Source organism: Pelophylax lessonae (assembly GCF_965119305.1).
Source record: "Pelophylax lessonae genome assembly, chromosome: 7".
NCBI classification, from domain to species: domain Eukaryota; kingdom Metazoa; phylum Chordata; class Amphibia; order Anura; family Ranidae; genus Pelophylax; species Pelophylax lessonae.
In genome coordinates this window covers 53,728,172-53,856,898 of record NC_138774.1, presented here as the reverse complement: position 1 = coordinate 53,856,898, position 128,727 = coordinate 53,728,172, and the positions used below count along the sequence as shown (strand labels likewise).

Below are 128,727 nucleotides of genomic sequence, written 5' to 3'. Positions count from 1 at the left end.
GGCCGAAAATGTTAAAAAATTTTGATTTTTACATTTTTTTTTTTGGGGAATTTCATATAAAAAAATGTGAAAAATATTGTTATTTTTGCAAAATGTATGCTCTTTTTTTGTTTATAGCGCAAAAAGTAAAAAGCGCACAGGTGATCAAATACCACCAAAAGAAAGCTCTGTTTGTGGGAAAAAAAGGATGTCAAATTCGTTTAGGTACAGCGTCGCACGACCGCGCAATTGTCCGTTAAAGTCACGCAGTGCCGAATCGCAAAATACCCCCTGGTCGTTTAGCAGGAAAATCCTCCGGGGCTTAAGTGGTTAAAGTGACACTAAATGATATCCTTTTTCTCAATAAATAATCTGTACACATCCACTACCTAATGGCCCTGTAATCTATTTTTCATTAAATTGTTTCTTGTGTTTTTGCTTACTTGCAATATCCTCCGTGAGCTCCCAAACCTCCCATTGTCCATCCTCATTTCCCATTTGGAATGAGCAGCAGGGCCAGTATAAGGGGGGGGGGCGGAAGGGACGGATGCCCTGGGCGGCACAATTTACTGGAGGAAGGGGGGCGCAGCGCAGGTGAAGTGCTTATAAAATCTGTGTGTGACTAACACACTGGGCGGCCAGCTGCTAATAGCTGTAATGATGTGCGCTCCTGCACAACATAGTATAGCCCAGCCCTTCACTTCCCTGTCAGTAGAGATACCCGCCTGACAGGGGCTTTGTAGCCATGGCCTGGCGTGATGTCACTGAAAGGCCGGCCACCAGCCGGAGGCAGGATTGGAGAGGAGCATAGAGTTCTCCTGCCAGAGCTGTGACCTAGAGGAGCCGCCATGCCGAGGAAGAGCCAAGCACTGGTAATCCCACAAGTAAGCAGATTGCCATCTGCAAATGAAATTAACTCTTTGGATTGGGGGGAGGCTGACGGGGGGGGGGGGTTAATTACCAATGGTATTTGTATTATGCAGCATGAGGGGGTTTATGTGTTGCCACTGGTCACTGATGCATTAGTGACCAACCAGTGGCAGTTAATTAACCCCTTTTTGCTGCATTAGTGCAACCAGTGTCAGTGATCATTGGCAATACATTAACCCCTTCATGCTGCATAATACAAATACAATTGGTGATTAACCACTTGCTGACCCGTCACAGTACATATACTGCGACCTGGTGGCAGCTACAGGTGTATGTCGCTGCCTGTTTCAGGGTTTCTGGCGTATGCCCCCGTTCTATCAGAATACCGCTACCTATCAGATTCTGGAAGTGATGTTCAGACGAGAATAACTTACTGCGCATGCGCAATGCTTTCCAACATGGCCACTATGCGTTCCAATAGGTTTCCTATTGTGACAGAACATGAAGCAGCGGCGGATATCTTCTTACACCCACGCAAGTCTTGAATTTTATTTTGGCAGTACACTCACCTTATATACTGAATCACAGTATTACATTTCTATTATTATTGTATTATAGTAAGTATAGCGAGAAACCTGCAGGTAGAAGGTGGCGACGGCCATCTTGGTACACCCCGCACTGCTCAGCGACAAACTGATTATATAGTGAAATAGACTATTTCACTCGGTCACGGTGAAATAGTCTTTTTCAGTATATAAGATGAGTTTACTACTAAAATAAGTGTGAAATTCACGACTTTCTTGGGTGTAAGAAGATGTCCGCTGGTGCTTCATGGTCTGTCACATTAGGAAACCTATTGGAATGCATAGCGGCCACATTGGAACACATGGAGCATGCGCAATAAGTTGTTCTCATCCGTGCGTCACTTCTGGTTGCATAATCTGATAGGTAGCGGTATCCTGATAGAACATCGGCATTAGTACTTGGTGGAAAAACTCTTGTTGGCAATCATAGAGGTCATTATGCTCTATATCTATTGAAGGCACCAACCCAGTACAGTATAAGTGAAAAAGCCTACAAAATAACTGCCACCCCTTTAAAAGTGAACCACACTTAAAACAATAAATTATCTCATAAAGTAAGGCATTCTTATGACAAAACTTGTGTACTCAGAGTACATAAAATATCTAAAACAGGTGAATGAAAATCAACCCCTTATAGATTACATAAAGTGCAAGTGAAAAAAATAAATATGTTATATGAACAGTAGATAAAATTATAATATTTGGCAAAAACATCCTTTTTTAATGATAATAATAGTGACAGTCCACTAAAATATAGTGCCAATAATCTGTGATGCTCTCCAATCACTGTGATCACAACCAACCAATGTGCTCTTCTGCCTTAAAACAAGTGCTCCACCTTGTGAAAGACAAAAATACTGCGCTCACCAGAGTCCCCAGGTCCCAGGGACCACTAGGCTTTGTATGGATAAGAACGCCAGACCATCCAGAGATCCTTCTACAGCGAACGCTATTCGCCTTAATGCATAAACTCCCCTCAGCAGATTGTATACAAGAAACCAGGTGATTATGCAACAATATTTATAAAAATCTTCCCTATAAAACATCTTTAGGTATTCAGCTTACATAGAAAATGCCAGGACCGGCACCAACTCGAATCACCTCTAAAACACCCCTCAATCCTTGACACCGGTAAGATCTCACCCCTCACTCAGATCCCTTGGCTTGCATGCATTCCACGGAGGCACCGGATATGACGTCAATGGTTTGACATGTAATTCAAACAGCAACCAGATCTCTAAGCATTTCGCCTGTCATAGGCATCAACATCAGAAGTCAAACTTTTCTTGTAGTTGGCCACCAGGTTTGCACACATCTCAGGAGGGATTTTGTCCCACTCCTCTTTGCAGATCCTCTCCAAGTCATTAAGGTTTTGAGGCTGATGTTTGGTAACTCAACCCTACAGCTCCCTCCACATATTTTCTATGGGATTAAAGTCTGGAGACTGGCTAGGCCACTCCATGACCTTAATGTGCTTCTATTTGAGCCACTTCTTTGTTGCCTTGGCTGTGTGTTTTGGGTCATTGTCATGCTGGAATACCCATCCACAACCCATTTTCAAGGGAGGGAAAGGGTCTCACCCAAGATTTGATGGTACATGGCCCCGTTCATCATCCTTTTGATGTAGTGAAATTGTCCTGTCCCCTTAGCAGAAAAAAACACCAAAGCATAATGTTTCCACCTCCATGTTTGTTGGTGTGGATGGTGTCCTAGGGTCATAGGCAGCATTCTTCCTTCTCCAAACACAGCAAGTTGAGTTGATGACAAAGAGCTCGATTTGTGTCTCATCTGACCACAACACTTTCACCCAGTTCTCCTCTGAATAATTCAGATGTTCATGAGCAAACTTTAGATGGGCCGGTACATGTGATTTCTTGAGCAGGGGGACCTTGTGGGCGCTGCAGGCTTTCATTCCTTCACGGCGTGGTGTGTTACCAATTGTTTTCTTTGTGACTATGGTCCCAGCTGCCTTGAGATCATTGACAAGATTCAATTTATAACTTTTTTGAAATGGGTTTTGCTGGATTTTTAAAGTCTCACTTTAAGCCTGATTAAAATCAGTAAATCAGTGCTCTTTTTGTGATCAATTTTAAAAACTTTTTTTTCATTGCTACATGTTCCCCAGGTCAGTACCCGGACCCCCCCCCCCAATACACTTTTTGGGGCAATAACTTACATTTAAGCCTTCAAAATGAGGCAGTTTGATTTTCGAGGTTCGAGTCCCATAGACTTCAATGGTGGTTAATTTGTTCGAACAAACTTTTCCTCTGTTCAGTGTTCTGGTGCGAACCGAACCAGGGGGTGTTCGGCTCATCACTAGTTGGTAGTGACCTAAACTAAAAACATTGTTGGAAGCTAGCAGAATCAAGGTAGAGGAATAGGATAGGCAGCATATGCAGTCTTCAAGTCTTCAAGACCCCAGCAAATTCAATCAGTTACATCAGCATCAGGGGCTTGATAGCTCTTGTTGATCCAGGACTGGTTCATAAAAAGTCAGCTGGTCAACAGAGTCTGTGGACAGATGCACTCTTTTGTCTGTCACAAAACCTCCAGCAGCACAGAACGTCCGTTCAGAAAGCACGCTGGAAGCAGGACAGGCCAATAGCTCCATTGCATATTGAGCAAGTTCTGGCCAGTGGTCCATCCTCAAGACCCAGTAACCCAGTGGATGCTCAGCTGGAAAGGTCTCCAAGTCTGCTCTTGCGCCTAGATAATCATGCACCATATGATGGAGATGCTGCCGATGGCTGCTTAAACCTAACAGCCCTGGGTGCTGCTGAGGACTAAAGAATTGTTTAAAGACATCGGTCAGCCGGCCGCCTTCTCCACCGCTCCTCCTTTGGCTGAACGATGCCTCAGAAACACGTCCAGAGAATGTTGACCTCCCAGTGTCTGGAAAGGTGGTACACAAATTTTTTTTCAAGGCCTCCTCAAGATGTTTCATCCTATGCTCCCTCTGCAAATGCAGAATGAGCTCTGCAACTTTACCCTTGTAACGTGGATCAAGAAGGGTTGCCAACTAGTAATTATTCCTCTCCTTGATAGCATGAATCCTCGGGTCCTTTTGCAGGCTTTGCAGAATCATGGAGCCCATGCAACGTAAGTTGGAGGAGGCATGAGTCCTCTGGGTCACTAAGGATGACATTGTCATTGACATTGAGGAGAAACCTCTCCCCAACCATGTACAACTTCTGGGGAATCAAAACCATCCCTTGAAGACTGCTGTATGCTATCCTCTACATCCATGCTGCCGAAATTCTCCTCCTCCTCTTCCTCCTGTGTGTTTTGTGGCTCTGCAGGAATGATATCTGCATAAAGGGGGCCTTGTGAGGAAAGGAAGTCCTCCTCTTCCTCCCGCTTTTCTGCCTCAAGTGCCCTGTCCATTATTCCACGCAGCGTGTGCTCCAGCAGGTAGACTAGAGGGATGCATCGTCCTGGCTCACCATCCTTGTGGCCTCCTCAAATGGTGACAGGATGGTGCATGCATCCTTTATCAAAAGCCAATGGCGTGGCGAAAACAGGTACTCATTGAGGGCCCTCTGCTGTGTGTGTAGCCGCTGCAGCATTGTCAACGTTGGGTTCCACCTGGTGGGCATGTCACAAATGCGGCAGTTGGTGGGCAGGTTGAATTCCCCTTGAATGTCAGATAAGCGAGCACTGGCATAGTACGAATGGAGGAAATGGCCACAGACTTTTCTGCCCTGCCTCAGGAGGTCTTGGAAGCCCAGGTATCTGCTCAAGAAACGCTGCACTACCAGATTCAGAACATGTGCCAAGCATGGAACATGTGTCAAATCTCCCTGTCAGAGGGCGGAGAGAAGGTTGGTGCCATTGTCGCCTACAACCATTCCTGGCTCAAGCTGTCATGGCGTCAACCATCTCTGAGCCTGCCCCTGCAGAGCTGACAGAATCTCTGCACCGGTGTGACTCCTATCCCCTAGACAGACCAACTGAAGCACAGGATGGCATCTTTTAGCCTGACTGCTTGTGTAGCCCCTTGAACGCTTAGGGAGCAATGCTGCTTCAGAGAACAATTGAGCAGAAGAGGTCATGGAGGAGGAGGAGGAGGTGGTGGAGTAGGCAGATGTGGCAGAACCAACACCAGCTTTTTGGAGGCGTGGTGGCAAAACAAGCTGCAACACCGAACCCTGTCCTGCATCCTTCCCAGGTGCCAGCAGAGTTACCCAGTGTGCCGTGAAGGAAATGTAACGTCCCTGTCTATGCCTGCTGGACCAAGAGTCAGTAGTAATGCACTTTCCTGCTGACCGCTCTGTCCAACGAGGCCAAAACACTACCTTCTACATGACGGAAGAGAGCCGGAATGGCCTTAACGCGAAAAGAAATGCCTTTTTTGGGACCTGCCACTGCGGTGCAGCACATTCCACAAATTTGCGAAAGGGAGCAGATTCTACCAGATGAAAAGGCAGCAATTGTAATGCTAGCAATCTGGCCAAGCTAGCATTAAGACGCTGAGCATGTGGATGGCTGGGAGAGTATTTCTTTCTACGGTTCAGCAACTGGGGTGGAGAAATTTGCCTGCTGCTCAAATCAAGCGGTGGTGTACTGCTAGCAGGTTGGGTGCAAGTCCCTGTGGCACTCATTGCTATATCATCATCCCTCTCAATGCTGGTATTTGAGAAGGCATGAGGTATAGTAGGGTTAAAGATCACAAATGAGGAACAAGGTGATGTATGCTTGTTTTGATCTGGTGGCTCTTTCAGGTGCTGTTGCCAACGGACTGCATGGCAGGTCGTCATATGCCTTGTCAAGCATGTGGTGCCCAAGCGGCTGGTGTTCTGGCCATGCTTGATCCGCTTCAGACAGATGTTGCAAACAGCAACGCTGTGGTCTACTGCCCATGTGCTGAAAAAAGCCCACACTAATGAACTTTTGGAAGTCCGCGGGGAGTTTGCAGGACCCTGCACCTGTGGAGCTCTGTGCTGTGACGCAATAGGTTGGCTACTGCTATGGCGGCTCCTGGAGTACATCCTGCCTTGTTGGAGTTGTGCCTCCTTCTCCCCCTCCTCCTCTATCCTGTCAGGCACCCAAGTGCAGTCAGTGACCTCATCATCCCCTCCCTCCTCATCACGGGAGCAAACTTGGCAGTATGCTTTAGCTGTGGCAACATGACTGCTGGTTTCTTGTCTGTCATTGTCACCCCCTCTCTCTAGACTCACATTATTCCCTTCATCAACCTTCAAACCAACATCACAGCTTTCAAATTGCTGTGCATCCTCCAGCAGCATGTCACTGACACTATGATCAAATAGTTCAGGTGACTCCTCCGTGCATGATGGTTTGGCAACAGAAGGAGTAGCTGTTGAGAAGGAGCCTGTGGAATTGGCCGCTTTGGCAGCTGCGGTGGAAGGCAAACTACTGTGAGCATGGGTGTCAGAGGACGAGGAGGATGAGGACAGCTTATTTATCCACTCCACCAACTCTTCCACATGTTGTGGCTGAATGACACGGGCAGCACTGGAAATAAAGGACAGGTGTGCCCCGCCCTGCAGAGGATGCACTATGTCGACTGTGACCACCACTTTTCACAATGGACACAGAGGCCGATTGCCCTCTTTTCGTAGCCTGTGAGCGTCTGCCTCTCCTTGTCAGCTTTTCGGACATGATGTTGATAGAGATCAATATAGGGTATACGCAACTGACCGATAGATACTCAATGAACTGATATGATGTATTTGATAGCCCTATATATAGATAGAGATGTGATGGGAATAGGGTATACGCAAGTGACCAATTAAAATACTCTATCACCTGATATAATGTAATCAATAGCATAATATATAGATAGTGATGTGATGGGTATAGGGTATACGCAAATGACTGATTAAAATACTCTATCACCTGATATGATGTAATCAATAGCCCTATATATAGATAAAGATGTGATGGGTATAGGGTATACGCAAGTGACCGATTAAAATACTCTATCATCTGATATTATGTAATCGATAGCCCTATATATAGATAGGGATGTGATGGGTATACAATATACGCAATGACCTGATGTGATGTAATTGATAGCCCTATATATAGATAGAGATCTATGTATGGTATACGGTGTATGGTATGCACCAGTGGCGTAGCGTGGGGGGTGCAGGGGGGGCGGGCCGCACCGGGCGCAACATCTGGGGGGGGCGCATCCGCAGTGTCACTCTTGTCTGTCTGACTCTGACATACACAGTTCACACACTGTCTGCGGCTGCCTCCATCTTTAGGCTGGGAGATGTCCAGCGCAGCCGCCCTATGGCTGAAAATTGCGGGTCGGGGCGGGGCTGGACTGTGCCTCACCTGTCCATTGGTGTAGGGTGGGGTGGCGTTGCAAGCCAAGCCCCGCCTATACCGCCTCTCTTCACTGCTCAGTCATTTTAGCAGCGAGTGAGTCAGCAGCCTGGCGCTGTCACAGAGTGTTTTTTTTTTTCTAATCACCTGATTAGAGCCAGAGGCTCTAATAGGCTTCAAAAAAGGGTGGACCCGGGGCGCAGAGCAATGCGCCCCGAGCCCACCCATTGTGTGACAATAGCGAATGAAAATTCGCTATTGTCACACGGATCCTCCTCCTGGCCAATCAGGAAGCGGGTCCGAGACCTGCTTCCTGATTGGCCGAAAGGCGATCGCATGCCATTGGCCGAGGAGTAGGAGGACTCGGAGACGCGGGGAACTGAGGAAAAGCCGCCGCTGCAGGTAAGTCTCTCTGCATTGAAGGGGGGCACGCTGGTTTTTCTGCATTGAAAGGGGGCACGCTGGTCTCTCTGCATTGAAAGGGGGCATGCTGATCATTCTGCATTGAAAGGGGGCACGCTGGTCATTCTGCATTGAAAGGGGGCACACTGGTCTCTCTGCATTGAAAGGGGGCATGCTGGTCCTTCTGCATTGAAAGGGGGCATGCTGGTCCTTCTGCATTGAAAGGGGGCACGCTGGTCATTCAAACTTGTATTTAGATGCATTTTACTTTAATTACATCAGTAATTTCATAACAAATCATACATTTGCTTAGGGGGTAAGGGTTTATTTACCTAATCTAGTGGAAGAGACTTGAGTGCTAAAATCCTGCGGGTTAGGGGGCGCAAATTACTTGCCTTGCCCCGGGTGCTGACAACCCACGCTACGCCACTGGTATGCACTACTGAATATACCTCTCACTATCTGATCTCTGAACTTGTAAAAAGCACAAATCTCTCTCCCTCCCTACACTGCTAGGAATGTCTCACTGCACTGTCTGACAAACTACAAAGAAACTATTCTCTCCCTGCCTCAAACACGTTCCTCTCCCTACACTGCTAGGAATGTCCCACTGCACTGTCTGACAAACTGCAAAGAAACGATTCTCTCCCTGCCTCAAACACGTTCCTTTCCCTCCCTGCTAGGAATGTCTCACTGCACTGTCTGACAAACTGCAAAAAAGCTATTCTCACCCTGCCTCAAACGCGTTCCTCTCCCTGTCTCCTAGCCCGCACAATTACACTACAAGCTGCGGCTGTGCAAGCAGCCTTTATTTAGTGTGGGGCGTGTACTTTTGTCCAATCATGGCAGAGATCATTTGATTGGCCAAAGCATGAGGTCAGGGTGCATGCTTTGGCCAATCACATAACGTGTTACACGCGCCACGCGCGCGCAGTGCATTATGGGATCTCGAATTTCCCGCGAAGAAGCACATTTGTTCGTCATTCGACGAACGATCGAACAAACGATGTTCGAGTCGAACTTAGCTTCGGCTCGAACTCTAAGCTCATCCCTAATCATGAGCCTTATATTTAAAGTACTTTTCTCAAAAAATTTGAATTACATATATCTAACTAATTGTTATATACAAAACTAATGGGAACGTTCTCATTTTGTAGATACAGCTCTATAATGTGTTCATAGGCCAAAGATGAAGAAATAGACCTTGTATTTTGAAACACATTGGATCTATGCTGTCCTTTTGTGAACAGTCTTTTATAAATGCTGATTATTCAGACTGATTGAACCGCGTATACTTTTATTCATGTATTATGTCTCTTTTTGTATTTTATTTATTGTTGTTATAAACCAATTTTGATAATTTATATGTACTATTTTCCTGACACCATACTTCAGTTACCTTTGCCTCTTAAAATCCCAATCAGAGGGTATTTCTGGTGCATTGTGCCTAAAATCAAAGCCACTAGAGGATAATCAGCTGACAGCTTTAAGATTTACTGTTGCTGAAGGGGGGGGGAGGGGGAGAAAGCAACAGGAATGACACAGACTGTGTGGAAAGAACACAGATTAGAGAAGAAGAAAAAAGCAGATGAGGTGACCGTACAAACTCTGCTACCAAGGAGATACAAAAAAGTTAAACCTACCAAGACAGTATCTTATCTTATTTCCCTGAAATTCTCTCCTTTCTCCCTCGTGCAGCCTGTGAACTTCAGCACTGTAAAGCTTCTGTCAGCCTTCCTCTCTGTCTGAGCCAAGACATACCTTCAAGGCTGGAAATGCACACATTTTAATTGAAGAAAGTGATGTAAATTTTTCGAGAGGGGGAAAGTTTCTAATAAGTAAGTGACTGCTCTGGGCTTCAATAAAATGGCAGCCTCCAGCAAGTAGAAACATAAACTATGCTGGAGGCAATTTACAACACACACTAATTTTGATAGCATAATTATAAATGTGGAATATATGCTCTTTTGTTTAGGAACAATAATTGTTATCAAACTCTTATGGGTAAAGTTCCACTTTAAAAGGCCTGGGGCCCATAGGCTGTTGTCTACTCTGCCTATTTTGTAATCCAGCACTACATGAAAGAAGAACTGTATGTATGTACAATGCAATTCATAACAGTTCCATTTTTTATGAATTAGAAACCTGAGGGGAGAATCCAATGCCTTGCTACATGAATCAGTTCTACTTTACAAGGATGTCCCTTTTCAACTAACAATATAAAGTATACAAGAGTTACGTACAATTATAAAAGGTACTTCCTTATACAAGGTGTGTTGTTCCAGAGAATTAATAGATTGCCATTAGGGCTGTTATTGTAAAGCAATTTGAACCACACTTTGTGCATTCTTTTGGATTAGCTTTAGATTTTGAGGATGCTGTACAGGACAGGTCCAGGAATGAGACAAACTTTACAGGGGTAAAAACTTGTTTAGACCAGGGTGCAGGAATAAGGTGCAGTACTTCCTTTATCCCCCAGGCTCCAGCACTGTTCTCAAGCTCCGGACTGTGGGTGGTCCCTTATCACGTGCAGTGTAGGGCTATTAACCCTGCATTGTAACGAAGGAGGCAAACATGCAACCACGGTCTGACGCTGCTTAGAGTGGATGCTGCTGGAACCCAGTCACTTAGATTGCTTGCAGAACAAGCAGCTGTGACATTCACCATTTACGACATGCCATGAATGTAACTGTCTTGTATTTTCCAATGTCTGCTAAAACTGTTATTTTCAGCCAAGTCAAATAAAATTTGAAAATTGCTGTCACATGACTATAATAGAGATCCTTATCCATGTCTGTAAAGCTCAACTAACAAAGCCAAAGTTTTTTTTAAAAGAACGGGTAAGAGATATTTTCCTTGTGTAAAGCATTGCTAATTCAGCCTCTTTTCCTATCCCACTATGAAATAAAAAGCCTTGCGTTATTCTTCTTTTCCAGAGAGCTTGCCTTAATCTGTTCTGTCATGCTATAAACACCTGTAGCACTGCCCCTGTAGGAGTCGCTGAGTATAACTTTCCCTGGGCCTCCCTCTGAGGCTCCCTCTGCAGCCAGTTGCTTGGGTATTTTCACACGACCAGGTGCACACTCATCCGCTCATTATCAAATGACCAGTTTAGGGTATTTATTTTCTGTATTTATTGGTAGAACTTGTATAGGAGAAGGGATTAGCGGGATACTCCAACTTTAACTATGCACAGATGAGGACAACTCTCACTTGGTTGAACTGAATAGCAGACCCTCTGCTGAACCATACAGCATTTGTATGGAAGAATAAGTCCTTTGCTTGCTCGGGCAGCAGACTCAATGAACACTGATTCTTCAGGAAACTAACCAGTATCTTCTTCATCTGACACCTGTCCACTGACTTTACTAGCTTGAAGGGATGGCCCTCATCGAACAGGACCCTAGATGTAGGTCTGTACTGCCAGTAGCTAGGAACAGATCCTTCTAGGTATATTCCCGTCTCAGTCAGCTCTGCAGGACATCTTGGTTGCAGCTTCTGCGACTCTGGCCCTCAGGTCGACTACCTAAGGTCGCATGGCAGCCTGTACAGAGTAGGGGGCGCAGCAACCCCCCTCTCTCTGGGACCCCGCTCTTCAGCTGAAGACCACGTGCACACGTGCTCTCTTGGTATAAATACAGTCACCCAGCATGCCTTCAGACACCTTCCTCTGCCAATGGCCAGGGCTGTATCTACACCCATGCTCCCATTTGTCAGGTTCCCTTCCCCTGTCCAATATGCCTCTTCCTTTTGGAGCAGTGTGAAACAGGCAGACAACATGAGCAGCATCTGATAACACTGAGCAGACCCTATCAATGGATCACTGCTCCCTGTTAGGCAGAGATTACTTAAATTTGCCTGACAGCTCCCCTGTTAAGCAGAAAACCCCCAAAACTATGCACTCTCTAGCACCTACCTAGGAGGGTGCTACACACCTTTTCTTGCTCCTCCAAAGCAGAAAAGTGTCTTTTCATCAGAAGATCTTGTTCTGGTCCCTCATATCAGATTTCTCTGTTTAAAGGCAGCCATTAACATTACAGGATGGTCAATTATACAGACATGATCGGATTGCCCTCAGGCATTTATATTCCTAAACACAGATGATTGAGTAGTTAAGCCATTTGTGCTCATCCTACGGGCAGGTGCATAGGAGGCAGCCTCCGGCATGTGTTATTAGGGAAAAGACAGGAGTGATTAGATAAAGCTTTTCATTTCCTCTCTCACAAACCTTGGTAAGTGATGTCTGTTGGTGTCCATAGACTGTTTCCAGGGCCATCTTTATTGCGGGGGAAAAGGGGCAGCTTCCCCGGGCCCAGCCATTGTTGTGGGGTCCAAAGCAGCTAAACTGCACCTTGAGTCCAAAGGTGATAAAGACTGCGCTCAAAACCAATAAATCGAATAGGACAAAAATTGTGAATAATAAAGTAAATATTGTGTCCACAAATATTAGTGCCAGACAACTCCTAGAAGTGAGTATGGTGGGTCCCATTAACTCAAGGCCACTACTTCAATCGTGGGTTTGTGCACTCCTCCACCGACACCACATCCCATAGCCCACTTACCAGATGCCTCTGGGATGATTGCAATAGATGTTAATCAATCACCAAAGCGATCCCCTCAGTACCAGATAATGGAGGCCCCTTGTAAATGTCCAGTATAGCGGGTCACAGCAGTCCACCTAATACCATCCCCTTGAGCCCATGCTGCCTGCAAATATTGGATAAGGGGATTTGGCTATCACTCAAGTAATGAGGGTGGAATTGAATGTTGGGTCGATGGTAATTAGTTGGGTGTTTGCAACCTGTTGGGTTCGTGATTGATGATTGGCTGGTGATTGTATGGGTGTTGCAGTCTGCAGCCTGTGCACTGATTGGCAAGCTCAGTAAGGTAAACCCTGTCCGGGGAAAGCGCCTGTCTGTCCCAGGCACAGTCACATCGACCCCTCTCCCTCACCTTGTCGGACAAGTCGCAGATCATCGGCCCGCTGAAGAACTTCTTAGAGCAAAGGGTTTGGCAGGGTGGGCCTGGTGTTCACCGGGCATCCTCTGGAGACTATCAAGGTGCATCTCTATTACAGAGTAACCACCTCACCCCCGAAGATTTGTAGAAGTAGAATGTGTTTGGACTCATATGGACAACTGTGTCAAAATGTAATTACTGTATCAGCTATGTAAAATTATCCACTTGACCTCCAAAAGATTTACCCCTCCCCCCTTCATGATCAGGTCTTTTTTTTTGCTATACAGCACTTCATTTCTGTAAAACATATCCAATAAAAAATTTAAAAAAATCTAATTTCTTCATAAATTTAGGCCAATATGTATTCTGCTACATGTTTTTGGTAAACTAAATCCCAATAAGTGTATATTGATTGGTTTGTGCAAAAATTATAGTGTGTGCAAACTATGGTTTATACTGTATACTGTAATTTTTTTTTATACTCGTAATTGTAACGATCAACAACTTATAGCAGGGCTGCCATATAGCGGCGGAAAATCTGACACTTTTGACACTTTGCAGGAACCAGTCACACTAATACAGTGATAAAAATATATACTGTCACTGTACTAATGACACTGGCTGGGGAGGGGTTAAACATCCCGGGCAATCAAATGGTTAAATGTGTGCCCAACCAGTGTTTATGTGTGTACTGTGAGCTGCTTTCACTAAGGCTACATTCACATCTTGGCGTTGCTATTACAGGCGTTTTTATGGGCGTTTTTACAGGCATTTTTTGTGCAGGTGTTTTTAGATTGAATAGAGACCAATGGAAAACGCCTGTAATCTGCCCAAAAAGAAGCTCATGTACTTTTTCGAGCGTTGGGCGTTTTGCTCACAGCGTCAAAACGCTCAGATGTGAACAGGGGCCATTGAAATGAATAGGATTTGTCTTGTTGGGCGTTTTGAGAGCTGATACTAGAGCAGAAAAACGCCCCCAAAACGCCCCAAAACGCCTACATGTGAACGGAGCCTAAGGCTAAGTTCACATGTAGGCGTTTTGGGGAGTTTTTCTGCTCTAGGATCAGCTCAAAAAACGTCCAACAAGACAAATTATATTCATTTCAATGGCCCCTGTTCACATCTGAGCGTTTTGACGTTTTAAGCAAAACGCCCAACGCTCAAAAAAGTACACGAGATTCTTTTTGGGCAGATTACAGGCGTTTTTATTTTTTCCATTGGTTACTAGTCAACCTAAAAATGCCTGCACAAAAACGCCTGTAAAAACACCTGTAAAACGCCTGAAAAAACGCCCATAAAAATGCCTGAAAAAACGCCTAAAAAACACCTGTAAATAGCAACGCCAAGATGTGAACGTAGCCTAAGGGATGTGCTGTTTTTTTTCCCTGATTTGCAGGGAAACAAAAATCAACACATCCCTGCTGACAGCACAGAGCTCTGTCCTGTCTTCCTTCTAGCCGATCAGCAGGTGCCGATCCATTGGCCGGCACCCGCTGATTGGCTTCTGTACATACTTATAAGGGATTCTGCGCAGCTGGCCCACACTGGAGTAGTAAAGCTACAGTGTGCATTCAGCAAGTGGATAAGCATGGTGGTGGTGAATGTGATACGTATATACGTATATACATATATAGTATTACCAGTTATGGTTACACTGCTTTATCGGCCTTAATGGTTTTATGGGCAAAGTTTTAATCATATTTCAGTAAAATAGGTAATATTAAGTCTTTAATAACTGCGTGACTTTGGTGCTTAAAAAAATCACAATCCACTTTGTAATTTTTGATCATAATTAGAGATGTGGAACCTTGACATCCATTGGACTTTACTTATACTATCTTGTCTACAGCTCTTTGACTACTCTCCACATCATGGCCTTTCAATCCCATTGGTAGGACATATTGATGGCCGCAACCTGGTGTCAGTTTGCAGCAATGAAAACTGGGGCCTCCAGGGTTCCAAGCCCCTCGTCAACATCTGAAGCTCTGATGAAGCCAAATTGTCACTCCACACCTTGGGTGCATCCACATCAGCTGCCAGAGTGCACCATAACAGAGATATTAGATCGTCTTCTCACCCTGGTTGATTTAGTTACAGTCATCCTATGTCTTTGGGTACCATAACTTGTTACATCTATAGCAACTGATCAGTGTGTATCTCTTTTTCGTATAAAAAGAAAAAAGTTTTGGTTGATCATGGGTGATATGGACTACCTAACACAGTTATTTCTTTAGATACAATTACATATGACAATGGCGAAATGTTTACTTACCATGGTACCTTCATACCAAGCACTGGTGTGACATGTTTTTTCACCATATATCAGAAAAACTATCACTCATTCAATCACTAGCATTTATTGTAGAAAATATACTTTTCTGTGACATAAAAATCCTTGACATGGCCACCCAATATTACCAAATTGAAAGTCCAAGGGATCATTACACCAGGAGGCTGCGGTTAAAGTCATAGGCTACTTTCAGCCTTGTTTTCCCGCTGGGTTGGGACCAATGCTGGAACAGGGACTGGAGATGGTGGGAAGGGCTAAATCCGGTAACATGGACAGATACAGAGGCCACCTAGAGAGAAAGAAGCAGTCATGTAAGTAATATGCGGCTGCTTCTAAACCTGATCAATAAAACAAAATGGCAGTTCTATCCTTTTAAAACATTAGAAAACACTGCTAAAATGATTTACCTATTGACACACTAACTAAAGACTAATAGGGATGAGGTTCAAGTTCACCGCCACCATGGATTTGAGGTAAACCATGAGTGTTGATTTGTTTGGTTAAGTGTTTTTACTTTTTTTCATCCGAAAGGAGAAGTAGGACCACAGCTTTTTTGGTCCTACTTCTCCTATGGATCACAGGAGTGCACTTAGTTTTGCACTCCTGTGACCAGTATTCAGGTGACAGAGGCTAAAACCACTGTTGGCTGACATCACTCAACCTGTCCACGCTCTGGATCAGTCTCAACCTTAATGTCGGGATCTACGCCGATGCCTGGACTGGCAACTGGTTTAGCCTCTCAGCAATGCATGACACTGCTCCCACCCCCTCTGCAGGCCAGCGCAATTTTTCACAAATATCAGGTCTACAGCTATTCGTGTTTCAATTGCCATGCTCCATAGGTCACATCGGGTGGAGGAAGTCTTTAGATTTCTTCTCCCTATGTGGGTATTATACACTATCCGCAGCAGTACTGACATCTGAGGTTGCTGCAGCGCTGCCATCCGGGTCCGGTCCATCTCCTCATTTCCGTGGCCAAGGCTGGGTATTTCCTTCCTCTGGTTGATGTTTTCCTGGTACTTATCACATACATGCCACCCCGCCTATCAACTTTTGTGAGTGTATTTTTATTCATTTAATACATTTACATGGTTTTCAATATTACACTATGGAGTGTCTACGCCAGTGTTTCTAAACTTTTTTCAGTCAAGGCCCCCTTTAAAAATTATGGACAGTCTTGAGGCACCCCAATCTAAAATGTAAAAACTGTTCTAATTGTTTTATATAATGCAGCAACATCCACACAAGTAGGACACCCAATGTTAGAGGTGATTTATTCTTCCAAAGCAAATACACTTTTGAAACTGGTACTGACTAGTATTCCAATGTTTGTCTTCTCCCTCAGTTTTTCTCCATTACTCAGCTAATGTGACTCCCAGTACTGATGGAGAGGGGCAGGGGAGGGGCAAACAAGGATGATATGCAGGCAACTGACATCCTCCATATCAACTGATGACTCCATTGGTCCTTAGGATTCTGGCAGCTAGAAGGTTGTAATGTTGCATAATGAAAACTCGTGGCTTTGTGTTAGTGATCAACCGATAACGGTTTTTCGTTGTCGATACCGATACCGATATTTTGATACACTTAAAAAAAATGTTTTTTTTTTTATTTTTATCACTTGACAGGTACTCTTGTGTAGGGATCTGGGGGTCTAAAAGACCTCAAATCCCTCCTCTGCACCTAAAAGCATTCAAAACGCCAAGTTTGGCTGTTTTGAATGCTGTCATGTTTTTTAATCTGGCGCCAGTACCCGGAAGTGATGTCATGACATCACTTCCGGGTTTTTACATGGAGACCCGATCAGAGCCAAATGGAGCTTTGATCGGATCTTCGGCGGCCGCGCAGGCTGGTTGTCTGGGTCTCCCGGTGTGACGGGAGACCCGGGTGAGCCGCGGAAGGTGGCGGGAGGGGGGCGTCCCCTACCGCTCCTTGTAATGACAGCCCAGTGGATTCTTAGCCGCATCGGTTGTCATTACAAGATAGCCGACCGTCAGCTATGGACGCCGGTACCGGGAAGATGCCTCTAGCTGCAGGCATCACTCCAGTACAAGCACTTTCCCGAAATATCAGCAATATCGGTCACCTTGGTGGCCGATTCCGCTATATCGGAGAAAGTACATATCGGCCCTCAATATATCGGCTTTGCCGATAATCGGTCGATCACTACTTTGTATAACTAAAAGGCAGGCTTCATCCACACGCCAGCTTGTATATAATTTTTGGGCAATTTTTAGGCATTTTGCTAAGTCACCCCTGTAGAAACCCCAAGGCTGGTCTACGCCATGTCTTTCCTTTTCTAGTTTTTTTCTGAATGGAATGCCCCCTCCTGCTGGGTTGGGAGCAACATCCTTATAGTTAAATCAGTCCATTTGTAATAAGAACCCGGGCTACCCACGTTCATTTAGTGAATATTTCTCATTTACTTAATGTTTATCTATGGTTGTTTTCTTCACTATTGTTTTTGGTCACGAATTGGTGACAGATACCATACATTTACAATTTCCTGGACTGGTTGCACAGACGTTCTTGGTTGTAGAGCACTGTGGTTTCTGTGATACACACACGGAACCTATTTGCCCCAGGCAGATTTGCAACCCAACAACTATTTATCCAGCACATTTCATAAACAGCATTGGGTCAATAAAGGGCTGCCTACTCACCGTTAAAAACATACACTGGTAGAAAAGTGGTTGAAAAATAAAGAAATACATTTCGAATCCAGAATAGAAGTATCAGGTAGCACTTACCTTCATTAGTTTGAGGTCTCGCCCCAGTCCTGTGCTCATTTTGTGTGGCTGGATTCTCTGTTTAGGAGCTGGAGAGGACCGGGTTCTGTTTGGCGGGATCTGCACAAAATAAAACCTGACAAAGGTTAAACTCTGAAGAAGTCAAGCTAAAGAATATATCACATACTGCACCTAAGAAAAAAAATGGTATGTTCATGAACAAGAATGCAAAATACAGCGCTTCACTTTTTTTCATATTTTGTTATGTTACAGCTTTATTCCAAAATGGATTAAATTCATTATTTTCCTCAAAATTCTACAAACAGTACCCCATAATGACAAGGTGAAAGCAGTTTGTTTGAAATCTTTGCAAGTTTCTTAAAAATAAAAAAACGAAGCAAATCACATGTACATAAGTATTCACAATCTTTGCCGTGACACTCATAATTGAGCTCAGCTGCATCCTGTTTCCACTGATCATCCTTGAGCTGTTTCTATACCTTGATTGGAGTCCACTTGTGGTAAATTTATTGATTGGACAGGATTTGGAAAGACACACACCTGTCTATATAAGATCCCACAGTTAATAATGCATGTCAGAGCACAAACCAAGCCAAGAAGTCCAAGCAATTGTCTGTAGACCTCCGAGACAGAATTGTATGGAGGCACAGATCTGGGGAAGGGTACAGAAAAATGTCTGCGGCATTGAAGGTCTCAATGAGCACAGTGACCTCCATCATCCGTAAATGGAAGAAGTTTGGAACCACCAGGACTCTTTCTATAGTGTGCCGCCTGGCCAAACTGAATGATTAGTGAAAAGGGCCTTAGTCAAGCATGTGACCAAGATCCCCAATGGTCATTCTGACAGAGCTCCAGCATTTCTCTGTGGAGAGAGGAGAACCTCCTAGAAGAACAACCATCTCTGCAGCACTCCACCAATCAGGCCTGTTTGGTAGAATGGCCAAAAGGAAGCCACTCCTCAGTAAAGGGCACATGACAGCCCATCTGAAGTTTGCCAAAAGACACCTGAAGGACTCTCAGACCATGAGAAACAAAATTCTCTGATTTGATGAAACAAAGATGGAACTCTTTGGCCTGAATGGCAAGCGTCAAGTCTGGAGGAAACCAGGCATCGCTCATCACCTGGCCAATACTATCCCTACAGTGAAGCATGGTGGTGGCAGCATCATGCTGGGAGGATGTTTTTCAGCAGCAGGAACTGGGAGACTAATCAGGAATGAGGGAAAGATGAATGCAGCAATGTACAGAGACATCCGTGACGAAAACAGGACAACAACCCTAAGCACACAGCCAAGATAACAAAGGAGTGGCTACAGGACAACTCTGTGAATGTCCTTGAGTGGCCTAGCCAAGGCCTAGACTTGAACCCGATTGAAGATCTCTGGAGAGTTCTGAAAATGGCTGTGCACTGACGCTCCCCACCCACCCTGATGAAGCTTGAGAAGTCCTGCAAAGAAGAATGGGAGAAAATGCTCAAACATAGGTGTGCCAAGCTTGTAGCATCATACTCAAAAAGACTTGAGGCTGTAACTGGTGCCAAAGGTGCTTCAACAAAGTATTGAGCAAATATTGTGAATTAATATGTTATTCAGGTAGGCAGATGGGGGAAAAAATTCTGTCCAAATATGACCCTAGTGCTCCCCAGGCCTCACCACGACCAAAGAACTCATTGCCCCAACCACTCCGTTTTACCACACAATTCCATACCAAACACAAACAAATGGAAAAGATCTTACGAAAACACTGGTCCATCCTATCAGAGGACCCCCATCTAAAATCCTCCATCCCACCTGTACCCAAAGTCTCCTACAGAAAATCCTCAAATATCAAAAATCTCATTGCCCCGAGTAAACTCAAACCCAACACTCCCCACCCCACCACCACCATCTGCCTCATCCCCCTCATAGGGATGTACCAGTGCCGGAAACCTCTGTGCCTCACTTGCGCCCATGTCCAACACGGCCAGACTGAGTTCACCGTGAAAGGCAAAACATATCCCATCAAACAATTTTACAACTGCTCCACAGAATATGTAATCTACTGCCTAACCTGCCCATGTGGACTATTCTATGTAGGCCGCACCATCAGGCCCCTCAGAAAACGTTTCGGCGAGCATCGCAGGCTGGTCGAAAAAGGGAAGGACAAACACAGTGTCCCCAGACACTTTGCAGAGTCCCACAACAAATCTCCCTCTGGACTCAAGGTGTGGGTAATCGAATCAATTCCGAACACCTTGCCCAGGACAGAGCGTTTCAAGCGGTTGTGCCAGAGGGAAACCTTCTGGATCTACTCCCTTGAAACGCTCTCGCCTGGAGGCCTGAACGAAGAAATTGAAATCAATGTGCTGCTGTAGCCCATCTCCCCAAGCATTAACCCTTCTACTAACATGACCATTTTTTGCCCAGGTTCTTCCCTCCGCCTTCCAGAGATCTTTGTGAACCCTCCTACATATGCTTCCCTACACCAAGCCTACTCCAAAGTAAGTATCGTATATAGGTTAACCCCTTCATACAGTTTCTTTACCAACATCCCAGTTCCAGCACGACTCCCTTTTGACATGCCCCGCTCGATAACCGCCCGCGCACTGGCACAACGATTCCCATGTATGTGCTTGTGCGTGTGTGGTTGGACCTTCAATTCGGTATCTGTATGCACAATGCGCCACGTACATGTTTGTGAGTGTGCGTTTCTATATACACATACATGCAAGCCTGTGGGCTGACATCCGTAACTTCCGACCATGAACTAGAACCTGTCAACATGCGTGCACAGTTATGCATGCTAGCACGCACACACATTTTCCATCCTTCCCCCTCTCCCCCCCCCCCCCCCCCCCCGTGTATGCCTCCAAGCGTAGGTCCATATACCTCACTAACATCACTTGGATTCCATCTATCTTATCATGTTAAAAACTCCCAACATTCCCTGACACCCTATACATACTCATTCACATCATAACAACATCCTTATTCACAGACACCTAGATAAGTGCGCTCCCATCCCTCGGGTCGCTCTATACACGCACCCGAGTGCACCCAAAAGAAAATTTGGCCCCTTCATGTACATCATTCTCCTCTCCATACAGCTTCATTCTGTATGGCCACACCTACATTGCCTTTATTGCCTCTAATTCAATAACATCCATTTCCCTGTTCCCCCCCCCCCTCCCCCTTTCCCACACATTCACACCTCCCCTCCTCCGCCCCCTAGCCTCCTCCCCCCTTCGTTCAACATATTATCCCATTGCTGGTTTGCTTTTTCCCCATTTTTGTCCCTCCCGAGCCACCATACTATCTACCCCGGACTACTGGCATAAATACCACAACCAACATGGCCCCCGCACGGCCTGAAGAAGGAGCTGAGCTCCGCAACGCGTCGCCGTTTGATCCCCTGGTGTCTCCTGAGTGACGTCGCACCCATCCGACCGGCGGTCCCACGCTGCATCAACATCAAAGAGGATCGGCACGTCCCCCGCCTCCCACATGAGGACATCGGCTGCCCTCCCTCATCACAGCGCTCCCGCCTGACCGGACCTTCCACCGTGGATGTGACTACAGAGACTTCCCCCCATTGATTTTAGATGCCTGCTTTTATCTACCTCTTGTGAGTAGCATTGTAATTTGTGTGTCATTAAAGTACTGCTGTGCTACACTCAGATCGGCGCTGGGCTCTCTCTCTCTCTCTGTGAATTAATATGTGCATGTGATTTTTTTCATTTTTTATTTTTAATAAATTTTCACAGATTTCAAAAAAACTTCTTTCACCTTGTAATGGGGTATTGTTTGTAGAATTTTGAAGAAAATAATGAATTTAATCTATTTTGGAAAAAGGCTGTAACATAACAAAATGTGCAAAAAGTGAAGCGCTGTGAATACTTTCCGGATGCACTGTAGTGTAGATATTTTTAAGCAAAACCGAAAGATCACTTTAAATAGGAATATCACGCAAAAAGCTCCAACCACTTACCTATAGATGGAGTGCAGATCTTTAAAAATGAACTATAGGAATTATCTATGTTGCATCTTGGTCAATGTAAGAATGCATTACCGCTGATGGAAATCACTGTAGTAGTCAGTGCTATAGTAATAGCTGTGCCCTTCCAGGGCACCGCTCAGTTTCTGTCCAAGCGGCTTCCCCTCTGCACACAAACCGTAGGAGGTCTTTTGACACTCACTCGGCACTTTTGCCTTTCAAAAAATGCCTTGTATATTTTTCAACAAAATACAAGGTGTTCTCGGGTTGAAAGAGGTGGAGATCACGGCATCACTGCCCCTCCTCTCCACCTCCTGCATACAATCAGGGAATGCCATGTATTCGTTGAAAAAAATTCAAGACATTTCATAACTGGCGGAAGTGCCAACTGAGCAACCCCTGTGTTCGGTGTACAGTAGTCAGCCGATCGAATAGATCCTAAGCAGGACCCAGAAGACTGCAGTGCTCACTGTAGTAGTGCTGACTTCTACAGTGTTTTTCTGCTTCTCTAGTGGCCCATCAAGTATGAGATACATATATATGCATACATATACACTGTGCCGATTTGGACCACTGCAATAAAAAAATAATTCCTTCTTTAATGGCACAGTTGTAGGGATCTACATATAAAAGTCTGGGTGGATCAAGGAAAATGTGCCTTTCCAGATTCACCCAGAACTAGCCACTCGCCAAAAAAATTCCTCTAATTTTTAAACTAGCAAATGTGAAGGTTATAATAGTTAAACATGGTAAATATCTTCAAAAGTTAGGCAATAGAATGCAACAGATATGTGGCAAATGTGCAACGTTTTCTGTGATCTAGGAGTGTAGGCAGTTGCAGTCTACTTTCTCCACTGAAGGTGGTGCTCTTCCACAGCGGCACTGCAGTTGGAGAAGTCAAGAAGAACATGGTTTCTCTATGGTTTCCTGGTTTACTGGGGAAGCAATCCAGTTGGATGCTGCTGCCCCATGTGACTCTAGAAGCCATCTTGGGTTTAGGAAGTGCAATTAAAGGCCCTTGTTCTAAAATGTAGTCGGACCTATGAAAATTCCGGACCTTCGTCACTTCCGGTGACGCTACGTCATAACCCAGCTGATGCAAGCCCCGGTGCGCATGCGCACAAGGCATTTTCAAGGTCCGATTAAATTCTAAGACTTACGAACAGCTGGGAGGAGGAGGAGGGGCTGAGGTGGGACGCACACATCGCTGCTGGATAATGTTACAACACCGCCACGCAGAGCTGAATTAGAGGAGGCGGGAAGGAAGTGAATACTCATACTAAATAGTAATGATAAAAAATGTTTAGTATTTCTTATTATTTTTTTATCATTACTATTTAGTATGAGTATTCACTTCCTTCCCGCCTCCTCTAAGTCAGCTCTGCGTGGCGGTGTTGTAACATTATCCAGCAGCGATGTATGCGTCCCACCTCAGCCCCTCCTCCTCTCAGCTGTTCGTAAGTCTTAGAATTTAATCATACCTTGAAAATGCCTTGTGCGCATGCGCACCGGGGCTCGCATCAGCTGGTGGTGACAGAGCGTCCCCCGGAAGTGACGAGGGTCCGGAATTTTCACGGGTCCGACTAAATTTTAGAACACCCTAGCTCCAAGGCTTTGCATGCATTTTGCGAGGAGATAGAGTAGGGACAGGTACCCCACCTGACAGAGATAGAACTAGCATCAGGAAAAGGTTCCTGACAAGGAGGGAAAGCATAGGGCTTGCAACTTCTCTGGATATCTTCTGGATCTCTTCCTGTTTGGTATGCCTTGATCACAAGCACACAATATAACTTAAAATATTACTGCTTGTGGTAGATTCTTCACAAATGAACAATCCTCTAGGACAGCATTCTCAACAGTTTTACCCCAGCGGAACCCTTGAAATAATTTTTAGGTCTGGGGAACCCTTGCTAAAACCTATTAATTTGGGGTCTGCTGGAAAACATTCCCCTTACGTTGGTGGTCAGTATGAAGAACGCCCCTCTTACATTAATGGTCAGAATGACACCTTTACAGACAGCTTAAAAGGTCCTTGTGACATACCAAGTGACCTTGACCTCAGAACTATGCCGGTACCATCAAGAGGGAGGTCAATTAGCCACAGTTCAAGGAAACCCAAGGAACCTCTGTAGAAACCCTTTGGGTTCCACAGAAACCTGGTTGAGAATGGCTGCTCTAGAAGGCGAGTGAAGGAGCAATGCTGTGGGTATATATGGGGAATCCGGAGGCTGCAAATTTAGATAAAAAGCAGCCCACCATAGCAGTACCAGCAGTGATGTATTTAGGTTTTGTGCTGCCCTAGGCCTGACTAAACTTGTACACCCCCTAATTTAAATATGAGCACCGCTTCCTGTAAAGGCCACACCTCTTCCTGTTTATGACCCATCTTTAAACCACAGACCACAGCCACAGTCTATCAGTGCCCATCAGTGTAGCCTCTTCGGTTCCCATAAGTTCAGCCTCAGCAGTGCCCATCATCATACCATCATATCATACCAGGAGGTAGAAGTGTGACCGCTTTATGGGGGTTCCAGACTGATTTGCCTCCTGGACCTTGCCCTCCAGCCCAATTCGCCCTATAAGACTGGCACTATACTAAAAGTGTGTATCGCAAGCCGCCAGGAACTCTTTTTAGTGGGGGAGGCGGGAGGAGGCTGTTTTTTACTCGTATGTGGTGCAGCTTTTTTGCTGCCCCCCTGCAAAGTACTGCCCTAGGCCTGGGCCTTGTTGGCCTAGGCCAAGATACAGCACTGAGGGTTGGTGGGGGTTCAGTGCACACATCACAGGTTAAGTATATTAGGAATAGGAAGGGTAGGTGGGGGTTCAGTGCACACATCACAGGTAAAGTATAAAAGAAATAGAAAGGGTAGGTGGGGGGTTTAATGCACATATCACAATTGGAGTATAAAAGGAATAAGAAGGGTTGATGGGGGTTCAATGCATATGTCACCGGTAAATAAATATAGGAGGAAGAGGAAGGGGTGGGGGCTCCATGCACCTAGCACAGGTAGGCATATAGGTGGAAAAGGAGGAATGGGTGGGGGCTTAGTGTACATATTGCAGGAGGACATATAGGAAGAAGAGGGGAATAGATGAGGCTCAGTGTACATAACACAGGTAGACATATTGGAAGAGGAGGCTGAATTGGGGGCTCAGTGGACATATTACAGGTAGACTTATAGGAGGAAGAGGGGGAGTAGATGGGAGTTAAGTGGACATATCACAAGTAGACCTATAAAATGAAGAGGAAGATGGATGGGGGCTCAATGCAAATATCACAGGTAGATATATAGGAGGAAAGGGGGGGATTGATGGGGGTTAGGTGTACATATCACAGGTAGACCTATAAAAGGAAGAGAAGGATGGATTGGGGCTCAGTGCGCATATCACAGGTAGACATATAAATGGAAGATGAGGAGTGAGGGGGGGCTAAGTGCACATTTAACAGTTAGACATATAAGAGGAAGAGGAGGGGTGTATGCTAGCTAAGTGCACATATCACAGGTAAACATATAGAAGGAAGAGGAGGGGTGGATGGGGGCTCAGTGCACATGTCACAGGTAGATATATAAGAGGAAGAGGAGGGTTGGATGGGGGCTCAGTGCACATGTCACAGGTAGATATATAAGAGGAAGAGGAGGGTTGGATGGGGGCTCAGTGAACATGTCACAGGTAAACATTTAGAAGGAAGAGGAGGGTTGGATGGGGGCTCAGTGAACATGTCACAGGTAGATATATAAGAGGAAGAGGAGGGTAGATGGGGGCTCAGTGCACATGTCACAGGTAAACATATAGAAGGAAGAGGGGAATGGATGTGCACAGCTGCAGCACAGTTACATTTAAGTTAATTTTACAGTACCTGCTCGCTGCTCCTGCTGTCCTGCCCTGGGGGTTCCTGGGTTCTCCTCTGCTCCGTGCTCTGAGACTGCTCTCAGACTCTATGACTCTATCCCCTGCATTGCTGTCTCTCTCTCTCCTCGTCCTCTCGTGATGTGCAGGGATGGCGGCCGTGCGGAGGGTGGGCGGAGAATTAGGCTCCGCCCACCACCTAAATTAGGAGAAGCATCTATGGGCACCGTGACACTGTCCCTCTCCTCCCTCCCCCCTGGAAAAGTACGACGCCGCCCCTTCAGCAGCTGCAGTGAAACAAGCCGCAAGTCTGTTTACTTCTTCAAGCCGCCGGCCGCCTGGGACTGCTTGTGTGCGGTGGGCGGCAGAGGGCGGCCGCGGAAGGATACAGAACGGTACCCGGGTCCCGGGAGGACGGGTTGGGGTTGGGTTTCGTGCAGGGGAGGGGGCGGCTTTTTTGCCGCCCCCCCACAAAGTGCCGCCCTAGGCCTGGGCCTAGTCGGCCTAGGCCTAGATACAGCGCTGAGTACCAGGGAAACATGGAAACCCTACAAATCTTAAATGGGCCAGTAGAGAACCATGCCCACCCCACCCAAAGAAGAAAAGTAGCTTGTTTCTGAATGTGCTCAATCAAGTTTAGGTTAGGTCAAGATTATAGACCTTACATACAGAAGAGGGAAAGATAACCTTGTCATTGGGTTTGATGTTTAGGGATGAGAGGTAGGCGCTTCTTAGTTGGGATCCTTCCCATTTATACAGCATATCAGGATCTTGCGTGTGGTCAGATGTAGCCCCCCATAGACAGTCTGCCGATCTGTGATCACATGTGTCTCTGAAAGATAAAACAAAATATTAATTTCAACACACACAGGAACAAAGATCATGTCCAGGTAAGTTCAATTATACTCTTCTAAAATCTTGTTCCTTCTTATTTTTTTTTTCTGACCAAAGAGGAGCTGAAACACCGACTCCAGTGCAAAGTTCTTGGATAAAACGGTGTCTTTACAGTTAAGATCACTAGTATTATCGTCCAGACTCAATAGAGCAGGACTTTGTGGAGTAGTTTAGGAACTCTATAACAGAGCAATAAAATCTTAAAACCCATTTCTTGGACCTTTCTGGAAATAGAGGCACTGTGTGTGATCTGTTGTATTTGTTGTTCCAAAAGGTGACCCCCAGGTCTCTCTCCCATTTGTGGATATATGGGGGCCATAATGGCCTGGTGGGTTCGACAGCATAGAGCAGCCTTTCTCAACCTTTTCAACATAGAGGAACCCTTGAAACAATTTCCCCCCTTACAGACAGCTAAAAAGATCAAAATGGTGGGAACTTATCTGAGAGGCAGAATTTGCTCATTGCTCAAGGACCCCCTAGCAACCCCTGGAGGAACCCTAGGATTCCATGGAACCCTGGTTTAGAAACTCCGGCATAGTGTGAGATGGATAGGCTGTGTCAGATAGGGGAGCGTACTTCATGTAAGGTTTCAAACTCAGTCAGAGGGAATCATTTCTGATGTTTGTCCAACATCTGGGTAAGTAAATGCTAAACTTGTATATCAATCCAAAAGGGCAGTGGTCCATGGAGGGTCAGGCCTGAATTTCTGGAAGCCACTTATAGCTATGAGATGAGGAGAAGTGTTTCAGGCAATCAGTTAGCATCTAAAAAGTAAAGTCACTAAATTCCCTATCATCAATAGGGGCGGAGATTGGACACTTTGAATGTGTCCTCTATTAGAACAGAACCATTTATGGGTTATACCAATCAGTGGGTGGCATAAAAAGAGTGGGGCATCTGCTCCCCGAGCAAAAAATAAAATATGGGTCCATGATTGTAATAGGTGAAGCCACTGCTTCTGTGGAATCTGTGGAATTCTTGTACCCATAAAAAAAAGCCAAATTCACTGTGAACCTGCCCGAGAATCATCACAGGAAAGGTTTGGAAAAGATAAAGCGGTCGCGGCAGAATATTCATTTTGAGGATATTGCTCTTACCAAACCATGAAAGGGAAATTGAAGTCCATCCCCTGAAATCTTGTCTAATTTTGGTCAGAAATGGGGGTATTGACAATAGATAGAGTACATCCCTGAGTGATAGATGCCCAGATATTTGATGTGGTGTTGGGCCCATTTGAAAGGAAACTCAAGTTGCCAAGGGCATACTGTAAAGTGAGTAAACATCTGGAAAGTGGGAGGGGGACTGGGTTAGCACAGTTGATGCGGGGGCAAAAGGGATAAATGTACTTTATCTGTAGAGATTTGTAGCCTAACCACAGGAGGCAAAGTAGAATAGGTACTGCAATGAGAGTGTAGTCACACCTGGGCATTTGGATTCCTGGCCAGAATTGAAGCCTGCAATTTTAAAACTCTCTGCATTCGCACAATTTGAATTTCAGATGCCATTCATTTTAAGGTTGCATTTACCCCTGGACATTTGGAATCTCTTTGATTCTGCCTGTGATTGCAAAACACTTAAATGACAAACCACGCAATGCGAATTTAGGTGCTATTCGTTTTAATAGCGCCTAAAAACACATAGCGGTTTGGCCACGATTGTCCCATAATAAATTGTGCTGCAATGGTGGCAAACCGCATCTCATAAAGCTTGTAGCCCAAAAAAGGTTTAGGAGTGTCTTTCAAGGCAACATGTTTCCTGTGATGCGGTTTGCCGCGATTGTAGCACAATTTATCACGTGAAAATCGCGGCAGTACCCCACTGCATTTTTAGGTGCCATTAAACTCTGTCTCAACTGTGCAGCAACTGTTACTATATCACCTACCCAGAGATGAGTTGCCTGCCTCATAGATTTACATTGTGAGAAGGAGCCATCACACACAACCACCATGCAGCACTGCAAGAAGCAGGAAGCAGAACATGCAAATGTAAGGGTAAGGCTCCATTCACACTTGTATGACTCCAAAGTCGCATGACTTTAGAGTGCAACATCGATGCAAATTTAGATGAGTGTGACTTGGAAGGGACTTTGGCTTCGACCAATGATAATGGACAACTGTTGCACAACTGTCACATTTAAAACATTCAGGTGCAACTTTTGTGCGACTTTTGAGGGTTAACATTGAAGTCTATGGCCCTCAAGGTACATTAAAGCCGGACCAAAGTAGTGTGTGAAATAATTTGAAGTCGCTTCAACTTTAAGTTGTATAGATATAAAAGGTACTCATTGGATAACATGGGGTGCAACTTATCATGTGACTTTAATGTCCAAAGTCGCATAACAAGTAGCACGAGTGTGAATGGAACCTAAATATATTACTGCCAAACATACCAAATATTAATGCCTCCATATAAAATGATCTCTTATATTATATCTTATGAAAATATTAGCATTGATTGAATTATTTATTTAACCGGTTGCCGACCGCCGCAAGTACATATACTGCGGTGGTCAGCCCCGGCCAGGCAAAGTGACGCATGGGTACGTCACTTGCCTGTCACTTCCTTGTGAGCCAATAGAGGGCGGGCGCGCGCCCACCCCGGCTCGTTCCCTAGGAAGTCCGTGCGTGTGACCGGCGGACCCGATGTCCGCCGGTCACTCGGCGATCGTCGGTGCAGAGGGAGAAAGGCAGGCGGCTAGTGTAAACAAGCCGCCTGTCATTCTCCCCTGTGTAGGAATAGTGATCATACGGTTCTACTATGTAGGACCGTTGATCATTGTTCCTACACCAGTAGCCATGTCCAATCACAGTTAGAAGCACGCCCCTAGGGACACACTTAACCCCTCCTTCCCCAATAAAGTTAACCCCTTCCCTGCCAGTGTCATTTTGCAGTAACAGTGCATATATATAGCACTGATTATTGCAGTAATGTCACTGGTAACCCCAAAAGTGTCAAAAATGTCAGTCAAGGGTCCGATCTGTCGCAGTACCGCAAAAAAAAATCGCAGATCGCCACCATTACGCGTTAAAAAAAAAAACACCAAAAATGACAAAAATCTTTCCCTTAGTTAGTAAACGCAATAACTTTTGCGCAAACCAATCAAAATACGATTTTTTTTTTACCAAACATATGTAGCATAAAACAAATTGGCCTAAAATGTTAAAAAATTTTGATATTTACATTTTTTTTTGGGGGGGAATTTCATATAAAAAAATGTGAAAAATATTGTTATTTTTGCAAAATTGACGCTCTTTTTTTGTTTATAGCGCAAAAAGTAAAAATCGCACAGGTGATCAAATACCACCAAAAGAAAGCTCTGTTTCTGGGAAAAAAAAGGACGTCAAATTTGTTTAGGTACAGCATTCCACGACCGCGCAATTGTCCGTTAAAGTCACGCAGTGCCGAATCGCAAAAACCCCCTGGTCGGAATGGGGGTAAAATCTTCCGGGGCTCAAGTGGTTATTAAAGCTGATCTCTTTTGCATATATATAAGGAAAATTACTAACAAGGTTATACGTCCCCTTTACGTGGTTACTGGTAAATCTTCTATTGCTATTGATAAGCGGGCTTCCAACTCCATGTAATTATTAATATATATTATTTTATCTGCCCCATCATATTCCCCTTTAAAACAGGCGTTACCATGCATGCTTGGGTGTTCTGAGCGTGCCTTGCTTGTGTACGTCAGGTGCATTGTCATGCATTTTCCTGCATCATGTAGTACAGGTAAGATTCATGGACGTGAGAAGTGCATTGCTTACAAAAGAGCCTGTTCATACCAACATGCTGCATTAGAAAATAAAAGAGGTTTAGCAGGCTGGCGTTTGGTTGGATTGACCTGCATCGTGTCCCAAGTCAAATTAATTAAAAAACACGCTGTGTCAACACAGCTAACAATGTCAGCAAGTGCGAAAAGTATGTTTAAAGTACGTGTTCACTTTAGGAACAAAATTTCCCAAGCCCCTCCCTAGCCCCTTGAATACACAGAGCTTACGCGCCCTGCCCCCCGTGTGTCCATATTTACCTCCACTGAGGGCTGTGTCCTCCACCAGTGCTCCATACACTGTACTTGAATAGATCTTTGCTCCTCCTTAATGGAACTGTTTTATTTTTTTGGGCGTCCAGTCCTGAGAATTACACAGCTCTGCAATGCAGCACAGCTCTACTTCAAGGCAGAAGACCTGTTTGGTAAAAGGAGAAGCAGCAGACTGATGGGTTTATGCCTCTGTCAGTCTTACTATCTCCTCCTATCAGCGTGTTCTCTGTTAGTACATGAGCACTGCATAATAAAGCTGACAGGTTCCTTGTGCGTTTCTCCCCCTCCAAGCCTGAGCTCTGTTGTACAGACACTGCACCAAGCTGATATCAAGCTACATATTCAGTAACTTACACAAGTTACACTGCTTGCACTTGCACAGATACATTTATGATGTATTAAGGAATAAAGAGCTATATTAAAGGCCACCTCTCTGACAATGTCTATATTACATACCTCACAACCTTTTGAGATAGGAATGAGGGATACCTATTAACCTCCCTGCGGTATGATTATGTCAGGAATTACATACCAAAAGCGGTACAATTCTTTTCATGGAAATTTGGCGTTATGTATTATCGGCCTACAGTTCTTAGTAATTACTGACTTAAACCTGACCAAAACAAGACTCTAGTAGACATCCCAGATGTGATAAATTTGAAACACAAACACGTGAATTATAATCGAATCAATAATATTATTTTATTATTTAATATATAATATATATAATAAAATTATATTATTGATTAGATTATAATTCATGCATTATATATTATATATAGATATATGTGTGTGTGCATATATATATACATATATATATGCATACACCGGTGTATATATATATATATATATATATATATATATATATATATATATATGCGCATATATATATATACATATATATATATATATATATATATATCAAAGAGTAGGGAACAAGGAGATGGAATTACCATGCAATCACCGGGTTGTGGGATAGAGGCCCAGGTGATACTCCCAGTAGGAGGGGGATATGGACTTTGAAGGGCTGGTATAGTAGTGAACAACAAAGGGATTAAAAATATAATATTTTATTCAAAAAGACAATACATCATTAAAAACATACACAAAAATACATGGACATATTTGGCATATGTATCACAAACTTGACTTATCCATGTAGTAACATTGAGATGTGGCTATGGTTGGTTCGACGCGTTTCGCCTGATTGAAACAATTAGCTTCTTCAGGAACCAAAAAAGGGTTCTGCTGATGTCGGGTTGTCCCAATGTGAGCCCGGTCGTTTATGAGCTTTCCCCACATTGGGTGGATTCGGGCGCAAAGCAGAGGAGATACGCCCCCCCACGGGCGTTTGCTCCTCTCCCAATAATGGGATTAGTGCGCACCGCCTCCCTGGCTGCAGTACCATCTTTTGCCACTCCGGTAGTGACGCAGATGCATTGCGCCCGCACCGGAAGTGACGTTATGACGCTGCTAGCGTCGCATTTCCGGTGGGATCTCTTCCTATTTAATAGCCCACGAGGCGAGCACGCCGATAGCAGCGGCAAACTGTGCCGCAGGCATCGGCACTCGGACCTCCATGCGGTATCTACCTCTAATATAGGTGAGCAACAACAACAAAGGAACTTTGATTTGCTACATAGTAATCCCCTTTTTTTGGCTGTTTAGCCACAATATTTTCCTAATATTGTTCTCTCTTTTTTTATATTTTGTTCCTATACCAGCTTTGCAGAGCTATCTGGGCTGATACATTTTACCCTTTACTACCGTGCCAATTTTTGTCAGCACCTCCATATTAATATATGGGGGGCATCCATCTGCACTGAATAATGAGATAAATAATCATTGGGGTATACTTGGAAGAGGTCCGATCCACCCTATATCATCAGAGGGACCCTGATCCCTCTGTAGGATTTGTTGGAGGAAGGCTCTGTTTGTCCCGGCTCGCATTGGACGATTTGGGCATCTTGAACCCCCTTTCCCAGCTAACCTACAATATGACCTAGGTGAGCAAGTTAACATATTAATATATCCTTGTATACCTGCCTTGATACTAACTGTCAAAGGCATAGTTTGTTGACTATATGTACACATGATGTGTTCCTTTATAATTTTTGTTTTTTCTTCTTTTCTGTTAATATCTACATCAGAGGCCATTGTTGCCTAGAACTTTTTTGGTTCCTGAAGAAGCTAATTGTTTCAATCAGGCGAAACGCGTCGAACCAACCATAGCCACATCTCAATGTTACTACATGGATAAGTCAAGTTTGTGATACATATGCCAAATATGTCCATGTATTTTTGTGTATGTTTTTAATGATGTATTGTCTTTTTGAATAAAATATTATATTTTTAATCCCTTTGTTGTTCACTACTATACCAGCCCTTCAAAGTCCATATCCCCCTCCTACTGGGAGTATCACCTGGGCCTCTATCCCACAACCCGGTGATTGCATGGTAATTCCATCTCCTTGTTCCCTACTCTTTGATATATCTTACAATTAGGATGCGGGCTCGGTAGTAAGGTCTATGATCAACTGTATTTCTCTATTTTCCCAAAAATATATATATATATATATATATATATATATATATGCATGCATATATATATATATACACATATATATATATATATATATATATATATATATATATACACACACATATATATATATATATATATATATATATATATATATATATATATATATATATGCATATATATATATATATATATATATATATATATATATATATATATATATATATATATATATATAATATAAAATGTGTTTTGTGCAACGTTTTTTTTTTTTTTTTTTGAATTTCCCTCCCTAGTTCCGCTCCCATGCAGCATTGCTGCTGCAGGGAACGGAACTAGGAAGTGATCAGAGCGACGGAGACCGACGGAGGAGCGGCGGGACTCTCGGCTGGCGGTCACAGCAATGAGAGATCATCGCTGGATCGCCAGGATAAGGTAAGAGAACACCGCTGCGCTCTCTGCAATCCACCCCGAGCGTGACTCGGGGTTACCGCTCCTGATATGAAAAACCAACCCCGAGTCACGCTCGGGATTACCGCTAAGGAGGTTAGGCATAGAAGTATGTAGGCATAGGACACACCCCCTTTAAGGAGAAATATATAAAATAAATTATTACCTAAACCGACAAGTGCTTTTTTTTTAACCACTACTATTCCTTTATATTGGCTTTTGAAATTTACAAATGCAGCAATTTTGAAATTGGATGAGAGGTTTAGCACTGGGAAATACTTTTTGAAAGATAAATAGTGCATTTTATATACAACTATATAGATCAGACCAAAATGAGGGATAAATTAGGAGGAAAGAGGGACAGAGGGACTTTGTTCCAAATCAGGGACAGTCCCTCCGAAGAAAAGAAAGGACTCTCTGGAGCCGAACATCCGTGCTGTACCTAAACTAGATGTATGAATGGAAGCCTCAGCCTGGACTCTGACCAGGCACGGTCCCAGCGCGTTTCATTCCTCCCCTCTGAGCTTAGCCCCCATGACTAAGCTCGGAGGGGCAGAGTGAAACCCATTGGGAGTGTGGCCAGGTCAGAGTCTAGGCTGAGGTCGCCATTCATCTGATTTAAGGACAGCACGGATGTTTGGCTCCAGGGAGTCCTTTCTTTACTGCTTGTAGGAGCTGGGACGCGCTCCCTCACCTGTCGGCACTCCCAGCGGCGGTTGCTTGGGATTAAGTGCCGGTTCACATATGTGCGGCTGCGGCGATCGCATGTAGTATCGGAGCGCACTGCTCCTTCATTACATGCGATCGGATGTGCGGTGCAAATTCAGCCATACACTTTGTATGGCTAAATTCGCACTGCACCCGCAGTAAAGTCGCACATGACCCTTTTTTTTAGCCACATCAGGATCGGATCGCACAGTGGTTCACACTTGTGCGATCCGATCCTGTGCGAACTGTAAGATCACACTGCGATATGCGATCAAACTGGGGGTGCCGTTAACATTACATTGACACCCCCAACGTATCGCATATGGCAGTGTGAACTGCCAAGGGTGCGTTTGCGATGCGGGAACAGGCTGCGAATTTGCGCATCGCATAAGTGTGAACCGAGCCTCACACCCCATTCCAAGAGCTTGAGCGGCACACAAAGCAGTACAGGGTCACAGACAGTCCCTCGAAATCCGGTATAGTTGGGAGCTATGATATTACACCCACATCTAGGAAGTATCATAGTAACATGGTCATAGTCTTCAATGTCTGCAGAATACTTACTTTTAAATATAAATTTTTTTTTTTTAGACTAGAGTTTAGTGTCAGTTTAATTTTTAGCCTTTGATGTGTGTTTTTTTAAATCAGCTTGAAATGCATTGATATGAGGAAATCCAGTAGGATTTCAATAAGCCCTGGTCACACCAATGGGCTGTATTAAGGTTTGTTGGGAAAGGTTCTACATAGTGCATTTTTAAGCATTGGATAATATTTCCCTACTAAAGCTAACTGAATAGCTAACTTCAAAACACATATGAGACATGTCTGCATGACCACACACAAACACAAAAAAACAGGGGCTATATTTACCCTACATCCCAATACAGATGTGCCTTACCTGGGATTAGTCTGTCTGTGCCCTTGCAATCCAATGTCATGTAATAATGACTCCAGTGGTTTTATGTCTTCTTCTGTATGTGGATGGGATATTGGAGGAAAACAGTGTTCAAATATGTGTCCGACACTGCCCTACAACATGAACAGAAGAGGACAGCATACCATTACATTGTAAACAATAGTACATGTGTATATCAGATGGTGGTATATACAGAGGTTCTTCTGTGTAGCTGAAATGTTTTTTCTATAGACCAGTGATCTCCAAACCGCTGCCCTTGGGCCACTATTCCTCCTACTGACCCCAACAGTGGGGAACCATTCCTCAAACTGATACCAACAATGGGGCAATTTTTCATCCAATTTCACCAATGATGGGGCACTATTCTTCCCATTAAAACCAATGATTTTGCACTATTCCTCCCATTAAAAACAATGATGGGGCAGCAGTGGCGTAGCGTGGGGGTGCAGGGGGGGCCGGCCGCACCGGGCGCAACATTTGGGGGGGGGGGGCGCATCCCACGCCAGTGTCACTCTAGCAATCTTTAAAAATTCTTCCTAGCGTGTCACTTCAGCCGCCGCCATCTTCAGGCTAAACGATGGCCGGTCGGCGCCCTGTGATTGGGCCAACATTGACATGTGCGGCAGTGGGGCTGGCCAGTGGCAGAGCCCCGCCTCGCTTCTGGAGCCTGCCTCGCCGTCTTCTAAGTCAGCCCTGCATGTGCCTCCGTTCCGCCACCTCTAAGCTCTCACAATCCTCCCCGACCTGCCCCCTGTAAGGGCTCGATGACGCGGTGGTGTCCTCTGTGTAGTGGGCAGTGTGGTGGGCAGTGTAGTGTAGTGTAGTGGGCAGTGTAGTGGTCAGGTAGGAATCAGGTAGGTCATTGTAAGGGTCAGTGTCGTTGACAGGTAGGTCAGTGTAGTGGCCAGTACAGGAATCAGGTATGTTAGCGTAGTGGACTGGTAGGTCAGTATAGGAATCAGGCTGGTCAGTACTATTGTAGGAAGGGACTCAGGGAGTACTAAAAGTCTGCTGTTTAGGGGGCGCAAATTACTTGCCTTGCCCCAGGCGCTGACAACCCACGCTACGCCACTGTGGGGCACTATTCCTCCCATTAAAACCAATGATGGGGCACATTCCTCCCATTAATACCAATGATGGGGCACTATTCCTTCCATTAAAACTAACGATGGAGCACTATTCCTCCCATTAATACCAACGATGAGGCAATATTTCTCCCATTAAAACAGAAGATGAAGCACTATTCCTCCAATTGATACCAATATTGGGGCACTATTCCTCCCAATAATACCAAAGATGGGGTACTATTCCTACTATTAAAACCAATGACAGGGCACTATTCCTCCCATTAATACTAATAATGGGGCACTATTCCTCCCATTAAAACCAATGATAGGGCACTATTCCTCCCATTAATACTAATAATGGGGCACTATTCCTCCCATTAATACCAAAATGGGGCACTATTCCTCCTTCTACTGACTATACGCTCTATGTAATTTTTCTTCCTCCCACTGACGCTGGGGCATTTTCTACTCCCACTGGTTGCTCCGGCCCCCCTATAGTCTGAAGAACAGTAAACTGGCCCTTTGTTTAGGAAGTTTGGAGACCCCTGCTATAGGCTGAAAGCGCAATAAAGACAGCCATTATCAATAAATTAAAAGCAATTTTATGTCATCAAACAAAGCCAAAAAGTAATTTTCTGGCACTCTTTTCTTCTGATTTAATGCTTCATTTTCCGATATGGCTATTTTTGGAAGCTGGAAATCACTGTAGTAGGCACTGCTACTACAGTCATGACCACACAGGAGGTCACTCGATTGGCACGGGTGCCATTCACAGAACACTTTGCATTTTCTCAATGAATGCAAACAGCATTCTTATTGCATAATGTAAAGCTCATGATATCACCACCATGCCTCTAAACTTCCTCCAATTAGAGAACACGTTTGTTGAGAAAATGCAAAGTGTTCTATGAATGCCACCTGTGCCAAATGAGTGACCTCCTGTGTTCACAATACAGAAAGGCAGCCACACAACACTGTACCCAGAAGCCAGTGGTGGTCACTGTAAATGTGGTGCCTACTACTTTGATTTCCAGCCTCCATGGGGATCAGCTAGACATGACACATACATAATTTCATTGGTCCAAGGTGTACTAATGTAACTATGCAAAAATAGCCAGACCTGGAATTCAGCCTGTGCTGAGTGAACAAACTCCTGTGTTCACAGTGGAGCAGGGCAGCTCCTCAACATGGGACCCAGAAGTCAGCAGCAATCACTGTATTAGTGGTGTCTACTACCGATTATCGCCTTCTGTGGGGATCATCCAGGTATGACACATACATGATTACATTGATCCAAGCTGGACCAATGCAACTATGCGAAAACAGCCAGACCTGTATATGGGTACTGTGTGCAAGAAGTAGGAAACTGACACTGCAGGTAATGTGGAATTCCAGCTTACACCTAACTAGTCTTAAAACAGAACTCCACCCAAAAGGGGAAGCTCCACTTGTTTGCCTCCTTCCTCCTCTGCTGCCACATTTGGCACCTTTTTTTTTGGGGGTGGGGGGGGGGCTTCTGGGGGGCAGCGGGGAGTGGGTATCTGATTTTGACACAAATTTAGCCCCTTCTCATTCCCCCCCCCCACCGGGCCATTCAAAAAGCTCAGCACAGTAGGCTTCGCTGACAGTTTCCCTTAGCCGAGATGGTGGCAGCAGCACCGAGAGCCGAACCTTTAATACCACTTTAGAACTGTCTCTCCCCCTCCTAACACCCATGCTGACTAACCTGTGTAAGAAAGATGTATATACTATATACTTACCTATTTTCATCCCACTCCAGTCCTGTCATGTGATCCCCTGTGTCAGCCAGTGGTGGCTACAGGGAAGAGGAGAGGGCGCTGAAAATGATGGGCCTTTGAAACCTAAAGGTGAGGTCACTGCTTAGGCATTCCAGCCGTTGTCAGAGCGTATTCTCCAGCTGGCTGGCTGCAGACAACCCAAGAGATTAACATTCCCCCTCCTAATTCATGGGACAAGAACTTGTGAGAGGAGTGACGTTTGATGGCACTGGCACAGGGAAAGGTAAGCCTTTATAGTCTTCTTTAATACTTTATTAGGTAATCATTTTTTTTATATTTTACTTTTTATTAAAGTGAAACTCCAGCCTTGTTCTATAAAACAACAGTATATGCTCACTATACTGTAAAATGCAAAGGCTTCTTCTCTGCAAGCTAGGCCTTCTTGTCCACATCAGTGCCTGACCTCACAAATGTGCTTCTGGAAGAATGGTCAAACATTCCCATAGACACACTCCTAAACCTTTGTGAACAACCAGAAGAGTTGAAGCTGTTATAGCTGCAAAGGGTGGCCCAACTTAATATTAAGCCCTACAGACTAAAGCCCCGTACACACGATCAGATTATCGAACGATCTGTCGTCTGTTTTTTGTGGCATGCTAGTCTGATGTGGAAAGTGAAGAGGTTATTTTCATACGAATTTTCCCGTATGACAGAATTCTACTTCAGAAGTGATGTCATGTGTTGGATTGCTTTGTATGTGTTCTTTCATCTCTGAGCATGCCTAGTCTTGCTCTCAGGTTTTTTTTCCGTCGAAAACTGTACTAATGAGACGAAAATCGGACGTTGTGTTGAGGGACGATAAAAATTTTATAGCCTGCACATCAGGATTTCTTCGGCCGAAAAGTCGGAGTCGGCTGTCTAAAGCACCATCGGCACCAATCGGAGGAAATTTCCCTTCACATTTTCTTTTCGTGTGTATGGGCCCTCAGACTGGGCTGCCATTAAAGTTCATGTGCGTGTAAAGGCAGACGTCCCAATACTTTTGGTAACATAGTGTATGTGTTCCAGCCTTGTATTTACTATTTGGCTGGAGTTCCTCTTTAAATAAAATGACATACACAACAAGCATGATGCGTGTGTACACCCTTATGTAGCTATGCGTCAGGTGCCCACCCATTACTTTCTCATATTAATTGTCCCCATGGTTCAAGAAACTGATGGAATAAAATGGCCAATTACAAACATATCAATTCAGGCTTACTTTGCTTGGAGAATGTTCTCTTGTACAGAGCATTGTGCTACTTTCACACCACCATCGCCCACCGCATTGTGTTAAGAGTCCCTCCTGATTATCGCTATGCGGTTCCTCGCTGTCTCTGAAAGCCACCCAGCTGCCTGTGAACAGAGGAAAGAGAAGATTCTTGATGAGCATTCACATCTTTTAACATAAATTTGTGTCTGGTCAAGTACTTTCTTATTTTATCATTTTTGCTAATGATGGACATTTTTGGCTCATTACTTGATGGTTACTCTTCGATGCAGCTGGTCACAGCTTATTTAGAACAGACCTTCTCAACCTTCTTACCACAAAGAAACCCTTGAAATTCTTTTAAGTTTTAACCACTTAAGCCCCGGAAGATTTTACCCCCATTCCGACCAGGGGGTATTTTGCGATTCGGCACTGCGTGACTTTAACGGACAATTGCGCGGTCGTGCGACGCTGTACCTAAACGAATTTGGCGTCCTTTTTTTCCCACAAACAGAGCTTTCTTTTGGTGGTATTTGATCACCTGTGCGATTTTTTGATCACGAGCTATAAACAAAAAAAGAGCGTCAATTTTGCAAAAATAGCAATATTTTTCACATTTTTTTATATGAAATTCCCCAAAAAAAAAATTAAAAAATCAAAATTTTTTTACTTTTTCGGCCAATTTGTTTTATGCTACCTATGTTTGGTAAAAAAAAATCGCAAAAAGCGTATTTTGATTGGTTTGCGCAAAAGTTATCGCGTTTACTAACAAAGGGAAAGATTTCTGTCATTTTTGTTGGTTTTTTTTTTAACGTGTAATGGCGGTGATCTGCGATTTTTTTTGCGGTACTGCAACATTGGGGCGGACAGATCGGACCCTTGACTGACATTTTTGACACTTTTGGGGTTACCAGTGACATTTCTACAGTAATCAGTGCTATATATATGCACTGTTACTGTAAAAATACACTGGTAGTGAAGGGGTTAACTTTATTTGGGAGGGAGGGGCTGTGTGTATCCCTAGGGGCGTGCTTTCTACTGTGATTGGCTGGGGCTTGAGCTGTATGGACACTGATCAACGGATCTACATACTAGATCCGAGTGATCAGTATCCTAACAGCAAGGAGAATGACAGGTGGCTTGTTTACACAAGCTGCCTGACATTCTCCCTCTCCCCCGCCGATCGCCGAGTGACCGGCGGACATCGGGTCCGCCGGTCACACGCGCGGGGGGGTCTGTGACCACGCGGGAGCGCGCCTCCGGGGGCGCGCGCTCGCTCCCTAGACCCTCACAAGCTAGTGACGTAGCCCTACGTCACTTTGCCTGTGAGGGGCTGACTGCCGACGTAGATCGGCGTTAGGCAGTCGGCAAGTGGTTAAAGAATCCCCCTGCTAAAAGAAAGTTAATTAAGGGTCAGTGGGAAGAAAACCCATTGGTAGTAAATAAGAAGAATGCCCCCTTTATATTAGTGGTCAGAATGTTACCCATAGGCTCCATGTACATGGGACGCTGGAAATGGCCGTTTAGGAGCAGTTGGGCGTTTTTCTCAGAAGCCCCTGAACCCATCTACATTTTATCTTATCTGTCCATGTACACCAGGTCATTTACAGTCATTTGCAGGCAGTTGCGTTCAGGGACTTTTTTTAGAACGCAATTATTTGCGTTCGAACGTGTGTTTCCCGGCGTTTCAAACGCAAAAACGCGACCGTTCACGTTTTTCCATTTTAAAGGGGAATAATTTTTTTGACCTCTAGGAACGGTTCTAAACGCAAACGCCCGTAAACGCCCGCTAAACGCGGGTACAAACGCGACCGAACGGACGTTTCAAACGTCCTAAAAATTCCAGCATTCAAAGGGACTTTTAACAATGTCCCGTGTACATGGACCCTTACAGGCAGCTAAAAAAGATCTCTGATGTCATGCAGGTATCATCAAATGGGAGGTCAATTAGCCACAGCTAAAGGAACCCCTGGAAAGCTCTGGAGGAACCCTAGGGTTTCATGGAACCCTGTTTGAGAATAATTGTTCTACACCATGTAATGAATAGTGTACTTACATGTAGGTGAAGCAAATGATTGTACCAGTGTGTCATCATTCCCAACTGAGCAGTCACAGTTACACAACTGGAACTTATAGTGAACACGCCCTACCTCTCACTGGTGTATTTAGGTTTTGTGCTGCCCTAGGCCTGACTAAACTTGTGCACCCCCTAATTTAAATATAACCCACCCCTTCCTGTAAAGGCCACACACCCTTCCTGTTTATGACCCGCCCTGTCATCTGTAGACCACAGCCACAGTCTATCAGTGCCCATCAGTGCAGCCTCATTAGTTCCCATAAGTTCAGCCTCATCAGTGCTCATCAGTGCAGCCTCATCAGTGCCCATCAGTGCAGCATATCAGTGCTGCTTTATTAGTGATTTGCCTCCTGGACCCTGCCCTCCAGCTCAATTCGCCCCATAAGACTGGCACTATACTAAAAGTGTAGCACAAGTCGGCAGGGACCTCTTTTGTGCGGGAGCTGGGAGTAGGCTGTTTTTTTTTTCGTGTGGGGTGCAGCTTTTTTGCTGCCCCCCTGCAAAGTGCCGCCCTAGGCCTGGGCCAAGATACAGCACTGCTACCTCACATCAACTACTATAGGTTGTCACTGGTTTGTAGACTGCATACTTACCAGCTGCACTGGAGACCAAATCCAACACCTGTCAACACCATTTTTTTTGCGGTCATTACAAAGCCATATGATGTTTTCTTGTGTTCTATATAAATTCTCCATTGTATAGCCTATACAAATAATTGGGTGACTTGCTATAACAGTGATATTAATTGTGGTGAAGCACAAACTATTGTAGGAAAAATTCACCGGAAGATATAAAAAATAAACGGGGAATTAGACACATAGGTCTCTTTTCAAAATATTTTGTTTAGTCTGCATTCACACTGGTACGACTTGTCAGGCTCGCACCATCGCGTCCCATAGTGTGGTACAGGACCGGTTCTAATAGGAGCGATACAAGTCGCTCCGACTTAGAAAAAGGGTCCTGTACTACTTCGGGGCGACCTCGGAGCGACTTGCATAGACATTCATTTTATGAAGTCCGTGCAAGTCGTGCCGAAGTTGCGGTGCACGGGACTTCACAGGTCGCCCCCTAAGTCGGATCGCCGTAGTGTGAACCGACGCTTAGAGCAAAGTTAGCCAAAGCAGTTCCCTGGAAATGCTCCCTTTTTATCCTGAATTTCTCCTGAAAAATTGCCTAGGCACCTCTGTTCTGCAGTCGTATAGCTGTAGAGGAGCAACGTGAGATCATCTAAGGAAGCCTTTTTCAACCAGGGTGCCCAGGCACCATGGGGTGCCTTGAGGTTTCTTCAGGGGTGCCTTGGCAAAATCCCTAAAAATTTACCAAAAATTGTATACAAGCTGGAGGGTAGATGAAACCTACCTTGTAGTTACACAAAACCACAGGTTTTCATTGTACACCATTACAACCTTCTAGCTGCCAACCTCCTAACGACCAATGACATAATCAGCTGATAAGGAGGATGTCAGTTGCCTGCATATCATCCTTGTTTGACCCTCCCTTGCCTCTCTCCATCAGCTTTGGGGTCTCATTAGCTAAGAGATGGAGAAAAATTGAGGGAGCAAAGAAACATTGGAATACTAGTAGTACCAGTTTCCAAAAGTGTTTTTGCTTTGGAAGAATAAATCACCTTTAACGTTGGGTGTGTGGATGTTGCTGCATTACGTAAAACTATTAGAATAGTTTTTACATTTTAGAATAAGGTGCCTCAAGACTGTCCATAATTTTGGAGAGTGCCTCAAGATTGCCCATAATTTAAAGGGGTGCCTTAACTGAAAAAAGGTTGAGAAACACTGATCTAAGGCACTGTGCCTCTGGACTAGCGTCTCATGAGATTTAGAGTAAGATCTGGTGATGTCGTTACTGTTCTGCTCACTGTTCGTGGTGAGAAAGCCGTACCTGAGGACCTGCAACAAACACCGTCCTGCTTCATTCATTCTGTGGATCTGTGCTAAATTCACCTTTCCTGCTGCTTCTTCATCATTATCCCACCAGTCATCAAACTACCAGTCATTAGGGAGACAGCCTTGACAGGAAGAAGCAAAGTCCTTCCTGTACCAAGATGGTTGCCTCCATACAGAGACACAGTGCAGAACAAGGCATAGTAAGTAAGTGAATGGGAAAAGATCAACTGCAGGAAAATACCGGTGGTTAGTCCTTTGCCCACTGCCTGCCTTTTTTTTTTTTTTAGCTCAAATTGCACAAAATAGGTCCTTGTTAACCACTTGCTGATGCCCCATAGCAGTTTTACTGCTACAGGGCGGCAGCTGTATGCCGGATCATGTATATATACACTCCCCCCCCCCCACGCGTGGCTCACTCCCACTGTGATCATACACAGCAGAAGCCCAGTAGTGGGTACTGCGAACACGATGGCTGCCGACACCAGCCAATCATCCAGCACAGAGGCAGAATTGGCTATCAGGCGACCTGACCATCGACCACACCCGCACCGCACACTATACCCCCCTGGTGGCCGGCTCACTCACCCTGTGCTGCCCCTGGACTGACATGTCTCCTCCATGTCCCCCTTCGTTGGTCGGGCTTCCTCTGCCTCTCCTCCCTCCTCCTCCTTCGCCAATAGGATGGCTTCTTTCGGCCAATCGGGAAACGGGTCTCAGGGCCCACTTCCTGATTGGCCAGGAGGAGAATCAGTGTAACAATAGCAAATAGTCATTCGGTATTGTCACACAACTGGGTGGGCTCACGGCCGGTCTTTACAAATTGTTCAGAGCAGCTTGCAGCCTGTCCAAAGGCCTGCTTTAACCGCTTGTGGACCGTATACTAGGGCTGTCACGACTCGTCGACTACAAAAATTCGTCGACGTGCGTAAAAGGCGTCGACGCGTCACCGTGTGACGTCACACGCCCCCTGCTCGCATTGCCGGCCGGCCGCTGCATTGATTGGGGCCGCTGCACTGCCCCGCCCCCGGCCCCCGCTGTGCTCCAGCCGCTGTGAGCGGCATGACATCCAGTAGGCGAGCGGCATGACATCCCAGAGGCGAGCGGCATGACATCCCGGAGGCGAGCGGCATGACATCCCGGAGGCGAGCGGCATGACATCCCGGAGGCGAGCGACGCTCTGCACACTGAGGCAGTGATGTGGTGCAATGCTCTGCTGGTGCAAAAGTTAGTAAAATGCCCTTATGCCCTTTTTTTTTTTTTTTTTACTTACTGAAATAAAACATTGTCATAACTTGTGACATAATTAAAGCTTAGCCATATTTTTACAAAATGCTGAATTGCCACAAAACCTAAAAATGTCTTCAGTATGAACTGTCATAACTACAGCATCCCTGTGTTGAAGACATTTGAGGTGCTCAACAGTGCCTCTCCACTTCATCTACAGCAACCCTGTGCAGTAAAAATCTGGGTCAGGAAGATCCAGTAATTTGTTCTATTACAGACAGCCTTGGTTAGCCAGCAGGTTCCATTTAAGGGCTTACTGAGGGGTCTGTACTGGGAGGGGGGGGGGGGGCTTAATGAGGGGTCTGTACTGGGAGGGGGGGGATTACTGAGGGGTCTGTACTGGGAGGGGGGGATTACTGAGGGGTCTTTACTGGGAGGGGGGGCTTACTAAGTGGTCTGTACTGGGAAGGGACTTACTGAGGGGTCTGTACTGGGAGGGGGGGGGGCTTACTAAGTGGTCTGTACTGGGAAGGGACTTACTGAGGGGTCTGTACTGGGAAGGGACTTACTGATGGGTCTGTACTGGGAGGGGGGCTTACTGAGGGGTCTGTACTGGGAGGGGGGCTTACTGAGGGGTCTGTACTGGGAGGGGGGCTTACTGAGGGGTCTGTACTGGGAGGGGGGCTTACTGAGGGGTCTGTACTGGGAGGGGGGCTTACTGAGGGGTCTGTACTGGGAAGGGACTTACTGAGGGGTCTGTACTGGGAGGGGGGCTTACTGAGGGGTCTGTATTAATTACAGGATTAATTAGCTAATCAAAAAAACACTCAATTAAGCAAAAAAATAAAATAAAAATAATCGTTAGATTAGTCGACTAATCGTAAAAATAATCGATAGATTGGTCGACAGACAAATTAATCGTTAGTTGCAGCCCTACCGTATACTGTATAAATACACCGGCAAGGTGGTTCTCCTGCGCAGAAACACGTACCTGTGCGTGATTCTGCACTTCCAGGTCTGGGGCACGCACGCGCGCCACCGGCGAGCCAGTCAGCAGGACCCACTGATCGTTCCCGAGAGAAGCAGAATAGCGATCTGCCCATGTAAACAAGGCAGATCGCCATTCCGTGAGAAGGGAATGTAGTGATCCTGGGTTTCTGCAAAGCAGGTACACAGGTCTCTGCCTTCCCACAGTACAAGCCCCTCCCACACAGTTAGTTAGCACTCCCAGGGAACACATTTAACCCTTTGCTCTCCCTTGATGTTAACCCCCTCCCTGCCAGTGTCATTAGTACAAAAGTTTAGCACTGATCATAGTATTGTTGTCACTGGTTCCCCAAAAAAGTGTCACTTAGTGCTATAAGTACTAGTAAATATATAAATAAAAATTCCATAAAAATATCCCATAGTTTGTAGACACTATAACTTTTGCGTAAACCAATCATTATATACGCTTATTGTTTTGTTTTTGGACCAAAAACATGTAGCAGAATACATATTGGCCTAAACAAAGAAATTCGATTTTTTATTGAATATGTTTTATAGCAGAAAGTAAAAAATATTGTTTTTACAATTTATATATTTAATATTGTCAGTCTTTTTTTACTTATAGCACAAAAAAAAAAATAGAAGAGGTGATAAAATACCACCAAAAGAAAGCTCTATTTGTGGGGAAAAAAGAACATACATTTTATTTGGGTACAGCGTCGCATGACAGCGCAATTGTCAGTGAAACTAACGCAATGATGTTCCGGAGCTGAAGTGTGCCATGTGAATAGGAACATATAACACATAGGGGTTGATTTACTAAAGGAAAATAGACTTTGCACTTGGCAAGTGCTGTTGCATTTATGTTACCTAGTAAATGTAACACGTTGAAGCTTTACTTTGTAAAAAAATACCCAATCAGGTGCAAGGAAAAAAAAAAGCATTCTTTCTTGAACATGATTGGATGATGGAAATCAGCAGAACTTTACCATATTTACTAAAGCTCTGGGAATAAATGAGTGCAACTGCCCTTGTAAATTGAACAGTCTATTTGCCTTTAGTAAATCATCCCCTGGGTGAGGGGTTCTTAACCACTTCCAGACTGCCCACCGCAGTTTTTCGTCACTATTTTGAAGTTAAATACCAGGCTTATGGCAGCAGATAGCTGCCATAACCCCGGTATTTTTTTTATGGGTTGCGGGAGAGGTGCCCCCTCTCCCGCCTCTTCCCGGTCATTTTCCCTGCTTACCAGACCATTCGGTAGTGGGGAACACAATGCTGTCCTTTCTCCTGCTAGGCAGAAGTTGAGTGAGGGCAAGCTGGTTCCTACTCCACTCTATGGCCTTGAAACGACGCCATACAGCCTTAACCTTCCTAGCGGTATTCCCGAGTGTGACTCGGGGTAAGATTTTAGTGCCAAAAGCGGTAACCCCGAGTCACACTCGGGGTAGCGCTAAGAAGATCGCTGGATGCTGGAGGAGGTTTTACTTACCTTTTCTCCGGGATCCAGCGAAGACTGCGAGCGGTGTGCGGCGGCGGAGCTTCCTCCCGATCGTCTGCGAGCCCCGGCTTCCGTCTCCGGCGACGTGACGTCCGCCGGGGGGTGGAACCGGCGGCAAATTCAAATGTAAAATGCACCAAACACACTGATACCGTTCAAAATAAAATAAAATCACATTACATTGCCCCCCAGTGCCCTTTCCTGCAGTTTTACTGTACTTTTTATGTAAATATATGTATATATATATATATATATATATATATATATATATATATATATACACACATATACATATATATATACACACATATATATATATATATATATACACACACACATATATATATATATATATATATATATATATATATATATATATACACACACACACACATACATATATATATATATATATATATATATATATATATATACATATATACACGTAATTCTTGTGAATGAGCAGCCCAAACCAACTGTATACATATATATATATATATATATATATATATATATATATATATATATATATATATATATATATATATATATATATAATATATGTATACATAATATATGTATACATAATATATGTATACATACATATATATATATATATATAATATATATAATAAATGTATACAGTTGGTTTGGGCTGCTCATTCACAAGAATTACATGCAAAATAATGGTACCGCTTTCAGCACCTAAAATCCAAAAGAATCATACCGCCAGGGAGGTTAAAGGACTTTTTTGTTTTGCTTTTTAGTGTAGAAATGAGATCTGAGGTCTTTTTGACCCCAGATCTCACATTAAAGAGGGGACCTGTCCTGCTTGTTTCTATCACAAGGGATGTTTACATTCCTTGTAATAGGAATAAAAGTGATCAAACAAATTTTTTTAAAGGCTGCATTCACACTTGAGCGTAGCGTTTTCACGTGTTTTTACCGCGATTTTTACCGCGATTTTCAGGCATTTTTTTCAGGCGTTTTTGGAGGCAGGCATTGAGATCTATCAAAAACGCTGGTAATCAGCCCAAAAAGAAGCTCATGTACTTTTTTTCAGCTACAGGCATTTTGCTTCAGGCGTTAAAACGCTCAGATGTGAACAGGGGCCATTTAAATGAATGGCGTTTTGGAATGTTTTTTTTGAGCGTTTTTGGAGCTGAAAAACGCTCAAAAAACGCCCAGGTGTGAATGGAGCCTTAAGGGACAGTGTAAAAATAAAAAATAAAAAGGTAAAATAAATAAATAAATAATAATTGAAAGCACCCCCCGTCCCTCCGAGCTCACACGCAGAAGCGAACGCATACGAAAGTCTTGCCCACATATGTAAACAGTGTTTAAACCACACATGTGAGGTATCACCTCGATCGTTAGCATGAGCAATAATTTTAGTCCTAGAACCCCCTCTGTAACTCCAAACTGCTAACCGGTAGAAATTTTTAAATTGTCACCTATGGAGAATTTTAAGTACCAATGTTTGTCACCATTCCACGAGCGTGCACAATTTTAAAGTATGACATGTTGGGGATCTCTTTACTTGTGACATTATCTTTCACATTATAGAAAAAAATTGGGCTAACTTTACTGTTTTTAATTTTTTTATTCAAAAAAGTGTATTTTTTTAAAAAAAAATTGCGTTTGTAAAACCGCTGTGCAAATACAGTGTGACATAAAGTATTGCAACGATCTCCATTTTATTTTCTAGGGTCTCTGATAAAAAAATATATACAGTATAATGTTTGAGGGTTCTAAGTAATTTTTTTTAGAAATAAAATACTGATTTTAACTTGTAAACAACAAGTGGCAGAAATAGGCCTTAAATCTTAAATCTGACTGCAAAAGTGGAACTGCACTTTAACCACTTTACCACCGGAGGATTTTGCTGTCTTACGTCTGGGCCACTTTTTGCGATTCGGCACTGTGCGACTTTAACTAACAATTGCGCGGTCGTGCGACGCCGTACCCAAACGAAATTTACATCATTTTTTTCCCACAAACAGAGCTTTCTTTTGGTGGTATTTGATCACCTGTGTGATTTTTACTTTTTGCGCTATAAACAAAAAAATAGCGTTTATTTTGAAAAAATAACAATATTTTTAACATTTTTTTATATAAAATTCCCCCAAAAAGAAATGTAAAAATAAAATTTAACATTTTCGGCCAATTTGTTTTCTGCTACCTATGTTTGGTAAAAAAAATCCCAATAAGCGTATTTTGATTGGTTTGCGCAAAAGTTATTGCGTTTACTAACTAAGGGAAAGATTTCTGTCATTTTTGGTGTTTTTTTTTTTAACGAGTAATGGCGGCGATCTGCGATTTTTTTTGCTGGACTGCGACGGACAGATCGGACCCTTGACTGACATTTTTGACACTTTTGGGGTTACCAGTGACATTACTACAGTAATCAGTGCTATAAATATGCACTGTTACTGTAAAAATGACACTGGCAGGGAACGGGTTAATTTTATTGGAGAGGGAGGGGTTAATGTATGCCTGGTGCTTACTAACGTGTGTGGGGGGAGGTGACTGAGTGACACAGGGACAGATCGCATGTTCAGCTATGCTGAACCCTGCAATCTGACCAGTGCCGTACCTAGAGCATTTGGCATCCGGGGCGGATCCTATATCTGGCACCCCCCCCCCCCCCACTTTAAAATGTAAAAACACCCGCAAAAATTTGTAATGTCTCCAAGAATATTTATTGCACAAATTTCCCAGCCCCCCTATCACAGTGCCCTTTGCAGTCTGCCCCCCCCCTGTCTCTCTAATCACAGTTCCCCCTTTTGCACTCTCTGCCTCCCCTGCACAGTCCTACCTTTGGCATAGACAGATAGCTAATACTATTATCAATGTGTTTAAGTTTGAGTAGGAGATTGGAGACATGCTAAAGGAGATATTCAGAGACTGAGGACATGATGCAAGAGATGGTAAGAGACTACGGACCTAAAACAAAAGAAATCAGATACCGAGGACATGATACAAGAGATGGTCAGAGACTGAGGACATGATACAAGAGATGGTCAGAGACTGAGGACATGATACAAGAGATGGTCAGAGACTACGGACCTAATACAAGAGAAATCCGAGACTGAGGATATGATACAAGAGATGGTCAGAGACTACGGACGGGATACTAGAGATGGTCAGAGACTGCAGACAACACACAGGAGATGGTCAGAGACTGAGGACATGATACAGGAGATGGTCAGAGACTGAGGACAGGATACAGGAGATGGTCAGAGACTGTGGACATGATTCAAGAGATGGTTGGTCAGAGACTGAGGACATGATCCAAGAGATGGTCAGAGACTGAGGACATGAGCCAAGAGATAGTCAGAGACTGAGGACATGATACAAGAGATGGTCAGAGACTGAGGACATGATACAAGAGATGGTCAGAGACTGAGGATATGATACAAGAGATGGTCAGAGACTGCAGACATGATACAAAAGAAGGTCAGAGACTGCAGACATGATAGAAGATAGAAGAGCATTAGGGGGGCCGGAGAGCACAGGGCAAGCAGAGAGTACTGGAGGAGCTGAAGGGCGCGGGGGGGGGGGGGGGCTGGAGAGAATTAAGAGGGGTTTGAAAAGCATTGTAGGGGGGTTGGAAGGCGCAGGGGTGGAGAGCACTGGGGGGGACAGGGAAAACCAGGGGGATAGAGAGCATGGGGGGAATTGGAACTCACTGAGGGGGGAGGCAGGGAGCACAGGGGGGTGGAGAGCACTGGGGGAGCCAGAGAGCATAGGGGGAGATCAAAAGCACTGCGGGGAGCTGAAGAGCACTGGGGGGCTAAGGAGCGCTGGGGGGCAAGAGCACTGAGGGGTTAAGAGCAGGGGGGGGTGTTAAGAGCAGGGGGGGTGTTAAGAGCAGGGGGGGTGTTAAGAGCAGGGGGGGGTGTTAAGAGCAGGGGGGGGGTGTTAAGAGCAGGGGGGGGGTGTTAAGAGCAGGGGGGGTATTAAGAGCAAGGGGGGGGTGTTAAGAGCAAGGGGGGGGTGTTAAGAGCAAGGGGGGGTGTTAAGAGCAAGGGGGGGTGTTAAGAGCAAGGGGGTGTTTAGAGCAGGGGGGGGTGTTAAGAGAAGGGGGGTGCTAAGAGCAGGGGGAGGGGGGGGGGGGCTGGAGAGCACTAGGGGGCCAGCAAGTTGTATAGGAGAGAGGATGGGACAGCTGCATATAGATGATTTGATCTTTACATATTCCTCCTGCTGCCGCTAACTGACTGCAAGAGGGAGAGGAGAATCGGCCATTCAACGGCAGCAGGAGAAATACGGAAAGATGAATCCTATATCCAGCTGTCCCATCTCCTCTCCAGTCCAGACAGTCACACAGACACACAGGAGGAGGCTGCTCAGTGCTCACCTTCTTCCCGCCGGCCGCCGCCCCCGCGAGCAGCGCGGACTTTAGAAACTGCAGCTCCTTCACACTGACTGATATTCCGAGCAGCCTGACACCCCCCCAGTGCGTGGCACCCGGGGCGGGCCGCCCCCCCGCCCCCCCCCCGTTAGTACGCCACTGAATCTGACCCTGTCTGTCACTTAGGAGATCCGCCCGCTTGTGTTTACACAAGCGGGCGGATCTCCAGACTCGATTCCTCGACGATCGGGGAAGTGCGGCGGTGATTACCGCCGCTCCTCCCCTGGCCCGACTCCCGCTGTGACTGAATACAGCGGGAGCGAGTCTTCGGCGGCACGCGCGCCGCCCACAAGGAGAGGAGTCCAGCGACATAGATCTACGTCGCTGGACGGGAACGAGCCACTTTGCCGCAGTACAGTCAATGTGACTGGTCGGCAAGTGGTTAAATACAATTAGTACTATAAAGTTCCAAAAATACTATAATTCCCTTCCTGCACCTAGCGAATACAAATGTTTTTTCCAAGATAAAACCTGAATATGATTGGAGTAGCAGCATCAGACTGGAGAACAGAAATCTTTCAGAGGTTTTTTTTTTCCTGATGAATTGAAAACTTCACCTGTTTCTTTTGGACAGGATCTCTATGTGCCGTATAGCGGTACAGCATGTCACTGTATGTAAACATTAACAGGCCATAGCGCAACCACCAGCTCAGGAATTTATATCCAGATTATAGGGAATTAAGAGGGCAAACCACAGGATTTGTATATTCAGTAGATCTGAGGAAGTGTGTTTAATGCTGCTGCCTGAAATTATTATTATTATTATTCAGGATTTCTATAGCGCCAGCAGTTTACGCAGCGCTTTACAATGTTAGAGGGAGACAATACAGTTACAATACAATAAAATACAAGAGGATTAAGAGGGCCCTGCTCTGAAGAGCTTACAATCTAATGAAATGACAATAAACTGTTATCATTACATTTTTAGCGCGAAAATGTTTGGGTGTTTAATGTGTCTATGAACCTTTTACCTTAGACCAGTGCATACCTCCCAACTGTCCCTGATTTTGAGGGACTGTCCCTGATTTGGAACAAAGTCCCTCTGTCCCTCCTTCCTTCTCATTTGTCCCTCATTTTGGTCTGATCTGTATAGTTCTATATAAAACACACTTTTTATCTTTCAAAAAGTGTTTCCCAGTGCTAAACTTTTCATACAATTTCTAAATTGTTGCATTTGTAAATTTCAAAAGCCAATAAAGGATTAGTAGTAATAGTGGCAAAAAAGCACTTGTGGGTTTAACTAATACTTCATTGTATAATTCATCTTTAAAGGAGGGGGGTGTCCTATGCCTACATACTTTTGCTAATGGGTGTCCCTCGTTCCTATCTCAAAAAGTTGGGAGGTATGCTAGTGGTCTCCAAACTGTGGCCTTGGGGCCAGATGTGGCCTTTACTTGGCCCTTGGGGCACTATTCCTCCCACTCATACAATACACTATTCTGCCAACTGACATCAACAATGGGGCAATATTTCTCCCCTGGCACCAACAATGGGGCACTATTCCTCCCACTCATACAAGAAACTATTCTGCCAACAGACATCAACAATGGGGCAATATTTCTCCCCCTGGCACCAACAATGGGATACTATTACTCCCAATGATACCAATGATGGGGCACAGTTCCTCCCCCTAATACCAAATGTGGAAATGTTTACTTCCACTGATACCAGGAAAATTTCCACTCCTGCTGGCCACAATATGGCCCCTCTAAGGTTTGAAGGACAATAAAATGGCCCTTTGTTTAGAAAGTTTAGAGACCCCTGCCTTAGACCAAGGTAACCCAAGGGCTTTTTTTTCAGCTGGAACTTGGTGGAACTCAGTTCCACCACCTTTGGCTCAGACCCCCTGCTCCTTGCTCACCACTATCACTTGTAAATACAGGGGCCTGGCTTCTGTATTTACAAGTGACAGCTTGTCTCACAATGGCTTCCACAGATCTAATCTCTTGAGTGGCTCCCACTGAGTGTAGGATGAAGACAAGGGAGATGCAGTTGCCGGGGGTGCAGTGGGAATGCAGACTCTCCTACTGGATGATCTCCCTGCAAGTGAGAGAGGCAGAGCCACCCACAGTGTGCGGAGAGGTACTAGAGAAGAAGAGGGGTGAAAGTGAGATGTGGATGGGGGATGCAGAGGTAAGCAGCTGTGGAAGAAGGCTAAACTCTGCACTCTGTGTATAACCCCACTAAGCTCTGCACTCTGTGTATAACCCCACTAAGCTCTGCACTCTGTGTATAACCCCACTAAGCTCTGCACTCTGTGTATAACCCCACTAAGCTCTGCACTCTGTGTATAACCCCACTAAGCTCTGCACTCTGTGTATAACCCCACTAAGCTCTGCACTCTGTGTATAACCCCACTAAACTCTGCACTCTGTGTATGACCCCACTAAGCTCTGCACTCTGTGTATAACATCACTAAGCTCTGCACTCTGTGTATAACCCCACTAAACACTGCACTCTGTGTATAACCCCACTAAACTCTGCACTCTGTGTATAACCCCACTAAACTCTGCACTCTGTGTATAACCCCACTAAACTCTGCACTCTGTGTATAACCCCACTAAACTCTGCACTCTGTGTATAACCCCACTAAGCTCTGCACTCTGTGTATAACCCCACTAAGCTCTGCACTCTGTGTATAACCCCACTAAGCTCTGCACTCTGTGTATAACACCACTAAGCTCTGCACTCTGTGTATAACCCCACTAAACTCTGCACTCTGTGTATAACCCCACTAAACTCTGCACTCTGTGTATAACCCCACTAAACTCTGCACTCTGTGTATGACCCCACTAAGCTCTGCACTCTGTGTATAACATCACTAAGCTCTGCACTCTGTGTATAACCCCACTAAACACTGCACTCTGTGTATAACCCCACTAAACTCTGCACTCTGTGTATAACCCCACTAAACTCTGCACTCTGTGTATAACCCCACTAAACTCTGCACTCTGTGTATAACCCCACTAAACTCTGCACTCTGTGTATAACCCCACTAAGCTCTGCACTCTGTGTATAACCCCACTAAGCTCTGCACTCTGTGTATAACCCCACTAAGCTCTGCACTCTGTGTATAACACCACTAAGCTCTGCACTCTGTGTATAACCCCACTAAACTCTGCACTCTGTGTATAACCCCACTAAACTCTGCACTCTGTGTATAACCCCACTAAACTCTGCACTCTGTGTATAACCCCACTAAGCTCTGCACTCTGTGTATAACCCCACTAAGCTCTGCACTCTGTGTATAACCCCACTAAACTCTGCACTCTGTGTATAACCCCACTAAGCTCTGCACTCTGTGTATAACACCACTAAACTCTGCACTCTGTGTATAACCCCACTAAACTCTGCACTCTGTGTATAACCCCACTAAGCTCTGCACTCTGTGTATAACACCACTAAGCTCTGCACTCTGTGTATAACCCCACTAAACTCTGCACTCTGTGTATAACCCCACTAAACTCTGCACTCTGTGTATAACCCCACTAAACTCTGCACTCTGTGTATAACCCCACTAAGCTCTGCACTCTGTGTATAACCCCACTAAGCTCTGCACTCTGTGTATAACCCCACTAAGCTCTGCACTCTGTGTATAACCCCACTAAACACTGCACTCTGTGTATAACCCCACTAAACTCTGCACTCTGTGTATAACCCCACTAAACTCTGCACTCTGTTTATAACCCCACTAAACTCTGCACTCTACTCTGTGTATAACCCCACTAAACTCTGCACTCTGTGTATAACCCCACTAAACACTGCACTCTGTGTATAACCCCACTAAACACTGCACTCTGTGTATAACCCCACTAAACTCTGCACTCTGTGTATAACCCCACTAAACTCTGCACTCTGTTTATAACCCCACTAAACTCTGCACTCTACTCTGTGTATAACCCCACTAAGCTCTGCACTCTGTGTATAACCCCACTAAACTCTGCACTCTGTGTATAACCCCACTAAACACTGCACTCTGTGTATAACCCCACTAAACTCTGCACTCTGTGTATAACCCCACTAAACTCTGCACTCTGTGTATAACCCCACTAAGCTCTGCACTCTGTACATAATGTACTCCTGGTATTTAATGCCACTTTAAGACCCTCCCACTGTTATTGAAATTTGACCATACCCACTATTTGATGCAGTTTGGAAGGTGTATGTGTCGGGGGGAGGGGGTTTTGAGGGGGTCGTGGTTGAGTTCCTGCACCTATATTCTGAGAAAAAAAGCCCTGGGTAACCCTACCAGGGTCAAGACTATTACTGCTGCTAGAATTATGATCCCAAAAATTAATAATTTGAGCAGAACTATCTTACCACCTCTGTATTACCAGAAGCCACAATTATGTCACTATGGTACAACCCTAAAACTAAAGCTACAATGCTGTTACCATAGGCTAGAAACTTTTACAGGATGAGAACTGATTCCCTAGATCAAATAGGATGTTATTAAGGGCTGGAACTGTAGGGGCAAATTACCAGAACTGAGGTCCATCACCACAAGGGAACCCTGCCAATGGATGTCAGAGCTTTTTTTTGTAGAGATAATACAGTAATCCCCCGCTCCATCGCGGTTCAGTTTTTGCGGTCCCGGAAATTCGCGTTTTTTTTTTGTAATGTTATTTTACTATATAAATCATTAAAAATGAAAGATTTTTGTGTTTTTCATAGCTCTTGCTCTGTCTCTAAGTATCTTTTATGTGTTTAAATGAGTTTCTATTGTTTTAAATGTGTGAACCACCTCCCACCCGGGCCATAGTACATATACGGCCGGGCGGGAGTCTCGTCCTTCTGAATGGACGTTCCGGAACGTCCTTCAGAAGGAGAGAGATCGCGCCGCCGCGGGCACGCGCAGCGGCGCGATCTCGATGTGCCTGTGTCCCTCGGACACACGGCAACAACATTCGGCAGGAGGGCCCTGTGATTGGCCCTCCTGATCACATGACGGCTGTGTCCAATCACAGCCGTCATGTAATGTAAATAGAGCCGTTGTAACGGCTTCGATCTCTTCTCCTCCTGACAGATCCTGTCAGTGAGGAGAAGATCAGAGGATCGGTGCTGCTGCGGGGGTGATCAGTGAGTATTTCTAATTACTCACTGATCACAGGGGGGGTCTGTGCTGGTAATCAGAACATTGATTACCAGTGCAGCCCTGGGGGGGGGGGGGGGAGGGGTGCCACTAAGCCACCAGGGATGCCCACCCATGACCACCAGGGATGCCCACTATGGCCACCAGGGATGGCAAGCAGGGCTCAGAGAGCCCCCCAGTGCCCTCCCTATCAGTGTTGCCCATCAATGGCATCTATCAGTGCTGCCCACCAGTGCCATTATTGCCATCTATCAGTGCCGCCCACCAGTGCCCATTATTGCCCACCAGTGCTGCCTATCAGTGCCCATCAGTGCCCCCCATCAGTGCCGATCAGTGCCACCCATCAGTGCCGATCATTGGCGCCCAACAGTGCCACTATCAGTGCCCATCAGTGCCCATCAGTGCCGCCAATCAGTGCCCATCAGTGCTGCCTATCAGTGCCCATCAGCGCTGCCTATCAGTGCCCACCAATGCTGCATATCAGTGCTATCTATCAGTGCCACATATCAGTGCCCATCAGTGCTGCATATCAGTGCTACCTATCAGTGCCCATCAGTGCTGCATATCAGTGCCACCCCATCAGTGCCACCCCATCAGTGTCTCCTCATCAGTGTCTCCTCATCAGTGCCTGTCAGTGTGGCATCATCAGTGCTCATCAGTGCAGGAAAAAACATATCTATTTACAAAATTTTATAACCTAAACAAGAAACTTTTTTTTTTTTTTCAAATTTTTCAGTCTTTTTTAATTTGTGCACCAAAAAAGAAAAAACCTGACGGTGATCAAATACCACCAAAAGAAAGCTCTATTTGTGGGGAAAAAATGACACAAATTTGGTTTAGGTATAGTGTTGCATGACCGCGCAATTGTCATTCAAATTACAACAGCGCTAAAAGCTGAAAATTGGTCTGGGAAGGAAGGGGGTATAAGTGCCCGGTATTGAGGTGGTTAAAGACCTTAAAATGCTTCTACACGTACAGTGACAGTAAAATAATCATGCCTGCAATGCATTTTAATAGGGTTTTTCTATTTCGCGGAATTTCACTTTTCGCGGCTGGGTCCGGAATGTAACCCCCGCAATGGAGGGGGGTTTACTGTAATGTGGTTTCAGTCCTTGAACTCTGTGGGTTAAACGTATTTTAATAGAGCCAAAACAATTCTAACAGAACGTAAGTCATATAACAAGAGCCAGAACCCAGTTACCAAAAGCCAGAACCACATAACCAGAACCAAAGTCATGCTATGAAAGCTTGCACCTTGTAACCAGAGGACAGAACCATATCAACAAAGTGAATTTGAAAAGGCTACAACATTGTTACCAAAGATTAGAATGACATCAGAAAACCTAATGCATATCATGCAATCTAGGTCTATGTTACCAAGGACTAGAATAACATCACAGAACCCAAAGCCATACCATGCAATCTAGGAGCGTGTTACCAAAAACACAAAGATGTATTATGCAAACTAAGAAGACTTTGTTATCCAAGACTAGAAAGACATCACAAAACCCAAAGCCATATTATGCAATCTTCATATTAACAAAGATCAGAATGACATTACATAGCTCAAAGCCAAATTATACAATCTAGAACCATGCTGCTAAAGACCACAATGACATCACAAAACTCAAAGCCATATCATGTAATCTAGAACCTTGTTACCAAAGAGTACATTGACATCACAAATCCAAAAACATATTATGCAATCTAGAACCTTTTTACCAAAGACCAGAATAACATCGAAAGGCCAAAGTCATATCATGCAATGTAGAACCATGTTACCAAATACCAGAATGACATCACAAAACCCAAAGCCATATTATGCAATCTAGAACCACGTTAACAAAGATTACATCGACATCACAAAAACATATCATGAAATCTAGAACCTTGTTACCAAAGATCAGAATACCACAAAACCAAAATGATATCATGCAATCTAGAACCTTGTTACCAAAGACTAGAATAACATTGCAAAGCCAAAATCATATCATGCAATCTAGAACCTTGTTACCAAAGACCAGAACGTCATCAGAAAAACCCAAAGCTATAAAAAGCAATCTAGAACCATGTTACTAAATAAAAGAATGCCATCACAGAACCCAAGGCCTTATTATGCAATCTAGAATCATGTTACCAAAGAGCAGAATTACATCATGTAACCCAAAGTCATAGCATGCAATCTAGAACCTTGTCGTCAAAGACCACATTGACATCATAAAACCCCAAACTATATAATGCGAGATATCAGAGACCACATTGACCTCACAAAACCCAAAGCCATATTATGCAATTTGGAGCCTCGTTACCAAAGACCTCATTGATATAAACAGATCCAAAGCCATAGAATGCAGTCTAGAACCACGTCAACAAAGGCCAGTGCCACATTATCAGGAGCAGAATTTAATTCTAGTGCTAAAATCATATCAAAAAGCTCCAAACCATTGGACGATAAAACCGTGCTATCAGAACCACATCACCATATTTATAAAAAGCAAATGTTTGTTTTATTCAAGACCAAAATCATATCACCAGAGCCATACCATACTAGAACCTTGTTACCAAAGATCAGAACATCAAAAAACCAAAATATCATGCAATCTAGAACCTTGTTACCAAAGACTAGAATAACATTGCAAAGCCAAAGTCATATCATGCAATCTAGAACCTTGTTACCAAAGACCAGAATAACATTGCAAAGCCAAAGTCATATCATGCAATCTAGAACCTTGTTACCAAAGACCAGAATGACTTTAGAAAAACCCAAAGCCAAGAAACCCAAACATGTTACTAAGGATCAGAATGACATCAGAGAACACAAAGCTATATTATGCAATCTAGAATCACGTTACTGAAGAGCAGAATGGCATCACATAAACCAAAGTCATATCATGCAATCTGGAACCTTGTAATTTATGCAATATAGGAGCATGTTATCAGAGACCACATTGACCTCACAAAACCCAAAGCCATATTATGCAATCTAGAACCACGTTACCAAAGACCAGAATGACATCACAAAACCCCAAAACATATAATGAAATCTAGAACCGTGTTACCAAAGACCAGAATAACATCACATAACCAAAGTCATATCATGCAATCTAGGAACCTTGTAACCAAAGACCAGAACGTCATCAGAAAAACCCAAAGCCATGAAATGCAATCTAGAACCATGTTACTAAATAAAGGAATGCCATCACAGAACCCAAAGCCTTATTATGCAATCTAGAATCATATTACCAAAGAGCAAAATGACATCATGTAACCCAAAGTCATATCATGCAATCTAGAACCTTGTCGTCAAAGACCACATTGACATCATAAAACCCCGAACTATATAATGTGAGATATCAGAGACCACATTGACCTCACAAAACCCAAAGCCATATTATGCAATTTGGAACCTCATTACCAAAGACCTCATTGATATAAACAGATCCAAAGCCATAGAATGCAGTCTAGAACCACGTCACCAAATGCCAGTGCCACATTATCAGGAGCAGAATTTAATTCTAGTGCTAAAATCATATCAAAAAGCTCCAAACCATAGGACAATAAAACCGTGCTATCAGAACCACATCACCATATTTATAAAAAGCAAATGCCAGAGCCATACCATACTAGAACCTTGTTACCAAAGGCCAGAAGCACGCTTCCAGAAGCTATGGTACTAGGCCATAATCACATCATCAAAGGCCAGAGTCATGCAGCCACAAATGGAGCCATATTTCTTGAGGCACAATTGTGTAAACAGAAGTCTGTTACCAGCATTCGGACCTTGTTACAAGAAGCCAAAACCACATTATCCGGACCAGCAGTATATTTTTAAATCTAGAACTATGTTACCTATAGCCATAACAATATTATCCTTACCAGTATTCTGGTAATGGAGCTAAAATTGTATTACCTAAGGCCTGAGCCATTTTTTTGCTAGCTAATTGAACAAGCTTGGAGTTGTGGTTCCTCCATGGATGGAGGACCGAAGCTTATTTCTTAGTATGTGTCTGTTATATACCTATAGATATGCATATAGAAGAGACATTTTATTAGAGGTTCTTACCATCAGGCTGGCATGCATGCAGACCCCTTGTGAACCAGTCACCCTCTTCCTCTCCATCGTTCTGCTTTGTGCCTTGAAATTCACCCCAAAGCACCGAGGACCCTTCCGTCCTTGTCATCTCTTCCTCTGTCTCCAGCTGCCCATCTCCAGCTACATCTCCGATTCCCAGCGGAGAGTGGTCTGCGGCAGCCGATACCTCGACTGGGTCTTCGGCATCTGATGCCATTGCGTGTCCAACAATCGTCTTTTGTTTTTTTTTTTTGTTGTTGTTTTTTTTTTTTTTTTTACATGGGGTCTTTTGTGACCCCCAACAACATCCTCATTCGCTCCGGCTCAGCTGATATTCCTCAAAGCGAGCAGCTGAGCTTACGCCGCATTCAGCTTTCTCCCCCCTCCTTCCATTTTTTTTCTGCGCTCCCCCTGCCGCTCTTTGCCTCTCCGAGGAGAAAAGCTGTTTTCTCACATTCTCACAAAAGCAGCACTGCCACCTAGCAACTCGGCCAATTAAATTCATTATCCGTGAGCAGGAGTGGCGTGCACAGCTACACGCTGCCTGTCTCTACACACTCACACACAAGAGCTGTCATTAAACATTAATACATAGATATTTTACGCTGCAACTTTATTACCAATCATCCCTTTCACAATTAAATCATTCTCCCGCAAAGGGGGTTTAGATTACCGCTGTACCGTGTTCAGATCCTTCAACAAAAACGCATAAAATTCAGCATTAGTCAGGTCGCATGCACACCGGTGTCTGTAAATCACATGCATCATTTTTAATGAATGCCATTGCTGCTTATAGATTTGTTTAGATGTGTGCAGGTATATATAAGCTTCCTGGCCCAATATACACTATATTACCAAAAGTATTGGGACGCCTGCCTTTACACTCACATGAACCTTAATGGCATCCCAGTTTTAGTCGGTAGAATTCAATATTGAGTTGGCCCACCCTTTGCAGCAATAACAGCTTCAACTCTTCTGGGAAGGCTGTCCACAAGGTTTAGGAGTGTATCTATGGGAATGTTTGACCATTCCTCCAGAAGCGCATTTGTGACGTCAGTTACTGATGTTGGATGAGAAGGCCTGGCTCGCAGTCTCCGCTCTAATTCATCCCAAAGGTGATCTATCGGGTTGAGGTCAGGACTCTGTGCAGGCCAGTCAAATTCCTCCATCCCAAACTCGCTCATTCATGTCTTTATGGACCTTGCTTTGTGCACTGTTCCAAATTATTTGGTGGAGGGGGGGGGGGGGGGACTAAGGTGTGGGGTTGTTTTTCAGGGGTTGGGCTTGGCCACTTGGTTCCAGTGAAGGAAACTCTTAAAGAGGAAGTAAACCCTCCTCAGGAAGTTGTACCTATAGGTAAGCCTATGATAAGGCTTACCTATAGGTACTGTAAATATCTCCTAAACATGTACCGTTTAGGAGATATTTACCTTTAATGCAGCCAGTGATGTCACTGGCGCATGCGCTCTGAAGGAACGGCACGATCAGCCGTTCCTTCAGAGCCCCGTGCCGTGACCGTCGGCTCCCGTGCACGTGCGCAGGAGTGACGTCACCGGAAGACGGGCGACTGAACATGTCGCCCGTCATACAGGTAAGAGAGCGGCACGGCGGGGGCTCGTTCTAAGGTAAGTATTTCATAATGAGCTAGTATGCGATGCATACTAGCTCATTATGTCTTTCTCTTGCAGGTTGTAAAAGAAAAAAAAAAATTTAACGAGTTTACCACCTCTTTAAGGCGTTAGCGTACCAAGACATTTTGGACAATTTCATGCTCCCAACTTTGTGGGAACAGTTTGGGGATGGCTCCTTCCTGTTTGTCTTGGTATGCTGACGCCTTAAAGAGGAAGTAAACCCTCCTCTGACACTTGTACCTATAGGTAAGCCTATGATAAGACTTACCTATAGGTACTGTAAATATCTCCTAAACATGCACCGTTTAGGAGATATTTACCTTACATGCAGCCAGTGACGTCACTGGCGCATGCGCTCTGAAGAACGGCTGCTGGTGCCGTTTCTTCAGAGCCCCGTGCCGTGACTGTCGGCTCTCGCGTGCGCGGGAGTGACGTCACCGCGGCTCCGGCCAATCAGATGGCCGGATGCCACGAACCCGGAAGACGGGCGACTGGACATGTCGCCTGTCATAGAGGTGAGCGGACGGCACGACAGGGGCTCGTTCTAAGGTAAGTATTTCATAATGAGCTAGTATGCGATGCATACTAGCTCATTATGTGTTTATCTTTCAGCTTGTAAAAAAAAAAATTAACAGAGTTTACAACCTCTTTAAGAGTTCCCTTCACTGGAACTAAGGGGCCAAGGCCAACCCCTGAAAAACAACCCTTCATCACAATCCCCCCTCCACCAAATGATTTGGACCAGTTTCACTGGTCCCCTGACTTCTCAATAAAAGGACCTGTCTTAAAAATATTATATCACAAAGGGGACTTTTTCTCACCTCCTAGGTAGGTGCCAGTGAGAGAGTATATTTTTTGCTCTCTCTGCCTATCAGAGGAGCAGCAGGCAAATCTATATTGCTTTCTGCCTACTAGAGAGCAGGATCTGTGAGTTAGGTCTGCTCATGGTGCTCAGTGTGTGATTCATCTGGTCTAGGGATTGTTTCACACTGGTCCAATAGGGAGGCATATTGGACAGTGGAGGATATCTGACCAATGGGTACATTGATACTTTGATACAGCCCCAGTGATTGGCACATACTGATTGTCTCGGTGCAACATTGTGGGGTGTGGTATAAAAGCCAGAAGCACATGTGTTGCGGGGTCTTTGGCTGGTGAGTAGAGTCCCTGTGGGAGGGTGGCGGTTGCCTCCTCCTCTGTAGCAGTGGCACGTTGTTACAGGTGGTCGGACTGGGGACCAGAAGAAAGGAGCTGAACCCAGAGTTCCATGAGAGCTGACTGAAGGGGTAGAGACACTGGAGACCCTCGAAAAACAGTATCGTGAGTACAGGGGATCGTGTCTGGGGGCCTGACCTGAGGGGGGCCCACCCGGTATGGGATATTTAGAGAACAAGTGTCAGCAGTGTGTCGATTGAAAGGGGGTACTAGGTGTGTATCCCAAAGATCATTCATCCTAACAAGTCATCAACATAGAGGCTTAATCCAAGATTCATCTAGTGGCAATGTAAATCTGCAGCCTGGCTGCATCTTCAGACAGAAGTCCTCATCTACTGTGAATAGTTAAAGTTGGAGTATCCCACTCTTCCCTTCTCCCATCCCTAATTTAAATAAAACCACAAAAACAACTACATTCCCTAGACTGTTCATTAACTGAGCCAAAGAGTAAAGAGTTAAATTATGCATGCTGCAGTTGCTATGGGTAACCCAGGGGATCTCAATTTGAACAATCCAGCAGTCCTCAAGGGGGCAGTGCTACATATGTGATATAATTAGAATTAGTGAAAACAAAAAAACCCTCTAAAAAAAAATGTTCAGCCTGCCTTGCCCCCTGTGCACAAACACATGAAAATAAATGCACCCATTGGGGGCTACTATGTATGAAAACGTATGCTTGCGAATTGCGATAAACATGTTACTTATTGCTGCAGTGAGAGAATAATTCATTATTGTGGTCGGTTAATTAATGATGATTAGAACTGCAAGTATGGATAAGTCGGTGTGGTGTGCCGGAACCGACGTAGGGGGTAGGCCTGTGAATAAAAGAGGGCCCACCCGAGGGATGGAGTATCAATAAAAAGGGTGAAGGTGGGTGGGGTGACAGCGAGTGACGCGGCAGGCGGGGAGGGGAGGAGCAGCGTCTTAAAGGCACGCTAGCTCCTCCCACAAATAAAGGCCTGCGGCCTAACACTTGTGGTCGGTTAATTAATGATGATTAGAACTGCAAGTATGGATAAGTCGGTGTGGTGTGCCGGAACCGACGTAGGGGGTAGGCCTGTAAATAAAAGAGGGCAAAAAGTAAGCAGTAAACGCACTTATTCATGACACAGCTTAAGATACAAGATTCTTGAAGGCTAACCTTACCTCTTTCCCCGGGTGTGGGGTGTATGCGTGGAAAATAGCTGATTCCCAGCGCCCTGGTTCTTAATTATGTGCCCTGGCGTAATGTCACTAGAAGCAGCTGAACCGCCCCTGTTCTGAAAGAATGACCGGAATGCGATGAGGGGACCCAGCCTAATACAATGCCCAACGAGCGAATGTAAAATATGAATTAAGTAGTGGTAGGGGACTACCTGACAGGGGGAAGCGGAGAGCGGCTGGGAGTGTCCTGCTGGTAGATGATCAGGATTCCAATTGGGCACCAGTTACCCTCAGTCGGGTAGACGGGGATGCCAACGGATGGTATATCTGCCCGGCCTTTGTACATCGGAGTGAAAGGACAGTGGTCCTCTAACTACCTAACCTCTTTGAGGAGGCACGATAGCCTCTCCGACTGGGTTGCAAAGGTGAATACCCGGGACTAAGGAACCCATGGAGACTAAATAAATGGAGGTTGATGACTAGGTTTGTATGAGGTACGAATGGTGTCAAGTCCAGTACGCCAGAAGGTCCGGAATTCCCATCTATGGGCAAACGTTGTTGTCACGTGATGATCTACCTACCAACCCAATACCTTCCTCACCGGGCAAGCCCTGAGGGTAGGAGAAAGGCTTGGAGCAGACGTCAAAGTGTGGCTCGTACGCCAGACAAAGTAAAGTTTGTCCGAGTTATATGATAGTCTGAGCTGAAAGGTGGCAAAAACAGCGAAAGCGACCATGGTTTGACTGAACGACCGTGTAAGACGAATTCTACTGAGGACCTTGGAAGATGGTCATGCTCCATCGCGAGTCCTCCTGGTGTCCGTAGATACGGTTACCCGAGAAAATTGACACTGAGCCAAACCGGGCTAGCCCGGGATCAACTTGACGAACTTGAGGGACTTGTGATATGTTCGCAGAAGAGGAAGAACTGACCGGTGGCCGTCAACCAGGTCAGCCAGCGAACCAGCCTCATAATGATCAAGAAGATGAACGGCCCTACTTGATTCAATCGTCGGCCGCCAAGTTGACACTAACTTCGCAGCCATTCCTGGCCAGGAATGCCCCATGCAAACCGCCGTCACTATCAGGGGAAAACCTAATAAGGCCGAAGTCTCACGGGAGGCAGAAGCCAAGAGACTCTACCGGCCATCAACACCTAACGAAGTGTTAATGTGCTGCAACCCGGTAATGGCGGCTGCGTCCGTCCAGAAACTGAGGATTGGGCGGATCACGGTGGGATGAACATGAAGACCCCATGCTAGTGTACCAGGAATACCAATCACATGGTCAGGTCTACCCTAGCCGGGGAGTCTGAACGACCAAGTTCATCTGGAGGGTCCATGATAAGCCCAACAGCCTGGAAATGAATGAACTACCAAGGGGAATAATGCAGATTGCGGAGTTCAAAGAACCAACCAGACTGTAGATCCTTACGAGTAAGATACCAACTTGTAGGAACTTGACTACCTCCTTGCGAACGCCCGAGCTTGACCACAGGGAGACTAGACTGCGTGGTGTGGCACGAGTGTGACGCCTAAAAGGACTAGACTAGAGGTGGGTACAGTGGTCCTGACAAGCGACAGGGGGACGCCTTAAGGTAGTGACAGTGCAACAGTGCCTAGAGACTGACAGGGTAGCAGTCGCTAAGTACGACCAACAGGAAAACATCCGCGTGATGTAACACCGTGGGGCATCTAGAGAAAAGGAGGAGGAACCAGCAGGGAGTCTCCGCAAGTGTAGAAACTTCACGGGCTACTCAAGGCCCCGAACGTGAGACTAACAGCAAGGAACATTCTTCTGCCCTTGACACCATGAACAAGGAGGGACGAATGCGTAACAATTCAAAGGCATAGGAGTGAAGACTAACTGAGCCATGCGGCCCTACCTGCCTTCAAGTTGCTTGGATGGCATCAATCAGGGCGATATAGTAAAGAGAGAATTGGTAGATAGAATGAGCGTAATTCAGGCTCGGGTTAGTGGACGAACGAAGAGCAGACAGATTAATGACAAGATGTTTATTGGAACGCGCGCTGCCCAAAGCATATGGGACAGACGTGCAGTAGTCTGCAGGCGCTAAAACCACAGGCACCTCCATTAAGGTTATTGTTACCGCATAATTGAGCCAGATAAATGACGGGACGACCAAGCCTGTCCCTTAGGCTACGTCGATCAGGTTCCCTAGCTCCCCCATGAGGAACCCCGAAAGGAGGGATTGGCCTCCGAGGGGCACAGGTCGGCAGTATGAGAGGTGGAAGAGCAGACTGCCCAACGGGGGCACTAAGCCTGTGGAAATACCTGAAAAATAGTACCGAGCCCAAGAGGCTCCAGTGAGAACGGACGTTAACCTGGGCCAAGCCGCCACAGCTTGCTGATACAGACTCGTGGAAGTCGAAGAACAAGAAAACCCCCGTACTTGCGGCCTAAGTCAACCACTTACGAGAAGGTGAAACCTAATACCTATCGGCATTGCAGACGCACAGAGCACGCAACGACCCTGAAGATGCCGGAGGCTAGGATAAAACCTGGTATAGAAGCTTGTTGAGTCTTGGGTTTCTGGCCTTGATCATTATGGCCAAATCACCGTAATTGTACACCCAGTTTCCTACACCGTCTGGGGAGGCAGACAGTAAGGAAACCAGAAACATGTCCTTCCCCTCTAAGATGTCCTTGCGGAGGGCTGGGGGGACCATGTGTGCCGGGGTAAGGACTGGGGAAGCAGAAGGGGAGGAAAAAAGGCGAGGCTGGGGGCCTACTCTGTCAGCTGTTGGAGCGAGTGCCTGTAGTGGCTTGGAGGGAAGTGGGACCATGTGGGATGGACAGCGCTTCCAGTTTGGACAGTCTGACACTGTTGATTGTAGTGATCATGAGATGGTGTCTAGCGTCCCTTAAAAAGACCGTCCTAGCCCCCCCCCCCCCCCCCCCGAGAGCTGGAACCCAGTCCGGGATCCCCAGGATGTGCTGCGAACCGTTCGCAGAATTCAGCCTACTAGCCGTAGCTGAAAAAAAGGGGGGTGCCCCTGTGGCGCACAACAGACGAAAACCTGGGGATGGTCCAGGGTCTTTTAAAAGGGGGGCCTGGCGTGGAAGGTTCTCGGAATTCCCTGAGGGCACCAGTTCTCACAGGGGTGGTAGGCCTAGCGGGTGTGCCTGGGAGAGATGACCCTTCACCTACGATGACTGCTTGAGACATGCTGAAAGAGAAAAAAACACACAAAGGAAAATTGGTTAAGCAAACACCGTTGAGCTAAAAACAGAACTGGCTGGCTAACTAGTGCCGAGGCGAAAGCTGACTACCCCGTGACAGGTGAGGCCCTGCTAGTTGCCGAGCGGCAGGTGAGAGGCTCTATCTATGATTTGGGCGTGGGGCACGAGCCACTAGCGTGGTGGCGGGGGGTTGGCCTCTCGGTGACGGTAAAAGATTTAAAACGTGTGGCCGTGACAGGTGAGGCCCTAACTATGACCCCAAGAGATGGGTGGATGCGAGGCACTAACTATGATTTGGCCCGAGGGCGAAAATCTCCGTGTTGAGATTGGGGAGTTGGCCTCGCGGGACCAGCTACCAGGGAGACTAAGGCCAGCGCCTAGCCCTAAATAGCCAGTTCTCTAACCCTATGCGGAGGCTTGATGAAGGGGTAGTGCAACATACCAACGAGGAAGTAGTAGTAGTACATACGGTGGTAGCCTAAGTAGTGTAGTAGTGTGAACAGCGGCAATACATGCGTAATTGGTAGTCATGTAGTGTAGCAGTGTAACCGTAGCACCGCGGTAGTAACAGCGTAGGTAGAGATGAAATTAGTGTATAGCAGTAATATGGTGGGAATAGTATCAACAATGATGTAGCATGGCCGTGTGGTAGCGTCCACCGTAGTGACATGCGTGACGGCGTGTATGGCAATAGTGCACGTAAGGTAAAGGTATGCAGCGCATCCGTAGGTGCAAGGCAGTGGCGCGTGCGGTCGTGAATGAAAAAATGTAGCAGTATATATCCGCCATGGTGCACACAGTAATGGCATGCAGTGTATCGGAACGCAGTTAGTTGTGGTAATGACAGTATGGTCGTGTAGCGGCATGTATAACAATGGTCCAAGAGGTAACAGCAGTAACAGTAGCGTAGCAGTACATTGCGGCAGTACCCATAGCAAAATAGTATTTTCCAGGGTAGTACGCATAGTAACCATAGAATTCAGGGTAGCAATGCCTATAGTAACAATAGTTTTTTTTTTTTTTTTTATAAAGTAGCAATACTCATAGCAAAGTAGTATTGCGGAGTAGCAGTACCCCTAATAACAACAGTATTAAGTAGCAGAGCCCATGTAACAATAGTATAGGGGTATCAACCCATAGCAAAAGGTATTAGCAGTAGCAGTACTCCTAGTCAAAATAGTATTAGAGTAGTACCCATAGTAACAAGCAGCGTCCATAGGCAGGGCCAGTACACATAGTGGCAATAGTAAAACAGCATGGAAATACACAGCTAGTAACAGTGATAAAGACAGAAGTAGTAAGAAGCAGGGCCGTGGCCTGGTGCAGGCAAGGCAGAACAAGACCCCCCCCGGAGACCCACGTATGTAGTAGCCGTGGCCTGGTGCAGGCAAGGCAGAAATCAAGCCCCCGCAGGAAACCCAGGAACCCCCCCTCCCCCCCCCCAAGCGGTACCTGCCGCCCGGCGGCCGGATGAATGGACGGGCCGCCCTAGCGGAGGATGATGGTGCAGGAGGCTGGAGGCAAGCAGGAGGCAGGCCGGCGGGAACCGGCGGCGGCAGTGGCGGGGTGTCCGTGGAGTCAGCGGAGCCAGCAGAGTCGGCGGTGTCGGCCGGGTCGGCGGTGTCACCCGGGTCGGCGGTGTCAGCCGGGTCGGCGGTGTCAGCGGGCCTGCTACACATCCTGCGGGCCTGGAGGACCGGAAGTTCGGCTGTCCGGTGACAGCGAGTGACGCGGCAGGCGGGGAGGGGAGGAGCAGCGTCTTAAAGGCACGCTAGCTCCTCCCACAAATAAAGGCCTGCGGCCTAACACTTATTGGTTAGCTCTATTCTGATGACCTGCTTTTGAAATGTCACCTATGGAAAATATAGGGTACTGAAGTTTGTTGTCACTTTGCGGCTATGGGCAAATTTAAAGCTTGATATGCTGGGTATTTATTTACTTGGCTCAACCTCATCACTTACTGCATATTTTACCCCAAAAAATTGGCAATGTATTGGGGTTTTTTTTGTGCCCTAAAGTTAACTTTAATTCATCTTTTACTGGAATTTTGTGCTTGATAAACCATTGCGCAAATATTGTGTGACTTAAAACAGTGGGGTTGATTTACTAAAACTGGAGAGTGCAAAATCTGATGCAGCTCTGCGTGGGAGCCAATCAGCTTCTAACTTCAGCTTGTTCAATCGAGCTTTGACAATAAGCCCCCCATTCACATGGGGGCAATTTAACATGTCAAATCGCATGCCAAATCGCAGCCTATTGCCGGCAAGGGCACCGTCCGAATCAGTGCGACGCCGACTTTGTCAGCAGTAGAGATGGGCTCAGGCGTGTCGGGATCGTAGTCCCAACCCACCTGCCTGATCCCACCAGGAAGCCGTCACTGCACACCGCGAATCCAGGCAGTGAGATATTTCCTGGTCTGTGCAGCTGCGGACTGGGAAATGTCTTACTGCCTGTGATTAGCAGTGTGCACAGTGGTGGGATTCAAATATTTTAGTAACCAGTTCCGACTTTCCCAGCAGAATGACCAGCGTGCCCCCTTTCAATGCACAGTGACAAGCGTGCCCCCCTTTCAATGCACAGTGACCAGAGTGCCCCCCTTTCAATGCAGAGAGACCAGCGTGCCCCCCTTTCAATGCACAGTGACCACAGCATTGCCCCCAATGATTGCAGAGTGCCACAGCATTGCCCTCAATCATTGCAGAGTGCCACAGCATTGCCCCCAATGATTGCAGAGTGCCACAGCATTGCCCCCAATAATTGCAGAGTGCCCACAACATTGCCCCCAATGATTGCAGAGTGCCCACAGCATTGCCCCCAATGATTGCAGAGTGCCCACAGCATTGCCCCCAATGATCATTGCAGAGTGCCACAGCATTTCCCCCAATGATCATTGCAGAGTGCCCACAGCATTGCCCCCAATGATTGCAGAGTGCTCACAGCATTTCCCCCAATGATTGCAGAGTGCCCACAGCATTGCCCCCAATCAATGCAGAGTGCCCACAGCATTGCCCCCAATCAATGCAGAGTGCCCACAGCATTGTCCCCAATAATTGCAGAGTGCCCACAGCATTGCCCCCAATGATTGCAGAGTGCCACAGCATTGCCCCCAATAATTGCAGAGTGCCCACAGCATGCCCCCAATAATTGCAGAGTGCCACAGCATTGCCCCCAATAATTGCAGAGTGCCCACAGCATGCCCCCAATAATTGCAGAGTGCCCACAGCATTGCCCCCAATAATTGCAGAGTGCCACAGCATGCCCCCAATGATTGCAGAGTGCCCATAGCATGCCCCCAATGATTGCAGAGTGCCCACAGCATTGCCCCCAATAATTGCAGAGTGCCACAGCAATGCCCCCAATAATTGCAGAGCGCCACAGCATTGCCCCCAATAATTGCAGAGCGCCACAGCATTGCCCCAAATAATTGCAGAGCGCCACAGCATTGCCCCTAATAATTGTAGAGTGCCAGCGATCCCCCCGCGAGACCCATGCACTTACCTCATGGACGGCTTCTCTTCAGTCCCCGGCTCCCCACGTCTCTGAGTCCTCAGTCCTCCCGCCTCCTCGTCCAATGGCACGGGGTTTGCCTTTCGGCCAATCAGGAAGCGGGAGGACCCGCTCCCTGATTGGCCAGGAGGAGGATCCATGTGACAATAGCGAATTTTCATTCGCTATTGTCACAGAATGGGCGGGTCGGGGCGCACTGCTCTGCTCCCTGGCCGCCACGTCTGCGGCTGCGCAGTCCGAGCGCGGGACATTCCCAATTGTACTGCGCGTCCTTAGACGCGCAGAGGGATCAGCCGGTTCTGCAAACTTGCAGAAAGTTAGTAACCGGTTCTATGGAACCGGTGCGAACCGGCTGAATCCCACCACTGGGTGTGCAGTGTCCGTTTCCTGGCAGGATCAGGCAGGGGGGTTGGGACTAGGATCCTGAACATGCCTGAGCCCATCTCTAGTCAGCAGCTACAAATACTTTATGTATTTTGATATAAAGACACTTACCTGTCCAAGGATCCAGCAATGTCCTCTCCCAAGCCAACTCTTCAATTGGCTTCGGGTGCAGGCGCCGGCATCTGAAGTGAGCTGGTTTCCTACTGAGCATGCGAGAGTCGCACTGCGCCTGGTGAATGTTCCCATAGTTTTCTGAGACCTGTGATGTGTCCCAGAAAGCTGCGGGGGAAGGAGGAGGGGGGGGACTTTCAACTCAGGTCACTGTGGCAATCTAAGCTGGAAGTGGAAGTGGATACCTGTCAAAACAAGATACCCCTCCCCCCAAACAGTGCCAAATGTGGCAGTGGGGGGGGGGGGGGTGAGAACAAGCAGAATTTCCCCTTTTGGTGGTAATTCTCTATGGTCTCTGCTTTGCTGGCAGTGACATTGTTGACCAGGTATGACAAGGGAAGTAGATAGGTGTGTACGGCTAATGGCGGCATGGAGTCACATCCCAAGAAAATTTACATAGAAAACAGAAAAAAGGTCTCACAAGGATTTTGGCTGGCCAAGTCCTCCAAAGGCTGGCCAAGTCCTCCAAAAATCCCAGTGGGACCTTTTGTTTGTGTTTTGTTGACCAAGTATGTCCATGATCGCCATACTTGGTCAATGACATCACCAGCTTTCCCAAGATAAGGCTGGCCAAATCCTCCAAAACCCCAGTGGGACCTTTTTTCTGTGTTTTGTTGACCAAGAATGTCCATGATCGCCATACTTGGTCAATGACTAGGGATGTAACGATATTGACGATATTGCGATATCGTATCGTCGTGGTCGTCTAGATATATTGTCGTGGTCGTCTAGATATATCGTTGTGGTTGGGTTACAATATTAAAAGGACAGGTGTCCGTCAAAAAGCAAGAGGAATAAACAAAGTCCCACGGAACAAATCCTTGTTAACTACATAGACCACAGTTTAAGGATTTTTTTTAACTGTTTTTTTTTTTTTTTTTCTTGCAATGTAAATATTTTGATCTTTCTGATGAAAAACGTGAACTAAGCTAAATGATAGGTCAGTGTTTTTTTTAAAGGCTTTTTGACTGACTTTTATTTAAGTTTAAACCTGACTTAACTTGATCTTTGTTTGCACTTAAAGGGAATTGCCTATTGTTTGTTTACAATTGTTCTAGCTGCCTATTTAACTTGAACATTGCACAGAAGAATCAGTTATGCAACCAAATATTACTATACAGAATATTGATGTTCCTGACTACAACTTGCACTTTAAAAGCACTATGTGATCAGTGTTTTATGTTGTCATAGATCCATAAATACAACAATAAATTGCCTGTTGACTGGCAAAGGCAGAATAAATGTCGGTATTTTTTCGCTATTATCATCACAAACACTATCATGAGCTATTTAACATCACCGTGAGCTTTTCCACAATATCGCAATAAATATCGTACCGTGAGGTCAATATCGAAATTGTATCGTACCGTGAGATTTTGATATCGTTACATCCAGGGCCGGCGCTACCTATAGGCAAGGTAGGCGGTGGCCTAGAGCGCACATCAGTGGGGGGCGGCGCCTGCCCTCCCGGCGCCCGCCCTCCCTCTCTGCCTTCCTCGCTCTCCTCTCTCTCCCCCTCTCTGCCTTCCGCACTTGTTGAGAAGGAGCAGCATACCTTGAATCCCAAGCCAGCGGAGTGGAGGTGGAGCTGGCTGTCAAATTGATGCTGTGATGTCGGGAAGGGCGGGGCCGATATGCGGGGCTCCACCCATTTGTCCCCTGTATACTGTAGTCTCTAGACAAACCAGCGGTGGGTGGTTGGTGGGCGGAGAAGAAGGTGGCCTGGAGCTGTCAAATGCACTCTCTGATGTCGGGAAGGGCGGGGCCAATATGCGGGGCTCCGCCCCTTTGTCCCCCAGTGGTTGGTGGGTAGAGAAGAAGGTGGAGGGGGCGGGTCCAACTACTGTACTGCCTATGCATCTATAGCTGTGTATAATTTGCCGGTGAAGGGGCGTGGTTTGTGAGTGAGCAGCATGCTGAAGAGAGAAGTCAGTGTATAGTCAGAGCAGCCACGTGACTTGTAGCCGAGTGTGCCGACTACTATCTACTACAACTTCACTGTCTGTGGTAAGTACCATAGGGGAGCTCTCAGCATGGCCTTGCCTTGGGTTTAAAGATACTTAGCTGGCAGACTGCAATGCCCAGCATGCCCACTGTAGGGATCCTGAGAAACTGCAATGCTGAGCATTGCAGTTCCTCAGGATCACTGCAGAGGGCATGCTGGGCATTGCAGTCCCTCAGGATCACTGCAGAGGGCATGCTGGGCATTGCAGTCCCTCAGGATCACTGCAGAGGGCATGCTGGGCATTGCAGTCCCTCAGGATCACTGTCGTGGGCATGCTGAGCATTGCAGTTTCTCAGGATCCCTACAGTGGGCATGCTGGGCATTGCAGTTCTTCAGGATCACTACAGTGGGCACGTTGGGCAGCATGCCCTCTGCAGTGAGGCAGATGGACTGCAATACCCAGCATGCCCACTAAAGTAATCCTGAGGGACTGCAATGCCCAGCATGCCCTCTGCAGTGATCCTGAGGAACTGCAATGCTCAGCATGCCCTCTGCAGTGAGGCAGATGGACTGCAATGCCCAGCATGCCCACCGCAGTGATCCTGAGGAACTGCAATGCCCAGCATGCCCCCTGCAGTGATCCTGAGGAACTGCAATGCCCAGCATGCCCTCTGCAGTGAGGCAGATGGACTCCAATGCCCAGCATGCCATCTGCAGTGGTTCTGAGGGGCTCCACATCCATCATGCTGTTGGGATGACGGGCTACAACTCCCAGCATGCACTCTGCAGCCTACACTAATTGAGAATCCTCTCCACCTCGTCTCTCCCCCCTTTCCAACCTCCTTCCCCCCCCCCTCCTCTCCTTCCACCTCTCCTCTCCTCCCCCCCTTCCTTTCCATAAACCCCCTCCTCTCCTCCCCTCCTTCCTCTCCATACACCTCCACCCCTTCTCCCCCCCCTTCCTCTTTATACACCCCCTCCTCTCCACCCCCCCTCCATTCCTCCTACTCTCCATCCCCCTCTCCTCCCCCCCTCCTCAGTACCTAACGCACACCCCTTAACCCTGCATGCAGTACATAGCACACCCCTCAACCCTGCACTCAGTACCTAGCGCACCCCACAACCTTGCATTATCCAAAAAGCGCACCCCGCAACCCTGCACTCAGCACCTAGCACACCTCTCAACCCTACACGCAGTACCTAGTGCACCCCAAAACCCTGCACTCAAGACTTAGCGCAAACCCCTCAACCCTGCACTCAGTACCTAGCGCACCTCTCAACCCTGCACACAGTACCTAGCGCACCTCTCAACCCTGCACGTAGTACCTAGCGCACCTCTCAACACTGCAATCAGTACGAATAGCACCCTGCAACCCTGCACGCAGTACGTAGTGCATCCCTCAACCCTGCACGCAGTATGTAGCGCACCCCGCAACCCTGCACTCCCCTGCATTCTGTGCATTACACACTTCTGACCCCTGCCACCTACACCGTATACATGGGCAGGGGAAAGGGGGTGCAGTCAGGGGCAGAGCCAGGGGGGGGGGCGGCAAAATTAGATTTCGCCTAGGGTGTCAAAAGTCCTTGCACCGGCCCTGGTTACATCCCTATCAATGACATCACCAGTTTTCCCAACATAAGGCTGGCCAAGTCCTCCAAAAATCCCCGTGGGACCTTTTTTCTGTGTTTTGTTGACCAAGTATGTCCATGATCGCCATACTTGGTCAATGACATCACCAGCTTTTCCAACATAAGGCTGGCCAAGTCCTCCAAAAATCCTGTGGGAACTTTTTTCTGTCTTTTTTGACCAAGTATGTCCATGATCGCCATACTTGGTCAATGAGATCACCAGCTTTCTCAACATAACGCTGGCCAAGTCCTCCAAAAATCCCAGTGGGAAATTTTTTCTGTCTTTTGTTGACCAAGTATGTCCATGATCGCCATACTTGGTCAATGACATCACCAGCTTTCCCAACATAAGGCTGGCCAAGTCCTCCAAAAATCCCAGTGGGACATTTTTTCTGTCTTTTGTTGACCAAGTATGTCCATGATCGCCATACTTGGTCAATGACATCACCAGCTTTCCCAACATAAGGCTGGCCAAGTCCTCCAAAAATCCCAGTGGGACCTTTTGTTTGTGTTTTGTTGACCAAGAATGTCCATGATCGCCATACTTGGTCAATGACATCACCAGCTTTCTCAAACCTTTGTTTACATTCAGAGGTTGGCTGAAGAATCCCTGGTAGGCCGAGGAATGCGGCTGCGAATATGTCAGCCATTTTTAGGACAAGCAACGACAGATTCATGTGCCTGTTTGTGAAACATGAATCTGTGTCAGCCATCAACATTTGTTGTGTGGGGGTATGCTGAATTTCTAAGGCCTCATTCACACGGGACGTACTACAGCAATTGCCCATGCGAAGCGGGTGCTTCAAGCATCTCTGTGCAGGTCGCTCCATTGCTGTTATTTGGGATGCAGTGGCTGCACAGACACAGCCACTGTTCCTAATTCGACATCCTTGAGGGTGCACGGCCCCCGAACGCACACAGTGTGAGTTCAGAGACTTGCACCCACACAGATGTCAAATTGGGAGAAGTGGCTGTGTCCATGCAGCTGCTGTGTCCCAATTGATATGAATAGGACTGCTTGCACAAGGAAATCCTGCGCATTCCCATGGGGGTATACAGGACCCAGCACGGGTGTACGCTGTAATACACCCCCCCCCCCCCCCCCCCCCGTATTTGAGGCCTAAAGAGTGTCTACAACACGCTTTATAAATTCCACAGAAACCTTTTCTCTTCATGTCCCTGACCTCTAACCAACCCCTAATCCCAAAAACTGAGCTCCAGACTAAACAAATATTGTCTAAAGCAAACAGCCTGTGTATTGTTAGTTGAATCTTGGTGTCCTTTGTGCATTTTCTCCATACACATGCAGTAATCCAGAATATAAAAACTCCTGTACTCCCTCTATGATGGGGCTTCTTTTAATGAAGACCGCTCACTGCTGCTCTCTCTCCTGACTGGTCTTGTCTCCGCCCACTCCTGACGTTTTATGCAGACAGCCTGTAGTGGGTGGGGCCTACTGGGCCCCTCCCACAGCTCTGCTCTCTGCACAGGCTATGTATAGCACAGAGGTGATGGCATTGCTACTTTTACAAGACAATATCTGGATTTGCAAAGGCACACAAAGTGGACTTAAGCTATAAAATACCAAAAGTATTGGGATGCCTGCCTTTACACGCACATGAACTTTAATGGCATCCCAGTCTTAGTCTGTAGGATTCAATATTGAGTTGGGCCACCCTTTGCAGCTATAACAGCTTCAACTCTTCTGAGAAGGCTGTCATGGAGGTTTAGGAGTGTGTCTATATCAGGGTTCCTCCTGAGGTTGCTCGGGGTTCCTTGAGCAATGGGCAATTTCTGCCTCTCAGATGAGTTCCCACTGACACCATTGTTCCATTTAGCTATCTGTAAGGGGTTAATTCTTCCCAATGATGACAAGAGTAAGGAGCATTCTTCTCAATGACTGTCACACTAATGTGTCATGAGTTGTAGATTCTTAATGTTTAGCAAGGGTTCCCCAAGACCAGAAAATTATTTCAAGGGTTCCTCTGTGCTGAAAAGCTTTATGGGAATGTTTGACCATTCTTCCAGAAGCGCATTTGTGAGGTCAGGCACTGATGTTGGAGAGAAGGCCTGGCTTGGTCTCCACTCTAATTCATCCCAAAGGTGTTCTATCAGGTTCAGGTCAGGACTCTGTGCAGGCCAGTCAAGTTCCTCCTCCCCAAACTCGCTCATCCATGTCTTTATGGACCTTGCTTTGTGCACTGGTCCAAATCATTTGATGGAGGGGGAATTAAGGTGTGGGGTTGTTTTTCAGGGATTGGGCATGGCTCCTTAGTTCCAGTGAAGGGAACTCTTAAGGCGTCAGCATACCAAGACATTTGGACAATTTCATGCTCCCAGCTTTTGTGGATGGCCCCTTCCTGTTCCAACATGACTGCACTCCAGTGCACAAAAAATGGTCTGGTTATGTAGGGGGTAAAAAGAATCAAACAGTGTTGCGCCAAGTCAAAACAATAACACACTTTAAAGTAATAGTGTATATCAAGGTGAGTAACAAAAGTCCAAAGATCAAGTGATGAAAGTCTCCAATACTTCACACCAGACGCTCGTCTTAAACGGGGTATGACGTCAGGCATGCAGGCTCTGCCCCCTATACGCGTTACGTCAGCCCGTAAGCATTGACTTCCTCGGTAGAGGCATGCAGGCTCCGCCCCCTATACGCGTTACGTCAGCCCGTAAGCATTGACTTCCTCGGTAGAGGCATGCAGGCTCCGCCCCCTATACGCGTTACATCAGCCCGTAAGCATTGACTTCCTCGGTAGGGGTCCTTCCCTACCGAGGAAGTCAATGCTTACGGGCTGACATAACGTGTATAGGGGCGGAGCCTGCATGCCTGACGTCATACCCCCTCAAGACGAGCGTCCTGAACTTTTGTAACCGAGATTTTTATATGCTTTCTGAAATACCAGATCATGTAAGTGCATTCTAATAAACATCCTATTTGTTAACCACTTGCCGACTGCCTAACGCAGATCTACGTCGGCAGTCAGCCCCTCACAGGCAAAGCGACATAGGTCTACGTCGCTAGCCTGTGAAGGTCTAGGGAGCGAGCGCGCGCCCCCGGAGGCGCGCTCCCGCTCCCGCGCGGTCACGCACCCCCCCCCGCGCGTGTGACCAGCGGACCCGATGTCCGCCGGTCACTCGGCGATCGGCGGGGGAGAGGGAGAAAGTCAGACGGCTTGTGTAAACAAGCCGCCTGTCATTCTCCCCGGTGTATGAAGGATGATCATACGGTTCTACTATGTAGAACCGTTGATCACTCTTCATACATCTGAAGCCACAGCCAATCACAGTAGAAAGCACGCCCCTAGGGACACACACAGCCCCTCCCTCTCAAATAAAGTTAACCCCTTCACTACCAGTGTATTTTTACAGTAACAGTGCATATGTATAGCACTGATTACTGTAGAAATGTCACTGGTAACCCCAAAAGTGTCAAAAATGTCAGTCAAGGGTCCGATCTGTCTGCCGCAATGTTGCAGTACCACAAAAAAAATCGCAGATCGCCGCCATTACGCGTTAAAAAAAAACAACAAAAATGACAAAAATCTTTCCCTTTGTTAGTAAACGCGATAACTTTTGTGCAAACCAATCAAAATACGCTTTTTGCGATTTTTTTTAACCAAACATAGGTAGCAGAAAACAAATTGGCCGAAAATGTTAAAAAATTTTAATTTTTACATTTTTTTTGGGGGGAATTTCATATAAAAAAATGTGAAAAATATTGCTATTTTTGCAAAATTGACGCTCTTTTTTTGTTTATAGCGCGTGATCAAAAAATCGCACAGGTGATCAAATACCACCAAAAGAAAGCTCTGTTTGTGGGAAAAAAAGGACGTCAAATTTGTTTAGGTACAGCGTCGCACGACCGCGCAATTGTCCGTTAAAGTCACGCAGTGCCGAATCGCAAAATACCCCCTGGTCAGGAAGGGGGTAAAATCTTCCGGGGCTTAAGTGGTTAAACTGTACGGAGAGCACTAGATTCTTGTCTGTTATCTCCTATGCATGTACTGGATTGATTTGGACTGGAGTGAATTTCCATACATATCTATGTGATGTTGCCATCTCGCATAAACCCTAATTGAGGGAACAAGCTTACTTAAACCCTTGGTGATGCGGGGGTCTAAGAGTGAGGGGAGAGGCCAAATTTACTGGTGAAGGGTTGGTGAACACAGTCACTGCGGTGTGAAGTATTGGAGACTTTCATCACTTGATCTTTGGACTTTTGTTACTCACCTTGATATACACTATTACTTTAAAGTGTGTTATTGTTTTGACTTGGCGCAACACTGTTTGATTCTTTTTACTTTTAGGCCCCATGCACACGGGGCGTTAGAAAAAACGTACGTCAAAGTTAGTTCTGACGCCGGAAAAAGCAGCTGTAAAAACGTGCTTTCAGTAGCTTTTTCCATTGGCGTTATTGCACGTTTTGCCACGTTGCTTTTAGCAGCGTTTTTTTTTCTTCCATTCAAAATCAATGGTTCCCTATGGGAGCCTATTGATTTGAATGGAGGTCGCACCGCAACACCGCAAGTCGGATCCGACTTGCGGGGCGACTTGCGCTGTGAGAATCTTGAGGGGGAACTCCACGCCAAAATGGGAAAAAAACGGCGTGGGGGTCCCCCCAGGGTTCCAAACCAGGCCCTTCGGGTCTGTTATGGAATTTGAGGGTAGCCCCATGCCGAAAAAACGGCATGGGGTCACCCCCAAAATCCATACCAAACCCTTATCCGAGCATGCAGCCCGGCAGGCCAGGAAAGGGGAGGGGAGGGGACGAGCGAGCGGCCCCACCCCCCCTGGACCACACCAGGCCACATGCCCTCAACATGGGGGGGGTGTTGGTGCTTTGGGGCAGGGGGAGCTCTGCACCCCCCACCTCAAAGCACCTTGCCCCCATGTTGATGAGGACAAGGGCCTCATCCCCACAACCCTGGCCGGTGGTTGTGGGGGTCTGCGGGCAGGGGGCTCATCGGAATCTGGAAGCCCCCTTTAACAAGGGGGCACCCCAGATCCCGGACCCCCTCCCTATGTGAATGGGTATGGGGTACACTGTACCCCTACCCATTCACCCCATAAAAGGCAGTGTATGGAAATAACGACAAGAGACGTTTTGGAAAGTTTATTAAAAATCTTCATCCGACTCTTCTTGTCTTCTCCTCTCCGGGGTCTTCTGCTCTCTTGCTGTCCGCCCTTCTTGTCTTCTCCTCTCCGGGGTCTTCTGCTCTTTTGCTGTCCCCCTCTTCTTGTGTTCTTGTCTCCGGGGTCTTCTGCTGTCCCCTCTTCTGCTGTCCTCTCTTCTTTTCTTCTCCTCTCCGGTCTTCTGCTCTTTTGCTGTCGGCTGTCGGCTGTCTTCTTCCTCCGGTCCTCCTCCGACGACGTCTCCGCTGATTATGCCTATCTCCGGTCTCTTCAGCTTATTATATAGCCATTAGGGGCGTGGCCCCGATGACGTCATCTGGAGACCCCCGCCCCCTCATGTCACAGATGACGTCATATGTGACATGAGGGGGCGGGGCCTCCAGATGACGTCATCGGGGCCACGCCCCTAATGGCTATATAATAAGCTGAAGAGACCGGAGATAGGCATAATCAGCGGAGACGTCGTCGTCGGAGGACCGGAGGAAGAAGACAGCCGACAGCCGACAGCAAAAGAGCAGAAGACCGGAGAGGAGAAGAAAAGAAGAGAGGACAGCAGAAGAGGGGACAGCAGAAGACCCCGGAGACAAGAACACAAGAAGAGGGGGACGGCAAAAGAGCAGAAGACCCCGGAGAGGAGAAGACAAGAAGGGCGGACAGCAAAAGAGCAGAAGACCCCGGAGAGGAGAAGACAAGAAGAGTCGGATGAAGATTTTTAATAAACTTTCCAAAACGTCTCTTGTCGTTATTTCCATACACTGCCTTTTATGGGGTGAATGGGTAGGGGTACAGTGTACCCCATACCCATTCACATAGGGAGGGGGTCCGGGATCTGGGGTGCCCCCTTGTTAAAGGGGGCTTCCAGATTCCGATGAGCCCCCTGCCCGCAGACCCCCACAACCACCGGCCAGGGTTGTGGGGATGAGGCCCTTGTCCTCATCAACATGGGGGCAAGGTGCTTTGAGGTGGGGGGTGCAGAGCTCCCCCTGCCCCAAAGCACCAACACCCCCCCATGTTGAGGGCATGTGGCCTGGTGTGGTCCAGGGGGGGTGGGGCCGCTCGCCCGTCCCCTCCCCTTTCCTGGCCTGCCGGGCTGCATGCTCGGTTAAGGGTCTGGTATGGATTTTGGGGGGGACCCCATGCCGTTTTTTCGGCATGGGGCTACCCTCAAATTCCATAACAGACCCGAAGGGCCTGGTTTGGAACCCTGGGGGGGACCCCACGCCGTTTTTTTCCCATTTTGGCGTGGCGTTCCCCCTCAAGATTCCCACAGCGCAAGTCACCCCGCAAGTCGGATCCGACTTGCGGTGTTGCGGTGCGACCTCCATTCAAATCAATAGGATCCCATAGGGAACCATTGATTTTGAATGGAAGAAAAAAAAACGTATAACGTGGCTTAACGCACGTTAAGCAACGTTATAGCAAAGTTATTCAGCTTTTAGCAGCGTCAGGCGTTTTTAACGCTGTAACGCTGGTCCTCAGAACGCGCAGGTGGTGGGTTCTTGTTGCAGCCTAAAAACGTCTAAGCCACTTACAGCTCAAAAACGTCTGAGTGTGCATGAGGCCATAGAATAACATGGAGGGGCGTTTTTAGGCTGCAAAAAGAAAACGCCTGACGCTGCTTACAGCGGCGTTAAAAACGTCCCGTGTGCATGGGGCCTTAGCAGCGTCAGGCGTTTTTAACGCTGTAACGCTGGTCCTCAGAACGCGCAGGTGGTGGGTTCTTGTTGCAGCCTAAAAACGTCTAAGCCACTTACAGCTCAAAAACGTCTGAGTGTGCATGAGGCCATAGAATAACATGGAGGGGCGTTTTTAGGCTGCAAAAAGAAAACGCCTGACGCTGCTTACAGCGGCGTTAAAAACGTCCCGTGTGCATGGGGCCTTAGAGCCCATTCACACTGCCGTGACTTGTCAGGCAACTTGTCAGCCTGACAAGTCGCGGTCCATGCAGTGCTACAGGAGCCGTTCTAATAGGAGCGACACAAGTCGCTTCCGACTTAGAAAAAGGGTCCTGTACTACTTCGGGGCGACCTCGGAACGACTTGCATAGACATTCATTATATGAAGTCCGTGCAAGTCGCGCCGAAGTCGCGGTGCACGCGACTTCACAGGTCACCCCCCTAAGTCGTGCCGCTTCAGTGTGAACCGGCTCTTATTGTGTAGTGTGGACACAGTTGGTGGGTGCTGCCAGTCACATATATTTATTATATAGTTTGGTATAACACAATATTTTTTGCATATATATCTTTTGCATATATTTTGTGGCACAATTTATTATTTTTACATAGAATTGTCCTACACAAACAATTTTTGCACATTTTATATGTTGCACCATTTTTTGCGCTGATATTTACACTGTGTTTTTGAATGTAGGGGGTAAAGCCTTCCGGAGGTCAAGTGGTTAAAGCGGTATTAAACCCAAAACCAAACCTTTAAGCTTAACAATCATTAGATGTGGTGGCTGAATTAGTTTTCTGTTTTTAGGCTTTTTTCCCCTCTGTTTTCACCTGTTGATCTGGCCAGTAACACAGCTCCTGTATTAAGGTGCCTACACCATAGCTCCCAAGTCTCCCTCATTCCGAAGGACTGTCCCTTATTTGGAACAAAATCCCTCTGTCCTTTATTCCTCCTCATTTGTCCCTCGTTTTGGTCTGATCTGTATAGTTGTATATAAAATGCACTTTTTATCTTTCAAAAAGTGTTTCCCAGTGCTAAACTTTTCATACAATTTCTAAATTGCTGCATGTGTAGATTTCACAAGCCGGCATTAAAAGAAAAGTAGTGGTAAAAAAAATAAAAAAAAAGCACTTATGAGTTTACCTAATCATGTTTTTTGCATAATTCTCCTTTAACCACTTAAGCCCCGGAGGATTTTCCTGCTAAAAGACCAGGGGGTATTTTGCGATTCGGCACTGCGTGACTTTAACAGACAATTGCGCGGTCGTGCGACGCTGTACCTAAACGATTTTGGCGTCCTTTTTTTCCCACAAACAGAGCTTTCTTTTGGTGGTATTTGATCACCTGTGCGATTTTTTGATCAAGCGCTATAATCAAAAAAAGAGCGTCAATTTTGCAAAAATAGCAATATTTTTCACATTTTTTTATATGAACTTCCCCCCAAAAAAAATGTAAAAATCAAAATTTTTTAAAATTTTCGGCCAATTTGTTTTATGCTACCTATGTTTGGTAAAAAAAATCGCAAAAAGCGTATTTTGATTGGTTTGCGCGAAAGTTATCGCGTTTACTAACAAAGGGAAAGATTTTTGTCATTTTTGTTGGTTTTTTTTTTAACGTGTAATGGCGGCGATCTGCGATTTTTTTTGCGGTACTGCGACATTGGGGCGGACAGATCGGACCCTTGACTGACATTTTTGACACTTTTGGGGTTACCAGTGACATTTCTACAGTAATCAGTGCTATATATATGCACTGTTACTGTAAAAATACACTGGTAGTGAAGGGGTTAACTTTATTTGGGAGGGAGGGGCTGTGTGTGTCCCTAGGGGCGTGCTTTCTACTGTGATTGGCTGTGGCTTCAGCTGTAAGGACACTGATCAACGGATCTACATAGTAGATCCATGTGATCAGTGTCTTTGCAGCGAGGAGAATGACAGGCAGCTTGTTTACACAAGCTGCCTGACATTCTCCCTCTCCCCCGCCAATCGCCGAGTGGCCGGCGGACATCGGGTCCGCTGGTCGCACGCGCGGGGGGGGGGGTCCGTGACCACGCGGGAGCGTGCCTCCGGCGGCGTGCGCTCGCTCCCTAGACCCTCACAAGCAAGCAACGTAGCCCTACGTTAGTTTGCCTGTGAGGGGCTGACCGCCGACGTAGATAGTCATGCGGCGGTCGGCAAGTGGTTAAAAGAAAAGTAGTGGTAAAAAAAATAAAAAAAAAAAGCACTTATGAGTTTACCTAATCATGTTTTTTGCATAATTCTCCTTTAAGGGGGCGTGGCAGGGGGTGTGTCTTATGCCTACATACTTGTTACCATCACAAAAAGTTGGGAAGTATGCTACACTATAAGTCCTGGTTGACACATATGCGATGTCAGACATTGCATGTGATTCGGAGCGCACTGCTCTGCAAATCACTGTGCGTTGCAAATTCAGCCATACAGATTGAATTCGCATTGCATTCGGACCAAAGTCGCACAGGACCCTTTTTTTGATCCGCACCAGAATCAGATCGCATGAGTGTACGCACCTATGCAATCCAATTCATGTCCAAATTGACAGTTCGCACTGCGAACTGATCTGGGGGTGCCATTAACTGTAGTGACACCCCCAGCGATTCGCATATGGCAGTGTGAACTGCCTGCAAGTCGAGTGCGATGCGGGAACCCGCAGTGGATTTGCAGGGTTCCTGCATTGCATTTGTGTGAACGGGCACAAAATGAAGGAACAACTGAGACACCTTTGGACAGCAGCATTGTCAGTCAAGGGGGAGGGAAGATTTAGATGAACTAGATATACACACTGAATGCGGCTTTGAAATTGTGCGACTTCACTTGAAATCACACGATTTCAAAGCCCCGTGTCAGTGCGACTTGGCTGATATCCATGCCAATTCATGCACAGATGAATATGCAAGTCGCATCTGAAATTGCCGAAGATAGTGCAGAAACTTATTTTTCGAATTGGCGCGGCACCGCAAAGTCAAAGTTGCACCGATTTGAACCAGTGGTGTATTTTGGTTTTGTGCTGCCCTAGGCAAGACTAAAATTGAGCGCCCCCACCTCTGTAACTTTGCCCCCACTCCTCTTTTTAATGGATGTGACTCCCTCCAAAATTGAAGGACTATAAGTCCCAGCATGAACCCCTGAGATCTCACGAGAGAGGGGGTGGGTGAGGGAGAGAGAGAGAGTATGAGAGAGCAAGAAAGGGGGGATGAGAGAGACAGAGAGAGAGAGAGACAGATAGAGGGGGTTGAGAGAGGGGATGAGAGAGGAGGGGTGAGAGAGAGAGAGGAGGGGTGAGAGAGAGAGAGGAGGGGTGAGAGGAGGGGTGAGAGGAGGGGTGAGAGAGGAGGGGTGAGAGAGAGAGAGATGGGGGGTGAGAGAGAGAGGGGCCGTGAGAGAGAGGGGGGATGAGAGTGAGAGAGAGGGGCGGTGAGAGAGAGGGGGGAATGAGAGAGGTGGCTCTAACAACCAGTGGCCAAAAGAGACTCAGGTGGAGGGGGGGGGGCAGTTTCTTTGCTGCCCCCCCTGCAAAGTGCCGCCCTAGGCCTGGGCCTTGTTGGCCTAGGCCAAAATACAGCACTGATTTGAACAGTTCCATTGCTGACAATAGGATGCAACTTGCCAATGCGATTTGGAGCTGTCTAATTGCATGAAAAGTCACACCGGTGGGTTAGGTACACTAAAGCCCCGTACACACGTACTGATCGTCGGCCGAACGATCGGCCGTCTTTTGTCCAGGGCTGTCGTGTCGGTTGAAAACTGCAAAAGACTGCACACGAATTTTGTCGGCCAACAACAGCCGACTGCAGAAGTGATGTCATGTGATGGTTAACTTTCCCTGTGTTTTTTCTTTTCTGAGCATGCCCAGTCTTGCTAATTTGCTGTCTGTCGGCCGAATTCTGTACTGACTGGCGAACAATCGGCCGTTCTGGTGACGGCCAACAAATATTTTAAAGTCTGCACGACAGATTCTGTTCGGCTGAAAATGCGCTGTCGGCTGTCGGAAGCATCATACTAACAAGCCTACAATCGGCCGATCGGTCGGCGGCCGAATATTTACGGCTGACAATCGGTACGTGTGTACAGGGCTTAACAAATTGAAGCCAAACTCCAGCCCACATTTTTTTAAGCAGTTACAGCCATAGTTTTTTTTTTTTTTTCTTTTTGAGTATTGTTTTAGACTTTCTCCTTGACACTACAGCTAATGAAAGGTCTAGGCAGACGGTGACATCTAGTGGACGAAGGGATCAAATGCCACTAAATAAATTGTGTAATATCTAAAAAAACAAAAACACACAATCACATGCAACCCTACAAGGATTATACATCTGTAGCGGACCCCCAGAACCCCCTAGGGCCTAGTGATGACCTTCAGAGGTAGAGAGGGGCTACATACCTCCTGTGGGTGTGGATTGTCAGGCATGGTGGGTAGTGATGCAGGTAAAATAAACGATGGGCGCCAGTCACTTTTATGCTGAAGGAACAGGATAGTTTATTTCTTCTCAACAGGTCAAAAATAAACTGAGGGAGAGAGGGGTAGGGTCCAGGACACCCTTTAAGAACAGTCTATTAGGCAGACTCCCATTGCAAAAGACAGGTACTCAGACAGCGGTACAGGATAACAGACCTTGAGAATCATTAGGTATCCATAAAACTTCAGATCGATCTGGGAGGCAACTTCTCTCCACCAGATTCAATCCCTTTTTGTGGTCTGTACTGTCTGGACAGCTGTCCTCCATAAGAAACAGGCAGGTTACTCACACAGGTTACTGGATGTCTGTGGATGATCTCTTTCCCATGTGGGTCGCTGGCTCTCCTCAGCAGAATCCCAGGCATGTGACCAGGCCTCAGACTTCAGGCCTAGCCAGCAGCAGCACAGCAATACACACCCTCCCCCAAGGGGGTCCGGGCGGGAAGAAGCGATTATTGGACCTCCCCCCTCTTAAATAAGATCTCCCAGAATGCCGTAGTGACACCGTAATTGGCTGAGAGAGACATGGACATTAACAGTTTGTTTAACTGTACTTCTCACACTAATGTCAGAGGCAACAGTGCCACCTACTGACGGAAGGGAGAAACGCAGTCAAACCAGATTAAGAGGGGAAGTTCAATTAACCACAGTAAAATTACAGCCAGGCTAGTTAAGGCCCAGCAACTAAATTTAACAGCAACCTTGCATTAAAACAAGGGTGCTACACATCTTCATTCAGATTTTTTGTATTTTTGCACTTGAAACCATGGGTCAGAAGACTTGCAGTGTCATCGTGGTAATGAAGTGTTCTGGGTTGATGGCTGTCACGGCACTTTATGTAAAGTGCACACAAACTGTGGCATGCAGCAGGATACAGTTTAGCATCAACTCTTAAAGTAATTGTAAACGATCACCTTTCAGTGTAACAACTTCAGCCCCGGAAGGTTTTACCCCCCTAATGACCAGGCCATTTTATGCAATACGGCACTGCGTTATTTTAACTGACAACTGCGCGGTCATACAACGCTGTATCCAAATAAAATTGATGTCCTTTTTTTCCCACAAATAAAACTTTCTTTTAGTGGTATTTGATCACCTCTGCGTTTTTTTTTTTTTTGCGCTATAAACAAAAAAATACACAATTCTGAAAAAAATATATATTTTTTACTTTTGGCTATAAAACAAATCCAATAAAAAAATGTAAAAAATCAAATTTCTTCATCAATTTAGACTAATTGGGTATTTTTTACAAAGTAAAGCTTCAGTGCCGGTTCACACTCTTGCGGCTGCGGCGATCGCATATAATATCAGAGCGCACTGCTCCTTCATTACATGCGATCGGCTGTGCGGTGCGAATTCAGTCATACACTTTGTATGGCTAAATTCGCACTGCACCCGCACTAAAGTCGCACAGGACCCTTTTTTCAGCCGCATCAGGATCGGATCGCACAGTGGTTCACACTCGTGCGATCCAATCCTGTGCGTACTGTAAAGATCGCACTGCGATATGCGATCAAACTGGGAGTGTCGTTAACATTTCATTGACACCCCCAGCGTATCGCATATGGCAGTGTGAACTGCCAAGGGTGCGTTTGCGATGCGGGAACAGGCTGCGAATTCGCAGCCTTCCCGCATCGCACAAGTGTGACCCGACACTCAACGTGTTACATTTACTAAGGAAAATAAATACAACAGCACTTGCCCAGTGCATAGTCTATCTTCTTTTAGTAAATCAACCCCTATGTGTTTGTTATATGTTCCTATTCACATGGCACACTTCAGCTCCGGAAGATTTACCCCCCTTCATGACCAGGCCATTTTTTGCAATACAGCACTGCGTTACTTTCACTGACAATTGCACGGTCATGTGACGCTGTACCCAAATAAAATGTATGTCCTTTTTTTCCCACAAATAGAGCTTTCTTTTGGTGGTATTTGATCACCTCTGCAGTTTTTATTTTTTGCGCTAAAACCACTTTCTGCTATGAAACAAATCCAATAAAAACATTTTTAAAAAATGTAATTTCTTCATCAATTTAGGCCAATATGTATTCTATATATATCAGGTTAAAAAAAATCACAAAATGCGTATATTGATAGGTTTGCGCAAAAGTTGCGTCTACAAATATGATATATTTTTATGAATTTTTTTTTTTTTTTTTTTTTTACTATTAATGGTGGCGATCAACAATTTTTAGCGGGACTGTAACATTGCGGCCAACACTTTTTAACTGACACTTTTGACACTTTTTTGTGAACCAGTGTCACTTATACAGTGATCAGTGCTAAAAATTTGCACTGTTACTGTACTAATGACACTGGCAGGGAAGGGGGTAACATCAGGGGCAATCAAAGGGTTAACTGTGTCCCTAGGGAGTGCTTACTAACTGTGTGGGGGAGGTGCTCTGACTGGATGAAGACAGAGATCCGTGTTCCAGCTTAGCCAGAACACAGGATCTCCATCTTCTCCTCTGTCAAAACGGCGATCCGCCATGTTTACATAGGCAGATCATCGTTCTGCCTCTCTGGAGAACAATAGCGGGTGGCCGGGGGAAATCGGGCCTGCTGGACAAACTGATTGGTATCCCCTGTGTCCAATCAGTGCTCGATCGTGCCCCCCCTAACGGCGCACACGTGCCACCCAGTGCCTATTGCACGAAATGACGTACAGGTACCTGATTTCATACAATATCACAAAAAGTGCAGCTCTGATGTTTAAAGTCCAATAGATCTAAAAAGATTGAATAAAAAACAAAGGAGCAAGTGCGAAGGGAACTTGAGTAGAAGTCCAAAAAGAACCACTACCAACACCAAACCCACTGCCTCTTACCCCAGGATGTGGTCCCCCTACACAGAAGGTCAAAAGAGCTTGACACTATCCTTTGGCAATTGAGTAACAGGCACCATTCGGGTTCCCAAGGATCCTCAAAATATGGCACTAAATCCACTCCGAACTTCTCTAGAGGCTCATAGATAAAAAAGGGGACATCTCATGGTATAGTACGTTCAAATAGAATTGATTTTGTTCCAATGATTAAAACTCACATTTGACAGGTTATAGAATCACAGTTGTCCCCTGGAAACCGATTGTTTCCAACCTAAAACATGGCCGCCACGTCCAGGTGCGCAATGACGTTACCGTCTAATCTCCTTCCTAAGCGTTTCGTCAGCGATGACATAGCTTTTGTATAGCTTTAAAAAAACATTAGAAATACTATTTTCCCCTTTTTTATAAGTGATCACATTTCTTCTGTTCTCAGCTGCATATGAGCGGGGGGAGAAGCAGTAGTACAATGAGCTTCCCAGTGAATGGCTGTGCAGAAGGGGCGTGTCAGGACTGACCACGGTGTGCTCTCCTGCTTAGTGTGGTCAGTTGTTAATAGGAAAGCAGAGGGACTGGCAGGAACACCAGGGATTTCACACAAAGGAAGAAATACAAAGAGAACAGGATACTTTCTCATACGAGTACATGGTACAGCAGGCATATACCAGGAATACAAAGTGTTGGGGTAATAAACGCTTTAAGGGCCAGTCCACAGCATAGAAATGCAGTCCAGATACTTTTCTGAATGCGCATTTTTGATGCTTTTTTATGCGTTCCAATGCGTTTTTCCCCCTCTTTTCTCTTAACCTTAGATAAGCAGATGTGTGTTACAATGCGTTTGTGGTGCATTTAGGTGCGTTCCAGTGCCTTTTTGATGCATTTTACTGTGTTCCAGTTCAGTCCAGTGTAGAAAAAATGCAGCATGCTCTACCTTTTTTTCTAGAGCTAGAACGCACTGGAACTGACCACACTGGTGTGAACTATGCCATTGAAAACCATATAACCTACTCTTCATGTGTTTTTGATGCAGAAAAAAAACGCACAGGACTGCACGTGATGTGAACTGGCCCTAAGTGTGAATTGTTCCACTGCTAAACTTGGGTGGAAAATAAATGCAAGCTCAGAAAAACACATGAATGTGAAGGAGCCCTAAAGTGGTAGGAAACCCAAAAACAAAAATAAAATATATTGCAGCTGACCAATATGGTGGCTGCATTCGTGTTCTTTTTTAAGGTTTTTTTTTCTTTTATCTCACCTGGTGATCTGGCCAGTGACACAATTACTGTCTTAGGCCCCTTTCACAGTGGGCGGACTCCGCTTGCTTAGCACGGGATGTAGCGGCTGGTTCCCTGCTGAGCAGAGCGGAGGGGGAGGATGACAGGTCCGTGTCAGCTCAGCTTATGCAGAGAAGACACAGCCCACTCACTCTCTCTATGAGCGGATGGATGGAAATGGACTTCACACGATCGGGTCTGCCTGTCCGTTTTCCAGGCTGACCAGATTGGACCCTCCATTCTTCTCTATGGAGCGGCAGATATAAATGGACTTGTGTCCATTTACACCCGGCTGCCCTCTGATCCGATCCGCCCAGATGAAGGGGAAGAGATCCTCTTCTGTTTGTTTTTAGCTAATCGGATTAGAGTTAGGCAGGTGCAAACATGCACAAATAATATTACATCCATAGAGAAGAATGGAGGGTCCGATGAAAAGCGGACAGGTGGACCCAATAAGACCAATCATGTGAAGTGGCCTCAGGGTGTCTCCACTCTGGATGGAGGAGCAACAGAGTCACCTCTGAAAATCAGCATTGTCAGTCTGGAGAGAGGGTAGTGCCAGATGGACTAGCAAATTCAGACTCAAAGCCCAACTCCAAGTCTACGTTTGCACTAGTGCAACTTGTCATGCGACTTTGGACACATAAAGTCGCATGACAAGTCACAGCTTATTGATTTCAATGGCACCTGTTCCAATCTATGTGACTTTGAAAAGGTGCCTGCACTACTTTGATGCGCCTTAGATCCAAAAAGTGTAAAGTTGAATCAAAGCTGCACTCCAAAGTCGCACTCTAAATAGCGCAACTTTGGTTTCGCCATAGTGGAAATGTAGACTAAGGTATCTTTCACACTTGTGCGACTTGTCCTGCGATTTGGGACTGCAAAATCGCATGACAGGACCTACTCCGTGATTTCCAATGAATACCATTCATATCTGTGCAACTTTAAGTTGCAACAACTTCAAAGTAGTCCCTGCAGTACTTTGGTCCAACTTTGATGCCTTTTGAGGTCCATAGATATAGGCATTGCTTCAAGTCCAGTCAAAATTGCGGCAAAAAAAATTGCAGCAAAATTGCGTGACTTTTAGGTCGCACAAGTGTTAAAGGGGCCTTAGTCTAGATTTCCACTAGTGCGACTTGTCATACAACTATGGACAATGGCACCTGTTCCAATCTATGCGACTTTGAAAATCAGCTACTTTGAAAAGGTGCCTGCACTAATTTGATGGGACTTTGGATCAAAGCTGCACTCAAAGCCGCATCAAAGTCACACTCCAAAGTCGCATTCTAACTCACGCAACTTTGGGGTCGCAATAGTGGAAATGTAGACACTTTTGAAGCAGTCACAGCAACAGTTTTTTTTTTCTTTTGGGATAAAGGTTTTGCATAAATAAATAAAAGCTGATCATTGCAAGCACCCCTGCTATTGTTATATATCTCTACCCTCTAACTACTACTTTGTCTGGACAGCTTGGTCTCTTAAAGAAGGTAAAAAAATAATAGAATAGAGATAACTAGATGAAAATAAAGGAAGAAATGTAACAAAAGAAAACAAATGCAGCCAGCACACCTAAGGATTGGTAAACTGCAATATGATACATTTTTGTTTTTGGGTTTAAGAGCCGGTTCACACTGGGGCGACCTGTCAGGCGACCTGGTCGCCTGACAGGTCGCCTGCCATAGAGAAGCTGTGGACCCGTTCTAATAGGAGCGACACAAGTCGCTCCGACTTAGAAAAAGGGTCCGGAGCTTCTTTGGGGCGACCCGGAGCGACCTGCATTGACTTCAATGTTATGAAGTCCGTGCCGGCCGCTCCGAGGTCGCGGTGCGAGCAGCGCACCGTGACTTGTGAGGTCGCCCCGGCAAGTCGGATCGCTCATATGTGAACCGGCTCTAATACCATTTTAACAACAAACTTGCCAGCTTCTGTTACTTCAAATCCATTGTAACACTTTTCACATTTTAATGGAAAAAAAAAATGACCTATCAACAATTGTATTTTCTTATCCACTTCCCAACCGCCACATAGCAAATATACAGCTACAGGGAGGCTGTTCTGGGCAGAATAACACATATATATATATATATATATATATATATATATATATATATATATATATATATATATACCTGTTCTGCACTATCACCTAGGGGGCGCACCGCTGCTGCTGTGATTACTCACAGCAAAAGCCGATTTGCGGGTGCCAGGCACTGGATGTCTGCCGGCTACCGCCGATCGTCGGGCAGAGACATAGAACGGAGCTCTGCCTATGTAAACATGACAGAGCTCCGTTCTGATGGGGGGGAAGGGATGGATGTTGTGTCCCTGCAAAACAAGGAACAAAATCCATCACACAAAAACATTGGTTAGGCACTATTTAAACCCTTGGATCTCCCTAGATGTGTCATTAGTACAGTGACAGTGCATATTTTTAGCACTAATCACTGTATTAGTGTCACCTGTTCCCACAAAGTGTCAAAAGTGTCAGTTAGTGTCCACCTTTACCTTTACCCTCAGCTTCTTTAGTAAGGCAGCGGTCTTCTTGGAGGGGTGTTTGGGGTCGTTATCGTGTTGGAATACTGCCCTGCCGCCCAGTCTCTGGATGGAGGGGATCATGCTCTGCTTCAGTATGTCACAGTACATACATGGCATTCATGGTTCCCTCAATGAACTGTAGCTCCCCAGTGCCGGCAGCACTCATGCAGCCCCAGACCATGACACTCCCACCACCATACTTGACTATAGGCAAGACGCACTTGTCTTTGTACTCCTCACCTGGTTGCCGCCACACACGCTTGACACCATCTGAACCAAATAAGTTTATCTTGGTCTCATCAGGCCACAGGACATGGTTCCAGTAATCCATGTCCTTAGTCTGCTTGTCTTCAGCAAACTGTCTGCGGGCTCTTTTGTGCATCTTTAGAAGAGACTTCCATCTGGGAAGACAGCTATGCAGACCAATTTGATGCAGTGTGCGGCGTATGGTCTGAGCACTGACAGGCTGACCCCCCACCCTTCAACCTCTGCAGCAAGGCTGGCAGCCCTCATATGTCAATATCCCAAAGACAACCTCTGGATATGATGCTGAGCACGTGCACTCAACTTCTTTGGTTGACCTTGGTGAGGCCTGTTCTGAGTGGAACCTGTCCTGTTATACCACTGTATGGTGTTGGCCACAGTGCTGAAGCTCAGTTTCAGGGTCTTGGCAATCTTCTTATAGCCTAGGCCATCTTTATGTAGACCAACAATTCTTTTTTTTCAGATGCTCAGAGAGTTTTTTGCTTTGAGATGCCATGTTGAACTTCCAGTGACCAGTATGAGAGAGTGAGAGCGATAACACCAAATTTAACACACCTCATTCCCATTTACACCTGAGACCTTGTAACACTAATGAGTCACATGACACTGGGGAGGGAAAATAGCTAATTGGGCACAATTTGTACATTTTAACTTTGGGGTGTACTCACTTTTGTTGCCAGTGGTTTAGATATTAATGGCTGTGTGTTGAGTTATTTTGAGGGGACAGTAAATTTACACTGTTATACAAGCTGTACACTCACTACTTTACATTGTAGCAAAGTGTAATTTCTTCGGTGTTGTCACTTTAAAGAGGAAGTAAACCCTCCTCTGACACTTTTACCTATAGGTAAGCCTATGATAAGGCTTACCTATAGGTACTGTAAATATCTCCTAAACATGCACCGTTTAGGAGATATTTACCTTACATGCAGCCAGTGACGTCACTGGCGCATGCGCTCTGAAGGAACGGCCGCTGGTGCCGTTTCTTCAGAGCCCCGTGCCGTGACTGTCGGCTCCCGCGCGTGTGCGCGGGAGTGACGTCACCGTGGCTCCAGTCAATCAGATGGCCGGATGCCGCAATCCCGGAAGACGGGCGACTGGACATGTCGCCCGTCATACAGGTGAGCGGGCGGCACGGCGGGGGCCTCGTTCTCAAAGCAAGTATTTCATAATGAGCTAGTATGCGATGCATACTAGCTCATTATGTGTTTCTCTTACAGGTTGCAAAAAAAAAAAAAAAAGTAATATGGTTCACTGACAGTGAAAAAACTATGTGACAGATAAATTGATGGTTTGGACTGCTTCAGTTGGTCAGACTTGTAACAGATGCATGTCATCAGCTCAAACACCTGTCTTCCATGCATTGTAAATTATGCTGATTTGCTCACCTATTGTTAACGGTGGGTTCTCCGTATTTACACTATAATAATGTATATTATATTTTGTTTTACCTTTGGTGCCGGCAGTCTGGGCTTCCAGGCTGACTTAAGTACGCTGAGCTAATTAGCATGTGAATGATAACCTTGTCTAGATGGGATTAGCCATGAGTCAGCTGTACCTCGTTATCTCACCATTGTGTGATGCTTTATGTAAATATTCAGGTCATTGTTCATGTAGTGACTGTCCTGCTTCTCAAGTGTATAAAAGTCTGCTACTTGTTTTAAAGAGATTGTAAACTCGTTCAGAAAAATCGTTTTTTTTTTACAACCTGCAAGAGAAAGACATAATGAGCTAGTATGCATCGCATACTAGCTCATTATGAAATACTTACCTTAGAACGAGCCCCCGCCGTGCCGCTCTCTTACCTGTATGATGGGCGACATGTTCAGTCGCCCGTCTTCCGGGATCGCGGCATCCGGCCATCTGATTGGCCGGAGCCGCGGTGACGTCACTCCCGCGCACGCGCGCGGGAGCCGACGGTCACGGCACGGGGCTCTGAAGGAACGGCACGATCAGCCGTTCCTTCAGAGCGCATGCGCCAGTGACGTCACTGGCTGCATTAAAGGTAAATATCTCCTAAACCGTACATGTTTAGGAGATATTTACAGTACCTATAGGTAAGCCTTATCATAGGCTTACCTATAGGTACAACTTCCTGAGGAGGGTTTACTTCCTCTTTAATAAAAGAGTTAGTTGTTTCCAGTATACAAGCTAAGTGTCAGGCTAGTTTTGTATGACAGCGGCTGGGATTTGATATATATGTTCATGACTGCGAGGAAGCCGTATACTGACGGAAGACCACAAGTACAGTGTGGGTCTGAGGTTCCGTCACAGGTTTACAACCTCTTTAAAAGATATAATAAAATATTTACAAAAATGTAATGGGGGTGTATTCACTTTTTTTAGGTACAGTGTCGCACAATCGTGCAATTGTCAGTTAAAATAACGCCTGGTCATGATGGAGGGGAAAACCTTTTGGAGGTCAAGTGGTTAAAGAAAACAACATCGCACATACTGTAACATGTTTGGGTTTTTTTGGTCTAAGTGCCGGTTCACACTGTTCCGGCTTGTCAGGCAAATTAGTCGCCTGACAAGTAGCGGACTGTGCTCTGCAATGGGAACAGTTCTAATAGGAGCGACTCAAGTCGCTCCGACTTAGAAAAAGGTTCCTGCACTACTTCGGGGCGACCTCGGAGAGACTGGCATTGACTTCCATTATGTGAAGTCGTTGCAAGCCGCGCCGAAGTCGCGGTGCACGGGTGACGGCATAACTCGCCCAAAGTCGTGTCGCCCTAGTGTGAACCGACACTTAATTATTTCTTATTATTAATAATAATGAACATAAATATACAAATTAATTAAAGAGCATGTCTACAGAAAACTTTTTTAAAAATATATAGAACAAAACCAGAGTTTTTTTCTGTCTGTTAACCTCCCTGGGGGTTCCCGAGTGTGGCTCAGGGTGGGATTTCACTGCCATAAGTGGTAACCCCTAGCCACACTCGGGGTGCCGCCAGGGAGCATCGCTGGATCCTTGTAGAGGTTACTTACCTTGTCGCCGGGATCCAGCGATGTGTCCCTTCGGCATACGGTGGCCGGATCTTCCGCCCGATGCTGTAGAGCCCCGGCTTCCGTCTCCTGCGACGTGAAGCTCGCAGGGGGGTGGAACTGGCGGCAAATTTGAAAAGTTATACACACAAACACACTGATTTCATAAAAAATAAAATAAACTGATATTAGTTTGCCCCCCAGTGCCCTTTCCTGCAGTTTTACTGTACTTTTTTTATATATATATATATACACAGTACATTATATATATATATATATATATATATATATATATATATATATACATGTATATCTATATATATATATATATATAGATATACACACATATATATATATATATATATGTATACGTATATACATATATATATATATATATATATATATATATATATATATATATATATATATACTCTTTAACTTATTTATAGTTATTTATTATATTATAATTTTTGATTTTGTGTTTCAAACTTTATCATACCCGAGATGTTATAAAGAAGAACGCACAGTAAAAAAAAAATCATATGTAAATAGTTGGTTTGGGCTGCTCGTCCCTAAGAATTACAGTACATGCAAAATAATTGTATCGCTTTCAGCACCGAAAATCCGAAAGAATCATACCGCCAGGGAGGTTAATCTAACTTTAATTTCCAGAGACAAAAGAGGTGAGTAAATAGTCCCCTATGTGATGGTATAATTGAATAGACAGGTCCCCTTCAAGAAGACATCAAGGGCCTTTTAGACCCCAAATTTCCCCTCTGAGTACCACTGAAGCTGATCAAGCACAGAACATGATTGATCATCTTCTTACCCAGCCAGCACTGCCGGGAATGACAGTGCTGAACCTGAAAGGGACACAATGTTAGTCACTTCTGGGTTCATTCACTGGAGGGAAGAACAGAGAAAGGAGGGAAGCAAATCTTCCTCTGCTCTACCCACCAACACCTGCCATGCCTGTCCCATTCCCACAGGAGAGATAGTGGAGGCCAGAATACATGGCAGCCAGAAGTGTGTTTAAAAGCTGATGCTGCCAGTAATGTAAGCCTTGTATTCCTCCCCATCTTCTGAGGACAGGTCACCTGGTGACATACTTAGCTTCCTCTCCATACCCATTATGTTCAGTGTGCGACTCTGCCTGACACAAAAAAAAAATTCCAACTGGCTTCTCTATATGTTGCGCATGTACGCCCTTCCTTATTCATTCCTAAGGGACAGCTCTACTCTGCAGAACAGCTGTAGGCCACTATAAGTAGAACAGTCCCATTGGAATTAATTAGGCTGTGGCACACTGCATAGCAGGAAGAGGAGGCAGCTGGAGGTTTTCTTGACAAAGGCTGTATGGTGCCAGGCAGGGCTGTATAAAGAACATTGCTGGGTCGATGAGGTAGGTAAGTACGCTATATTACCAATAGTATTGGGACGCCTGTCTTTACATGCACATGAAATTTAATGGCATCTTAGTCTTAGTCCGTAGGGTTCAATATGGAGTTGGCCCACCCTTTGCAGCTATAACAGCTTCAACTCTTCTGGGAAGGCTGTCCACAAGGTTTAGGAGTGTGTCTATGAGAATGTTTGACCATTCTTCCAGAAGCGCATTTGTGAGGTCAGGCACTGATTTTAGATAAGAAGGCCTGGCTCGCAGTCTCTGCTCTAATTCATCCTAAAGGTGTTCTGTTGGGTTGAGGTCAGGACTCTGTGCAGGCCAGTCAAGTTCCTCCACCCCAAACTAGCTCATCCATGTCTTTGTGCACTGGTGTGCAGTCATGTTGGAAAAGGAATGGTCCATTCCCATACTGTTACCACAAAGTTGGGAGCATGAATTGGTCCAAAATGTCTTTGTATGCTGACGCCTTAAGAGTTCCCTTCACTGGAACTAAGGAGCCAAGCCAAACCCCTGAAAAACAACCTCCACACCATAATTCCTCCTCCATCAAATGATTTGGACCAGTGCACAAAGCAAGGTCCATAAAGACATGGATGAGCGAGTTTGGGGTGGGGGAACCTGACTGGCCTGCACAGAGTCCTGATCTCAACCCCATAAAACACCTTTGGGATGAATTAGAGCGGAGAATGCAGGCCAGGCCTTCTGGTCCAACATCAGTGCCTGACCTCACAAATGCGCTTCTGGAAGAATGGTCAAACATTCCCATAGACACACTCCTAAATCTTGTGGACAGCCTTCCCAGAAGAGTTGAAGCTGTTATAGCTGCAAAGGGTGGGCCAGCTCAATATTGAACCCTACGGACTAAGACTGGGATGCCATTAAGGTTCATGTGAGTGTAAAGGCAGGCGTCCCAATACTTTTGGTAATATAGTGTATATTACCAGGAGGCTGCACACAGGGAGGCTGGAATTATTAAGGCACAGCTTTTTGAAAGGAGACTTCCTTAAAGCTTATGTGTGGTACAGCCGGGATTCTGAACCTCATGAATGTGCATGTCTCATGCAGCTGTCATTCACACCGGTAGCACGTGAATAAAGAATTTCAGATTTGCATTTACAATGTGATGACTAACAGCAAACAAGCTGTGTGTGACCCTTGTACCTACCCAGCCCGCATACTCTGTCACCCTCCCTTCTGACAGGTCTCTAGATGCTGGAGGAGACAGTGTTGTCAACCTGTGAGATTGAAATTTACTGACACAACACCTAAAATTTACTGGCACAGCCAAGTTTTTACTGACATTTCCAAAAGTTAGAAAATTACAGTTTTAAGTGCAAATTTCAGGATTTAGGCTACTAAGTACAATATTAAGTTAGGCTATTAAGTACAATATGCAATTAGCAATGTGATTTAAGGTAGATATTAGGGCAACAAACATATTTTTTATTATATTTTTGGTATAGTAAGTAAGCAGCTCAGGGACAGGGCGAAAAATTGTAATGGGTGGCACACACGCATGAAATGACTCTCACAGTGACACCGAGAGCAGCACAGATGATGATGACAGCCAGTGCCGGGACAAGATCATCTAGAGCCTAGGGCAGCCGTCACTAAATGGCGGCCCGCGGTCCAGGAGCGGCCCGCACGAGGCTTCCGCCCGGACCCGTCAGGCCGCCACCGTAAGTAATCATTGGTTTGCTGGGACCGCGGGTGTCCCAGCAACCAGTGACATTCCGTGTGTGCGCCCCGCCCCCTGCTTCTTTCTTCAGCTCCCTCCCAGCCAGCCGCGAGTTGGGGCGTGACGTCACGTGCGTGCCCCGCCCCCCTGCTCCTAACTGCGGCTCCTGACTCTCACACTCAGCCTAGCCGCGGGACATCACATGCACGCCCTGCCCCCCTGATGTTCGCTGCTCCTGGCTCCCACATTTTTCGCTCCCAAAGGTATGTGGGGCACAGTTTTATAAAATACAGACTGATGGGCATATTTTGTTAAGGGGCACACATTTGTGTCCATTAGAGTGCCCCATAAAATAAAATATGCCTATTAGAGTGCCCCCTAAGATAAAATGTACCCATCAGCTTGCGCCTTATTTTATGTTAAGGGTCACGCTGATGGGCACATTTTATGTTAAGGGGCACTCTAATGGGCATATTTTATGTTAAAGGGCACTCTAATGGGCATATTTTATGTTAAGGGACACTCTAATGGGCATATTTAATGTTAAGAGCAACACTGATAGACACGTTTTGTTTTGCCCATCAGCGTGCCCCTTAACATAAAATGGTCCCATTAGAATGCCCCCTAACATAAAATGTGCCCATCAAAGTGCCCCCTAACATAAAATGTGCCCATCAAAGTGCCCCCTAACATAAAATGTGCCCATCAGAATGCCCCCTAACATAAAATGTGCTCATCAAAGTGCCCCCTAACATAAAATGTGGCCATCAGAGTGCCCCCTAACATAAAATGTGACAATCAGCGTTCCCCTTATTTTATGTTAAGGGTCACGCTGATGGGCATATTTTATGTTAAGGGGCACGCTGATGGGCAAATTTTATGCTAAGGGTCACGCCGATGGGCACATTTTATGCTGGGGGCATGCTGATGGGCAAATTTTATGCTAAGGGTCACGCCGATGGGCACATTTTATGCTAGGGGGCACGCTGATGGGCAAATTTTATGCTAAGGGTCACGCCGATGGGCAAATTTTATGCTAGGGGGCACTCTGATGGCCACATTTTATGTTAAGGGGCACTCTAATGGGCATATTTTATGTTAAGAGCAACACTAATGGACACGTTTTGTTTTGCCCATCAGTGTGCCCCCTTACAAAATGTGCCCATCAGTGTGCACCCTAACATAAAATGTGCCCATCAGCGTGCCCCCTAACATAAAATGTGCCCATCAGAGTGCCCCCTAACATAAAATGTGCCCATCAGCGTGCCCCTTATTTTATGTTAAGGGTCACGCTGATGGGCAAATTTTATGCTAAGGGTCACGCTGATGGACACATTTTATGTTAAGGGGCACTCAAATGGGCATATTTTATGTTAAGAGCAACGCTGATGGACACGTTTTGTTTTGCCCATCTTTCTAAATCATAGCACAGACTTCAGATTCGGACCTCGGCCCAAAGAAAATTTTAGCGACCGGACCTCCTTGAATTCTAATTAATTACCCCTGGCCTAGGGCGACCAAGCCAAACTGTGCTCCCCCCCCCCCCTAAGATGTATGAGCATTATATGTCAGCACCACCCCCTCAAAGAAAATTGAGCACTAATCTGCATGCTTACCCCCTAAGCATAAATTCCCCTTCTTCCCAGGACAAATCCACCCCCCTGCACACATCTTTGCTTCTCCATCCCTCTTCTCAGCTCAAATCATCTCTCTCCGCAAATGAAATCCCCCTACACAAATCGTCCCCCCCCCCCAAAAAAAATCACTCCTCAAGCACAAATCCTCTACCCCCCCACTATAAAATTCCCCCTCCCAGCACATATTCCCCCCAGTCATCCCTACTAGCACGAATCCCCCTCCTACCACCCCCTAAATTCCCCTCCCAGCACATATTCCCCCCAATAATCCCTACTAGCACAAACCCCCCTCCTACCACCCCCTAAATCCACCTCCCAGCACATGTTCCCCCCAATCATCCCTACTAGTACAAATCCCCCTCCTACCACCCCCTAAATCCCCCTCCCAGCACATATTCCCCCACAATCATCCCTACTAGCACGAATCCCCCTCCTACCACCCCCTAAATTCCCCTCCCAGCACATATTCCCCCCAATAATACCTACTAGCACAAACCCCCCTCCTACCACCCCCTAAATCCACCTCCCAGCACATGTTCCCCCCAATCATCCCTACTAGTACAAATCCCTCTCCTACCGCCCTATAAATCCCCCCTCCCAGCACATATTCCCCCCAATCATCCCTACTAGCACGAATCCCCCTCCTACCACCCCCTAAATCCACCTCCCAGCACATGTTACCCCCAATCATCCCTACTAGCACAAATCCCCCTCCTAACACCCTCTAAATCACCCTCCCAGCACATGTTCCCCCCAATCATCCCTACTAGTACAAATCCCCCTCCTACCACCGCCTAAATCCCCCCTCCCAGCACATATTCCCCCCAATCATCCCTACTAGCACAAATCCCCCTCCTACTACCCCCTAAATCCCCCCCTCCCAGCACATATTCCCCCGAATAATCCCTACTAGCACAAACCCCCCTCCTACCACCCCCTAAATCCACCTCCCAGCACATGTTCCCCCCAATCATCCCTACTAGTACAAATCCCTCTCCTACCGCTCCCTCTAAATCCCCCCTCCCAGCACATATCCCCCCCCCCCAATCATCCCCTACTAGCACGAATCCCCCTCCTACCACCCCCTAAATCCACCTCCCAGCACATGTTCCCCCCAATCATCCCTACTAGTACAAATCCCTCTCCTACCACCCCCTAAATCCCCCCTCCCAGCACATATTCCCCCCAATCATCCCTACTAGCACAAATCCCCCTCCTACTACCCCCTAAATCCCCCCCTCCCAGCACATATTCCCCTGAATAATCCCTACTAGCACAAACCCCCCTCCTACCACCCCCTAAATCCACCACCCAGCACATGTTCCCCCCAATCATCCCTACTAGTACAAATCCCTCTCCTACCGCTCCCTCTAAATCCCCCCTCCCAGCACATATCCCCCCCAATCATCCCTACTAGCATGAATCCCCCTCCTACCACCCCCTAAATCCACCTCCCAGCACATGTCCCCCCCCAATCATCCCTACTAGTACAAATCCCTCTCCTACCGCCCTCTAAATCCCCCCTCCCAGCACATATTCCCCCCAATCATCCCTACTAGCACGAATCCCCCTCCTACCACCCCCTAAATCCCCCTCCCAGCAGATATTCCCCCCAATCATCCCTACTAGCACAAATCCCTCTCCTACCAAAAATTCCCCCTCCCAGCACAACTTTTTGCCACTCCATCCCTCTTCTCATCCCAAATCCTCTCTCTCTGACCCCCCCCCCTACAGGCAGGGTGACAGTCTCTCTCCACACTGGGTGGTCCCTTCTGTCTTCTCCAGTCCAAACAGCACTGACAGTCCTGTTCCCAGCGTGCACTCCCTTGCACCATGACATCACACGACATTTGCTCAGGCACTGACTCCGCCACAACAATAGGTTGTAGGCGCAATAACTTTCATTCAAACCAATCAATATATGCTTATTGGGTTTTTTATATACTTATTGGGTTTTTTTTTTTTTTTTTTTTACCAAAGACATGTAGCAGAATAAACAAATTAACCCATGCCAAGAACCGCCTCTATTCGTGAAATACTAGCATTAGTGAACCAATAAAATAATATAATAATCCTTATAAATGCACCTGCACTATGATAGGCGCAGAGAGCATCATGAAGAACAAGGAACACACCAGGCAGGTCCGAGATACTGTTGTGGAGAAGTTTAAAGCCGGATTTGGATACAAAAAGATTTCCCAAGCTTTAAACATCCCAAGGAGCACTGTGCAAGCAATAATATTGAAATGGAAGGAGTATGAGACCACCGATGAGCACCGATGAGGCTGCACTGATGGACACTGATTGGCAGCACTGAGAGGTGGCTCTTATTGGCAGTACTGATGGGTACTGATAGGTGGCACTGATAAGCAGCACTGATTGGCAGCACTGCTGGGCACTGATTGGCAGCCCTCCTTGGCACTAATAGGCAGCACTGATGGTTACTGATAGGCGGCATTGGTGGGCACTGATTGGTGGCACTGATAGGCAGCACTTATAGGCACTGTTAGGTGTCACTGATGGGCACTGATGAGGTGGCACTGGTGGGCACTGATAGGTGGCACTGATGAGGCGGCACTGGTGGGCACTGATAGGTGGCAATACTGGGCACTGATAGGTGGCACTAATAGGCACTGTTAGGTGACACTGATGGGCACTGATGAGGCGGCACTGGTGGTTACTGATAGGCGGCATTGGTGGGCACTGATTGGTGGCACTGATAGGCAGCACTTATAGGCACTGTTAGGTGTCACTGATGGGCACTGATGAGGTGGCACTACTGGGCACTGATAGGTGGCACTACTGGGCACTGATAGGTGGCACTAGTGGGCACCACTTATGGACACCAACAGGGGAGAGAGGGAGTTTCACATTCAGCAGACAGTGAGGCTTGCAAGAGCCGCTCAGTGTGTGTGACACTGTCATGTAATGTAACTGATTGCATGGAGAACCAGCTGTCAAAACTCAGCGGTGATGTCAGGGGTGGGAGGGATTTAGCAGCTGTCAAACACCAGCCAATGATTGGGCTGCTTAAGAAAGGGGCAGGCCACATAAACGAAGCGGCCGCCCAGACCCCATCACATTGGCTGGTGTTTGATAGCTGTTCGGTCCTGCCCAACCCCGACATCACACAACTCCCGGCACAGCCGTGCGCACGCCTATGGACGTTGTTCTGTCGCAGGCTGTGCAAGAGCTGATTGCAGGTACAGACATGGGGGGGAGGGGGGTTATCAGACATCTTCCAGGGTTATGATCTGCTTTCTGCTTAAAGCGGAGCTCCACCAAAAAAAAGGGGAAGCTTCACTTGTTTGCTACCCCCCCTCCACTGTCAAATCCAGGTACCCGCTCCCACTTCCTGGTAAGATCACCGTAATCGTGGTGTGGTGATGTACAAAATTTCCCCTCCCCCTCCCCTACTGCCTGAGACACACAGGTCCCAGAAGACAGCAGGACCATATAGAAAGTGCAGCGCGACTCACACATGCGCAGTAGGAAACAGGCTGTGAAGCCGCAAGACTTCACTTCCTGTTTCCCTTAGTGAAGATGGCGGCACCTGCACCGAGAGCCGATGGAAGGATCGGCTTGGGGTGCCCACATTGCGGGATCCCTCGACAGGTTAGTGTCCTTATATTAAAAGTCCGCAGCTACGGATTTGTATACAGGATTTGTATACGGGATTTGTATACAGGAATTGTATACAGGATTTGTATAAAGGATTAGTATCTGGCAGCCCTCAAAATTTTCACTCGCCTGCTCGCATTTCGCGAGTGGAATTTAGTTGAGGGCGAGTGTTCCAGCTCGGCTCAGATGGTGGTAAATCCGCTCAGCTAGGGCTGGGGGTGGGTCTGCTTGGCTTTAGACAAGCCGCCTCCCCAGTCATCTCTATGGAGGGCTCTGTGAGCCGCGCTGCACACTGGGAAGTGTAGTTTCCAGCACAGCCCCGCAAATTCCCTCCTCACTTACATGCCGGACTTGAGGCGGCAGAGAAGATGCACGTCCCAGGGCAGCAAGGAGGAGGAAGAAGAGTCGGCAGCGAGAACGCAAACTTCGGGTAACAGCCTACTGGGGAGAAGTGAGAACAGAGACGTTGGGGAGACCATCAGAGAGAGAGAGACAAGTCCGAGTGTGTAAGTTTGCACAGGCAGGCAATATACAGGGATGATGGGTGCAGGCTGTTAACTTACTGACTCACACTCCTACCTACCTTATTCAAATAAGATGTGGAGCACAGTGCAGCCACCCATAGCAGCCTATCAGAACTCAGCTCACTGAGACCACACCAATGTAAGGCATGCTCTGTTTGGTTACGAGCAGGGCTTTTTTTCAGCAGGAACGCGGGGGAACGCAGTTCCGGCACCTCCAGCACTGAATGCATTTAATGGTAAGGGATGCTGGAGGTTCTATGATGCTGACTTCTGGAGGATCTATTGTAACTAACGGGGATCTATTTTTGCATGGGGGTCTATTGTTGCTTAGGGCGTCTTATGTTGCAGAGGGATCAATTGTTGCTGGTAAGGATCTACAGTTAAGGGAGAGGATTATTGTTGCTTGCTGCTGAAAGATCCATTGTTGCTGCTGGGGTGGATCTATTATAGCTAAAGTGGTATTTTGTACCAGGGATCTATTATTGCTAGTGGGATCTAGTTGCTGGGAGCGGGGTCTTTTGTTGCTAGGGGGATATATTGTTGCTGGGGGGGGACTATTATTGCTGTGGGGCAACCTATTCTTGCTGGGTGGTGTCTATTGTTTGTGGGGGGGTCTATTGTTGCTGGGGGGATCTAGTGTGGCTGGTATGGGGTCTATTGTGCTTTTTTTATCATTGCATTCAATTGCAAATTACTTAACACCACAATGCATGGTTCTGTAGTCTCTAAAAGCGGTGGTACTGGAAGTTGGGTAGGGGGTGAAACCAAGGAACAGTACTGGAAGTGGGTAGCAGATGGAGACAAGGGATGACTTAAAAAGGGGGGAGTTTCTGCACCTATTCTCTGAGAAAAAAAGCCCTGGTTTACGAGGAATACTGCACTGAGTGTTCAGGTTCTTGTCTCTGTAGTGTGAGGATGTACAGACATTTGGGCCTAGTCAATCAGTGCAGTAGCCATACCAACTGTACTGGCTTCTAAATGGTTGCTATTAGGCCCCATTTACACCTAGCGTTTTATGCACAACATGCATGGGGCAGCACATTCATTTAATTGGGGATACCCTACATAAGGCAAAGTACCACATTGAGCTTTTTCTGCATTCAGTTTATTTTTTTTTATTTTTTTTTACACCACTTATTTTACAGTGCTTTCACATTTTTGCACGCAGAAAAGCACATGTCAGCTTGTAGTGTTTGGGATGCCATTAACCACTTGCCGTCTGCTCACTAGAGCTCTACTGCGGCAAAGTGGCTGTTGTAGGTCTGACGACGTAGACCTACGTCGGCAGACCCCCCCCCCCCCCTCAGCGGCGCGCGCGCGCCGCCGGAGACTCGCTCCCGCTGTATTCAGTCACAGCGGGAGTCGGGCCAGGGGAGGAGCAGCGGCGATCGCCGCTGCTCTTCCCAGATCGTCGGGGAATCGAGTTTGGAGATCCGCCCGCTTGTGTAAACAAAGCGGGTGGATCTCCGAAGTGACAGGCAGGGTCAGATTGCAGGGTTTCAGCATAGCTGAACCTGCGATCTGTCCTTGAGTCACACAGTCACCTCCCCCCACACATGTCAGTAAGCACCAGGCATACATTAACCCCTCCCTCTCCAATAAAATTAACCCCATCCCTGCCAGTGTCATTTTTACAGTAACAGTGCATATGTATAGCACTGATTACTGTAGTAATGTCACTGGTACCCCCAAAAGTGTCAAAAATGTCAGTCAAGGGTCCGATCTGTCCGCCGCAATGTCGCAGTCCTGCAAAAAAAATCGCAGATCGCCGCCATTACTCGTTAAAAAAAAAAAAACACCAAAAACGACAGAAATCTTTCCCTTAGTTAGTAAACAAAATAACTTTTGCGCAAACCAATCAAAATACGATTATTGCGATTTTTTTTACCAAAAATATGTAGCAGAAAACAAATTGGCCTAAAATGATAAAAAATTTTGATTTTTACATTTTTTTGGGGGGAATTTCATATAAAAAAGTTTGAAAAATATTGTTATTTTTTCAAAATTGTCGCTCTTTTTTGTTTATAGCGCAAAAAGTAAAAATCGCACAGGTGATCAAATACCACCAAAAGAAAGCTCTGTTTGTGGGAAAAAAAGGACATAAATTTCGCTTGGGTACGGCGTCGCATGACCGCACAATTGTCAGTTAAATTTGCACAGTGCCGAATCGCAAAAAGTGGCCCAGACGTAAGACAGCAAAATCCTCCGGTGGTAAAGTGGTTAATAACGAATGGCACAGCAAACGTGATGTGGTTTTAGCATGTTTTATAAATGCGCGCATACGCAATTTTGCATGCGTTTACAAAACACATATGAACACAAGTGTAGCAGGTTATCCAGGCATTGGGCCTGATGTGGGTCTGCCATTGTTACCGGTTACCTCTCCAGCCCATGTGAGCTGCGACCCTGGGTGTGAGAACTGACACATTGACAACTCCGACATCTTTGTTTTGTGGTTTTATTGTAGATAAAGGGTCATCGCTCCCAGGAATCAATGCGCCTGCACCGGCCCCGCTCGTCACTTCCGGTGCAGGCGTGGCATTCACTGCTAAACAGCTTCTGGGCATGCGAGAAGCTGTGCAGTGATGCCGCGCCTGCACCGGAAGTGACGAGCGGGGCCGGTGCAGCGCATTGTGGGACTCCGACGTCACGGAAGAGGACACGAAGAGGGACGCTGCGGCTTCAGCTGCCAACACCTGAGATGGCAGCGCCGAAGAAGAAATGTTCAAGGTAAGTATTTCTTCTTACAGGTAAGTGCGACCCGGGACAGTTCAGAGGCTATCCATTATGGAATGTACTAGCCCTGACTGTCCCGGGGGTATTTTTAGCTCAAATTGACCCCCGAGGCCAGAACTCCGCTTTAACTAGATACAACTTGGGACTTTATCCAGAAAATGTCTGTGAAAGCTGCCTTGATGCCAGCTGACGCTAGCCAGCGCTCACTGACGCTTAGAACACACGGTAACTTGATAGAAGTGCTGGATCCTCGACAATAAGTCCAGAAGACTCAGGACTGTGAATTGTAGAATTACTGACACTGCTGTACTGCAAAGTCACTGAATACTCCCCTCCGACCTTGCACTGGCTTGAGGTAGTACGTGATAGATTTCTGTAAAGCTGCAACTCTCAACTGACACTCTATACAATTCAGGGCCCAACTGCAGGTGCCCCCTTTAACCTTGAACTCTTCAGGGTTCTCTGACTATGTACCCTCCTCTGTAACTTCAGGGTCCTCAACCTAGGTACCCCCTTTAACAGCTAGCTGGCACTGGATCCCAGAACATCTTCCGGAGTAGTCCCCTCTGACTCTAGGCAGACCCCCCAGGGGCAATCCTCAGTACTCACGACCTGTGTAGGCTTTCCTGGGACTGGACCCCTCTCACTCTCCGCTGGTTCTCGGCACACCGGATCCCCTCAGCTCAACTCAGCACTCTCTGGATTCTCAGGCAACACCCCAAGACATCCACTTCCTCAAACAGGAGGAGAGACAGCTGCACTCTCCCGCCTTGGGACTCATGCACTCCCTTCAGACTTATATCCACTCCCAGAATCCTCTGCGGCAGAATCTGCCTTCTGGGGTAGTTACACGCCTGAATGTATCTCTGATTGGGTTTCCTTCACTGCCCAATGAGAATCCTCTCACAGGGCCAGTGAGGAGACTCCCCTCTCAGCAGACATACTTAGTAGCCATGACAACCTACATGCACAAAAGAAAACATGGCTCTGCTGTTAGGCAGACAAAGCCCACTATATTTTACCTAGCACCTACCTGTAGGGTGCTACGCAAGTATGAGTGGAGCTTTAAGGATGGGGTCGGTGAGAACCCAGAAAGAAGATGTCTCTCCCATCCAGTAACTTAGCGTAGCACACCTATCAACCCTACAGTCTGTACGTAGTGCACCTCTCAATCCTGCAGTCTGTACGTAGTGCACCTCTCAATCCTGCAGTCTGTACGTAGTGCACCTCTCAATCCTGCAGTCTGTACGTAGTGCACCTCTCAATCCTGCAGTCTGTACGTAGTGCACCTCTCAATCCTGCAGTCTGTACGTAGTGCACCTCTCAATCCTGCAGTCTGTACGTAGTGCACCACTCAATCCTGCACTCTGTATGCAGTGTATATTTACTTAAAGCGGAGTTCCGGGCACAAAAACGATATTTTTTTTTTTGTGCCCGTCCGCTAGTTCAGCCTAACCTGAAAAGGAATTGGATAGTTAGATTTTTTTTTTTTTAAAAACTCACCTTGTAATTGACGATCGTAAATACTCACCTCAGGGTACTTCCTACCTCAGCGCCGCGGCTCCGCTGTCACTTCCTGCGCTGCGATGATTCCTGGGAGCTAAACGTCATCGCTCCCAGGAATCAATGCGACGGCACCGGCCCCGCTCGTCACTTCCGGGCGACGCCGCATTCCCCTGCTAAACAGCTTCTGGGCATGCCCAGAAGCTGTTTAGGAATGTGGCGCCGCACCGGAAGTGACGAGAGGGGCCGGTGCGGCGCATTCTGGGAGAAGAAGACGCGGAAGAAGACGCAGAAGAGGACAGCGCCGGCTTCAGCTGCCCACAAGAGAGATGGAAACGCTGTGGAAGAAATTAGTTAGAAGTAAGTATTTCTTCTAAAAGGTAAGTGTGAACCGGGACAGATCAGAGGCTAGCCATTGTGGAATGTGCTAGCCCTGACTGTCCCGGGGGTATGTTCATTAAAAAATGACATCTGTGCCCGGAACTCCGCTTTAACCACTTACCGCAAAGTAAGTCGGCAAACTTTGCGGTAGTATACCGGGATGATGCCTCTAGCTAGAGACACCATCCCGGTACCGTAGTTTAGAGCCAACGGTCGGCTTTCCGTCAGTAACGACCGATGCGGCTCGGGAGCCGCTCGATCGTTACCCGGGTGAGCGGGAGGGGACGTCTCCCCCCCCTCCCGCCACCTTCCGTGACTTTGCTCGGGGCTACCGTCCCGAGCACCCAGCCGGCGGACGTCCGCCGGCTAGATGGAGTCCCGATCGAAGCCAGAAACGGCTTCGATCGGGTCTCCGATGATGTAACCCGGAGGCGACGGCCATGACGTCACTTCCGGGTTACTCTGCTGCAAAAGGCGGCAGATTTAAAAAACGTCTGTATGCAAAAACGCCGTTTTCGGCGTTTTGCATACATGAAAGTGTAGTGGAGGGGTCTACGGTCTTTTAGACCCTCGATCCCTCCATAAAGAGTACCTGTCACTACATATTGGTGTCACAAGGGATGTTTACATTGCTTGTGACAGCAATAAAAGTGATCAGATTTTTATTTTTTTTTAAAAACCTGTAATAAAGTTAAAAAATAAAATAAAATAAATATGAAAAAAAATTTTAGCCGCCCCCGTCACCGTTAGCTCGCGAACGAAAAAAAAACGTATACGGAAGTCGAGCCGCGAATGAAATACCTGTTCAAACCACACATGTGAGGTATCACCGCGATCGCCAGAAGGTGAGCAATAACTAAAAAAAAAGAGCTACACTCTAACTCTAAACTGGTAACCATTAAAAAAATGTAAAGCGTCGCCTATTGAGATCTCTATTGACCGTAGTTTATCGCCATCCCACGGGGGGGCGCAATTTTAAACCGTAACATGTTGGGTATCTATTTACTCGGGCTGACATCATCTTTCACAATATACATATTGCAATGACCGACATTTTATTCTCCAGAGTCTTTGCTAAAAAAATATATATAATGTTTGGGGGTTCTAAGTAGTTTTCTAGGAAAAAAAACTGATTTTAACTTGTAAACAAAAAGTGTCCGAAATAGGGCTGGGGCTTAAGTGGATAACAAGGCAGTAATGATGTTTACAGTGCCTGTAGTAGCCAATCATATTTTATTAATCACAGTCAGATCAATAAAATATGCTTTATGTTAATATTTTTAAAGTTGTTGTTGATAAATATTTTTGTAACTTTATTCTGCATACAACATTTAACAGTGTCATTTAATGAGATCATTTAGGAGGGCGTGTTTAGGGGTGGAATTATAGGCCAGGCAGGGTAGGGGTTGGGTGAGGCAACTGGTGGCGAGTAACTCTTTAGGCCTGGCTAGTAGCTCAGGACTTGAAATTTTGAGCCCTGGTATACAGGTTTTATAGCTGCTGACTTCTCATTTTTTTTCCCCCAGGCTGGAACCACTTAAGCCCCGGAGGATTTGGCTGCTAAAAGACCAGGGGGTTTTTTGCGATTTTTTACTGCGTGACTTTGACGGACAATTGCGCGGTCGTGCGACGCTGTACCTAAACGAATTTCACATCCTTTTTTTCCCACAAACAGAGCTTTCTTTTGGTGGTATTTGATCACCTGTGCGATTTTTTGATCATGCGCTATAAACAAAAAAAGAGCGTAATTTTTGCAAAAATAACAATATTTTTCACATTTTTTTTATATGAAATTCCCCAAAAAAAATGTAAAAATCAAAATTTTTTAACATTTTCGGCCAAATTGTTTTACGCTACATATGTTTGGTAAAAAAAATCGCAAAAAGCGTATTTTGATTGGTTTGCGCAAAAGTTATCGCGTTTACTAACAAAGGGAAAGATTTTTGTCATTTTTGGTGTTTTTTTTTTTAACGAGTAATGGCGGCGATCTGCGATTTTTTTGCGGTACTGCGACATTGCGGCGGACAGATCGGACCCTTGACTGACATTTTTGACACTTTTGAGGGTACCAGTGACATTACTGCAGTAATCAGTGCTATATACAGTGGGTACGGAAAGTATTCAGACCCCCTTAAATTTTTCACTCTTTGTTATATTGCAGCCATTTGCTAAAATCATTTAAGTTCATTCTTCTTCCTCATGAATGTACACATAGCACCCCATACTGACAGAAAAACACAGAATTGTTGACATTGTTGCAGATTTATTAAAAAAGAAAAACTGAAATATCACATGGTCCTAAGTATTCAGACCCTTTGCTCAGTATTTAGTAGAAGCCCCCTTTTGATCTAATACAGCCAGGAGTCTTTTTGGGAAAGATGCAACAAGTCTTTCACACCTGGATTTGGGGATCCTCTGCCATTCCTCCTTGCAGATCCTCTCCAGTTCTCTCAGGTTGGATGGTAAACGTTGGTGGACAGCCATTTTTAGGTCTCTCCAGAGATGCTCAATTGGGTTTAAGTCAGGGCTCTGGCTGGGCCATTCAAGAGTTGTTGTGAAGCCACTCCTTCGTTATTTTAGCTGTGTGCTTAGGGTCATTGTCTTGTTGGAAGGTAAACCTTCGGCCCAGTCTGAGGTCCAGAGCACTCTGGAGAAGGTTTTTGTCCAGGATATCCCTGTACTTGGCCGCATTCATCTTTCCCTCGATTGCAACCAGTCGTCCTGTCCCTGCAGCTGAAAAACACCCCCACAGCATGATGCTGCCACCACCATGCTTCACTGTTGGGACTGTATTGGACAGGTGATGAGCAGTGCCTGGTTTTCTCCACACATACCGCTTAGAATTAAGGCCAAAAAGTTCTATTTTGGTCTCATCAGACCAGAGAATCTTATTTCTCACCATCTTGGAGTCCTTCAGGTGTTTTTTAGCAAACTCCATGCGGGCTTTCATGTGTCTTACACTGAGGAGAGGCTTCCGTCGGGCCACTCTGCCATAAAGCCCCGACTGGTGGAGGGCTGCAGTGATGGTTGACTTTCTACAACTTTCTCCCATCTCCTGACTGCATCTCTGGAGCTCAGCCACAGTGATCTTTGGGTTCTTCTTTACCTCTCTCACCAAGGCTCTACTCCCCCAATAGCTCAGTTTGGCCGGACGGCCAGCTCTAGGAAGGGTTCTGGTCGTCCCAAACGTCTTCCATTTGAGGATTATGGAGACCACTGTGCTCTTAGGAACCTTAAGTGCAGCAGAATTTTTTTTGTAACCTTGGCCAGATCTGTGCCTTGCCACAATTCTGTCTCTGAGCTCTTCAGGCAGTTCCTTTGACCTCATGATTCTCATTTGCTCTGACATGCATTGTGATCTGGAAGGTCTTATATAGACAGGTGTGTGGCTTTCCGAATCAAGTTCAATCAGTATAATCAAACACAGCTGGACTCAAATGAAGGTGTAGAACCATCTCAAGGATGATCAGAAGAAATGGAAAGCACCTGAGTTAAATATATGAGTGTCACAGCAAAGGGTCTGAATACTTAGGACCATGTGATATTTCAGTTTTTCTTCTTTAATAAATCTGCAACAATGTCAACAATTCTGTGTTTTTCTGTCAGTATGGGGTGCTATGTGTACATTCATGAGGAAGAGGAATGAACTTAAATGATTTTAGCAAATGGCTGCAATTTAACAAAGAGTGAAATATTTAAGGGGGGTCTGAATACTTTCCGTACCCACTGTATATGCACTGTTACTGCAAAAATGACACTGGCAGGGAAGGGGTTAACTTTATTGGACAGGGAGGGGTTAAGTGTGTCCTAGGGGCGTGTTTCTAACTGTGCAGGGACATGGCTATTGGTGTAAAAGCAAAGATCAACGGTTCTACATAGTAGAACCGTCAGATCTTCATTTTTACACCAGGGAGAATGACGGGCGGCTTGTTTACATAAGCCGCTCCGCCTTTCTCCCTTCACAGGAGCGATCGTAGTGTGACCGGCGGACATCGAGTCCGCCGGACACATGCACTGACTTGTCTGTGAACGAGCCGCGGCGGGCGTGCGCCTCAGCGGGCGCGCGCCCGCCCGCAATAGGCTCGCAAGTCAGTGACAGGTGAGTGACGTATCCATACGTCACTCTGCCTTGCCGGGGCTGACCGCCGCAGTATATAGTTGTGCGGCGGTCGGCAACCGGTTAAAGCGGCTGATCCAATATTCTGCACCAGAGCCGGCTGTACGCCATGTTTGCCTCCTATGGCTTTGGCGGGGCAGTTGAGTGCCAGGTCTGGGCTATAAAGAGGAACTAAGTTCTGTAGGCGGCCCAGAAAATGCAGGCAAAGGGCAAAGGATCAGTCACCAGTATTGCCTGTGGTCTCTCTGCAGCTGATCTTTCCCCAATTGTTCTGCATTGTGTATGGAGTTGGCCATCTTGATAGAGGGCAGGGCTTTGCTTCCTCGTGTCAGAGCCTCCAGCAATAAGAACAATGATCAGCACAGAAGTGACCTCCCCAAATCTCACTCCAGGTCTCCTGAGGCTAGCAGTCAGAGGCAGCAGTGCCTTAAGTGGGGTACACACTAGTAGAAAATTTTCTGAAAATTCCCATCCGAGGTAAAATCGTACGATTTTCGGCTAGTGTGTACACAACTTTCAGCAGCCGATGCCGACATTTTCAACGAAAAAAAACGGAGGGACAAACACCAAAATTTTTATCGTCCGTCCCCAGACGACCAATTTTCGTTTAATGTGTATGCAGTACGTCTGTGAATAATCGGATACGAAAGACTGCGCATGATCTGAAGTTGCTGATGACCCGTCTAGGGAAGTCTAGGAACAAATGTCCCAAAAAAAAAAATCGGACGAGAAATTTTGTGAACATTTATGCACTGTCAACTAAAAACGGATATGAACGCTAAAAAATCGGAGGATATTTCGTCCGATTTCCGTCAAGTGTGTATGGGCCTTTAATGATCTCACACTGTAGATGTACAGCTATGAGGCTACAGAGCCAGAATGCCTAGGCACAGCCACCTACCAGGAAGTGCACTGATATTTTTCAGGAAGGTGAAATTGTTTAGGGTGGTGCTAAGTTAGAATGAACACTTCCAGATGTTTCCGATCACATAGCAGATCTTCAAGAATAAGTATACTTACCCTATTGCCCCCCTGACCTTAAGGCTCCGTTCACATGTGAGCGTATGGATCGCGGGCAGAACCGCCGCGGTTCCGCCCGCGATCCGGAGATTTATTGCAAATCGCGGGACGTCTAGCGTTGCCCATTGATTTGCAATAGCCCCCCAAACGCCGAGCGATGTTGCCGCGATTTCCGCCTGCCGAATCGCGGCAACATCGCGCAAACAAAATCGCGGGACGCAATACGCTCCAAAGAAATACAAGAGCTTCTTTGGAGCGTATTGCGTCCCGCGATTTTGTTTGCGCGATGTTGCCGCGATTCGGCAGGCGGAAATCGCGGCAACATCGCTCGGCGTTTGGGGGGCTATTGCAAATCAACGGGCAACGCTAGGCGTCCCGCGATTTGCAATAATCTCCAGATCGCGGGCGGAACCGCGGCGGTTCTGCCCGCGATCCAAACGCTGACATGTGAATGCAGCCTAAAGTGATACTAAAGTCTCATTGTTTTTTAGTTAAAAATAACAAACATGGAATACAGTGGATTTGCACAGAGCAGCCCTGATCCTCCTCTTCTCGGGTCCCTCTTTGGTGCTCCTGGCCTCTACCTCCTGTTGAGTGCCCCCTTCAGCAAGCAGCTTGCTATGGGGCACCTGAGCCAAGCCACTGCTTCCTGTGTCCATTCAGACACGGAGCTGCGGCCAAGCCCCGCCCCCCTTTCTCTCCTCATTTGCTGACTGACTTTGACTGACAGCAGCGGGAGCCAATGGCGCGATGGCGCAGCGCTGCTGTCTCAGTCATTGAGGAGGGGAGTCCCGGGAAGCCCAGTCTCTCCTGCAACATCGCTGGATCTAGATGGACCTCAGGTAAGTATTGGGGGGGCTGCAGCACACAGAAGGTTTTTTTATCTTAATGCATAGAATGCCCCTTCTGCCTTTACAACCTCTTGTTACCTAAACCCGATCCAGCGATGTGCATGAGAGCAGAGGCTCTCACCGTCGTCTCCCTCCTCATCGAGCAGATTTATAGCCATTGGCTCACGCTGCTGTCAATCAAATGCTGTGATGAAGCCCAGTCTGTGTATGTTCAACCCTAAAAACAGGTGGTGAATGTAAGATATTCCAAAGGTTTATTCATCCTTATAAAAACATTTTTTTTACACTTTTACACCTACGTACCCCCCACCCCCCCCAAAAACAAATATTCTGGAAGCAGACACCCTAGAACAGTGATGGCGAAACTTGGCACCCCAGATGTTTTGGAACTACATTGCTCAACTGTGCTCACTACACCTGTTCAACTACACTGCATTAGCATAATGGGAAATGTAGTTCCATAACATCTGGGTTGCTAAGGTTCACCATCACTGCCCTAGAGAATAAAATAGTGGTAGTTTAGCCCCGCCCCCTGCTCCCTCCTCACTGGCTGTGATTGACAGCAGTGGAAGCCAATGTCTCTGAGCCAATGAGGAGGCAGAAAGTCAGGATAGCAGCTGCTCCCATGCACATCGCAGGATTGAGATTGGGCTCAGGTAAGTATTGGGGGTAGGGGACAGTGCTGTATCTTGGCCTAGACCGACAAGGCCAAGGCCTAGGGTGGCACTTTGCAGGGGGACAGCAAAAAAGCTGCACCCCGCACGAAAAAAAACAGCCTTATCCCGGCACCCGCACGAAAAGGGTCCCCGCCGGCTTGCGCTACACTTTTAGTATAGTGCCAGTCTTAAGGGGTAAATTGGGCGGGAGGGCAGGGTTCAGGATGCAAATCAGTCTGGCCGCCCCATAAAGCGGTCACACTGCTACCTGCCAGTATGATAATACCGGCCAGTGAGGACATTCAGACAGACCACAGGCCGCCGACCACATCTAATACAACTGGCCTGACGGCCGCCAATGCTAATAGTTGTGGCACTGCAGCCTAATGCTCCACCTACCCTCCTCCACCCCCAGGTATGGCAGGCATCATGTCAATAATATCATTTAATTTCTTTAAACATGGTTAAAATTGAAGATGGAAGATGGTTAAAATTGATGGAAAGATGGATGGAGCCAAATACAGGACCATTCTGGAAGAAAACCTGATGAAGTCTGCAAAAGACCTGAGACTGGGACGGAGATTTGTCTTCCAACAAGACAATGATCCAAAACATAAAGCAAAATCTGCAATGGAATGGTTCACAAATAAACATATCCAGGTGTTAGAATGGCCAAGTAAAAGTCCAGACCTGAATCCAATCGAGAATCTGTGGAAAGAACTGAAAACCGCTGTTCACAAACGCTCTCCATCCAACCTCACTGAGCTCCAGCTGTTTTGCAAGGAGGAATGGGCAAAAATTTCAGTCTCTCGATGTGCAAAACATACCCCAAGAGACTTACAGCTGTAAAAGGTGGCGCTACAAAGTATTAACTTAAGGGGGCTGAATAATTTTGCACGCCCAATTTTTCTATTTATTTTTTTTATTTGTTAAAAAAGTTTGAAATATCCAATAAATTTCGTTCCACTTCATGATTGTGTCCCACTTGTTGATTCTTCACAAAAAATTACAGTTGTATATCTTCATGTTTGAAGCCTGAAATGTGGCAAAAGGTTGCAAAGTTCAAGGGGGCCGAATACTTTCGCAAAGCACTGTAGCGCTTGCCACAGACGTTAATGCCACGGCTGGCTTACATGCACTACCTGCCACGAGGTAGAACTTTCTTAAGTCCATATCAATCAGTCTATCTAGGATATCATGAAAGGAAGAAGAGTCTTCCATCTGAAGTGTCAAATTCGTGGCCAGTCTAGTGATTGCCGCATCCACCATCGGTGGGTTAGATAAAGGTGCCGCATCCTCCTCCGTGAGCAGATATAACTTTTGTAACCTATTGGTTGAAGAGGATTTTCTCTCTCCCTTCTCCCATTCCTCCTGAAACAGGCCTCTTACTTCTGTCATAAGAGGAGAGTTAGCTACCTGTTTCTTTGGTTGGGGATAATACGTTTTTCCTTTCTTTGGAGTAGGTTTCCGGATCCTCCCATTCCAGTGCAGCTTTAACCCCCTTAACCACTTGCCGACTGCTCACAGTATATTTACTGCGGCGGTCAGCCCCTCACAGGCAGAGCGATGTAGTACTACGTCGCTAGCCTGCGAGGCTCTGGGGAGCGAGCGCGCGCCGCCGGAGGCGCGCTCCCGCTCCCGCGCGGTCACGAACCCCCCTGCGCATGTGACCGGCGGACCCGATGTACGCCGGTCACTCGGCGATCGTCGGTGGAGAGGGAGAAAGGCAGGCGGCTGATGTAAACAAGCCGCCTGTCATTCTCCCCGGTGTAAGAATAGTGATTATACGGTTCTACTATGTAGGACCATTGATCACTGTTCCAACACCTCAAGCCACAGCCAATCAAAGTTAGAATCACGCCCCTAGGGACACACATAACCCCTCCCTCTCAAAAAAAAGTTAACTTCTTCACTGCCAGTGTAATTTTACAGTAACAGTGCATATTAATAGCACTGATTACTGTAGAAATGTCACTGGTAACCCCAAAAGTGTCAAAAATGTCAGTCAAGGGTCCGATCTGTCCGCCGCAATGTCGCAGTACCGCAAAGCTGTTTGCTTTCTTTTGAGTATACATTTGTGCCTTTTATACTGGTATATGCCAGGAATGGAGGAGTCGCTTTCTGCCCTGGGAAAATCCTGATGATCCAGAGAGCCTCTGGACCTTCTAGAGCGGGAGTGTGAGGAGCCGGGGCTGAAACAGGGCCATCTTACCGAATGGGCATGCTTGGCAGTTGCCCGGGGGGCCCCACCTGCCCAGCGACCCAGCCCCAGCCAAGCATTAGTTCCGATTCTCATGTGCATTCCACTGCCGAACTTAGCAGGTGACAAGCACCTGTCGGCCCTGCGCTGCTGTCAGGCCACTTGAGCCCTGGAGGGGGAGCCCACAACTGTCCACCTCCATGGGAACAGGCACACACAGGACAGTCGAGTCTGACTCCCATCGATGTGTGTGTTCACTGGACCCAGCCACCAAACTTGGAAGCTGTCATTAGCCTGGCACTGCTGTACCAATAAATTCTGCCTTATCGATAATTTGCATTTTTATTCTCGTGGGTGATTGTGTAGGCGGGGCCCCAGTGCACTGCATTGCCCGGGGGCATATAATGCTCTTAAGATGGCACTGGGCTGAAATAGACAAAAGAAGGCACTATTTTCTCCCATATTTTGTTACTTACCCAAAGGCGGCTCTTACTTGAGATTGCGGTGGTCTTGCTTATGTGGTGTTAGGCTCATGCTGGCAAGAGAACCGAAAGGAGCAAAAGGGACTGCATGGCAACAGAGAAGAAAAAATAATAGAGAGAAAATAAGAGAGAGAGACAAAGGAATCACACATACAAACCCTGCTCTACAAAAAGGAAATCTGGGAAAAAAAAAAAAAAACAAATTCCCCACCCTCTAACATTACAATCTACCTGGCTCCCCCTCACTTATCCTTGGAATAGCGCAACTCACCTGCCTTTGCTTGGACTTCTGGTTGAGATGCTGCCACTCTGGATGCCTAGATCAAAAGGCATCTATTATCCTGTTATTTGAGCCCTTTAACCACTTAAGCCCCGGAAGATTTTACCCCCTTCCTGACCAGGGCCTATTTTGCGATTCGGCACTGCGTGAATTTAACGGACAATTGCGCGGTCGTACGACGCTGTACCTAAACAAATTTGACATCCTTTTTTTTCCCACAAACAGAGCTTTCTTTTGGTGGTATTTGATCACCTGTGTGATTTTTTGATCATGCGCTATAAACAAAAAAAAAAAGCGACAATTTTGCAAAAATAACAATATTTTTCAAATTTTTTTATATGAAATTCCCCCCCAAAAAAAATGTAAAAATCTATTTTTTTTAACATTTTAGGCCAATTTGTTTTATGCTACATATGTTTGGTAAAAAAAATCGCAAAAATCGTATTTTGATTGGTTTGCGCAAAAGTTATTGCGTTTACTAACTAAGGGAAAGATTTTTGTCATTTTTGTTGCTTTTTTTTTTAACGAGTAGTGGCGGCGATCTGCGATTTTTTTTTGCGGGACTGCGACATTGCGGCGGACAGATCGGATCCTTGACTGACATTTTTGACACTTTTGGGGGTACCAGTGACATTACTGCAGTAATCAGTGCTATACATATGCACTGTTACTGTAAAAATGACACTGCCAGTGAAGGAGTTAACTTTATTGGAGAGGGAGGGGTTAAGTGTGTCCCTAGGGGAGTGTTTCTAACTGTGATTGGCTGTGGCTACTAGTGTAAGAACAGAGATCAACAGTCCTACATAGTAGAACCGTCTGATCTCCATTCTTACACGGGAGAATGACAGGCGGCTTTGTTTACATTAGCCGCCTGCCTTTCTTCCGGTGCAACGGAAGATCGCGAGTGCCCGGCGGACATCGGGTCCACCGGGCATACGCGCGGGGGGGGGTCCGTGACCGCGCGGGAGCGTGCCTCCGGCGGCGCACGCTCGCTCCCTAGAGCCTCACAGGCTAGTGACGTAGCCCTACGTCGCTTTGCATGTGAGGGGCTGACCGCCGCAGTAAATAGTCATGTGGCGGTTGGCAAGTGGTTAAATAGGGTGCCTGAGGGAGACTCTGCCCTCCCCCAATCAAGGAAGGGCAGTATAATTGAAGGGAGTCATCTTGCCTTCATCCAATATGGCCGCCGCTGCATCGTGGCATATCGCACATGTGCTGGAGGCCCCAGACTTTGAAAATATGGCCGCCGAAGACCCGAAGCTTACCGCACATGCACCGAAGTGACCGAGGCTGCCGCGGCCGGTTCCGAGGTGAAGGAGAAGCGCGTGCGAGCCCCCGGTCATGCCAGAGAAGGAAATTGACACCAGAGGAACCCCCCTAGCCTGTCTAAGCCCTAAAGCTATTTTTTATTATTGAAAAAATGCCTATGCACAGAAACAAAAAACATACCTAAAGACATGGAAAAAAATATTTTTATATTAAGTGATAGACCTGGAGTTTCCTAGGAGAAAAGACACCATGCGGTCCCAGCTGCTGGATCCGGACCCTAAAGCAGGCATGCCACAAGAGGATTACTGTCTCTTATTTGAGAACACCTAAGCCCCAAAAGACCACTAGATGGGGCTCCCCACCTTGTTGGAGCGTTTAGCAGCCTAAGATGTGGGACTGTGCCTGGGAGAGGCTGAACCCAGACAGACTCCGACGTAGTCGGCAGGTAAGAGCTTATCCTGAGTGTAACGGTCTGTAGGTGTTGTATCTCTGAGGACAAAAAGGAGAATGGGGGAGGTCGCTCTCAGTCAGACTTTTATAGATTTAAACAGGTCCTGGGGGTGGATATAGGGGCGGAGCTATATCATATGTATGCTGCCATGTTGGTGTCAGGAAATGCCTTTATTGGCTGTCCTCGCCTCACACTGACAGAGTGTGGGGAGATGAGAGCCAATCAGCAGCATTTCCTCACGGGGGAGACCTGTACAGATAATCAGGGCACTGTTTATTGGTGTCCTGATTATCAGTGAAGCCCCAACAGTGCCCAGCAGTGATGCCAGTCAGTGCCCACCGGTGATGCCAGTCAGTGCACATCAGTGAGGCCAATTTGTGTCCATCAGTGATGCCAATCTGTGCCAATCAGTAATGCCAGTCAATGCTGCCTTTCACTGCCCATCAGTGCCGCCTATCCGTGCCAATTATTATTGTCCATAAGTGCCGCCTATTAGTGCCCATCAATGCCAACTATAATTGCCCATCAGTGCTCATCAGTACTACATATTACTGTCTCATTAGTGCCTATCAGTGCTGCATATCATTGCCTCCTCATCAGTGCCGCTTATCCATGCCCCCTATCATTGCCCATAAGTGCCACCTATCAGTATCCATCAGTGCCACCTATCCTTCAGTGCCCATAAGTGCTGCATATTACTGCCTCCTCATTAGTGCTGTTTCATCAGTGCCCATCAGTGAAGGAGAAAAATTACTTATTTAACCACTTGCCGACTGCGCACAGTATATTTACTGCGGCAGTCAGCCCCTCACAGGCAGAGCGACGTAGGTCTACGTCGCTAGCCTGTGAGGCTCTGGGGAGCGACCGCGCGCCGCCGGAGGCGCGCTCCCGCTCGGTCACGGACCCCCTCTGCACGTGTGACCAGCGGACCCGGCGATCGTCGGGGGAGAGGGAGAAAGGCAGGCGGCTAGTGTAAACAAGCCGCCTGTCATTCTCCCCTGTGTAGAAACAGTGATCATACGGTTCTACTATGTAGGACCGTTGATCACTGTTCCTACACCTCAAGCCACAGCCAATCACAGTTAGAAGCACGCCCCTAGGGACACACACAGCCCCTCCCTCTCAAATAAAGTTAACTCTTTCACTGCCAGTGTAATTTTACAGTAACAGTGCATATGTATAGCACTGATTACTGTAGAAATGTCACTGGTAACCCCAAAAGTTTTAAAAATGTCAGTCAAGGGTCCGATCTGTCCGCCGCAATGTCGCAGTCCCGCAAAAAAAATCGCAGATCGCCGCCATTACGCGTTAAAAAAAAAAACAAAAATGACAGAAATCTTTCCCTTTGTTAGTAAATGCGATAACTTTTGCGCAAACCAATCAAAATACGCATTTTGCAATTTTTTTTTACCAAACATATGTAGCATAAAACAAATTGTCCGAAAATGTTAAAAAATTTTGATTTTTACATTTTTTTTGGGGGGAATTTCATATAAAAAAATGTGAAAATATTGTTATTTTTTCAAAATTGACGCTATTTTTTTGTTTATAGCGCATGATCAAAAAATCGCACAGGTGATCAAATACTGCCAAAGGAAAGCTCTGCTTGTGGGAAAAAAAAGGACGTCAAATTCGTTTAGGTACAGCGTCGCACGCCCGCGCAATTGTCTGTTAAAGTCACGCAGTGCCAAATCGCAAAATAGGCCCTGGTCAGGAAGGGGGTAAAATCTTCCGGGGCTTAAGTGGTTAAAAAAAAATTCACATTTTTCAGCTTTTGTTTTTTTAGCAACAAATAAAAAACCCAGTGGTGAATTAATACCACCAAAGAAAGCACTGTTTATGTCGAAAAAAATTATAAAAATGTCATTTTTGCATGACGGCGCAATTGTCAAAGTGTGAGAGCGCTGAAAGCTGAAAATTGGCCTGGGCTGGAAGGGGGTGAAAGTGCCCTGTATTGAAGCGGTGAAGCTTGTAACCAAAAAGTGCCAGAAAAAGCCCAGCCTGGACGATAAGTGGTTAATTAAATATAGGCAGCCATTGTTCCGGCCAAACCATGTGTGAGGAGGATGAATCCCAGCCACCTGTCACTACATTCACACGTTTTCACCATACAAGGCAAATCCCAGTACAGTAACAGTGCGGAGCATGCGCAGTACCGCCTCCAGCTGTATAGCGGATTCACAGGGCTATTTCTAGAAGCAGCCGTACTGCGCATGCTCGGTGCTATTTCTAGCCTCTAGCCGCAAAGCGCCCACAAACCGAATGCACGCATGCGCACAACTCGCTGTCGCAGTGGGTGTGTCTGCTCGAGTGACAGCGGCAGGTGCTATTTTAGGGGACATGACTGAGATTTACCTGACGTCAGGGCTCTTCCAGCCTGTGATTGGACGCAATGGTTGTCAGTCATAGCTGGGGCGATGGATGGGAGTGGGTTGTGCGCATGCGCTGAGAGAATAGTGCCAAGGATGGGCTGGTTGGTAGGGAGGAGGCCGGGTACTTTTGTTGGCACGGAGCAGAGAGGAGGACCTGAGCGGAGCGGTGTGATCACACAGCTGATGGAGGTGTGGGAGGGCTCTATAGGTATTTGGAGGAGGCGGGGCTGGGGTGTTCTATATAATAAGAGGTGAAGGGTGGGGGAGGTGTACTGCTAGATAAAAATGAGTCCCATCTGATCATTGATTTTATTTCTTTGTATTTAGTCATTAGTGGGGGATGTGCATGTGTCTGCTGCTCTCCTGTACATCGCAGATGGAGATGAATGGCGGAGAAATTCCAGCATGGTCGTCTGAATATCGGTAAGTCGCCCGTTCTGCGGCCGGAACACAGCGCCGCTGCTTGTATGAAGCTAAACGCTACCCAAGTCCAATACGCCGCACACAGCGGACGCATTCTTCTGTATTGGAAATGCATCGTATGGGCCAGCTTGGCCCGAACAATCTATATAGGGCCAGCTTGGCCCAAACAAACTATATAGGGCCAGCTTGGACCGAACAAACTATATAGGGCCAGCTTGGCCCGAACAAACTATATAGGGCCAGCTTGGCCCGAACAAACTATATAGGGCCAGCTTGGCCCGAACAAACTATATAGGGCCAGCTTGGCCCGAACAAACTATAAAGGGCCAGCTTGGCCCGAACAAACTATATAGGGCCAGCTTGGCCCGAACAAACTATATAGGGCCAGCTTGGCCTGAACAAACTATATAGGGCCAGCTTGGCCCGAACAAACTATATAGGGCCAGCTTGGCCTGAACAAGCTATAAAGGGCCAGCTTGGCCCGAACAAACTATATGGGGCCAGCTTGGCCCGAACAAACTATATAGGGCCAGCTTGGCCCGAACAAACTATATAGGGCCAGCTTGGCCCGAACAAACTATATAGGGCCAGCTTGGCCTGAACAAGCTATAAAGGGCCAGCTTGGCCCGAACAAACTATATAGGGCCAGCTTGGCCCGAACAAACTATATAGGGCCAGCTTGGCCCGAACAAACTATATAGGGCCAGCTTGGCCCGAACAAACTATATAGGGCAAGCTTGGCCCGAACAAACTATATAGGGCCCTTTCATACGCAGTCTGTTCTGCTGCGTTTTTTTTACCAGGCTAAAAACGCAAGAAAAATGCTATAAACATGTTCCCATGATTCACACCTATGCATGTTGCTTTTGAGCGTTTCTGTAGTACTTTTTGCGTTTTTTTTTTTACCGCGATTTTACCGCATTTTCTATTTTTATTTTTGCTTCTATTTGTGAAAATTTGTTGTTGAGCAGATTTAAAAATGCAAATCGCTGTAAAAACGCACAACATGCTTTTCTGCAGCTTCTCTTTTGAAGCAAAAAAAGCAACCCTTTGCGTTTAGAAAAGTCCCTGACCCTTTCCAAAGACGCAGAGGGACAAAAATGCATTGATGTGAATGTGTGCCATAGGAACCCATGTTAAAAAAAAATGTCCTGCGTTTCTGCAAAAAGCATGAAAAACGCATTGGTGTAAATGAAGCCTTAATCCTTTAAGACTTTTCACACCACTGTGCTCCGGGTGTGGTGCGTTTTAAAAAAATCGTGCATGCTGCATCTTTGGTGCGCTTTTCAAAACCCCACCAAAAACGCAGCTCCCCATTAAAATGAATGGTGCGTTTTTTCAGTCAATGTTTCACAGGCGCATGTTGGGAATCAGGCTGGCAGAAAATGCACCAGACACAAAAAATGCAAATGCGTTTTTAATGCACTGTTTTAAACAAAGCAGTGTGAATGAAGCCTTCAGTCCTCGTTCACATTAGAGCATTTTGCCATGTGATTTGACAGGTCAAATCGCATGACAAGTCGCAGCCTATTGTCAGCAATGGCACGGTTCCAGTCAGTGCAACGCTGACTTTGCGGCATCGCACCGATTTGCAAAAGTAGATCCTGCTCTGCTTTTTCTGATTTTGGGTGCAACTTCAATAGAAATCTGTGCATAAAGCCGCACAGATGTATTTCAAGCAGCACCTGAAATCGCATTGACCTGCTACTTTGAGATGGTGCTACTTCAGGTGAAGAAGTGAGATTTCAAAGTCGCATCAATGTAAACCAAGGCTAAGGTGGTTGTAAAGTCAGAAGGTTATGTTAATGAATGAAAGCGGAGTTCCGGCCTCGGGGGTAAAATTTAGATAAAAATGCCCCCAGGACAGTCAGGGCTAGTACATTCCACAATGGATAGCCTCTGAACTGTCCCAGGTCGCACTTACCTTTTAGAAGAAATACTTACCTTGAAAATTTCTTCTCCAGTGCTGCCATCTCAGGTGTGGGCAGCTGAAGCCGCAGTGTCCCTCTTAGTTTGTTTGTTATTTAAAAAAAAAAGGACTTATTAATCACTTTTACCGGTTCCCGACCGCCCGCCACCGATTTACTGCGGCAGTGCAGCTCTCCTCCGCGAAACAACGTAGACCTATGTTGGTTGCTTGCCTGCATCCTAGGGGGCGAGTGCGCGCCGCGGGCGGCGCGGTCCAGCCCCCACTCAGCAGCGGGGACTCCGATGCACGGGGCAGCCGGCTCCGATTGCCGCCTGACACCCGCGATCGTTCCCCGCTGAGAGAGAAGAATGGTAAGCTGTTGTAAACACAGCCGACCGTTCTTCTCCCTGGAATGATCACAGAGCTCATGTGATCCTTCTATATAGGAACACAGGTCTCTGTGATCATTTCACAAGCCCCCCCCCCCCCCCCCCACAGGTAGAATCAGTCCCCTAGACTCACATTTAACCCCTTTATCACCCACTGTTAACCCCTTCCCTGCCAGTGTCTTTATTACAGTAACAGTGCATATTTTTAGCACTGATTACAGTAGTAATGTCACTGGTCCCCCCAAAAGTGTCAAAAATGTCAGTTAGGGGTACGATCTGTCCGCCACAATGTCGCAGTCTCGCTAAAAATCGCAGATCACCGCCATTACTAGTAAAAAAATAAAAATAAACAATAAAAATGACATAAATCTTTCCCGTAGTTAGTAGACGCGATAACTTTTGCGCAAACCAATCAAAATACGCTTATTGCGATTTTCTTTTTTTTTTTTTTTTTTACCTAAAATATGTAGCTGAAAACAAATTGGCCTAAAATGTTAAAAAATCTTGATTTTACATTTTTTTTTTTAATTGTTATATAGCAGAATGTGAAAAATATATATATTTTTTTTTTTAGAATTGTCGCTATTTTTTGTTTATAGCGCAAAAAAGAAAAATCACACAGGTGATCAAATACCACCAAAAGAAAGCTCTATTTGTGGGAAAAAAGGACATAAATGTTATTTGGGTACAGCGTTGCACGACCGCGCAGCTGTCCGTTAAAATAACGCAGTGCCGAATCGCAAAATATTGCCTGGTCATTAAGGGGGAAAATCTTCCGGTCCAGAAGTGGTTAATGGCCACAAGCAGCACATATGCATCACTAGGCTGTTTCTGTTGTGAGAGTGCATTTACAGCACAGAGACCTGGGTGTCAAAGAAAACAGCTTTCAGCCCCCCGCTAATTATTGGTAGTTCCCGATCATAAGACCACTGTGGCAGCCAATCACATGATTGTCGATCCTTCCCACCCTCCGGACATTCAGAACCTTTTAGACACGAGGCGGGTGGGAAGGGGATAAAGAAGGGTAGAGACAAAGAAAAGAGAGGTTGCAGTATATGACCGGTTGGTTGAGCTTTTTGGTTCATGCAGTAATAACTTTGAAGGTAACTCTCAGGCAGTGAGTATTAGTAGAGTACTCTTTGAGTATTATTTCTCTAGATGTTGCTGAAGATTTGTTACCGTTTTGTATCTATTTGGGTAATTGTGCTCCCTTTTTTTGCAGTATTGACAAGGACACTGGAGGGCATTGCTTATCATGGGCCTTGCTGGACACATCCATCTCCAGTATCGATCGTCAGTCTACATGGCCACCAACCTGAAGAGGCCTCCTCAGCTGGAAGAGAAATGAAAAAAGAATTATCACTATAATTGTTAAATCCTTTTGGGATCCCACAGGGGACCTGTTCTGATCTGTGCTGTTGTTGCTAAGATAGCATGGTCGACAGCCTAACCCCCACCCCTCCCCCCACTTCTGTCTGACCATGCTGTGAACAAGGAGAATAATGTATGAGTGACAGGCATACAGAAGAGAGGAGGGGGGGGGGGGGTGACAGCTGAGGGGGTGGATAACACAGCACACACAGAAGTGAGGAAAGGGGGGGGGGGGGTAACAGACAGCGCACAGAAGAAAAAGGATTGTGCACATGGAGGAGAGAGCACACAAACACATAGCTGAAGGGGCGATGCTGGATAGCGCGCATATAAGAAGAAAGGGGGGCCAAGGAGAGCGGTGAAGGGGCTGTGACAGACCACATATAGAAGAGAGGACGGTGAAAAAAAGCGCACACAGAAGAGAGGAGGATATCATCTGCAGAACTTCTATTTAATCTGCAGCTCTGTGCCTCTTCTCTACCCCTCTGCCTTGTACTTGCAGGAAGGACTACTAATCCCAGACCCCCTCGCCTACTATTCCTGGAAAAGAGACTACAGTAAGTCCCCTACATGCAAACCTTCGAGTTGCAAACTTGATGCGAACACGTTTTTGCACAGGTTTTTTTCCTCAT

General features: G+C 46.3%; 1 protein-coding gene across 1 annotated transcript; it reads right to left on the bottom strand.

Annotated features, from left to right (window-relative positions):
- Window positions 1–15,432: 15,432 nt before the first annotated feature.
- LOC309559278 (uncharacterized protein) lies at window positions 15,433–61,300 on the bottom strand. The gene is made up of 6 exons (XM_082262502.1): window positions 60,816–61,300; window positions 39,566–39,699; window positions 35,481–35,611; window positions 26,640–26,784; window positions 18,132–18,230; window positions 15,433–15,670 (listed from the first exon to the last, which is right to left on the bottom strand). The coding sequence occupies exons 1-6, from the start codon at window positions 61,039–61,041 to the stop codon at window positions 15,533–15,535; spliced, it is 873 nt and encodes a 290-aa protein (XP_082118628.1). The 5' UTR covers window positions 61,042–61,300; the 3' UTR covers window positions 15,433–15,532.
- Between the last annotated feature and the right edge of the window lie 67,427 nt (window positions 61,301–128,727).

Bases quoted from the DNA above. Each gene is read 5' to 3' on its own strand.
- LOC309559278 (XM_082262502.1), bottom strand. From the start codon at position 61,041: ATGGCATCAGATGCCGAAGACCCAGTCGAGGTATCGGCTGCCGCAGAC. The intron at 39,700-60,815 runs GTAAGAACCTCT...CTCTGTTCACAG, and splicing joins GCATGCATGCCAGCCTGATG to GCAGCTGGGTGGCTTTCAGA. The intron at 26,785-35,480 runs GTAAGGCACATC...TTTATCTTTCAG, and splicing joins CACAGACAGACTAATCCCAG to AGACACATGTGATCACAGAT.